At 36.6% G+C, this 122,327-nt stretch overlaps 14 protein-coding genes and 4 long non-coding RNA genes across 27 annotated transcripts in view; 11 read left to right on the top strand and 7 right to left on the bottom strand.

Moving 5' to 3' along the window:
* The window catches only part of LOC117565260 (alpha-2A adrenergic receptor), a 14,434-nt gene extending 1,929 nt beyond the window's left edge, over positions 1 to 12,505 (bottom strand). Inside the window, exons 1-4 of one of the 2 annotated variants that reach the window (XM_034244280.2) lie at positions 12,111 to 12,505; positions 7,660 to 8,286; positions 4,841 to 5,505; positions 4,530 to 4,783 (exon numbers count right to left, since the gene is read on the bottom strand). In XM_034244280.2, the coding sequence (XP_034100171.2) occupies positions 4,530 to 4,783; positions 4,841 to 5,505; positions 7,660 to 8,187 (1,447 nt within the window). In that variant the 5' untranslated portion in view covers positions 8,188 to 8,286; positions 12,111 to 12,505. Of the gene's footprint in view, positions 1 to 4,529; positions 4,784 to 4,840; positions 5,506 to 7,659; positions 8,287 to 11,206; positions 11,316 to 12,110 lie in introns of those variants that run through there. The other variant, XM_052002022.1, reaches the window with a different exon arrangement.
* A 9,155-nt stretch (positions 12,506 to 21,660) lies between these two features.
* LOC127565228 (uncharacterized) lies at positions 21,661 to 30,294 on the top strand. Its single transcript, XM_052002793.1, has 3 exons — positions 21,661 to 22,114; positions 29,751 to 29,884; positions 29,947 to 30,294. Exons 1-3 carry the CDS (start codon positions 21,664 to 21,666, stop codon positions 29,956 to 29,958), a joined length of 597 nt encoding a protein of 198 aa, XP_051858753.1. The 5' UTR covers positions 21,661 to 21,663; the 3' UTR covers positions 29,959 to 30,294.
* Positions 30,295 to 30,354: 60 nt separating this feature from the next.
* On the bottom strand, positions 30,355 to 33,221 carry LOC117565082 (protein RCC2 homolog). Its single transcript, XM_034244032.2, has 5 exons — positions 33,126 to 33,221; positions 32,106 to 32,510; positions 31,466 to 32,047; positions 31,138 to 31,396; positions 30,355 to 31,061 (listed from the first exon to the last, which is right to left on the bottom strand). Exons 2-5 carry the CDS (start codon positions 32,445 to 32,447, stop codon positions 30,784 to 30,786), a joined length of 1,461 nt encoding a protein of 486 aa, XP_034099923.1. The 5' UTR covers positions 32,448 to 32,510; positions 33,126 to 33,221; the 3' UTR covers positions 30,355 to 30,783.
* A 1,217-nt stretch (positions 33,222 to 34,438) lies between these two features.
* On the bottom strand, positions 34,439 to 34,983 carry LOC117564395 (uncharacterized). Its single transcript, XR_004571761.2, has 2 exons — positions 34,900 to 34,983; positions 34,439 to 34,735 (listed from the first exon to the last, which is right to left on the bottom strand). It is a non-coding gene; the product is annotated as an uncharacterized LOC117564395 (long non-coding RNA).
* A 43-nt stretch (positions 34,984 to 35,026) lies between these two features.
* Positions 35,027 to 35,902, top strand: LOC117564393 (uncharacterized). The gene is made up of 2 exons (XM_034243114.2): positions 35,027 to 35,790; positions 35,843 to 35,902. Exon 1 carries the CDS (start codon positions 35,160 to 35,162, stop codon positions 35,784 to 35,786), a length of 627 nt encoding a protein of 208 aa, XP_034099005.1. The 5' UTR covers positions 35,027 to 35,159; the 3' UTR covers positions 35,787 to 35,790; positions 35,843 to 35,902.
* On the bottom strand, positions 35,899 to 37,478 carry LOC117564391 (sesquipedalian-1). Of its 3 annotated transcripts, XM_034243112.2 has the most exons (5): positions 37,368 to 37,478; positions 37,185 to 37,282; positions 36,781 to 37,122; positions 36,499 to 36,720; positions 35,899 to 36,276 (listed from the first exon to the last, which is right to left on the bottom strand). In XM_034243112.2, the coding sequence occupies exons 2-5, from the start codon at positions 37,243 to 37,245 to the stop codon at positions 36,008 to 36,010; spliced, it is 894 nt and encodes a 297-aa protein (XP_034099003.1). In that variant the 5' UTR covers positions 37,246 to 37,282; positions 37,368 to 37,478; the 3' UTR covers positions 35,899 to 36,007. The 3 variants fall into 3 exon arrangements, with proteins under 3 accessions (XP_034099003.1, XP_034099004.1, XP_051858750.1); XM_034243113.2 differs by lacking the exon at positions 37,368 to 37,478 and having other exon boundaries at positions 37,185 to 37,340; XM_052002790.1 differs by lacking the exon at positions 37,368 to 37,478 and having other exon boundaries at positions 36,781 to 37,133; positions 37,185 to 37,299.
* A 2,440-nt stretch (positions 37,479 to 39,918) lies between these two features.
* LOC117564394 (uncharacterized) lies at positions 39,919 to 40,701 on the top strand. The gene is given in 2 exon segments (XM_052002794.1): positions 39,919 to 40,453; positions 40,456 to 40,701. Coding segments are annotated over 2 exon segments (687 nt in total). The 5' UTR covers positions 39,919 to 40,003; the 3' UTR covers positions 40,693 to 40,701.
* Positions 40,702 to 42,903: 2,202 nt separating this feature from the next.
* LOC127565231 (uncharacterized) lies at positions 42,904 to 44,224 on the top strand. The gene is made up of 2 exons (XR_007954610.1): positions 42,904 to 43,280; positions 44,185 to 44,224. It is a non-coding gene; the product is annotated as an uncharacterized LOC127565231 (long non-coding RNA).
* A 10,238-nt stretch (positions 44,225 to 54,462) lies between these two features.
* On the top strand, positions 54,463 to 55,859 carry LOC117563216 (protein slowmo). 2 transcript variants are annotated; one of them, XM_052002792.1, is made up of 2 exons: positions 54,463 to 54,547; positions 54,655 to 55,859. In XM_052002792.1, the coding sequence occupies exon 2, from the start codon at positions 54,751 to 54,753 to the stop codon at positions 55,408 to 55,410; it is 660 nt and encodes a 219-aa protein (XP_051858752.1). In that variant the 5' UTR covers positions 54,463 to 54,547; positions 54,655 to 54,750; the 3' UTR covers positions 55,411 to 55,859. The 2 variants fall into 2 exon arrangements, with proteins under 2 accessions (XP_051858752.1, XP_034097296.2); XM_034241405.2 differs by having other exon boundaries at positions 54,464 to 54,547; positions 54,651 to 55,859.
* A 650-nt stretch (positions 55,860 to 56,509) lies between these two features.
* Positions 56,510 to 64,532, top strand: LOC117563215 (phosphoribosylformylglycinamidine synthase). 2 transcript variants are annotated; one of them, XM_052002786.1, is made up of 5 exons: positions 56,510 to 56,628; positions 57,049 to 57,786; positions 60,709 to 62,225; positions 62,466 to 63,605; positions 63,664 to 64,532. In XM_052002786.1, exons 2-5 carry the CDS (start codon positions 57,068 to 57,070, stop codon positions 64,380 to 64,382), a joined length of 4,095 nt encoding a protein of 1,364 aa, XP_051858746.1. In that variant the 5' UTR covers positions 56,510 to 56,628; positions 57,049 to 57,067; the 3' UTR covers positions 64,383 to 64,532. The 2 variants fall into 2 exon arrangements, with proteins under 2 accessions (XP_051858746.1, XP_051858745.1); XM_052002785.1 differs by lacking the exon at positions 56,510 to 56,628 and having other exon boundaries at positions 56,943 to 57,786.
* On the bottom strand, positions 64,522 to 68,715 carry LOC117565071 (FAST kinase domain-containing protein 1, mitochondrial). 4 transcript variants are annotated; one of them, XM_034244017.2, is made up of 6 exons: positions 68,333 to 68,715; positions 65,965 to 68,242; positions 65,546 to 65,825; positions 65,095 to 65,369; positions 64,838 to 65,033; positions 64,522 to 64,775 (listed from the first exon to the last, which is right to left on the bottom strand). In XM_034244017.2, exons 2-6 carry the CDS (start codon positions 67,790 to 67,792, stop codon positions 64,571 to 64,573), a joined length of 2,784 nt encoding a protein of 927 aa, XP_034099908.2. In that variant the 5' UTR covers positions 67,793 to 68,242; positions 68,333 to 68,715; the 3' UTR covers positions 64,522 to 64,570. The 4 variants fall into 4 exon arrangements, 3 of the variants coding, with proteins under 3 accessions (XP_034099908.2, XP_051858747.1, XP_051858748.1); XM_052002787.1 differs by having other exon boundaries at positions 65,965 to 68,270; positions 68,333 to 68,709; XM_052002788.1 differs by having other exon boundaries at positions 67,650 to 68,270; positions 68,333 to 68,706.
* Positions 68,716 to 68,974: 259 nt separating this feature from the next.
* LOC117564150 (metallo-beta-lactamase domain-containing protein 1) lies at positions 68,975 to 69,872 on the top strand. The gene has a single exon (XM_034242816.2). The coding sequence runs from the start codon at positions 69,052 to 69,054 to the stop codon at positions 69,694 to 69,696; it is 645 nt and encodes a 214-aa protein (XP_034098707.2). The 5' UTR covers positions 68,975 to 69,051; the 3' UTR covers positions 69,697 to 69,872.
* Positions 69,873 to 70,214: 342 nt separating this feature from the next.
* LOC117565030 (tubulin glycylase 3B) lies at positions 70,215 to 73,877 on the top strand. Its single transcript, XM_034243977.2, has 3 exons — positions 70,215 to 71,634; positions 72,837 to 73,750; positions 73,819 to 73,877. The coding sequence occupies exons 1-2, from the start codon at positions 70,377 to 70,379 to the stop codon at positions 73,739 to 73,741; spliced, it is 2,163 nt and encodes a 720-aa protein (XP_034099868.2). The 5' UTR covers positions 70,215 to 70,376; the 3' UTR covers positions 73,742 to 73,750; positions 73,819 to 73,877.
* Positions 73,878 to 76,880: 3,003 nt separating this feature from the next.
* Positions 76,881 to 84,404, bottom strand: LOC117563469 (tubulin glycylase 3A). Its single transcript, XM_052002154.1, has 3 exons — positions 83,066 to 84,404; positions 77,992 to 78,504; positions 76,881 to 77,926 (listed from the first exon to the last, which is right to left on the bottom strand). The coding sequence occupies exons 1-3, from the start codon at positions 84,402 to 84,404 to the stop codon at positions 76,881 to 76,883; spliced, it is 2,898 nt and encodes a 965-aa protein (XP_051858114.1).
* Positions 84,405 to 97,104: 12,700 nt separating this feature from the next.
* On the top strand, positions 97,105 to 99,295 carry LOC127565229 (uncharacterized). The gene is made up of 6 exons (XR_007954608.1): positions 97,105 to 97,777; positions 97,838 to 97,916; positions 97,972 to 98,112; positions 98,179 to 98,382; positions 98,442 to 98,602; positions 98,674 to 99,295. It is a non-coding gene; the product is annotated as an uncharacterized LOC127565229 (long non-coding RNA).
* A 1,702-nt stretch (positions 99,296 to 100,997) lies between these two features.
* Positions 100,998 to 101,763, top strand: LOC127565230 (uncharacterized). Its single transcript, XR_007954609.1, has 3 exons — positions 100,998 to 101,158; positions 101,221 to 101,318; positions 101,399 to 101,763. It is a non-coding gene; the product is annotated as an uncharacterized LOC127565230 (long non-coding RNA).
* A 785-nt stretch (positions 101,764 to 102,548) lies between these two features.
* On the top strand, positions 102,549 to 115,789 carry LOC117565617 (serine/threonine-protein kinase meng-po). Its single transcript, XM_034244823.2, has 2 exons — positions 102,549 to 102,996; positions 113,634 to 115,789. The coding sequence occupies exons 1-2, from the start codon at positions 102,984 to 102,986 to the stop codon at positions 114,986 to 114,988; spliced, it is 1,368 nt and encodes a 455-aa protein (XP_034100714.1). The 5' UTR covers positions 102,549 to 102,983; the 3' UTR covers positions 114,989 to 115,789.
* On the bottom strand, positions 107,324 to 108,399 carry LOC117565622 (uncharacterized). 2 transcript variants are annotated; one of them, XM_052002791.1, is made up of 2 exons: positions 108,064 to 108,399; positions 107,324 to 107,964 (listed from the first exon to the last, which is right to left on the bottom strand). In XM_052002791.1, the coding sequence occupies exons 1-2, from the start codon at positions 108,327 to 108,329 to the stop codon at positions 107,559 to 107,561; spliced, it is 672 nt and encodes a 223-aa protein (XP_051858751.1). In that variant the 5' UTR covers positions 108,330 to 108,399; the 3' UTR covers positions 107,324 to 107,558. The 2 variants fall into 2 exon arrangements, with proteins under 2 accessions (XP_051858751.1, XP_034100726.2); XM_034244835.2 differs by having other exon boundaries at positions 108,028 to 108,396.
* Positions 115,790 to 122,327: the final 6,538 nt, after the last annotated feature.

Below are 122,327 nucleotides of genomic sequence, written 5' to 3'. Positions count from 1 at the left end.
ATAGTAATAGTAATAGTAATAGTAATAGTAATAGTAATAGTAATAGTAATAGTAATAGTAATAGTAATAGTAATAGTAATAGTAATAGTAATAGTAATAGTAATAGTAATAGTAATAGTAATAGTAATAGTAATAGTAATAGTAATAGTAATAGTAATAGTAATAGTAATAGTAATAGTAATAGTAATAGTAATAGTAATAGTAATAGTAATAGTAATAGTAATAGTAATAGTAATAGTAATAGTAATAGTAATAGTAATAGTAATAGTAATAGTAATAGTAATAGTAATAGTAATAGTAATAGTAATAGTAATAGTAATAGTAATAGTAATAGTAATAGTAATAGTAATAGTAATAGTAATAGTAATAGTAATAGTAATAGTAATAGTAATAGTAATAGTAATAGTAATAGTAATAGTAATAGTAATAGTAATAGTAATAGTAATAGTAATAGTAATAGTAATAGTAATAGTAATAGTAATAGTAATAGTAATAGTAATAGTAATAGTAATAGTAATAGTAATAGTAATAGTAATAGTAATAGTAATAGTAATAGTAATAGTAATAGTAATAGTAATAGTAATAGTAATAGTAATAGTAATAGTAATAGTAATAGTAATAGTAATAGTAATAGTAATAGTAATAGTAATAGTAATAGTAATAGTAATAGTAATAGTAATAGTAATAGTAATAGTAATAGTAATAGTAATAGTAATAGTAATAGTAATAGTAATAGTAATAGTAATAGTAATAGTAATAGTAATAGTAATAGTAATAGTAATAACAAACGCAATTTTAAAGCTAGTGCTGCGAATTTTGGTGTATACTCTAATAACAATAGTGTGGAAGTTATTAAAGAAATCATTTTATATAGGCAAAAACGCATACTTACTAGGGGGTCTTAGATGCTTTAGCCGACAATCTGGTATATTGTGCCGTCTATGGTAAATTTTGAATGCGGTACTCCATCGATATACCAAATATAATATTTGGTATATTTTTAGTATTTTCGGTATATTTTGAAAATAATACCGCAATATTTTACTTTTATTCAAAATGGGTAGCGGATATCTCACAGTCGAGCACACTCGACTGTAGCTTTCTTACTTGTTGTTTTAACATGTCAGAGTTCAATAAGTACTGCCAAAATGAATTATAGCACTATTTGTTACAGTATCTGAGATCTGAGTAGCGTGCAAAAAGTATGGGCCGCGGCCAAATTGTTAATCTTCATAATATAAATCAAAAGAATAATTTTGAGGGTAAGGAAACTTTTTACTTCAATCTGATCAAGCTAGAATCTTGACGATCGTTAAAAATACAATTGGAATAAACTTGTTTCTGAGGTGTATTCATTAATAAATCACTTATTAATCCAAATAAGTGTTTAATTTAAAATGAATGTTAAATATCAAAGTATTTTAAGACAATTTTTTCGTAAATTGTCACGTCGAACAGGAAAGTGTACAGGATGAGCAGTCCCTTTGGTCTATTTCGCACTGGTAAAATGCACGAATTCTAGTCCGTCAGTCCACATCTTGGACTTTAGTCAGGACAGACGTTTATTTGAATCGCCACATGATGCCAAATTATTCAAATCATGCATTCATGAACATGCGAAACTCTTTTGGAGACAAAAACGTTAAACTTGGATGTATCTTCGTGTATCCCATCCAAGGCTACAGGTAAAACTTGGCAATCGCCTTGTTTTTTTTTGTGTGCCTCGAGCATCTCATAAAACGTTAGAAAAGATAGACAACAACAAATTATCAGAGGTGGCCCCACGCTAACCTGAAGACTTTGTCAGATTAAGAAATTTAATTAATTTTTCTCGGCCCGGCTCTAGCTCTCCAAATAATCCTTCAGGGTCACTGGAACACAATTTGTTAATTGGAAACTTTAACTTGCTTGCGGATTTGAATTGCGTCTGCAACAAAAGCGAGCAGGTACTGGAATTTTTCAAGCTTAATCAAATGCTCCTTGTTTCGCAACACAGTGGTAACTATTACAATAAAATTCATTTTGCATTCAATATCACAGGGTGCTCGGACAGCATCTTTCATGGTTTGGTTCACTGTATTTGTTAAAAGTAAATAGGATGAACTGGGACAATAAGGACTGATTACCGCTGCAATAAACTTGTGTGCTTGTGTCCGAGTAAGTGTGTTTCTGTACGACACAGTTGTGGCGGATCCGAAATATCATGATTGTGTTTTTGGGACCGAAATGCTCCGAATCAGCTTGGAAAAAATACAGCATCGACAGTAGAATATCGAATACACACAATAAATTAAGTACTCCGAATGGAAAGTATGTATGTAGCTGTCAAACTGGCGGTTCCACATATGAAAAAAATGAAAAATAATGAATTTAAAAACTATGAAATAAAAGCCTGTAAGACATTGAGAAATAGCATTTATTAATACTGTCGCACGTCTGCATATGAAATTTAAAATTAAAACAAGTAAGAAAGCTACAGTCGAGTGTACTCGACTGTGAGATACCCGCTACCCATTTTGAATAAAAGAAATATATTTTGGGATATTTTTCTCAAAATATACCGAATATACTGCAAAAATACTAAAAAAAATAACAAACAGTATATTTAGTATATTGGTATAGTACCGCATTCAAAATATACCATAGGCGGCACAATATACCAGATTGTCATCTAAAGCAACTAAGAACCCTAGTAAGTAGGCGTGTTTGCCCAAAAGTATTTCTTTAATAACTTCGACAATTTTCATCTGATCGCAACCAAATTTCAGGAATCAGGAATCATAACTACTATAGTTATTATTAAATATACCAAAATTCGCAACTCTAGCTTTAAAATTACGCTTGTTATTCGATTTTTTTGATTTGCGGAGGCGGAAGTGGGCGTGGCAAAAATTTGAAACAAACTTGATCTGCGTGCAAACATAACAAATGCTGTCGAAAATTATAGCTCTATCTCTTATAGTCTCTGAGATCCAGTGTTTCATACGGACGGACGGACAGACGGACATGGCTAGATCGTCTCGGCCGTTGACGCTGATCAAGAATATATATACTTTATAGGGTCGGAGATGCCTCCTTCTACCTGTTACATACATTTCCTGCCGGCACAAAGTTATAATACCCTTCTACCCTATGGGTAGCGGGTATAAAAAAATATTTCAAACACGTTGAAACAAAATTTGCTGGAGATTGTGTCGACATAGGAATGTGCAAAGAATGTTACTTCATCTATTTCTTTCAATAGTTTCACATATTTATATAGGTAATTCTCTGAGAGATGTCGCGTGAGACGATATCCTGAAACAATTTTATAATTTTTTATAATAGATGTGTCGTTAATTTAAAAAAAAAATGCAATTCAACTATTTTTATTTAACATCAAAGTTGCGCGTTAAGTGTGTACGCAGACTTTTCCTGGTTAGTGTATATAGCATCAAAACTTTTAACTCCCGCAACATCAGAACCGTCGACAACACATTGTTGATGTTGTAATGCATTAATTTGTGGAACATAGTAAATATAAAAAGTAAGTGTAATAAGTTTCGATAGCACGTCCTCGAATACCGGCTGAAGCTAAGGTGCAACGCTCTTTGTTCAAAAATATCTGAGCCATAAACTGGCTTCAACTCCCCTGACGACATCATAATAACAAAACCGTCCATAAACGTATTTTGGAGTTGTTTACTTGCTTTGCAGTTACATGGGAAGACATTGAAAAAATAACTTTCAAACACTTTTCTCGGATATCAAATATACATATTAGGTATTGTAAAATACGTCTGCAAACAATACATAATTGAGAAGCGCGAAAACGTCATAACTCATTTTAAGAATGCGTATTCGCATCGAAAAATAGCAGAAATGGTGCATGTGAGTCATTAGACAGTGCAAAGCACCGCGAGATGACTCCGGTAAAGCAACTTTAATGGTAGAAATGCGCAAAAGAAGCCGTTTATATGTAGAAAGAATCTAAAGACTCGATTGAAATTTCCCATTCACTCTATTATATGAGAGCAAATTAAATTGTCAGCCAACGAATTTGAGACCCCTCGTAAATAGGCTTTTGCCCATACAAAAGTATTTCTTTAATAACTTCGACAATTTTTATCTAATCGCAACCAAATACACCAAAATATACGAAAATTCGCGACTTGACCATTAAAACTTCGCTAGTTATTCGAGTTTTTCATCACTTTGTGGGAGCGGAAGTGAGCGTGGCAAAAATTTGAAACAAACTTGATCTGCCTGCAAACATATCAAATGCTGTTACATACATTTCCTGCCGGCACAAAGTTATAATACCCTTCTACCCTGTGGGTAGCGGGTATATTGACCCCTTCAGTACAAATGAACAAAATTGTATTTTCGAATAGGTAGTCTTGGTATACGACTTCTACTGTAGCAATAAACTGGCTAATATACCATTCAAAACGCTCAAAACTTTTTTAATAGAGAGTAAGAAAGATAGATCAAGAAGGTTACCTTTAATCGTTAAATATTTAGTAAACAGTTGAAACAATGTATCTTACCCAGTAAAAGACTAAAGTATATGGAAGCCTTGCTGCAGTATTGCTTATAGCCAAAATTCTTATAGAATATACAGAAGACATGAGGCGCCCAGCATACAATGAAGATGAAGGCGGAAGCAACTAGCATATTTGCCAAATCTCGACGGGAACGTAGCGTCGACGTTTGTGGTAGAGGTATACCAGGTGTGACGGGTCCGCGTCCTGAACGATGAATACGCTGCCGTTGTGAATGGGCACGAATCTCCCTCATAGCTCTGCATGGTGTTAAGTATAATTATAGTCATAAATATGAAATTATCTAATTATTTTACCTTGGTGATATAGGGTTGTTGGAGCGATAAGACCCGGGCTCCAAGGCCGCGCTAGATCCTGGCAAGCATGGTTTTAAGTTATGCAATTGAATATCTCCAGGACTGACTGTAATTTGACCTTCAACATTGCCGTTTGAGGTATCATCTACAGTTGTGACTCCGCCGCATGCTGCGTGTTGAGCATTGGCACATCCTGTAACAATAACCATGTGCGTTTGACGACGCAGTATCGGCATCGGTAACGGCAGTTCACCATGCGCCGCACGAGCTGTCAATGATAATGCACAGAGCTTTCGACGAACTCCATAGTGGTTAAGCAACACGCCGAGACCGGGTAAAATAAATACGACTATCGTATGAAATATGATAAATGACATGAACATATTGTTAGCACCTAATTCAGACGTGCAGCTGATGCTAACGGGATTTGGCGTTGTACTGGTGCTTGCACCAGAGCCCTTAATAATCACTGACTTTGCAATTATTTTATACGCAAATAAAAATGGCATGCTTATGACTGCTGAAGTAATCCATGAAAGCATTGCCAATGACACGTGCAGATGGCGACGCTGTCTTAATTGTGCCAGCCTCGGATGCTTAACGGTTGCATAACGATCCAGAGAGAGCATGAAGAATGAAATAGTACTTGCGGCTACTGGCATAACCTGCGGATATAAAATATATGTATGGATAATTGTATAATGTCGACGAAGTATTCATTATAATTATCATGTTAGTTTTATATACTTTTTTATTTTAAAATAATAGTGAACAAGTAAGAAAGCTATCGCCGAGTATGCTCGACTGTGAGATACCCCCAACACATTTTCAATAAAAGCAATTCGTAAAATATATTATATTACAATCACGGTTGCCATCAAAAAAAATTTTTTGTACCAAAATTTTGAAAAATGTACCAATTTTACCAAAAATGTACCACAAATATTTTCACGAAAGATTTTTTGTATTTCACAAATTGTGATTCACAGTATATAACTGTTTACGTAGTGATAGACCTTAGATTGGCGCATACATATTTTCTCAATTGTCAAATCGACTGTATGAGATATTTTCCAGTGTTAGTCATGGTTCAATTTCTAACTGATACAAAATTTGTGTCTGGTGGAACAGAGCCATTTGTTAAAATAATATGAGTGAACACAAAATTTTATGAAAAATTTAAATTCTAGACCAGGCATATTAAAAATGTACCAAAATGAAAAAAAGTGATCCAATTTACCAACGCATAAAAAATGTACCAGTTTTGGTACATTTGTACCAAAAGTGGCAACCGTGATCGTTATTGTACTACATACATTCAAAATATATCATAGAGTACAAAATATACCAGATTGTCAGCCAAAGGAACCCAATTGAAGTACAAAAATATTTCCTCAATAACATCTAAAATATTTATCTGATTGCAACCAAATTTTCAGAAATTTTAAATACTGTATTTATTATTGTACGTACCAAAAATCACGATTCTAGCCTCGATTTTTTCCATTTGCGGAAGCGGATATAGGCAGGTAATAAATTTTAAACAAACTTGATCTCTATCTCTTTTAGTCTTTGAGATCTACATAGGTGTTCATACGGACGGACAGACAGACGGGCTGCAGACGGCTGTTGACACTACCCAATGGGTAGTACCCATAGAATAGAAAGCCTCCAGCAATTGTATGTAATACAAAATCGAATTGCAAGCGTAATTATACCCGCTACCCTTAGGGTAGAAGGGTATTATAACTTTGTGCCGGCAGGAAATGTATGTAACAGGTAGAAGGAGGCATCTCCGACCCTATAAAGTATATATATTCTTGATCAGCGTCAACAGCCGAGACGATATAGCCATGTCCGTCTGTGTGCCTGTCCGTCTGTCCGTATGAACACCTAGATCTCAGAGACTACAAGAGATAGAGCTATAATTTTTTTTCGACACCATTTGTTATGTTTGCACGCAGATCAAGTTTGTTTCAAATTTTTGCCACGCCCCCTTCCGCGCCCGTAAATCAAAACAAGTAAGAAAGCTACAGTCGAGTGTACTCGACTGTGAGATACCCGCTACCCATTTTGAATAAAAGCAATATATTTTGCGGTATACGCTTTCAAAAATATTAGACGGCACAATATCAGATTGTCAGACAAAAAAGACCCCCAGTAAGTAGGCGTTTTTGCCCATACAAAAGTATTTCTTTAATAACTTCGACAATTTTTATCTGATCGCAATAACAAGCGTTATTTTAAAGCTAGAGCTGAATTTTCGTATATACAATAACAACTATAGTAGTTGTGATTCCTGAAAATTTGATTGCGATCAGATAAAAATTGTGGAATGTATTAAATGAATACTTTTGTATGGGCAAAAACGACTACTTACTGGGGGTCTTAGTTACTTTGTCTGACAATCTGGTATATTGTGCCGTCTATGGTATATTTTGAATGCGGTACTATATCGATATACCACATATACCATTTGGTATATTTTTTAGTATTTTTGTAGTATATTTGGTATATTTTGAGAATAATACCGCAAAATATATTGCTTTTATTCAAAATGGGTAGCGGGTATCTCACAGTAACTCGACTGTAACTTTCTTACTTGTTTTTATGCTAGGATCAAAATTTTTGGTATATATGTACATACATATATGCATATACAATATGTATGTACAATCATAAGTTGTCTTTATGATTTGGCTGTGATAAGATAAAAATTATAGATGTTATTTAGGAAATCATTTTATATACTCTATAGTATATTTTAAATGAAATAGTATTATTCTGTATTCGAACTATTTTTGCATCAAAGAATTTACCTGAACAAAGTGTATAAGCTTGCAAAGTAAGAGAGGTAGAGATCTGGTTCCGCGATTCATGGCTAAATTCAGGAGTGTGACAGGTGCTGATATGCCTGTAACTAGTAAATCCGCAATGCATACACCCAACAACAGTGGATTTCTCAATCTTACAGATGAGGCCGAGCACAGTGTGAGTACCAACGTAGAATTTCCTACAACCCCACCGAATACAACCAAACCATAGCTAATGGCTAACAGTAAGATTGTTATCGATGGAATAGCATGTTCAGTGTCTCCACTAGCCTCTGGGCCATAAGAATTTGTTATCGTGAAATTTCCGTAATTATCATAGTCGAAATCATGACCTCCAGGTTCAAGACTTCCACCTCCATCATAAGAATTGTCGTCAAGAAGTGTGTAATGCAAAACTTGGGTTTTGATATTGCCTTGGCTTACGATATTAATATTGCTATCGACTGTGGCTTCTAGTTGTTGGTGTCGACGGTATGTATTTTCCCACCATTGTTGCAGGTTGTTGTCATTCATTCTTCAACAACAGATGTGTATTACTAATTCTTGGCGTTGCCGATCGTTGTAGCGCTTGTCCAGCTGCCTCATTGCTTACTCAGTTTATAGGCTCTTTAGCTGTTTTAAACAAAAAAAAAAAACAACAAATACAATTAAGTTTTTAGCAGAATTTCATTTATCAATTTTAGATTTCAGAGATATATATGATATTATTCTTAAAATATACCAAATTAATATATAAAAACTACCAAAATATACCGAACGTCATATTTAGTATATCTATATACTCTCACGTTCAATACATAGCATGGAGTTTTAAATATACCAGATAGTCAACCAAAACACTTAAATCCCCCGAATACAGCAACCTTTTTTTGGGTATAAAATAATCTCTTAAAAACATACATATGTATACATAGTACAATTTTTATCCGATAGCAACCAGATTTTAAGGAATAATAAATACTGTAGCATAAAAACTACGCTTGCAAAAACCAACTTATTTAACGTGCAAAAATAAACAAGTGGTGTCCAAAACAAATTGTATGTAAATAGCTATAGCTTTTGAGACCTTGTTCATGCATCAGCATACGTATGGATGTGTATGTATATACACTAACCAGAAAAAGTCTACGGACACACTTAGCGCGCAACTTTAATGTTAAATAAAGTTGTATTAAAGATATTGCCTCCTTTCTTTTAAATTAACGATACATACGATACTTTACGTCTGTTACAGATAAGTCTAATACTCTGTTTATACCCTATTTCGACCAGGTGCATCTGCTTCAATGATGCGATTCTATGATGCAAGCAGTTACACTAAAGAGAGTGAAATCGACTTTTTTCCGCCCAACTTCATATAAAAAAATGGCCTTGCTAAATTTTTGCGGCGTAATTTCGTTCCGTAGTTTCCAGCAAAAAAATCGATACTCCGATACTTGAATGTATGTGGATATCAAATAAGCAGTGTCACATGTGAAAAAATAGACAACCTAATATTCCCATTCATATTCGCAAAGTGAAGCGAACTATAAAGATGAATAATTAAAAAAAAAAATAAAAAGAAAGCGTCTGAGGCATTTTCTCATGAATCGAAACACATTAACATTTGAAACATATGAAATTTGAAATCAAAAATATAGTGCAATGAAGTTGAAATAATGTGCGCTTGGGATATTGTCGCCATAAAAATAGGAATATTATTTCATCTAATTTTTTTTTAAATAATTGCATTTATTTAATAGGCAAATGTTTAACTGGTGTGGCCATAGATTTTTGTTTTTTTCCATTTCCGTGCCAAATTTAGGTTGCTAAAAACGATCACTCGAGAATTTGTGAAACTTGCGAAATATTTTGCATTTTCGCAAAATTTTCTTCATTTGGGAACTGCGCTTTACATTATAATAAGTAGCCCAAAGCCTATTTTCGAAGGAGCGGGTTGGCTGAACGGTGTCAAAATCCTAATATGCAACATTGTCCTGGCTGAAAATAACCGCCTCAAACAAAGTTGAAGGTCGATGAACCTGGCAAGCAGCACGTGATCAGAATAATGACACCCAGCTCCCGATAATGACCCCTCTCGCTGATCTAATAACCAACAATATAATAAATAAAGCAATTATCTGCAATCCATCTCTCTAGAAGAGCTCTAAGATCATTTTCGTGATGAAGGCGTCCCAATGCAATCGTGTTAGACTCAATGACTTCAGAGCAATCAGCCTGAAGGACAATTTGCTAAAACATTTGGAGAAACTACTTGACCTGATCTGACCAGCATGTGTTCTCTAAGGGCAAGTCTATCGAGACTGCTCTCCATGCTCTTCTAGTCTGCATCAAAAATTCAGACCACTATAAAGCATATGCCTTGGGGGTCTTTCTTGACATTACCATTATGATGGGCCTTACTTCAGTCAACACGGCACCAGTGATCCACCGATGAGTACCGTCTAGTGATACTCACCAGAGTGGGGTAATCTCTCTCCTCTGGAATTTGGTTGCAAATAGCCTGCTACTGAATCTTATTAGACGGGCTCCGAAGTTAATTATTATAACTGGAATAACATTTTCTGAATAGTTTTGATAAACACGATTTTAAAGTAATAGGTCTATATTATGAGGCCGCTGGGCGATAGCTGATAGGTTTTGATTTCGTTATGATGAATGATATTTTTATTTGACTGGGAAATACAAATGTGTAAAGAAAATATGTAGCAGGATAGCATTATATATAATCCTAATATGACATTATTTTCTTCGCTAAGACGAATATGCATATGTTAAGATAACTTAACGTAAACTTAAATCTTATTTCGTACTGCATGATTTTAACTACATCAAATCAAATACGACAAATGTTTAACGAAACTCCTAAGGTTTGGAATCATCGCCAGGATAACTTTGATATCATCATTGGATATAGCGCTTGCATTAATAAAATGTTGACTGTTACGGCGTGAGTCACCCTCATCTGCTGATACAGGGAATGATTAAGCAGCTGTCAATGTGCGCAAGAGCATGATACAATAACACAAGGTAGTCCCGTCGTGCGCCTTTTCGTTCGGTTTCAGTCCGTTAACGTTCAGTCCGCGCGCGCTTGTTGAAGGGATAGGTTGTATGTGGACGATTTTTTCCCTAAATATTAACCCTTGTGCAAGACAAAAATGTGAGATTGCAATTATATTATATATGTATGAACTTTATGATAGAATGAAGAACCTGAACAAAAAAATTAGTAATCAAAAACAAAAACAACGATTACTGTCAACTTCTAAACTATAAAAAATTAAATTATAAAAAACATTTCAACTCTTTTTAAGGGTTAATCCCAAATCTCTACTGTCGATTCTTTCGCACTCAGTAGGCGGAGTCGTTCCACTCGCATTTATGTATGGTATAGATAACGGACATTTTTTGCCGACGGGACTACCTTGTATAATTGTATCATGCGCAAGAGTGCTTGCGTAAGTGTATGCATGTATGCTTTTGTATACAAAAGCTTAGTATAAAGCGAGCTTTGAGAGTATGTGTGGCTTACTTCGATGCCGGTGTTGTTCTTTGCTCTTGTGTTATTTTGTGTGATTGGGACAGCAGTCGACATTAGTGTGTATCAAGTTTCATGGTGGTAGTATTTTAGCCGCCGTGGATTTTTTATGTTTGGTATGCAAGTGTTGTTAACGTCGACACTTTTGCTTTTTGCTGTTTTTTGTGGCTGTTGTTGCTAGATGATTTGACGTAGCATTAATCTGTTTAAAATGTGTGAATTTTAATATAGTACGTTAAAATCAACATAAACATGTAAAGCTGGCATTATTTTGTAAGAATAGCCTGTTGAATGGTCCTTGCTGATGAGGCAAATTTTATTTAGTTAATAAAATGTATTGGTAAATCTTTTAAAAATTCACAATATTTACAAATACATATATATGTATGTATACAGACATGTATTTTGCCACATCATTTGAAAGTTATTATAGAATTTTTATAAAACATACTCGAATTTTCTTACATATCGGTCTTTTCATATGTATCTATTTGGTAGTTTATACTAAAGGCTTTCATGTATTGTTGAAAACCAGCAAGTAGCCAAGAGTCTTGAATCTACCCCGCATTGTATAATATTCATCAAACGCAAATAAAGAAGTTTCTATAGTATACAGCTGTGGGTACATAAATATGTAGCAGTCAGTGCAGCTATTGTCCGTATATTCTATAATACTAAAACCAACAACAGATATATTACATAAATATATACATATAGTGTTTTTTTTTAAGTTTACTGTGCTTACGCACGCACTCATATTGAGGCTCTAAAAAACCTCATAACAGGTAGTATCTAAAGATGGATCAACAGCACAATGTTTTTAAGGAGCACGCTCTGCACATACTATGTACATACACATATTACGACTCAGTGTGTATGTGTATACGTAATAACTTACACATTAACTGATGCGCACTTCATTTGAAGTAAAGTACATCTTAGAAATTGGTGTAACAGTTGATTTTTTGTTATTTTTACATTATTGAAGGCACTGCAATTTTCAAACACATCTATTTTCCTCCTATCTCGCGGATGCGTATTTGTTGTTCTGATTTTATTTTTGTTATAGTTTATCAAATACATATGTACATTGGCAAAGCATTTAAATAATTTTATTTGTCTTGAAACATTTATTTTTTTGTTGAAACATTATTTTATGCAATGTCGTAGTTATGTAGGTGTATAAAATGTATTTATATTTCTGTATGTTGGAAAAACAAAACTAAAATAAAACTGAATGTGCTGTGTGCAAAAAAAGCTTCTTGACGACGCACATTTCACGAAAAGACTACAGCAGAAGACTGTCCTGTGTGACTGTCAAATTTATGGTGATTGAGAAGCCTGAGGCGAGTCCGGAGTTAAAAGTCACGAGAGACCCATAGCGAGAGAGCGCCAAGGAATCGGAAATAACAGAGCTTTTACGAGGAAATGCAAAGCTTTTTTCGGGCGACCAACCGATAAACTTTCGCTATCATTCGTTACGACTTAAATATCTGAAATCTAAAAATATGAAGTAAATAAAACAAAAAAACTACTTTTGTCTTTTAAAAAAATTAATATAATATATATTATATTATATATTATATAATGATTAAAATTTGATTTTAATTTCATAGGCTAAGCTATGAATATGAGCTATATCTCACATTTAAAGGCAAGTAACTTTTTTAGGTGAAGCAGTATTGCCAACTCTTCGTATCTTAGCTTTCGTATGATGACAATCTAAAAAAAAAATATATACATATGTATGTCACGCGCCAAAATTTTAAATAATTTTTAATACATTAAAAAAATTACCTTTCATATAATTTATTTTATTTTATACCATTATAAATGTAAAACATCATTAATCTGAACTTAAGATTAAAAGATACTGCATGTGTGTTTGTCTACACAATAATTTAATAGAAATCTGTCAAAAATACGAAACACCGTTATATAAAAAGTATGTAGTACAGAACTATACATTTAGAATGTTTGTATATGGAATCAGCAGTAGCAGGAATTTGATGCGTCTCTAAAACACCTTCTCTTGAACTTTTCCACCGCCAACTGTTCTTTACGAAGGCTATCAATAGCAGTCTGTTAAAATGCAATATAAAAACATTTAAAAACTAAAGAATTTAATAACCGAAATCAAAACAAGAAATCAGCTCAACCCGATAACAAGCGTTACGTTGAATATGAAATGTGCTACGACTGTCTCAGTGCTGAATTCAAAAATATTCGAACAACCCAAAATTAGATAAAAGTAGAATTTGGTGTGCATTTGACCAATAACAAATTCCTGTGGTGGGTGAACAGCTGGGTGTGGGAGAGTTTAGTTTTGGTTTAGATTTAAAAAACAAGAAACGTCGTCGCATGCAGATGTGTATTTATTGTGCTACCACCTATACTCCTATTCTCAAAATGCTAAAAATATTTCAATTAAATTTAAATGGATACCTTAATAATTATAACCACCTACAAATACTAATAAAAAAACACCACCCCAAAATAATATCCATCCAAGATACACACCTCCACTCTAATAATAGTATTCCCATCCCAATAAACTTCACTCTCTACCACATAAATAACTCTAACCATCCTTAGGCTTCACAACTCCTTACAACAACAACAAACCCAAATTCGCAATAAAAGCTTTGACTCAATCGCCGTTACCGTACAATCTAAAATCAAATCAACCAGTTACATTCCATTCACTGCAAGATACTTACAATCATATCGACACTAGTGACCACTTCCCGATCCTAATCCAACTCTTTGAAAATGAACCAACCGACTCCTCCACCATTAAGCCTAAATTCAACATTGATAAAGCTAACTGGTCTCTCTATCAAAAACTCAGTAAACAACTTTCCGACAACAGGCCTCCCAGCTAACAAATAAACCAAGAAACGCCCACATTTGCTCCATCATAAGGCACAGCGCTCATTTATCCATTCCACAACATCATCCAATCTCTTCCAAACTGGTCCCATAGTGGGACACTGACCTTCAAACACTAAAAACAAAAAAAAAATTAGCCTGGCAAAACTTACGTAATAATATAAACACTACCAATATAATAACTTACAAAAAAGCACACGCAATACTTAAACGAGAAATAAAACAAAAAAACGTAAAGCCTTGCACGAATTTACCTCAGACATAAATCCACATACTCCAATTCCAACAATTTGGAAAAAAATCAATAGATTCTGTGGCCTCAAAACCAACTTCCAGATTCATTGTCTCATTAACCTTAGTAATACATCCGACACTTATACAAACAAATATGATATCTCCAAAGCCCTATGTGAATTCTGGTCAAATGCTTCACTCAACAATAACTTCCATCCTACCTTCAGATCACCCAAAGAAAACATAAGCTACAATTTTTCCCACAGTACCTCCTTCCTAACCCAACCCTTAGAATATGATTTCTCTATTATTGAATTGAAAAGCGCCATAAACCAACTTAAAGTCAAAACACCAGGTAGAGACCGAATCAGTTACCCAATGATAAACAAGTAAGAAAGCTAAATCGATATAGTACCGCATTCAAAATATACCATAGACGGCACAATATACCAGATTGTCGGCCAAAGCAAATTAGACCCCTAGTAAGTAGGCGTTTTTGCCCATATTATTTCTTTAATTTCTTTAATAACTTCGACAATTTTTATCTGATCGCAACCAAATTCAGGAATCATAACTACTATAATAGTTATTGTATATACCAAAATTCGCAATTCTAGCTTTACAATTACGCTTGTTATTCGATTTTTGATTTGCGGGGGCGGAAGTGGGCGTGGCAAAAATTTGAAACAAACTTGATCTGCGTGCAAACATAACAAATGCTGTTGAAAAAAAAATTATAGCTCTATCTCTTATAGTCTCTGAGATCTAGGTGTTCATACGGACGGATGGACAGACACACAGACGGACAGACGGACATGGCTAGATCGTCTCGGCTGTTGACGCTGATCAAGAATATATATACTTTATAGGGAGATGCCTCCTTCTACCTGTTACATACATTTCCTGCCGGCACAAAGTTATAATACCCTTCTACCCTATGGGTAGCGGGTATAAAAATCTACCAGATTCGGTAATGCTAAGGCTACTCAAGTTCTACAACAATATCTTCAATGCACACATCCCTCAACAATTTAAAATAAGCAACATCATCCCAATATTAAAACCAGATTCAAGCAAAGCAGAAATACCTTCATATCGTCCTATATCTCTAAATAGTTGTCCATCCAAAGTCCTTGATAAAATTATTTCTAAAAGACTATGGTGGCTAGTTAACAACAGCCAGCTACTCGATAGTCGTCAAATGGGCTTCAGAAAGGGTAAATCGGTATCTGACTGTCTAGCAACGCTAGATTATCTGACTACCACCACACTATCTAGAAAAAGTCACCTTTCTATAATTTCGCTAGACTTCTCAAAAGCATTTGACAAAATAGGAATTCACACTATCATAGATGAACTTGTTGATTAAAAGTTAGGACCAAAAATGATCAAATATATAATAAATTTCCTAACTAATCGAAAAATCTGCGTACAAATTCAAAACACACAATCCCAACCTTTACCACTTGAGAATGGAATCCCACAAGGATCACCATTATCCGTAATCGTTTTTGCAATTGCCTATAACAAACACAATAGAATCATAAGTCTTCACAAATCATTCGAATTTACGGCATACGCAGATGACTACACAATTATAAATAGACACAAAAGAAGAGACACGTCAATAAACTTAACCACCCTCCTCACAGACATTCAAGAATGGTGCAATTACACTGGAGCCAGCCTCTCCATCCTTAAATCCAAATATTTACACGTTTGTCGTAAGAAGAAATGTAACTTCAAAGTACTTAGCACTTTCCATCTAAAAAACGAAAAATCGTTAAAAATATTGGGTATTACTATAACTAATAATTATAAGTGGGACGCACACATAGATCATTTAGTAATACAAATTTCTAAAAGACTAAATATTATAAAATGCCTCTCTAGCACTAGCTTTAACTGCCACATTAAATCTATTATTTATGTAATCAACTCAATAATCATGTCAAAAATTGATTATGGGTTATTTCTATACGGAAGGGCACCCAAGTCAAAACTAAATAAAATAAAAACGATATACCACTCAGCTATTAGAATAGCCTTCGGAGCATTCATTCTTCACGCATGTAGATATGCCGAAAAACAAACAGAAAAATTCGCTATATGCACCGACTCATTCTCAGCCCTTACAGCTCTTGAAAACCCAAATAACTCTACATACTATACATTAGAAATCAAAAAAATTATCTATAAATACAAATACAAATTCACTCTGATATGGGTCCCAGGCCACTCCGGCATCATAGGCAACGAGCTTGCAGACCTATGTAGCTGCTAAGCAAGCAACCGCACTACCTTTAATATCAGTAAAAAACTACTACCCTTAAATACATCAACAATCACATGAAAGACCAAAATTACCTTATATGGAACAACACATCTATACACTACAAACTTATTAACACAAAAAAACAGAGCAATAATGAACTTTTAAAACCAACTATTTCTCGATTAGAGACCATCAAATTTATGAGACTCCGAATAGGACACACTAAACTGACACTCAGCCACCTATTTGATAAAACACCTCCACCCATATGCCAACAATGTAACCTTAACCTCACCATATCTCACATATTCCTTGAATGCCCAACCTACATTGAACACAGACATAAATTCCTTCAAAAAACTTTAGAAGAAATATTAGATCCTATGAATATAACCACAACTATCCAATTCCTTAAATCCATAAACCTTTACAACAGCATATAAGTTTATCCTTACTGTACATAACTAGAATAAGTGCACACATTTGTATATATGTAAATACCTATTTAAGTTATCTCACATTATTTAAGTTATCTCATATTATAAAAGAGATTTTAAGCAGAAGGGTTTGTAGCTATTGCTTTACACAAACAAAAATTATCCGCACTTTATAATTGCAGGTAATTTCTTGATAATAATAATAATAATAAAATTCTAACTAATCAATCCCGATTACAATGAGTCAAAACGACATTCGTGCACAACGTCACCGTGAGCAAGACGAGAGACGGCTCTCACAACAAATAAACAACGCGTACTTCTCTTTTAAAGCGACCGAAAATAATGCAAGCTCTGATCAAGTGCGGTCAATTACCCCCAACTCGACCGAATTCTTAAACGTAGAGAGTAATAGAGCGCGCTCATGCTCTCCCTCGCTGCCATCGATGTCTCTGCAGCCTAAGAGCGCAGTAACCAGAACCGCAATTTCGCTGACAACGTCAACCATAACAATCGATAGCGCGTTTAATGACATCATCAGCTAGCAGTGCAAACATTACTACGTCTGTCGCTGCGCTGCCCGAACAGAACAGAACAAAAACAATGAACATATTAAGCCGGCTGTGCAGACTGGTATGGATCGCTACATTTAAATTAAAAGGAAGACGAGCCCTCTAAATTCTCAACGCAAAATAACCCGTGGCAATGCTAGCCTAGCTGCAATAGAAACGAACATGAACTCGAACCGATTCAAAATCTTGGCAGACGCCTATGAGGTCGAGGCGGCCGAATCTACTGAAGTCGAGAAAAGGAAGCCAAAGCCTCCGCCTATTTATATTCGAGAAAAAAGTTCCAATGTTCTCGTCAACAAAATTATTGAGCTTATTGGCAAGGATAACTTCCACATAATACCCCATGTAAAGGGCAACATTCACGAAACAAAAGTTCAAATAAAGTCTGAAGACAATTACAGAGTATTATCGAAATATCTTACCGATAATAAAAAGAACTTTTACACGTATCAGCTTAAAAGCAGCAAGGGCTTGCAAGTCGTACTTAAGGGTATAGAATCCGAAGTAACGCCTGCAGAGATAACAAAGGCACTACAAGAGAAGGGATTCAGCGCAAAGACAGTTTTCAATATCCTTAACAGGGATAAAAAGCCGCAGCCACTCTTTAAGGTTGAGCTCGAGCCAGAAAATAGGCCCCTGAAGAAAAACGAAGTGCACCCTATATATAATCTTCAGTTCCTACTGCACCGCCGAATTACAGTTGAGGAACCGCACAAACGCAATGGTCCGGTACAATGTGCGAACTGCCAAGAATATGGTCATACAAGGTCATACTGTAAACTGCGCCCGGTGTGTGTAGTTTGTGGAGAGCTTCATGACTCCGCACACTGCCCAGCGAGCAAAGATGACTGCAACTCGAAAAAGTGCGGCAACTGCGGCGGCAATCACACTGCTAACTATAGAGGTTGCCCAGTTTATAAGGATCTGAAAAGCCGCATCCATCAAAAAGGAATTACCGCCCGCACCCAAAATAAAACGTTGAAAGTCTCCGATCAAACCCTGAAGTCTTCTTCTCGACTGTAGCCAGATCCTCACTAGGACCTATTAACCCTGACAAAAGTGTGACATACGCAAGCGCTTTAAAATCAGGACCGGCTACCCTTGCCTCAAAAAGTTAATTTATGCAATCAGCATACCAAGAACCGAACATGGCTCAGCAGCATCAATCGCCGGAGCAGCCAAAAAGCAAAACCAAAATCTATTGATTCAAATGCTGGTTTCACAACAATCCAAATAATGAGTCCCCTACGGATATCTACGTGGAACGCTAACGGCGTTTCGCAGCATAAACTTGAGTTAGCTCAATTCCTACTCGACAATCAAATCGACGTAATGCTGCTTTCAGAAACACACCTTACAAACAAATACAATTTTCAACTACAAGAATATACTTTCGATGCAACAAATCATCCAGACGGTAAACCACATGGTGGGACTGGAATTCTAATCAGAAGCCGTATTAAGCACTACTATCATAACAAATTTGCTAAAAACTACCTACAGGCCACATCTATCTATAAATATCAAATATCATCTATAAATATAAAACTAAATACTGGCAACCAACTTACACTAGCCGCTGTATACTGCCCCCCTCGCTTCACTGTAGCTGAAGATGAGTTTATGCAGTTTTTTCAACTCACTAGGAGACCAAACTTATTAAAATGCCCGAGGCAAGCAACTGCGCAGCTAGCTCTTCATATGGTCGATGTTGAAAAGGCTATCAGATTGGCGAATTAGAGTGAACGAACAAAAATGCAAGCACGTTACATTCACCCTGAACAGGCAAAACTGCCCGCCGCTAACGTTAAACAACACTCTACTCCCGCAAGCAAACGAAGTGACATATCTAGGAGTACACCTCGACAGAAGACTCACATGGCGCCGGCACATTGAAGCCAAAAGAACACACCTGAAGCTAAAAGCCAGCAGCCTTCATTGGCTTATCAACGCTCGGTCTCCCCTTAGCCTTGAATATAAAGTCCTGCTGTATAACTCGGTACTAAAACCTATATGGATATACGGCTCCCAGTTATGGGGGAATGCCAGCAATAGTAATATTGACATATGTATGTAGTCCAGCGAGCTCAGTCGAAGATCTTGAGAACCATCACCGGGGCACCGTGGTACGTTCGCAACGAAAACATACAACGCGACTTAAACATCCTACCAGTCAAAGAAGTGATCGCAGAACAGAAGGAAAAGTACTTTACCAAGCTACTGTTGCACCCTAACCACCTGGCGAGAGGTCTAACAAGGTTGAGCAACCAATCACGTCTTCGTCGTAATGACTACCTACCCAGGGATGCGCAACCAGAATGCAGTCTTAACACACTGCACTATGGGCAAAAAGTCGCAAGGTGCGGCATTTTTACATTTTTTTGTACGGTATCATTAAATTGACTTTATTTTTTAATTAGAATACTGAAACATATTTTAAAACATTTTAGACTTCGTTGGTAATTTGTTATTCGCCCATAATTATGGTCTATGGTCTGGAGCTTCTAAAAAAAAAAAAAATTAGCGGAAAAATTTGCGGAAATCCTCTGCTGAACCCTCCCCGAGGGTGCTGGCTGGGTAGGATCTGTATTACCTCATTGTCAACGGGTAGCAGATCTCTACTATACGTCGATATTTCAGGAACTGCAGATCCTAGCTGAGGACTCTGTTCCTTATCTTTCGGGCATCTGTCTGAAGATAAGTAGCAGAATCCAAGGTACGAGGTGTCTGGCGGTCAGACTGAAAACGCTATGGGGGGCTCCCAAGAACAAAATTAGCCAAAATGGTCTCAGAATGGACTCATTAAACTATTCAACCCGGGCTGGGATGTCAGCCCAAACGTCGGTGGAACGCGTGACTGCTACCACCGGCGGGCACGGGGGAGAGATCCTCTCTGCGTGTCGCCAGCGGTCACACCTCTGAGGCGGCGGGAGCAGGCCGTATCAGTTGTAACAACACTGCCACCAAAAATTCGAGGTTGGTGCGCGCGGGTGCTGTGGTCTTAACCGACACGGACCAAAAGAGCGCTGCGCCAATTTCTACGGTGGAGGGGGAACGTCTTCCTCTTCAGTCACCCCCAGGAGAGGCTTGCCTGGGCCAACACGTGGATGCGGGAAAACCAACTTAGCCCCCTTCCAAAAGACACTAAAGTGCAGACCGGTTCTACCGGCCCTGCCAACAACAAGGTGGAGTCCATGGCAAGCAAGCGCCAACGGTCCGCTGAGAGTCCCAAGCAAGGGGCCCCAGTGAGCAAGAGGCTGCGAGCACCTGGCTCCACCAACACTGACTCGAACAAGACGAGACAGAGAGCAACGGTTGCTGAAACTGCCAGGCGGCATCTCGCCGTTGCTCTCATAGACAGAGGGGACCCTAACGGGAAAATGTCTGCAGAGCGGTGGCCGTTGACCCATAGTAAGCTGGTCGACGCACTGTTTGTCAGGATGGAGAATGTCCCAGACAGTCCAATGCCTACATTCGAAGGCACTGGCTGGATGAATGGTGTCAAGATCCTGACATGCAAGGACGACCCAACATTGCAGTGGCTGCAAGCGACCGTACCCAAACTGGACGGACTGTGGGAGGGGGCCAAGCTGGACGTGGTGGACAGGAATAATATTCCGTCCATGCCGAAGGCGAAAGTCCTTTTCCCAATAGTTGTTCAGGGCGAGCGGGCGCTTCAGCTGCTTAAAAAGCAGAACCCGGCCATACCGACGAGTGATTGGTCCGTGCTGAAGGTTGATGAACCTTTACCTAGTGGTGGGCAGCACGTGATCATTCAGATCAATAAGGAGGCCGAGGATTTGCTATATAAACGCAATGGGAAGATGGCGTGGGGCTTAGGGAGCGTGTAGCTTCGCCTCAAAAAACGTCATCCCAACGACAAGGACACACACACGCTGAGGTCAGGGGAGGTCGAGGCAGATCTCGGTCTCGAGAGCGTGACCGACGCCACCCAGCACCTCAGCTTGACTGATGAGACGGAGGAGGTGGGGGAGGAACTGTCCATGAAGACGGGCCCCCCCGCGAGTTTGCTAACCTCTAATGAGTGTGCTGCAACTCAACCTCCATAAGTCTAAAACGGCTTCGGCGGAGCTACTCCTTGCCCTGGAGGAAGTGTCCGCCTACGCGGCTTTGGTCCAAGAACCGTGGATAGCGTCGGGCAACACGGTTGCTGGGCTGAAGTCGCTTAATTACGATCTGTACGTCCCGACATTGGTAAGTAGATCGAGAACTGCCATCCTTGTAAAAAAGGGGCTAAAAGCTCATCTACTACCTAATTACAGCAATGACGATCTTACCGTGGTGGTGCTGGAGAGCCGTGAGGGATGTTTGCTGCTGGCATCCTGCTACATGGCCCACGACATGCCGGCTCCACCTGACGAGCTGCGGAGGCTGGTGGACATGGTCTGCTCATCCAATAAACATCTAATAATCGGAACGGACTCCAACGCCCACCATAGCGTCTGGGGAAGTCCCGACATTAACGACAGGGGTGAGTCAGTTCTTGATTTTATCCTTAACTATAAGCTTAGACTAGCCAACAGAGGTGAGGTATCTACCTATGTAGGTCCCAACTCTTGTAATGTGCTGGACTTAACGATTGCAACTGAGTGTACCAATGTAGAAGAGTGGAGGGTCCTGGAAAGACCCTCCTCGGATCATAAGTACATTCAATTTACCATTCCTTTTAACAGGGTACCTGCGGCTCAGCCGTTCAGAAATCCCCGTTTCTAAGTCTCTTGGTCCGCCGGGTAACATCAACTCGGTACAGGACCTAGAAACAAATGTCAATGTCCTCTCAGCAGGACTACTTTCCGCATTTCGCCAATCATGTAGGCTCTCTAGACCGACGAGAAGATCGAAGCCACCCTGGTGGAACCCAGATCTCTCTTAGCTTCGTGGGGAGCTTACTAGCATGTTTCAACTTGCTAAGAAGGCGGACAATGAATATGTCTGGGACGAGTACAGGTGTCTCCTAAAGTCTTACAAGAAGATGATCCGATCATCCAAAAGGTCTTCATGGAGAACCTTTTGCTCTGACCTGGACAACATCAAAGACACCTCCAGACTGAGGAAGCTGCTGTCCAAGCAGGCTTCCAGTCCTAGTCTGCTCAAGTCGGGCGATGGAGTGTGGACGGAGAGCAGTGCTGAAACTCTCGAAGCACTGCTCTCAACTCATTTCCCGGGATGTATTGGAATGGAGAACAGTGACTGGCAGCTCCTTCCTAGTCTCCCAGTTATGAGACCCCCTGCCGGTCTAATTACAGTTAATAAAATAATTTGGGCTATCGACTCCTTTGCGAAGGTCAGGTCGCCCGGTCTCGATGGACTTTCGCCAGCAAGGCTGCAAGCCAGCAAGCTTACGATTGTTCCGTGGCTATCGGGTATCTATTCGGCGTGCCTCGCATGGGGTCATATCCCCACTCTTTGGAGGACCTCGAAAGTCATTTTCCTGCCCAAGGCGGGCAAATGCAGTCATGTGGTCCCAAATGACTTCCGGCCTAACCTCTTTTCTGCTAAAAACATTGGAAAAGCTACTTGATTTGCACATCAGAAGTAACTCAATGCATCTGTTGTCCCCAAATCAGCATGCGTATACAAAGGGCAAGTCCGTTGAGACAGCTCTCCATGCTCTAGTAGCCTCCATTAAAAAAGCAGACCATTATGAAGAATATGCCTTGGGTGCATTTCTTGACATTTCAGGCGCCTTCAACAACGTTACTACTGACGCTATTATGAAGGGCCTTACCTCAGTTAACACGGCACCAGCGATCCACAGGTGGGTCAACCGCCTTCTTTGCGACAGGCGGGTGGCGGCTACGTGGGGCGATGCGGCCATTACAAAGGTAGTGCGAGGTGGCACTCCCGAGGGTGGGGTTCTCACGCCTCTCCTTTGGAATTTGGTCGTAAATAGCCTACTTCAAAAATTTACTAGACGGGCCCCCAAGTTAATTGCCTATGCTGACGACATAAGCATTTTGATAACTGGGAAATGCCCAACCACCCTCAGTTCCGTAATGGAACTTACTTTGCGGGAAGTTAAAGCATGGGCCGAATCAGCCGGGCTCAGCATTAACGCGGACAAAACGGACCTTATCCTCTTCACGAAGAGGTATAAGGTACCTGCGTGGTCCCCCCCTAAAATAGGCTGCACCATACTAAAGCCGAGCCTATCAGTAAAATACCTAGGTGTGGTCCTGGACAGCAAACTGTCATGGAAGCTTAACGTGTTAGATAGGGTGAAGAAAGCCACCGGAGCCTTGTACATGGCGAAAAAGATGCTTAGTTGCACTTGGGGCCTCTCTCCTAATCTAATGCGGTGGATATACATCTCAGTTGTTCGCCCTATCCTCACCTATGGTGTTATAGTGTGGTGGCAGGCCACAGAAAAAAGGACGTACCTATCCATCATGGAAAGGACACAGCGTCAAGCGCTACTGTGTATCACAGGCGCTATCAGGTCGATGCCAACTAAAGCCCTCGAGGTAATAGCTGGCGTCGAACCGTTAAACCTATACGCGCAATCCATAGCCGCAAAATCGTCCCTAAGGATTGCCGCAACAGGCAATCTGTGTCTGTTAGGCTATGGTCACAGCGCCATTGGTAGGGAGACTAGTAGAGACTTGGACTATACTATCCCCCTTACCAGTACCGACCATATTAAAACAATATTCTTGGAACCGGACTGCTGGCGGGAAGGGTTATGCATTCCCGAAGCCCTAAACCTCTTCACCGACGGGTCGAAGATGGATGATGGTGTCGGAGCGGCCGTATACTGTCCAGACCCGGTCTCCAAACATTCCTATAAACTCCCAGACCACTGCAGCATCTTCCAGGCGGAAGTTTTTGCCATTGGCAAGGCTGCCGAATTGGCTCGGGGTTTACAGCGCAACCATAACTCAATTAACATCTTTGTTGACAGCCAGGCTGCAATAAGATCAATATACTCTGATGTGGTCAAGTCCAAAGTTGTCCTGGACAGCAGAAGAGCAATAGAGTCGCAGAACGCATCTGCGGTCGTGCGTATCTATTGGATCCCAAGCCACCAGGGCATCGATGGCAACGAGATCGCAGACTCTCTCGCCAAAGCGGGAGTGGGGCTCGATGTCGGTAATATGTGCAATGTTCCGATATCCCTGCGAACTCTAGGCAGAGAAATTGAGGTGCGCTCTAGACTTCAGTGGGACGCTAGCTGGCGCAATGCCAACTCGTGCAAAACTGCAAGGCTGATGTGTGCCTCTACTAACAAAAATTTAACCAATTTCGTCATGCAGCTTTCAAGAAAAGACTGCAGACTAATGCTAGGCAATTTAACTGGTCACTGTATGTCGGCTGTCCATGCTGTAAAGCTGGGTATCACGAACAGTGATCAGTGCAGGAAATGCAACGAGCCCGGGGTTAAGGAAACACTCGAGCATCTTCTCTGTAGATGCCCAGCGTTATCCCGACTCCGGTTGAAATACCTTAATTCGCCGTGCCACAACGATCTTCGGGACGTTTCACGGCTACCTCCTAGGATGCTGCTGGCTTTTGCCAAAAATGCATCCATACTGCGCGATTTCTGAGACGTAGATAAGCTACCGGTACAGACCTCCACTGGTCTATGCTTTGCCCCGTACAGGGGCAGCCGGTCCTACCTAACCTAACCTAACCTACCTCTGATTGTTTTATAAAAGACGCGCAGAAAAAAAATAAACTTTTTCGTACAATACTCACAAAACAAATGTCGCATGATAAACAAAATTGCAGAGTTTAGGACCAGACTTCTAGTAGAAACCGTTCATGTTTACGTAAATTTGCAGTTTTTTAAGATAAGTAGGCGTTATGGAAATTACGCGATGCGCTAAGAGGGCGCGTACACCAGCCATGTTAGCGGACTGTCCACCGGACAGTGTCTGCAAAACTCACTTTTTTATTGATTTACCCATACGCCTAAATTCTCATTCAACTCATCTCACTGAAAAAAACACAGTGATGAGTAACAATCAACTCGTTTTGCGGTACACAATGTGTACTGCACATCATTCCGGTTAAAAATTTCTCAGACAATTCAACTCACTGAACAAAAGTCAGCGTTCAATAAAATGGTCATGTGTTGAAGAAATCATCAATGTATGAGTAAACGATTAGCAACAAGACGACACGATGAGAGCGTGTGCCGAATGTACAATTTCTATGCAAGCCTCTTGCGTTCCACGAACTGCAGCTTGTTTTCGTTCTTCTTAGTAAAAATCTTTGTTTAGCTATGACTCACATTACAATTTTGTAGTTCATAATTAGTTGCATTTGGATCTTTATAGAGGGTATCATTGAAAAAATTCGCGCAGATGAATACAAATTAGGTTAGGCTAGGTAGGACCGGCTGCCCCTGCTAGGGGCGGAGCATAGACCAGTGTAGGTCCGTAGATGTACCGGTGGAGTGTATCTTCGTCTCAGAAGTCCCACAGTATGGCAAAGCCAGCAGCATCCTGGGTGGTAGATGTGAAACGTCAAGAATATAGTTATGGCTCGGCGAATAAAGTATTTCATCCGGAGTTGGGATAACGCTGGATGGATATCTACAGAGAAGATCTCAACTGTTTCCTTAACTCCGGACTCGTTGCATTTCCTGCGTACGAGTACAGATGCGTTCAGTGACTCTATTGCTATTCCTGCTTTCCAGGAAAACTTAGGACTTTGACCACATTTGAGTACATTGATCTTATTGCAGCCTATCTGTCATCAAAGATGTTAATGAATAATGAATACAAATCGTTGTGAAATAATGTTTACAGAAAAAGTGTCGCTTGCTGCGCGCATCAGTAAAAACATACGAGTTAATTTTTGCGAGTTGAGTGTTGCTCTTGTTCAAAACAATGATTGTTGAACCGAATGAGCAAGCGCCCGAAATCATATTTATTGAGCACGAGCCGAACAAAATCGCACGGACCATGATACAATTATACAAGGTAGTCTCGTCAGAAAAAAGCTGGTACCCTGTCTATGTTAGCAATGAGTGCGAGTGAAAGAGGCACAGCGTGGTAGTGTGAACGAGACGACAATGAAATGCGCATTAACCCTTAGACGATGATATTAATATTTACATATTTTGAAGCTAATATTAATGTATCCTTGACTTATTTTTTAAATGTAAATTGTTTATGAACAATATTAATAATATATATGAGAATTCCCTAATTCTCTAAATGTTTTAATTCTATCCGTGTCTACGGCATACATTACAAAATGTCATTTTGCATAAGGGTTAATTGCGCTAAAAATTCGTCCGCAGACAACCTCTTACGTCGAAATACGAATGCGCACTGACGAAAGTTTTTTTTCCGACGAGACTACCTTGTATAATTGTATCATGGCACGGACTAGAGTGAATTTAAAATCAACAATGAGAGTGTGAGTGCATGCAAGTTTGATCGGATGATCCGACCAGTGATTATTCGGCTGTTGAGCGCGTATGAATGATTTTCATTTACGCGAAGCCGGTTGGAGGCTCCTACCTAACAGGTATCGTCAAAAAGTTGAAGCGTTCACAAGGTAATCCAGTCCATGTAATAAACTATCAAAGCATGCTAAAATCTGGGAAAGGATATAAAAAAAGTTTTTGATGAAAAAGAAAATCTAAAGTGAAGTGGGCAAATTGAGCTAGCTTTTAAAATTAACTGTAACAACAATTCGGCGATCATTCAATAATTCGCTAGCAATTTTGTAAAATCCTGACGAAACTAAATAACACACTGTATAAATATTGTAAAATTATGGTGAAATACAATTCCTGAGAAGTGATTGTGTCGAGAAGTACATATATAGCTAGTGCTAGAACGAGAAACAGTTGCAGATTGGCTTAGCAGTATACTAGACGTTTGCATTGTAAACTGGTGAAATGCGGATTTTAACTTGAAATCTATCTACTGAGCTGTAGAATAATAACAGTGAGGTACCCTGCATTACAGAAATGGATAAACAATCTGATACCCATAACTTCAAAGCATTTCTTGATTCCACAAAGATGTCGCCTTTTCTTGTGAGAATCTAAATTAACCCAAATAAACCGCAAAGGAAAATACTCTTTACCATATGGCAAAGTTTTTCTTTTTATATTAGTAGCGCATGGGCACTCAAACATGTGCAAACACATGTGCAATGATAGCAGAACGAAGCGTGCTAACAGAACATGTGGTCATAGAAGAACAAAACGAGTTAGCAGGGATTGACACTTAAGGCTATGACCTACTTAAGGAAAAGCGGAAGGTGACACATTGAAGCAAGATCGCCCATTGAGAACAACAAAACATATATTCGAGAGTGCCAGTGTACCACCAGTGCGTTTTGACCGATCAGGTACGTCCAAGCCTTTCAATAATTTTATAATATATCTCCCCTGTATTAGTGCGACTATATACTACTGCAGTAGACTTTAGAATAGGTTGTGCAGCGAAATGGTGCCTGTGCGATTACTCACTCGCGTGAGCTCCTTCATTGCTATTTGGAGGGCTACCGTTTCGAAGTCGTTACTGACTATTTGAGTGGCCATATGGACGAACAGCGCGTTCGACTCTGGAATTCCAACAATATCAATATGACGATCGTTATCGACCAGGAAAACAAAACGCGGTTGCTGGCCGTGGGTCCGTGTCACCATCTCCGACGTTTCCCTTCAGTGAGGAAGACGGAAACATCGAGAAAACAAGAGCAGCGAGGAAGAGGAGACCCCCTTGAGGCCTCCACCTGGGGCTTGAGCACCCCGAACTTCTCGAGAGTTAGAATTTCACAGGACTCCTAGTGTGCCACGACCGATTGTACGTGCAAGTCCAGCAAATCCTGGTAAAGATAATATCGCTGCCTACGTTCATATCGAGTCTATGCAACCACGAATGGCATCAACACGTCAACTAATAGAAACATTCAAAATTGATTTTGCGGCACCGCCATTAATGAGATTAGAGACTCGAGCAACATGGTGCAGTGTGAAAGTGCGCAACGCTTTGAATACAGCTGAAACGTCACACTATTAGACTACTGCAGTTGTCTCTGGAATAATGTAACCAAAGAAATTGTACAGCGTGGTGTGGGTACACACGCCTATGTTTGCAACCGCCTGGTCGGCCCCAAATCACACAAATCTTCAATTTGCCGATATGATTGCGGTTTTATACCCGCCACCCCTGGTGTAGAAGGGTAATGCTGAAAATGCATTTAACTGACAGAAGTCCTCTCCAACCCATACCCTATACTCGTATGTATTCTTGATCAGCGTCAACAGCCGAGACGATAACAAGCGTTATTTTGAAGCTAGAGGGGAGATTATGTAGTCATACAATAATAACTATAGCATTTATAATTCCTGAATATTTGATTAGAAGTTATTTAAAAAATGCTTTTGTATGGCAATAAACGCTTGCTCAGTACGAGTCTTAGTTACATTGGCTGAATATCTGGTATATTTTGCACTCTATTGATTATTTTAAATATATAAGGTATATTTTTGTATTTTTGGTATATTCGTAAGATCCGGTTTTATTGAAAATGTGTAGCGGGTATCTCACAGTCGAGCACACTCAACTTTATCTTTCTAACTTGGTAGCGTTGAAAGAATATCCAACTTTTGGGACTCTATCAAGTAACCTATTCGTAACCTTCCCGAAGCCTCACTTTTTGATGCTGCCACCATCATCAGGTCATTCATATAAACACCCACAAATGTTTTGTATCCACTGCTTATCAACAAGCATTCGAATCATATGTTTCAATAGTTCACTAATCTTGTTTCGTACCAGTTCCCTTTTGTTTGGAATTTGTATATAAACAACTTTTAATGAATCTACAAATTTATTTTTTATTTTAATTTTCCATTAAGATCAGTGTTTAACTCATCAAATTTCTCGTCATTTGAACCATTTAGTTTACAGTTTTTTATATTATATAACTATTTTATTTAATGCTTAGATCAATAAAAATTTGTCATGTCATTGCCAATTCCTTTCAAAATAGTGTAGCTATTAATAATAAGTCCGACAATCGATGAGTGTGTTTATTAAAGCTACACCATTTTTGAATGCCGTCGAAATGTTAAAAACCCCCAAAGCCAACTCTTATAAATGAAATGATCTTTTAACTACACTCGTTTTCAACAGCACCAATGATGGGCAGCAAACACAGATTGCTGTTAGGCTGTCCGTATTACAGACTAGCACGTTGGTATTTCGATTCTCAAAAGCATCAAGTCTCCCGCACTGAAGGAGCCACTGAGCTTGTTGCTCAAAACCTGGTACAGATTCGATACTAGTTTGCAACCATTTAGTAATTAATAATAATAATAAATTCTGCCAGACCTGGACCTAGAAGCCTCGACAAGCAAGAGGCAGGATTCACAGCATCTATATCACCAGGATTCTTGATAAGACGAAGTCGGAGAAGCTGGTCATCACATGGACAATCACGGCATTTGGCGGTCGACCCTTCATGGAATTGATTTCCAAGTCCTTCCTTGATTTCCTACGAGGTTTCTCCTTTGTTGACTCAATGTAACTCTCACCAATGCACTCATTTTGCAAAAATGTTGACAAGTACTGAAATTTGTGAAGCGAGTTTCTTAATTTTTCGCACAACATATTTCACTTAAACTAAACAGTATCTCTTCTCGAAATAAGAGCTTATTATAAATTCTTTTAATTTCCTTGGTAATTACCCACCAATAGAATCTTCAATTTTCCGATTTTATAGATTTTTAAATGTAAATAAGATCAAATATAAAAGTATTTATTATTGAAATAGAAGATTTGTGAGTGTATGCCTATTTTTGAATGGCAATAAATTAATACATAAAGAAGTTTTACAAATTAGATTATAAATAGAATATATGAAATAGAAATTACGAAAACTAATTACCAAAATAATATGGATTGTAATTGTAATGCTGATAATATAAAATTAATATTTGAGATATACGTATTGGATGTGTTCGGATTAGTGAAACTTATAAATGTAGAGTAATTCTATTCTTTATGTCTTCATTGTCCCGGGTCTATAAGTAGCAGCAGTGTTTCGTTGATCAGTTCAAACTTTTTTTAGTACCTATGTATGTATTTATATGTATATAGAGCAGTATTATTGTTGGCAGCGGTATGATTAATGTTCAATTTTTATGATAGGATGAATTTACGCATCTCAATCCTCAATGGTATATTCAGGCATTTTATCAAATTTCTGTTTTGTGGCTTCGTGAGTTGTATCCACAATAAGAACTGTATGGGAATAGCCCATAGTAACCTGAGGTATTTTAATGCTGTCCATTTTAGGTACCTCTTTTGGAACCGTCGATGATTTTTGGAACTCTCCAATTCCCAACTCGCCAAAGGTAGGCGATGCGCCCCATGCAATTAGTGTATCGTCTGCAGATATCATAATAGATGTATTAGCACAACCTATTGATGTTATATTCCAGCCTTAAAAAAAAAAAAACAAATACACACGAGTAAAAACCTTTACTGCACGGAATAAATTTAACAATATACTTCATACCTGCCAAATCCTGTACAGGCTTTGGATACATGTTCGCCTCTCCTGTTTTCTTGTTCTGTCCAAAGAGAAATAGTAATCCCAACTCATTAACTATTAAACTGAAAGTAGAGCCACAATATACACTCCGCCCGCCACGACCTTGAGCATCAAAGAATTTCATAAGGCGTGGAACCATTTCGTCCTTTGGCTCAGCATGACCCAAGCGGCCAAATCCGCCAAAGCCCCAGCTATAGACGCGCTTCTTGGAGTCAATCGCCACCTAGTTAAATAAGCATTAAATAAGTTTTGTTATACAATGTGTACAACAGTATTAAGGCTCAGCACATACCGTATGATTATTACCGCAAGCAAAGTCAACAATCTGTACACCATCAACGGGTGTCACATGTCCTTCTTTACTCTTCTCAATGTAAAGTACTACTTTTTTCGGTGAAGTTTCGAAATGGAATGAGAGCTTGTTCGCGTTTACAAAATACTTGGCATCCGTATTGTGGCCGAGTTGACCATACTCCGGTAGTCCAAAGGTATGCAAATTACCCTTAATATCAAGAATAACAGAGAATTCTGCACCGCAGCCAATGCGAATTATGGGAGGACCACGATAATTAATCGGCGTTGGTGCATAAATATTCGGATGCGTATTTCCCACACCACATTGCCCAGACTTATTTTCTCCACAAGCATATACGGTGCCCATATCTGTGAGGAAGAGCGTGTGATGACGCCCAGCGGCTGCTTGAACAATGTTTAAATGATCTAATGCTGGAATTAAAGTTGGCTTTTCCACCAGCTTCATATCCTGGGCAAGACCTAGCTGGCCGCTAGGATTACGTCCAAAGCCAAGTGCCTTGCGATCCATGTTTATTAATATTGTGTGCGCAGCAGTGGGACCACTAGCTACAGAGCGATACTAGAACAAAACAAAATTCGAACAAAACTCCTACAAAAGAATTCAAAAAAATGTTTACCTTTCCATCCGTGAAGCGATGAAAGCTATAAAGATTGGGACGCACTTTTGCGACATTTTTTCGATCGCGCTTGCCAGTTAAATCCCAGGTAACCATGCCAGCCAGCAGCAACTGACCTGGTGTTTTTTCCAATGTAGCAAGCAAATCCTCCGGTAATTTGCTGGGTGGATCGATGTTATCGTGTGGTATTAGAACTTCCATTTGGGTTCCCCTTTGCAATTGTTGGCCAACATCGTCGTCAGACTCATCGCTGAATTCGTCCTCATAGTCAGATTCCTTCTTCTTTGGTCGACGTTTGTTGGGACCGGTTCCATTACCACCTGCCTTACGCTTTGCGGACATTTTTCAAATCTTTAATTTTTGCAATGCGTTTTAAGCCTTTATTTCTCGGTAACGCCTATTAAACTGTAAAAGATCATTGAGAGTTAAGCGTCAACATAATTTGTCGTCGATGTTGATTGGTTGGTAAGTTACACGTACATAAGAATACGTATGTTAGCAATGAAATTAAATAAAAAAAATAATATTTGAAAAACAGTATATAATAAAATTTCCCACACACATTTTCCCTAAGTATTGACAAATTGGCATCTCTTATCATTTCTCTTATACTTATTAACTACAACCCACATACATACATTTATGTATGTGTATGCATGCATTCACATGCAATGGTTAAGCAAGGAAAACAAAATGAACGCCACCAACACAATTAAAATGAGACGCCGACTATTTCTTTAAAGTTGCAAATTGAAGATATCGAATCAGCTTGAGATAAATAATAACAATTAATTTAATGCACTTTGTCGATAGATATGAGTCCATTAGTACTTTTCGATAAACATTTTTCCTAAATAGCTTAAAAAAAAAATGTAAAATGTTGGCGTCACTTTCAAAACACTGGATCCAAGACGGTGAAGCGGAAATGAAAATACATAAATTTGATTGAAAATAATAAATTGCTATATAAACTAAGTATTAGCGTAGTCTTATTATTGTGCTAATAAGTTGTTATCTTACATGTTGTCTTTCAACTTTTTTTTTCGTATGCAAATCACCGGACATCAAACAACAAAACGAAACTCAACCAGAATATGAAGTGTGTCAACTCTTGAATGTTTTAAACAGACTAAATAATCCTCCGAAATCCGATTTGGTATCGATATTATTTAATGTTGATGATTTTCGTAAATGGCATGACGCGTATTCACACCTACCGCATCTGCATGAAAAAATCTATTATACGATAGTGTTACATCAAAGTCTAACCGTTTTTTTAGCCGAACAAAGGTAAAAATAATTTAGGCAGAATAATAATGAACATCAAACAAAAAAAAAAACAAAAGAAAAAGTATTTGTTTCTCATTAAATGACTACTTTTATTCACGGCATTACTGATTAAAAGTCAACGAATAGCCCAAAAGGCAAGTGCTTGGAAATGCATTTTTAAAATTAATGCGCATTTAATTAAAAAATATTTCATCAAATAAATTTGCATACACAAGAAAAAACACAATCTCTAAAAGGTTTATTTATTTATTTTGTGCTGGAAACAGCGGAGTATAATGCCGTTGCGAAAAGTTTTAATCGTCGTTTTATTTTTCATATATACAGTTGCACGAAAAAAAAAACGATATTGCTCATCTAGGACATCGCTTAAGACTGGAAATGGATAGACTGAAACTCATAATAAAATAACAAAGTGGTTTATTAGTAGGCACTACTTTGGAGTATTATTATTGTTATATAATATTTATTTTAAAATTTTTATTAAGTGACATTTCAACCGTCAACACATTTAATTTAAACTATGGGAGAATTCAAATACTTTCCACACAAAATGAAACTGAAGAAATGTAAAGTATCGTGTCTAGGTTAAAATTTTTTATCCACTTTTTAATTATGTATTTAATTAAGAAGAAACACAAATTCCACTATTTTCTCTTGGATTTGCGGATGGAACAAATTTAAGAGCACTATTGCTATCGATGCTAAAAAAAATATGTTAGTAAGAATTCGATATTAACGCACATTATTTTTTTCTGGATTTGTAAAAACAAACATTTTTTTTATTAAAAACGCGATTATTTTGGCTTGGGTAGTGTTTTTTAATGCTTTAATTTTAAAGATGTGTCCAGTGTACTCAGGATAAAAATGTCACTTTAGTTAATAATTAGTTTATTTCCAAATGGGTTTGATCATTTTATCGATATTTATCCACATACATTTCGTGTTAGAAGAATCGATGCTTTCGATGTTAAAAAAAGCATCGAGTGAAACATCAAAGTTTTAAAAAAACAATAATAAAGCAACAGCAGAAAGAATAGAAGCAGTTCAACCAATAACAATAAGATTTATTTGAGATCGTAAAAGTGGCGCACGTCTTTGGCAATCATATTCATCACATTTTGATCAAGTCTCTTTATTATATTTGAATGACTGTTGTAGTACGGCTTCTTGTTCAAAAAAGTTGCCATCGTTTTTGGCGTTGGTTGCTTTTTAGTGGTCATGCGACTTGGATGCAAGCGCCTTATCACTTCTTTTTTTTTTGAAGAAGCTTCAAACAATTGATAGCTCTTTTTTCCGTATTTGTGCTGACTCCGGCTTCAATTCCTCTGTTGGTTCCGCTCCTATTACACCAATAAATAAATTAAGCATCTTAGTAAGCGGTATGTAATTTCCAACGCAATAAAATAAAAGCATCTTTATTTGAAGGATTGGGCCAAATTGTAGCGGCGTTATTTATTTTGCGACAAATTTAGGAATGTTGTGAGCACGTATATTTATAACTTACTTTTTAGGTTATTCTCTATCTTGCTTAATATTATCAAATTTTTGATAGAAACAAATTAAAAAACTCATTTACTTACAATTTGTTCTCCCCGCGCGCATAGATGCTTGTGAAAACATCGAAGGAGGTCGCGAACCATCAATGGTTTGAAAATATCGCTGTTATCGATGTGTCACTCGATGTTTTTGTACCTCTAATTTGTATTCTGCCGGCTCTATTGTCGTCTTTGTTGTTGGGTCTCGTATTATTGATATACATATATAATGGACGAAGAGTCTGAAACTACACACTATTACTTGGAATGTGAAGGCGGCGTGGAAGAGTGGCATTGGAATTCGAAGAGCACAAAACTTTTAGTCGAACTGTATTCGGAACGTCGTCATAGGTTTCGAGACCCCAAAACTCGTAAGCGAGCTCTGTGGACAGAAATTGTGGATGATATGGAACATGCTGGCTACAAAGGTATAAATGAGGATATTTGCGATCGTAAATGGCGCAATATGAAAAAAACGTATCGAACATGTCGAGAAACTCTCAAGAAAAATGCACGCAAAAGAGTCGGCTGGGAATATTATGATACATTTGACGATATGTTTCAAAATGAAAACGTTAACAGCACTACTGCAAAAACAGAAAGTGATGCTCTGATCGAGGAGCAGCACAACGAGCTATCCGATATGCAATGCACTCTTGAAACTGATAATAATACCCTACGTGCAGAGCAAAGCAACGATATGACGATGGTGGCTGAAGAACAGCAACGGCAATTGCTAATACTGGAGCGAAGTAGAATTGCCGCAATACGGGAATTAAGCAAGCGGATTGAAGAATCGAATGTTATACAACGAGAAAGAAATGACTTGCTACGGGAGTATCTTTCCCAGTTATAAATAAGTAGTTAAATATGCAAATAACTTTTTCGTTAATATTAACACTCTATTTTTAGTTAAGAGTATAAGGAAACAGTTGAACAAGGCTGATATAAATAAATAGTCGTGAATATAAATATATTACATTGTATAACAAACGAATATTTTATAATTTAGCACAAAGTAGACGATACAAATGTTATGAGATGCGTTTCGAAAGCAAATCATTCTTCAAAATTGAATCAGAATTGTATTAGGGGTTGACTTTGCCGTTCACGATACGCAATAATATCCGACATCACATTTTTTCGAAATTGTTCGTGGTTGCGTGTGAATTCCTCAATGGCATTCGCAAGGCGAATTTGCTGTTCCATGCGCTCAACATTCGTGATGCTTGCCAATTTTCCGGATTGACTGGAAGTCGTGAAGTTATCATTGTAGAAAATAGTAGGAGATGGACCTATCCCATGTCGCCGTGCTTTGGGTGTGGATTGCAAAATAAGGCCGTGGTCTGAAAAGTTATTAGCATATTTATATATTCGTATTTCGATGCAACAATCAGAGCTGGGATTCGGATCTCGTTTTTGGTAGTAGTACCAAAAACGTTAAAAGTGAAATAAAATCTCGGCTCGTAAGCTGGACAATTCACGACTAAATAATTAGTGCATTTACTAATAACGAAATGTTTTACGGTTTGAGTATCCGACATTAGCCAGTGACTTTAGTAACTTACTTGAACGTCGCTGGTCCAGATCTGCTTTCGCTTGGCTTGATCCAAAGTATCCAGTTATAAAAGGCATGGGTGACACGACACCGCATTGGAGGTCTACATCAGTTGTTGGCGGTGGCGGTGCCGGACGGTTGAAGGGATTTTGCCGCCTTGGTGGCGGCTTTGGTTTTCCCGTTGTATCCGTTTCAGCAGACAGAGTTATACCAGCGGGGTTGCTACGCATTTCTAAGATAGAGTTGAATCATGAGTGTAATAAAACTGAGCAGACGTCGAACAAAGCCTTACTATTTCTGGACTCTTCAATTTCCTGCAGCTGACGCTGCAATTCTGCCACAATAATGCGTTTATATTCGTAGCCAGCACACGTTAGCGCCTTCATCCAGGCCTCCATGCTTTCCTGTGTGTCTGCGGCTAGTACATAGGTGCGATTGCCATTAAATGCTATCTCGAAGCAGTAATTGTCCATATCCGTCTCAACTGACAATTCGATGGTACAGCCTTCGACTATAATTAATCCCAATGGTTCCTTGTCAATTCGCGTTTCAAAGTAGAACAGCAGATTGCCCTTTAGCACAAAATATCGTCTTTGAAAAGCCCTATTAATTTCGCCCCTTTTGTTAAGAAACCCTGCAATTGTACTTTTTTTTATGTCTTGCAGCACCACAAAAAAATCATGCATCATTACTAACCTTCCATATCATAGGGTGGTGCTCTGGCAAAAACACATAAATTTTTCTCGTTTATCTTCATAGCAACTCAGTTTGTGTGTTAACTAATAATAATTAATCTAAAAAGGCATATAATGTTTGTGTATATTGCATTTATAAAAAAAAAAAACAATATTATTAAATATGTATTTGGGTTGTACAAACAGATGTTTTTAATGTCATCCAACGTTGCCACCATTTTATATTTACAGCGTAAATGTGTCATGATTTTGCATTTAAAATGAAAGCCTTCAAAATTAGAGCTGCAAAAACATCGATGGCCCTATCGATATTACCAATCCCCCGTTTTCACATATATATATATATATATATATATATATATATATATCGATATTTTTACATAGCTTACGAACGTAGAAAAACCTAGTTTTTTTCTTGTGGATTTCTATGGAGTAAATGTAATAGCCTATTTCCACTGCACCAAAAAACCTCGGTTCTTTTCCGTTCAGGTCGAATGTTACGTTCGCCCCATGTAAAAACCCATAGGAAAAAAAAGTTGGTTCGAAATGTAAAAGGACTGAGCAGCGTTGCCAATTTGTGGGGAATTCCCCAAAGTGCGGGGAATTTTAAGTTGATTGGGGATTTATTGGGGATTGGCATTATGTGGGGAAAATGCGGGGATTTTTACATTTTTTGATTTCCTGTCCTTTATAAATTTGTGACAGCACAAAAATTAGACGATGAATGGCGAGCTCACGCAATGCTGGATTTTTGTCAACATGGGCTTGAAGTTCAAAATAATAGCCTATTTCCACCGCACCCAAAACCTCGGTTTTCTTTGGTTTTTTCACGTTCACGCAGAATGTTACGTTCGCCCCATGTAAAAACCCATAAGAAAAAAAGTCGGTTTTTTTTCGCGAGCTACGTAGAAATAGCGAACGCACTTTTTGGGTAATTACGCGATATTTTGATCGATATGACAACGAAAAAGAGGTCACCACTAAACAAACAGCTGACATTTAAGTGCGCCAAGGTATGAAAATAGAAAAATTAAAATTTTATTTTGCTTTTTAAAGCAAATTTTTTATATTTTAGATGAGCCAAAAAACTCGAAAGCCGTCAATATCGTGGAGTGGCATCCACGAGGCTATGTTGTTCGAGTTGTGGGAGGAGAAATGTAGTGCCTTTTTTGGCCAATCCACAAAGGCGCTCCACAAGGGTGCCAAACTCCTCCCTATTAATTCGAAAATTATCTTCAAAAAATGATTCGTTGTTTCCAGGAACATCGCGCTCCCAAAAACACCCATGCTGTTGCTAAAAAGTAAATGTATTTTTGTAAATATTACATTGCTGCCAGCAAATCTACTTATGTACATAGCCCCAAACTGATGGCGATTTCTTTACTATTGACAATGGCTTATACTCTATACTCCGATAATTTTCCCTCCACTTCGTCAAAATCCTCATAAAAATCCTGCAATTTAATAAAATTTTCCATTTTAAAATGCGCGTGCTGTTTTTTGAATTGTTTGCCAACTCGTGTTTACATTTGAACAGCTGACATTTCAGAGCGGCCATATTGAGAATTTTACCGTTGCCCATATTTCTCGGTTCGTGCAAATGGAAACCCCGAAACGGGACTTTAAAAAACTTAGAAAAACTGAGTGAGGTGGAAATAGGCTATAACATTGATGCTGAATGTTACTGGGGTAAAGTGTTTCGTCTGAAAAACGCTGCGGGAGAATACCTGTTTCCAAATATAAAAATTATTATTTCGTTGTTGCTGATACTGCCTTTTTCAAATGCATCGGTCGAGCGCAAATTTAGTGTTCTTAAGAATTTGAAAACTGAAAACCGTAATCGACTGAATACAGATACTGTTGTATCATTTATGGCTGCAAGAGAAGGAATTAAAAAACTAGGCGGCAGCGTCAAGTTCAACCCGTCAAACAAAATGCTATCCACAAAAATATGGAAAAGAATATGAGTGTTAACTGTTGGAGTTTTTATTTTAATTAATTAAGAATACTAATATGAGTTATACTCAGCTTTTTATTGTTTCATTTAAAAAACCTATGGGGAAATGTATAAATTTGCATTGGCAACCCTGGGACTGAGTGGCAGTGGAAATAGGCTATTTGAACTGAATGGAATAGATCCGAGAAAACCCGCACTATTTTAGTGCTGTGGAATTAGGGCATAATACTCTACTTAGACCAAGTGCATCTGCTTCGTCGATCCAAACCAAAACTTTTCCACGCAAACGGAAAAAACCAAGGGTTTTTGAGGCAGTGGAAATAGGCTGTAAACCACCTCAAAGAGAAAGAAGAAATCAACTGAAATGTAGGAATTTAGTAAATTATGCGATTCAGGGCATTTAAAAAGTATAAGTATATTCAAATTTGATGTATTATTCATCAACTGACTTTACTTTTTCTACATTTTTACATTATTTGAATTTTCAACATCGGAAGCATCGGTGTTGCGAAAAAATGTTTTCTCATTGTAAATAGAGTCGCACGCGACATTTTTTGCTATAAAATTATATAATTCATATGTTTTCCATAGAAACATAATGGTTGACTTTGAATACAAAGAATAATCAATTTTGCACAATGCCTGCTCAATATTTATCTGTATAAATCAAAAAGGAAAAGAACAGATTTGTGTGGAAATTAGGTAAATCGGCATCACAGCTAGGTGTGGTATAATAATATTTTTAGTATATTTTTTTAAACAGTGGAATATTTGTAAATTAAGCTTGTGGTCACGCTGCACATGTATTGTGGCGATACAAACCCAAATTTTTTTTAGCGTTGCTTAGCTATTCAATTAAAAAAATGTCATACTTACTTACTGAAATTGCCTTAGAAATGTTAGGCTATAAATTTTACGATACGAATGGAGATTTTCATTTAACGAACTTCCAGCATTCAATGACTGCTGTAAAAAGCGATTTACATTCTGATGAACCATCCTTAATGGATTTTATTCACCAGACATCGAATACCGAATCCGAATCGAGTATAATATGTGGACAAAGCAAAGATACGTATGAACCGTCTTCTCTAGATCCGTCAACTAAGTCGTTGATATCAGTTGACTTACGGAGAGCACCTGCTAGAGCGTTGGCAAAGATGATGAAGCATGAAAGTGGCAAAATCTTCAATGATTTTACAAAAAGGAATTCCAGAAAATTCAGTAATTCTGGTACTTCTGAAGCAATATCTAATATGACGGCAGTTCCAGCGACCAAGTCTCGTACTTCAGCCAATGCATTGTCTAACATTTTAGACTACGAAATCACAACTATTCGAGGCCAAATATCACAACGCCTGGAAGCATCTTTGCAGAAAAGCGTAACTTCAAACAAAGAAATATTTCACAGACATTGCTGTTCAGTGGAAAAAATAAAATTATAGAGGACGCTAATGGAATGAAGAAGTTTCGATTAATTTTGGAAGAACGCCTGCGTCGAATTGATTCTCGTCCATATGCAACATACAAAAGAACATTTGGATTAGAATAGTTGAATAAAGTAAGAGTAATATGTATTCCTCAAAACATTTAACATTTTGTGTAATTTGACTATTAAATATTATCAATGTATTTTCTAGCCTTATTTTCAGTGCAACTGGTCACACTGTTGGAAGTGCATAATAATACTTGTCACATAACGGCTTGTTCTCCATACACAAAATAAATTGCTCATATCAGGGGTGCCACGAAAATCTCACAAACGAGGTGCTCCAAAATCTTAAGATATTTTAATGTTCCGAGTGTTTTGTCTGTCTAATAAGCAAACCATGAACGGCAAAAAAAATGGTTGCCCTTCTTCAAAAACATGTTTTAAAATAAATTATCGAATCTGTCTTTATTTTTAGTGTCAAATCCAGGCATTAGAGTTCTACTTAAAAATTTGAATACAATTAAATTGTTTAACAAAGCGATCATAATTACAATTCAGAAAAATTCCCTGAGACTTTTTGTTAACATTTTTGCATTAGTTGGTGTACATCGAACTACTACAACAACAATAGCACCAGCAAGGGCACAATTTAGCAGATTGCATATCGAGCGTTGCAGCGGTATGACAACAACAGCAACACTGACTAGGGTACCAGCATGATACAATTATACAAGGTAGTCTCGTCGGAAAAAAACTGGTACCCAGTCTATGTTAGCAATGAGTGCGAGTGAAAGAGGCACAGAGTGGTAGTGTGAACGAGACGACAATGAAATGCGCATTAACCCTTTGACGATGATATTAATATTTACATATTTTGAAGCTAATGTTAATGTCTCCTTCACATATTTTTAAAATGTAAATTGTTTATGAACAATATTAATAATATATATGAGAATTCTCTAATTCTCTAAATGTTTTAATTCTATCCGTGTCTACGGCATACATGGCAAAAAGTAATTTTGCATAAGGGTTAATTGCGCTAAAAATTTCGTCCGCAGACAACCTCTTGCGTCGAAATACGAATGCGCACTGACGAAAGCTATTTTCCAACGAGACTACCTTGTATAATTGTATCATGGGTACCAGCTTTTGGCGACGAGACTACGTTTTATAATTGTGTTGCCATATTAGCTATTTTATTGCTAGATCTAGCTATTTTGAAACTGCAAAAGCTATAAGATTTTGTGAAATGCTATTAGCTAGAATTCTAGCATTTTTTTATGATTCGGCTACTTTTGGCACTTTTTAAATAGTACGGATAGCGCTTCTATCGTTAGGATGTATTTTGAGGTTCACTCAAAAAATTTGCATTATCGATTCTGTTTATAGTTCCTGTGCGAACTTAGTTCGTTCACTCATGAGCTAGATACAAATCACTAACTATACAATACATACATAGATGCTTCAGCCCATACAAATTTTTGTATCATTAAAAACAGTATTATTGCGACCCCAGTCAGGCCCAGTGTTGCCAATTCTTCTTCTCATAAAATAGCTAAAGTAACATATGAAAAACGCTAGAAACCGCCAGACAATTAGGATGATATCCAAAATATAAAGCTACGTTAGTAAAACAATATTTGTATTAATTTGATTTTTTTATTAAGTATTTTTGATTAGTAAATTTCGTCAATCATGCCCTATTCTGGTGCAGTTTGTTCTGTGAAATTTGTTCCCGCACAACAATCCCAAATGGTCAATGGGGCTGACCAATGAATGCGTCGCAATATATGGACATATGTATAAAGACAATGCCGCCTCTTGCTGGCAGGTTTTTTCAGAGACAGTCGGAACCATGATACAATTATACAAGGTAGTCCCGTCGTCAAAAAGCTGTCCATAATCGACACAGTACATAAGTGCGAGTGAAACGACTGCGCCTAGTGAGTGCGAAAGAATCGACAGTAGAGCTTTGTGATTAACCCTTCAATGGCGCATAGGGTTTAATTGTTCCACTATATTAAAAACAGTTGAAATGTTTTTTATAATTTAATTTTTAATAGTTTGGAATTGGATAGTAATCGTTGTTTTTGTTTTTGATTACCAATTATTTAGTTCAGGTTCTTAATTCTATCATAAAGTTCATATTTATATATAATATAATTGCAATCTGACATTTTTGTCTTGCACAAGGGTTAATATTTAGGGAAAAAATCGTCCGCATACAACCTTTCGCTTCAACAAGCACGAGCGCACTGGTCGATTACACTCTGTAGCCGAACGAAAAAAACGTACGACGGCACTACCTTGTATAATTGTATCATGGTCGGAACAATCGTTATTTTGTTCGTCTGTGAAAACGCAGATGACGAAGATTTATGGTTGCTTGTCATGGTATGTGCGTGCAATTCACAGAGTTTCGTATTAATGGTGCATTAGCAATATTTACAAAAACATTTGGGATCATTGGCTGCACCTAGAGGCAACCGATTCTTAAAGAAGGGGTCTTGCAACTAAGCATGACGCGGTTTTTGTTTATAAATCTTGGGCATTTTAACTGCCCCACACGATCGTTTTGGAAATTGTGAAATACCCAGATGGTCATGTATATAGAGTATAAAACTAGTAAAAACTATAAATCGATAAAAATGCAAAGATATTTTGGCATATCGATGTTTTTTACCATTGCAATGCAAAATTACTGCAAGGTTTTTAAGTGTGGCATAGTAAAACATAAAAATACACAAAGGTACCAGATGTTTTTAAAAAACTAAAGTTCCATCAGTTTTGTTTTGCAAATAGCTATAATTCCCGCTAGCCGCTAGTTTTCAATTTATCCCGCATTTTGCTTTTGAAAACCGTCAGATCTAGCGGGGAAATAGCTAAATTGGCAACGCTGGTCAGGCCGAGCGCTGCGGTTCGAATTTCGAACACCAGAGCAGTGTTGCCAATTTTTCTGCTCATAAAATAGCTAAAGTAACATATGAAAAACGCTAGAAACCGCCAGACAATTAGGATGATAGCCAAAATATAAAGCTACGTTAGTAAAACAATATTTTTATTATGATTTTTTTATTAAGTATTTTTGATTAGTAAATTTCGTCAATCATGTCCTATTCTGGTGCAGTTTGTTCTTGAAATTTGTACCCGCACAACTATCCCAAATGGTCAATGGGGCTGACCAATGAATAGACAATGCCGCCTCTTGCTGGCAGGTTTTTTTCAGAGACAGTCGGAACGAACGTTATTTTTTCGTCTGTGAAAACGCAGATGACGAAGACTTATGGTTGTTTGTCTTGGCATGTGCGTGCAAATCACAAAGATTCGCATTAATGGTGCATTTGCAATATTTTCAAAAGCATTTTTGATCATCGGCTGCATCTAGATGCAACCAATTCTCAAAGAAGGGGTCTTGCAACCAAGCATGTCGCGGTTTTAGTTTATAAATCTTGGGCATTTTAACTGCTTTACATGATCATTTTGGAAATTGTGAAATACCCAGATGGTCATGTATATAGAGTATAAAACTAGTAAAAACTATAAATCGATAAAAATGCAAAGATCTTTTGGCATATCGATGTTGTTACCATTGCAATGCAAAAATACTGCAAGGTTTTAAAGTGTGGCATAGTAAAACATAAAAATACACAAAGGTACCAGATGTTTTTAAAAAACTAAAGTTCCATCAGTTTTGTTTTGCAAATAGCTATAATTCCCGCTAGCCGCTAGTTTTCAATTTATCCCGCATTTTGCTTTTGAAAACCGTCAGATCTAGCGGGGAAATAGCTAAATTGGCAACGCTGGTCAGGCCGAGCGCTGCGGTTCGAATTTCGAACACCAGAGCCCCTTCGGCTCATTCGAAAATTCGAAGTTCTAACGCAGCACGCAGCGTTGAGTTCAGTCGCAAATCAAATGCGGAGCGATGAGCACGAGCGTATTTCGTTGCGCTCTGCTTTCGTTTATATGTATGCGTGTATTAAAACTCTATTTAAAAAAGTTTGAACTTTCAAATTTTGTTTTTTACATTTTAAGATAACAATAACATTTCAGAAAATTAGAGAAAATATAAATAATACAATTTCAATTATTAGAAGTTCAATCTTTTTTTTAAAAGATAAATGCATTTTTGTAATTTAGTTTTAATATTAATTTTCGCTAGGAAATTATCTAATAAATTAAAATTAAAACTGGTAAAAAATTTAAATATAAATATTAAAAACATATATAATTAATATTTTATTGTAATTATGTTTTTAATATTTTTCAGTAATTTTTTATATTGTTAAATTGTATTATTACATGATTTACAAAAATGTATTTATTAAAACAAAAATAATAAACTTATAATAATAATAATTTTTTTAAAGAGTGTTTGCAAAAAGGAATTTGTAACTCATCAAAAATCAATGCGCGATTAGATTTTACTTCTGTCAGTAAGCTTGAAAGGGAATGAAAAAATTTAAATCGCATTAAAAACAAAAACAAAATATACACATATTCTCGATCGGGAGTTGAACCCAGACCCACAACATGTTAGGCTTGCATACCACCAGCAGAGCCAACGCGGTCCTTGTGCAAGTGCCATTTAACTGCAAACATATACATAGATCGCGAGCAATTGTTGTTGTCCTCTTCTTCGAGACTTTCGTCGCGGCAAAACAAAATTGACGTGCGCTAGCTGCTCGTCTGCGAGGCAACTGCACATTGCAAAACTTCATATGCATACACATACTAATATAGGCGAGCATGTAGATACATACAGGCATACATAGCAACGAAACCAGAGCGCAACGAAATACGCTCGTGCTCATCGCTCCGCATTTGATTCAGTGCTGTCATTTCCGCTTTTTTCCTGTCAGATTTGGATTTTTTTGAAGTGTGATTGCGGGAAAAATATGAAAACAGCGGGCAGCTGGAATTCTGGCTTTTTGACCAAATTTAAGCAGCTTTTTCTTTAGTTTACTTTTACTCAAATTTTAGTGATGTTTAAATTGAATTGAAAAAATATATTTCTATCGACAAAATATCGATATTTACTTGTATCAAATAATTTCCCTCAAAAGTTTGCACCTAAATTGGAGCGACTTGCATAACTAACATTGTGAATTTCGCTTGCGCTAAAACAAATTTACGATGCCAAAGGAATCAAGCTACGAATGGTTTTGGAATGTTTTTTCTGTTTTGTTTTCTTATCTGATAATTGCAAAAATTAACAAATTCGTATGCAAACCAAAAAATGAACGAATTTATATATGTATATATTTTATCATAAAACAGAACAAGTTCCTAAAATCAATCTTAGCTCTAAATATAGTGGTCATCCAAAGCTTTAAGAATAACCTTTTCAGCTTATGTTTTTTTTCACTGTAACAATGGTCGCACGTGACATCTGTTAGAGAATTACCAATTATATTTTATATTACGTATTGAACCGAGGGTTTATAAATGAAAAACATATACCACATTGCTTTATAAAAATAAGCTTTTTTCCTAACTTTTTTCTCTGGTATTCCGCATTTTTTAGCTTTTTGTTTTCGCTGATCCAGCTTTTTTTGCTTAGAAAAATAATAAATAATAGAGTTAGACTGAATCCACTTGAATCAGGTAAGTTCTACTCCACGAAAGAAAGGTGTACGCTAATCCGGGCTAATACACTGAATTACCACTACGTTTTATGAGCTATACATTTATAGACCGGTCACAAACATTGATTTTTTTTAAATAAATACCTTCAATATAATAAAAAACCAAACTTCTAATAAATTCACTAAAAATTGTAAATTTCCGAGGAACTCAAATTCAATGCGCGCAAAGAGAAAAAATTGTGTAAAGCTCTTTGCAAAATCATATGGTGTGTTTGACCGTTCACAGCTGATGATCAGCTGATCGTAGAACTTTTAAAAATCTAATCAAAGCATCTGCTATCGATATGTGAAAAAATATTAACGGTTTTTAATTTTGAAAATTTGAATTAAATGCCGCTAGCGAGACCAAATCGCCCACTGTGGCTCGGCCCGACTGGGTTCGCAATAATACTGTTTTTAATGATACAAAAATTTGTATGGGCTGAAGCATCTATGTATTGTATGGTTAGCATAGCTTGCAAATAACTGTCGACCGTTTTTTTGTTGTGCTCTCGTTGCGAGTACTTTTATACTTAGCGTTATAACCGGATTCTACTGTATTTCGTCTGCAAAACGAACGCTTCAAGATTTGCTTGCCTATGCGTGTGAATGTATACCAATACATACGCAAAAGACTTTTATTTTCACTGAATACGACGAAACGGTCTTGGAACAACCGAAACAAAACAGAATAGAAAAAAAGGGTTTCGGTCTGAGCGCGAGCGATCTTATTCGAGAACCCATAAAACGTTTGCTCTCTGAGTCTTTTCGTAAAGTGTCAGAGAGAGACACTTATTTGCGGACAACGAGAAACGGTCGACAGTTATTTGCAAGCTCTGATGGTTAGTGATACAAATTGTGAAACGGTGAAGAAGCTCTTAAGAGAAATACTGTTGAAAATAGTTTAAAAGACAAGTTAGATAATTAAGTTATCTACAAACAACATTTGCGCGACGCGTGGTTGTAGAATGAAGACTTTAAGGTTTGGATACGCAAAGATGTGACAGATACAACGAAAGCATACTGCTGCAACTGCAAATGCAGTTTTGGCGCGAAGCTGCATGACATCAAGTCGCATGCAAATACAAAAAAAAAAAACACTTTTCAATGAGCGGCAGCTTTCAACAAAAAAACAAACTCCAGTTTTCAGCGGTGCCCACTAAAACAACAAACACACATCTATAGCCCCAATAGATCACCTCAGCCAATTATGCGTGCAAAAGTTTAAGGAGTGCTCTGCAGTTGCAAATATTAAACTGGGCCGCACTAAATGTACTAGCATTATTCGGTCGAGGACACCATCGATATTGACATTTCTGTTTTATTTTAATAAAAACCATTTAAAAGTAACACAAAAACAAGTAAGAAAGTTACAGTTCGACAGTGACATACCCGCTACCCATTTTTAATAAAGGCGAAATATTGCGGTATTATTTTCAAAATATACCGAAAATACTAAAAATATACCAAATGGTATGTTTGGTTTATCGATATAGTACACCATTCAAAACCATAGACGGCACAATGTACCAGATTGTCGGCAAAAGCAACTAAGACCGCGAGTATGTAGGCGTTTTTGCCCATACAAAAGTATTTCTTTAATAACTTCCACAATTTTTATCTGATCGCAACCAATCATAACTACTATAGTAATTATTGTATATACCAAAATTCACAACTCTAGCTTTACGCTTCCCTGCAGAACTGGAGGTGTCGATTGGCCATGGGTAAGTGCTTACCTCGCCGATCACTACATGGGTACTTACTAAAGTGTCCCTATAGTAAACGAAAGTCGAACCACCGAGTCGACTCGAGTTTGCGATTGGCCCTGGGTAAGTGCTTACCTCGTCGATCACTACATGGGTACTTACTAGATTAACCCTATAGTAATCGAACGTCGAACCACCATAAATGTATGCGTTTTAAAGCATAAGTACAAAATAACGGCAAGCATCGCTTTTGTTTTTGTTATTTTGTGGAAAGTGCATACACAAGATTAAAGACAAAATTTCGATTACGCTTTACATCGCTGTTTGTTTACGCGTCTTTGTTTTATTTTGTGCTACTCTTTTACTCAAACGCAGCTGTGTTTCCTAGATGATGAAATTATTGCAAGCATTTGAGCTGAGAAGTGCAAAGCGGATCCGCGATCAATTATTAGGTGAGTTACTTAAAAAATAATTTATGTATGCATTATATGTTTAATGTGTAAAATATTAAATAAACAGATAATAAAAGAATATCAAGCAGTTAGTATAATGCATAGTTCTACAGTGGAAAGCGACAATGTGCCTAAAGAAGAGGAAGTGGAAATTATGACAGAAAATCTACGTTATGGAAATAATGACAGGGGAATGCGAAAAAAAGAAGACAATTTCTTTGGTGTTATGATCGGTGAGTATTTTAAAAGATAATTAATTAAAAATAATTATCCACTTTAATCTATTAAGACTTTTTAATCCTTTATTTCCAGATTCAATAACTGAGGACCAGTTGAGAAAGGCCTTGCAGCTCCAAAAAAAAAAAACGATATTTTAAAACTCAAGTTGCCTTAAAGTAATAAAAGTATCCGACTTATTAAAATAAAGAAAAATTAAAATTAAATAAAAACTGTAATTGTAATTGTAAATTTTTTTTAATTTATAATGGCCGACCCCTCCATGGGGTCCGATGTAAGCACTTATTTTACCGACCCTTCAATGCGGTCCGATGTAAGCACTTATTTTACCGGCCGCTCCATGGGGTCCCATGTAAGCACTTATTTTACCGGCCGTTCCATGGGGTCTAATGTAAGTAGTTTCTTTAAAGACCCTAATATGTTGCACTATTTCACTAGTTCGTGGGTAATCGAGGCGGTGGCAATTGACCCTATTTGCGGACATTTCATACAAAAACGGAAATTAAAAAACGCATGCCTAGACGCCACTTTGTAAGTAGTGGCTGGCTCCTGGTAAGTGCTTATTTCACCAGCAACGAACTAGCGCTCAGAACTGTAGGGTGGTAAGTGCTTATTTCACCGGCAACGAGCTAGCGCTCAGAACTGTAGGGTTGTTATTCGATTTTTTGATTTGCGGCGGCAGAAGTGGGCGTGGCAAAAATTTGAAACAAACTTGATCTGCGTGCAAACATAACAAATGCTGTCGAAAAAAAATTAGAGCTCTATCTCTTATAGTCTCTGAGATCCAGTGTTTCATACGGACAGACAGACAGACGGATAGACACACAGACGGACAGACGGACATGGCTAGATCGTCTCGGCTGTTGACGCTGATCAAGAATATATATACTTTATAGGGTCGGAAATGCCTCCTTCTACCTGTTACATACATTTCCTGCCGGCACAAAGTTATAATACCCTTCTACTCTATGGGTAGCGGGTATAATTAGCAATTTTTTTTTGCTGTTTTATATATTTTTTTTTTTTAGCTATTTCTAGCATATTTTTTCTATCAATTTAGCTATTTCAGCTCATGAAATTCTGACAACACTGATCATGACACAGACAGCAAGAACAACGGTAATGAGTGCAACATCAAAAAATAGCGATGGGAACTCTGAAGCAGTACCCTCGGCAGTCTAAGAGGCAGAGGACTCTTCCTTATAGATTGTAAAAGAACTAAAATTTAATTTTTTAGCAGCATATAAAGAATAAAGTTTCGATCACAAATATTATTTTTGTTTTTACTCAAAAATACTCGAATTCTTAAATAGCGCCCGAGCAGGGACGTGACGACGAATAGTTGACCAACCAATCGGGTGCGAACATATATAAAAATATATATTTTAATGATGTAGTTGTGTGATGCAAATGTATACACAACTGCATCACGCGAACAGCTGATTAGGGGTGAAAAATTAAACAGACTACGGCAGAAATAATGGAAGAATGATGCGGCGAAAGGTTTCACTTAATGGAAATTTAAATGATGTAGCCCTGACTAAATAGCGTATTTGATGCATTAGTGATTATGCAGCTACATCATCCGTCCTTCTCTTACACACAGCACTATATGGAATGATGTGGAGAGGTTCCACTTTTCAGAAATTGCCAATGACGCAAACTAAACAGGATAAAAAGTGCTAATTCTAGAAACACTAAATCGCAATATTCCTGCTGAACAAAATAATTGCGGCTGGATTTCGTTTATACAGATAATAGCACAAATAATAATAACAAAAATAATAAGATGCACCGATAAATGCTATTCTAAAATATATTTGAGAACCTTAAATCAATAGTTTCTCAGGCAAATACATAAAAAAACAAATTTTTTCCACAGCCGACAATATACAAATTCAACAAAGCTTTAAAATGCAGCATACAGACCATTTTATTTCGTGGTCTATATTTTTTGCAGAAATATTTAAATAAAAATAGCAAGACATAAAAATTGTTTTTTATTTGTTTGCAAAATTTAGGTAAACACGGCTTCAGCGATCTATAGATGGGTCAACCACCTTCTTTGCGACAGGAGGGTGTTGCTCACGTGGAGCTATTCGACGATTACAAAGGATGTGAGTGGCACTCCCAAGGGTGTTGTTCTTTAGGGTGGTTGGAGGGTGGTTAGGCATTTTCCAGTTTCGGCATAGGCAATTAACTTGGGAACCCGTCTAGCAAATGTTTGTAGCACACACAACCAGATTCCAAAGGAGAGGGAACTGGCAATCTGGGTCTATTAGACTATGGCCACAACGCTATTGGTAGGAAGACTAGTATAGACTTGGACTATACTATCCGCCTCACCTGTACTGACCATATCAACACGGTATACGTGGAACCGGGCTGTTGACGCGAAGGGTTATTCATTCCCAAAGCCCTCAACCTATTCACGGACGGGTCGAAGATGGACGAAGGAGTTGGTGCGGCCGTATATTGCCCCAACCCGGTTTCCAAACACTCCTATAAACTCCCTTACAATTGCAGCATCAGAAGTGGCTCGGGGTATACAGCACAATTACAACTCAATTAACATATTTGTTGAAAGCAAGGCTGCAATAAGATCAATGTGCTCAGATGTGGTCAAGACCAAAGTTGTCCTGGAAAGCAAAAGAGCAGTAGATTCGCTGAACGGATCTGCGGTCGTGCGTGTCTACTGGATCCCAAGGCACCAGAGCATCGGCGGCAACGAGATTGCAGACACTCTTGCTAAAGAGGGGGTAGGCCGTGTAAAGCTGTAAAGCTTGAGTATCGCCAACAGTGGTCAGTCACTCAGGAAAGGCAACGAGTTCAAAGTTGGGGAAACACTTGAGCATCTTCTTTGCAGATGACCAGCGTTATCCCGACTCCACCAGGATGCTGCAGGCTTTTGCCAAAAATCCATTCATACTGTGCTACTTCTGAGACAAAGATACCCTCCACCGGCACAGCTACGGCCTCCACTAGTCTATGATTCGCTCCTAGCAGGCGCAGTCGGTTCTACCTAAACCTAAACCTTAGATAAACATATTCAGTAATATTGAGTAAGAAAGTAAAAAATCGAGTGTGTTCGACTGTCAAATTCCCGCTAACTATTTTTAAAAACGATATTCTAAAATTATACAAAATTAAAATACCATGAAATACTAAAATATACGAAAGGCTGTATTTGATATATCAAAGCAAAGCAACTAAGAATCGAAGACAGTTTTTTGATCTACAAATATGAATAATATGAATAATGTGCGTCAAGATAGCTCCGCAACTTTAGCGTAACATATCATTACAAAAATATGGGATAAAAAAAACTTTATTTTCTCCTTTTTACGTGATTTTTAATCTTAAATTAAAAAAGTTGAAATGCAAAACAATAGAAAACTAAATTATCTTTCTATTAAACCCATTCGTCAAATTGCATGCACTATTTATGCAAAAAAATCGTGAATGAAAAATTGGGATATCAACATTTTTGCTAATATCTCAGATTTGATGAGTTTTCGGCCAAATCGGCTTAGGACAAGTTATAGAGTATAGTTTTATAAAATCACCCTCAAAAAATCATAAATTTCTTTAAGGTCGTTTTTGAGATATTTCGGGAAAAGTACAATAACCTCAGCTCTTGTCCCATACAAATTGAGCACAAAAAATCAATGTTGCCGATTAATAACCATAACTTTTTTTTACTTTCTTGTCGGCCTTGTGTCATTATGCGTTCGTAGATACATCTATAAGGAAGATATGTAGCAATTTTGGTTGGTCTGGAACTAGCGTGAAACCAGTTAGTCGACTCAAATCGGAAAACTTTAGTGTTAAATAACACCCTTTGAAATTTGGCGGGACTTTAAATTCTTGTAGAAAATAACTAAATGAAAAAACTAGAACTATAATTTAACATTACATTTAAATAATCTATTTATATATATATTAATTTATTATAATTAATAAATATACGCAATTTTATATTCTTATTTAAATCGTAATTTTGCAGTTTACTTGACCACAGTTAGCGGCAAAACACTATGTTAATGCTATCATCAAATTATTCTTCATATTTACAGCACTTGTACGCCATGTCGCGCTATTTCATTGTATTCGAATCAAATAGACAAATATTTTGCTTTTTGTTTTCTTAAAATCGGTAAAGCCGTTTTCGAGAAAATTCAATTTTTCTGATTATTGCGAAAATTATAAATCAATTGGAATTTGGCATGGCAACGCTTAACATCTGCGAAGCTAGTACGAAGTTAGCGTCGAATTTTTGTGTTGCAGATTTTTCAATATTTTGACTATTAGCCTATTTCCACCGCACGGTTTTCTTTGGTTTTTTCACGTTCAGGCCGAATGTTACGTTCGCCCCATGTAAAAACCCATAAGAAAAAAACGTCGGTTTTTCTACGTTCGCGAGCTGCTACGTAGAAATAGCGAACGCACTTTTTGGGTAATTATGCGATATTTTGATCGATATGACAACGAAAAAGAGCTTACCACTAACAAAACAGCTGACATTAAAGTGCGCCAAGGTATAAAAAAAAGGAAAATAAAAATTTTATTTTGCTTTTTAAAGCAAATTGTTTATATTTTAGATGAGCCAAAAAACTCGAAAGCCGTCAATATCGTGGAGTGGCATCCACGAGGCTATGTTGTTCGAGTTATGGGAGGAGAAATGTAGTGCCTTTTTTGGCCAATCCACAAAGGCGCTCCACAAGGGTGCCAAACTCCTCCCTATTAATTCGAAAATTATCTTCAAAAAATGATTCGTTGTTTCCAGGAACATCGCGCTCCCAAAAACACCCATGCTGTTGCTAAAAAGTAAATGTATTTTTGTAAATATTACATTGCTGCCAGCAAATCTACTTATGTACATAGCCCCAAACTGATGGCGATTTCTTTACTATTGACAATGGCTTATACTCTATACTCCGATAATTTTCCCTTCACTTCGTCAAAATCCTCATAAAAATCCTGCAATTTAATAAAATTTTCCATTTTAAAATGCGCGTGCTGTTTTTTGAATTGTTCGCCAACTCGTGTTTACATTTGAACAGCTGATATTTCAGAGCGGCCATATTGAGAAATTTACCGTTGCCCATATTTTTCGGTTCATGCAGATGGAAACCCCGAAACGGGATTTTAAAAAACGTAGAAAAACTGAGTGAGGTGGAAAAAAGCTATAAGACATAATTACTCAATTATTTAAAAAATAAATAAATAAACATACATATTTATCATTTCCCAATACATATATACTACATAGCAAATTATCATTGTTTCCGAGAAAATTCAAAATACATCTACATTTTTCGATTATACGCTCTCCTAGACTCAGAGCGCATTGCTAGAATATAAAAATAAAAATTTGAATGCTTTGCAATTTGTTTTATTCAAATCGTTAAAGAAAGTCAAAAAAAGTTATTCGGCAACATTGATTTTTTGTGCTCACTTTGTATGGTGGTGGATGACCTCAGCTCCACCCCCATACAAAGTGAGCACATACATACATATTTTTCCCGAAATATGTATCTCGAAAACGGCTCTAGAGAAATTTAGGATTTTTTGAGGGTATATTCATAAAACTATACTCTATAAGCAGATTTGGCCGACAACTCATCAAACCCGAGTTATTATTAGAAATGTTGCTGCCCCAATTTTTTATTCACGATTTTTGTGCATAAATACTGCATGCAATTTGAACATGAATTTAATAGAAAGATAATTTAGTTTTCTATTGCTTTGCATTTCAACTTTTTTAATTTAAGATTAAAAATCATGTAAAAATGCGAAATAAGTTTTTTATCCGATATTTTTGTATCGATTCGTGACGCTAAAAACTTTTAGAGTATTATCGATGTTGAAAAACATCGATAACTTGGTTGCTGCCTTCAATATTTGGCCACCTTTATCTCTGACACGAATCGCACAACACCTGCGTCAGAAGGTCAGAATCCACAACACATATATATATTCGTTCACAAAATTTTCATTTAGTAAAAAGAGGCTAAACCATTTGTTTTATTTTAAATGTATCGCACCTTTGTTAGGCAGACTCGTAAGTTGGCGTTGCGACACATCGATGATCAAAAAGACGCCAAAACGCCTGCTTGAAGTAACGAAGACAATTACGAATACGACGCTTGCATAATGAAAATCTGGACGTCAGAGCATGTGTTCAACCATCCGTGGGAGACTGTTACACAGGCGGCATGGCGCAAATACCCTAATCCAATGACACCCTCAATCATTGGGACGGATGTCGTGGAGCGCAAAGTAGTCTGTGGAGTCTTGCACACACATCGGCTTGTGCAATCGAAATGGTATTTTCCAAAGTGGACACATGCTCTTATAGGCACAGCGAAGACCTGTTTTGCTAGCGAGCGCTCCACAGTGGATCCACAGCGCAAACAGATGGTTTTAAAGACAAACAATCTTACATTCTGCCGTAATATCAGCGTCGATGAGGTGCTTTATTATGAGCCGCATCCTTCGGATTCAACAAAAACGATGCTCAGGCAGGAGGCAACAGTAACTGTCTATGGAGTGCCACTATCACACTACATGGAGGACTTGCTAACGTCCACAATTAGTGCAAATGCGGGTAAGGGCCGTCAAGGGCTCGAGTGGGTTATTGGATTGATCAACACAGAGGTCAAAGGCATTGCCGAGTCGGCAGCACGAGGAACAGATGAACTGATTCACAGTACAAGGCGATCTATAGACGAAGTCACAGAGAGTGCCCGCAAGAGTATGGATGAGATTAGCGTGCAAGCAGCTAAGGCGGCGAAAGCAATGCACATAACATAAGCAGCCCCTTTTATAGTGATTTTTAGAAGTTAAAGCATACTCGACTTGGAAGTGCAACACAATTAATTTACAAGACAACGAAAGCAAGCATAGCATTATAGATACGTCTGAGGTACAATCTACATATATATCTAAAATTGTAAATATTACGATCGCTTAATTGGATAAACATATACGTATGCATGTATTTTGTAAATCAACCTGAAGACGAAAAGTACTATTGAGTTTATCAACTGGCTGAGTGATGTTAGCTGTTAGACTAAGTGTTTTGTAATTACGTTAACGATTTAACATATACATAATTTAAGAAGGTTAAAGCCAACATCCAACCATGAATTCAGCTGGTGTAAATCAATATTATTTATTCAGAACTAAATCCTTGTATGTAAAAAAAAAATCGAGAACAGCAAAAAAAAAATAAACACTTAGCTAAGAGGCTGAAAAATGTATTTTAATATTTATATGTAATGTATATACATATGTACATTGTAATAACGTTTTAATAATGATCGCTAAACTTACAATGATTTTAGGAATTTCATAAAACGGACGGTGTCTTTCACTACCGTCAATGCTTTCCATAACGCTGCGATATCCGTCATATGATGATTTGTTGTTACTATACGCGAAATTTAGAAAGGAAATTTAGAACTGTTAGCAAATGTATGCTTTCAGAAGTACTTAGCTTTTTAACTTTCCAAACTTCAACTTCCTTAGAAAAACCTATTTAAATTTTCGTAATCAAAACAGATTTGTTTTTCTTGAGCGAGCACTTTTTTGTGGATATGAAAATATGTATAAAGAAATATACATATGTACATAAATACATGCACTCTTGAAAGTCCGCAACTTTTGGCAATGCCAAAATTTTTGTATTTGAAGTTTTATGTATAATGTTTAGTAAGCAGAGCCTAACTGGATCTGTAATGCTGAGAAATGTAATTAGATAAATTAAATGTATTCAAATTATGTAGACTTACAATATCGTATGATCATTGGACATGTTTTATACTTTCAATACTCTAAATACTGTTTTAAACTAGCGCAATTATGAAAGCTTTTATCAGCTGATTAAAGTTTTACAGTCCCAGTTGCCAATTGGCCCCAATCAAACAACACGCTACCCTGAAGCTTATTTTTCTCTCTGTCTTAATTATTCTCAATTCGTGTTTTTCTCTTACTACGCACGTGCGCAGCGGTTATTGTGTTTTAATTTGGGTTAGTTAATACTTATTTTCAAATTTAATAAATACAAATTTATTTAAGAAAATCAAAAACGTGTAGACAATCAATATTTCAATGTATTGCAATTGAGCAGATTAGATGTGTTTATGATTTACTGTTTATCAGCACCAACAAAAATAAACAACAATAAAAAAATAAGCTGTGACGACAGCGCAGCAACTGCAATCGAGAAGCGTGTGGTGTGACTTGAAATTGAGCTGATCCGAGACTGATAACCCTCCAGCGTGGTCGCTATGTGTTTATGTTGTCAACGGCTTTGGCGGCTTCAAGTGTGCAACGATTGAGTTCGATTTATAGTCTCAATGCACATCGGACGAAGGCCGCACACAAAAACTTAGCTTGAAAAGTGTTCTTACAAATAAATCATAGATTTGTCTCTATTTGTTTTGCCAGTTGAGCACAGTCACCCGAAATGACCATTTTACGTTACTACGATACAAATGCGTTCGATGCAGCTGAGGAGCAGGAGGCTCTGCGCCGTCTGCAGTCGATTGACCAGGAGTTGATATCTGTGCGCATGGAACGTTGTTACCACTTGGGGTGCAGCGATTGCGATAGCATCACTTTGAAGATGATAGAGGAGTTAATGTCCTGGCTGGTGAGACAGCCGTTGCAGACCGAGGCATGCAACAGTCTCAGGAAAAGTGCAACTTTGCACGTAGCAGACGATGCATCTAAAATGTTGGTCGAGATTGGACCGCGATTCAATTTCTCTACGGCGTATTCGACCAACTGTGTGAACATTTTTCACAATCTCGGCTACTCTCAGGTGCAACGCGTGGAGACATCAACACGCTATTTGCTACACTTTGCCAAGGATGCAGCGGTTCGGAATCGTGCCGAATATGTAGCTGTCCTGGGAGATCGTATGACCGAGTGCGAGTATACGGAGGCGAACACGCCTCGAGATAGTTTTGATGAGATGTTGCCCGCAAAACAGGAACCTTGGCATCATGTGCCTGTGTTAGAGCAAGGCCGAGTGGCATTAGAGCAAATTAATCAAGATCTTGGTTTGGCATTCACCGACTTCGACATCGACTACTATTATAAGCTATTCACGCAGACATTAAAACGAAATCCCACCACAGTGGAATTGTTCGATTGTGCGCAGAGCAATAGCGAGCATTCAAGGTAAATATAACATATGTATGTATGTATGTACTTCCATACCTAATTACTCATATACATTGATCTTTCTCAATACTTAAATATAAGTACACGACATTAAGCACAATGTCCTCAGACGAAGCCAAATATTCCTTATTTATAATTCATAATAATTAATTGTTGAGCGATTCATGTAACGATACGAGCCAGCGGAAAATGTATGTACAAGGTAGAAGGGTGCATCTCCGACCCTATAAAGTATATATATTCTTGATCAGCGTCAACAGCCGAGATGATCTAGCCATGTCCTTCTGAATATGTATGTGTCTGTCCGTCTGTGCGTATGAAACGTTGGATCTCATAGACTATAAGAGATAGAGCTTTTATTACATATGTTTGCACGCAGATCAAGTTTGTTTCAAATCTTTGCCACACCCACTTTCGCCCCCGCAAATCGACAAAAATCGAATAACAAGCGTAATTTTATATACAATTGTGATTTGAAAATTTGGTTGCGAACAAATAAAAATTGTCGAAGTTATTAAAGAAATACTTTTGTATGGGCAAAATCGCCTACTTATTAGGGGTTTTATAGCCTCTTTCCACCTCACTCAGTTTTTCTACGTTTTTTAAAGTCCCGTTTCGGGGTTTCCATCTGCACGAACCGAGAAATATGGGCAACGGTAAAATTCTCAATATGGCCGCTCTGAAATGTCAGCTGTTAAAATGTAAGCACGAGTTGGCGAACAATTCAAAAAACAGCACGCGCATTTTAAAATGGAAAATTTTATTAAATTGCAGGATTTTTATGAGGATTTTGACGAAGTGGAGGGAAAATTAGCGGAGTATAGAGTATAGGCCATTGCCAATAGTAAAGAAATCGCCATCAGTTTGGGGCTATGTACATAAGTAGATTTGCTGGCAGCAATGTAATATTTACATAAATACATTTACTTTTTAGCAACAGCATGGGTGTTTTTGGGAGCGCGATGTTCCTGGAAACAACGAATCATTTCTTTAAGATAATTTTCGAATTAATAGGGAGGAGTTTGGCACCCTTGTGGAGCGCCTTTGTGGATTGGCCAAAAAAGGCACTACATTTCTCCTCCCATAACTCGAACAACATAGCCTTGTGGATGCCACTCCACGATATTGACGGCTTTCGAGTTTTTTGGCTCATCTAAAATATAAAAAATTTGTTTTAAAAAGCAAAATAAAATTTTAATTTTTCTATTTTCATACCTTGGCGCACTTTAATGTCAGCTGTTTTGTTAGTGGTGAGCTCTTTTTCGTTGTCATATCGATCAAAATATCGCATAATTACCCAAAAAGTGCGTTCGCTATTTCTACGTAGCTCGCGAACGTAGAAAAACCGACTTTTTTTTCTTATGGGTTTTTACATGGGGCGAACGTAACATTCGGCCTGAACGTGAAAAAACCAAAGAAAACCAAAGAAAACCGTGCGGTGGAAAGAGGCTATAAGTTTCTTTGGCTGACAATCTGGTATATTGTGTCGTCTATGCTATATTTTAAATGTGGTACTATATCGATATGCCAAATAAAACACTCGATATATTTTAAGTATTTTCGATATATTTTGAGAATAATACCGCATTGTTTTGTTTTTATTTAAAATGGGTAGCGGGTATCTCACAGTCGAGCACCCTAGATGTCTTACTTGTTATCAAATATAATGGCATTTTAGCTAAATTGGTCTTTTTTAATATTTTGTTTAAAATCTATTTAGACTTAAAAATTTCTGTTCGATTAATTATAGTAAAATCATGTGTTTACCAGTTACCTAATGGGTACAAGGGTATTAGACTTTATGTAGACAGGAAATGTACGTAACGGGAAGAAAGAGTCATCTCCAACCCCCCAAAAATATATATTTTTGATCAACGTCAACAGCTGAGACTGGCTATATCACAGACTAAGAGAGATAAAGGTATATCAATTTTTTTTTTTTAATTTTTGCCATACCCCCTTCCGCCTCGAAAAATTAAAAAAAAAACAAGTAAGTCAAGTAAGCTACCCATTTTGAATAAAAGCAAAGCCCATACAAAAGTATTTCTTAAATAACTTCTAACATTTGTCTCATCGGAACCAATAACTACAGTATTTATGATTCCTGAAAATTTGGTTGCGATGAGACAAATGTTAGAAGTTATTTTAGTAATAATTTTGCATACCAAAACACACGGCTTCTGCTGTGGGGTTCTGGTTTGTTGAAAATCTGGTATATCTTGTAATCTATTGTATATTTTGAATGTGGTACTATATAAATGTTCCAAATACAGTAGAATACAGTAGAAAATTTATAGCGACTTTCAAGGGACCGACGATTTTACGTCGTTATACCTGGAAGACGCACTAACCGAAAGGAGCAAAACAAATATTTGCTTTGTTTTTTTTTATGGTTGCCATGTTCGTAATAGGTTTTAAGATAAAACAAATTAATTTTTTAATCTAAAAAAAAATTTATAAATTTAATTCATAATAAATCGTATATATTAGCATAAGCTAAGGCGTCAGCTGAAACTAACAGAGAGTAGTGAGAATGTAAGAACTTCCGTGTCGCTATACATTTCTAACAGCGTCGTTTGATACTTAAATTTGTTGGCATTATTTCGCTGTATTTTTTTTTTTCGTCGCAATATCCGGTTGAATTGTGAAAAATTTCGTCGGTATAAGCGGTTTGTCGCTTAAAGCGGAGACGTACTAAGCGGAGGCCCTTTCATCCATCGAGTTTTCGTCGCAATAACCGGACGGACACTATAAGCGGAGTCGTTATAACCGATTCTACTTACTTTACGATATGACAAAATTTTTGTGATATATTAATTTGGTATATTTTGAGAATAGAATATAACATATATTACTTCACAGTCGAGCACACTCGACTGTAACTTTCTAACATGTTTTAAATTAATTTTGATTTTAAAGGCATTGGTTTTTTCGAGGACGCATGATCTGTGAAGGCAATGAACTACCCAAGTCGCTGATCACACTAATAATGGACACTCAGCACGATACGAATCCAAACAACACCATTAAGTTCAGCGATAACAGTAGCGCAATTAAGGGATTCGAGCATCTCGTGCTGCAACCGAAGCATGTCGGTGCCCCGAGCGTTGTTGAACAACAAAAAGTGCAATCGGATCTCATTTTTACGGCGGAGACACACAATATGCCCACAGCAGTGGCGCCTTTCAGTGGGGCAACCACAGGCACTGGCGGCCGCTTGCGAGATGTTCAGGGCGTTGGCCGTGGTGGCTTGCCAATTGCTGGCACAGCCGGCTATTGTGTCGGAGCTTTGAATATACCGGGATACACACAACCGTATGAACCATGTAACCTAAAGTATCCCAGCTCCTTTGCAAAGCCATTGCAAGTTCTCATTGACGCAAGTAATGGGGCCTCCGATTACGGCAACAAATTTGGTGAGCCGCTTATCTCGGGATTTACCATATCCTATGGATTGTATAATGCTGCTCAACCAGTTGCAAGGGACGAATACGTGAAGCCAATTATGTTTAGCGGCGGATTGGGCACTATGCCTCATTCAATGCGCCACAAAAAGGATCCAGAACGTGGTCAACTCTTGGCCAAAATTGGTGGTCCAGTATACCGAATTGGAGTGGGTGGCGGCGCAGCCAGCTCCGTCGAAATACAAGGATCTGCTGATGCTGAATTAGATTTCAATGCAGTACAGCGCGGTGACCCTGAAATGGAGAACAAATTGAATCGTGTAGTGCGGGCATGCATTGAGCTAGGGGATCGAAATCCCATTTTGGCAATTCATGACCAAGGGGCTGGAGGCAATGGAAATGTATTGAAGGAGCTTGTCGAGCCAGGATATGCGGGTGCTCTCATCTTTGCACGAGAATTTAAGCTGGGCGATCCAACCATAACGGCCTTGGAACTGTGGGGAGCAGAATACCAGGAGAATAATGCTATACTCTGCTCCCCGGAGGACCGTCAATTACTTGAGCGCATCTGTGCCCGCGAACGTTGTCCCATTAGTTTTGTTGGCGTTGTTACCGGCGATGGTACGGTAACGCTCGTGGATCAGGCAGCTCCCAATGATATGCAGCAGGCACTGCTACAGAATGAACTTCAAAACTATGACGCAGCTCCTTTTAATATGCATTTGTCACATGTACTGGGGGATATGCCCAAACGGTCTTATCATCTGAATGACTTACCCATTCCACGCCAAAAACTTAAACTGCCAAATAACTTACAAATAGAGGATGCATTAGATCGCGTTCTGAGCATTGTCGCTGTTGGAAGCAAGCGCTTCCTTACCAACAAAGTGGACCGATGTGTCGGCGGCTTAATTGCCCAACAACAATGTGTGGGTCCATTTCAGGCACCTTTGTGTGACTATGCCCTGACTACCGTCTCACACTTCACCTACTCAGGAATTGCCACATCCATCGGAACGCGCCCTATCATAGGTATGAAAATCTACATTCCTTTTACATACAAATTCATTTTCAAACTCTTCGATTGTAGTTGAAAAGTTGATGATATAATGATGTTTTAATATTTACTTGTTACGGTAACTTGTCTTTAATTATTCATAACAGTTTAATATGTCATGTGGAACTGTTATATTAATTTATGCTTTGGATTAGAATCGAGTGCCGTTTTCTTCATGTTGTTTTTCTATCATCATTACCACTTTTATTTTTCAGGTATTGTCAGTCCAGTGAATATGGCTCACATGTGTGTGGCCGAAGCTCTCAGTAATTTGGTTTTTGTGAAGATTACCGAATTGGCAGACATCAAGTGCTCTGGAAATTGGATGTGGGCCGCTAAACTGCCTGGCGAAGGATACAAAATGTACGAAGCTTGTCTTGCACTAAGTCAAGTGTTGCGGGAACTGCGAATTGGCATAGACGGTGGTAAGGACTCACTTTCGATGGCTGCGAAAGTGGACAACGAGACCGTTAAATCGCCAGGAACTCTTGTTCTATCAACTTATGCACCCTGTCCCGATGTGCGCCTTCGAGTTACGCCTGATCTAAAAGGACCAGCATGTGGCAAAGATACTGTTTTGCTTTGGATCAATATTGAACAGTCTTTCCGCTTGGGCGGTTCGGCTCTTGCGCAATCTTACTCTCAACAAGGGGATTCGACACCTGACATGGCAGATACCAAAGTATTAGTCAAGGCCTTTGAAGTTACTCAATCCCTCCTGAGCGAAGGGCTACTACTTGGAGGCCATGATATTAGCGACGGCGGCTTAATAGTGTGTCTTATCGAAATGGCAATCGGAGGACTAAGTGGCATAAAAGTGGACTTTAACGAGGCAATGTCAGGCAATTTTTCTGCATCCAAAGAAATTGGAGTCGATTTTAGTTTGTTGTTCAGTGAGGAGTGTGGCTGGGTGTTGGAGTTAGAAAGCACACACCTGAGCGAGGCTCGCAATCGCTTTAATGAAGCCGGCGTCCCCAATTTTTATCTGGGATCAACACATGGATTTGGTCTCGATAAAGCTCGAATAGTGCTCACAAGAGGTGCAACGAAACTATTGGATAAAAAATTACTTCCACTTTACAAGCAATGGGAACGCACTAGTTTTGAACTCGAGAAACTGCAGGCCAATGTTGATTGCGTTCAATCAGAATATCAGAGCCTCAATTATCGCCAGCCACCACAATATAAAGGTCCACAGAATTTTCATGCAGAATTGGTTTTAAAGCGCTGTACTCGGACGATTCGTGTAGCCGTCCTGCGTGAGGAGGGTGTTAACAGTGAACGTGAAATGATGGCTTGTCTGTTTAGAGCTTATTTTGAAGTACACGATGTAACTATGTCAGATCTGTTGGCAGGTAATTCTCATACTGTTATTCCTGACAGATGACTCTTCATATTATCTATCTTTTACAGGGTCCACATCCCTTTCTCAGTATCGCGGATTGGTGTTTCCGGGTGGTTTCAGCTACGCTGATACTTTGGGTTCGGCTAAAGGTTGGGCGGCCAATATCTTGCACAGTGAGCTACTTCAGCCACAATTTGAAGCATTCAAGAAGCGTGAAGATGTCTTCTCTCTTGGTATATGTAATGGTTGTCAATTAATGACATTGATTGGTTTTGTAGGCAGTACAAAGGCCGATAAGTATGACAGCACAACGAGCAAGACGTCTCCTGAAATTGCCCTTGTTCGTAATATTTCGCGAAGGTTTGAGTGCCGTTGGTCAACTGTAAAGATTCCGACCAACCGCTCCATAATGTTGCGCAGTATGGACAATCTAGTTTTGGGCTGTTGGGTCGCACATGGCGAAGGGCGATTTGCTTTCCAGCGGGATGAAATGCGAAATCAGATGAAGAAGGAACAATTGATAACACTGCAATATGTGGATGATGAAGGTGTGCCAACTGAAAAATATCCTATGAACCCCAATGGCAGTCCCGAAGGAATTGCTGGTGTTTGCTCTTCAGATGGTAGACATCTGGCTCTTATGCCGCATCCAGAGAGATGCAGTGTTATGTACCAGTGGCCATATGTGCCTCCGGGCTTTGAGCAAGCTCCCACCCAAATGGAAAGCCCATGGCAATTAATGTTTAATAACGCCTACAAATGGTGTACACATCTGGACAAACAATAGATTTACACCTATATTAACTAAATCGATTTTAATTTTTCAACGTTTACAAGTATAGCAAACCGGATAATATATATTTCGAACTAAATATCTTACAATTTAAACATTGACAATAGTAAATCACAAAATACGCGAATTGATCTTAAAACTGAATTATATTTTCAATAAATAAATATAAAAAGAATATTTTGCTATGAAATTTGAAGGAGACACTTTAAATAGTTGGCCTTGGCATCTGGTGCCATTCTGTGTTTGGAATTCCAGTCATGCTCGTTAATTTGCAGCACCTTGTAGCCCATCATTTCCAAATGTTTCATCTTTAACGAATCGGGACCGCGCAACGCTGACAAATCGTTTTCACAGAACGAATCTAGTTTAAGTAATAAAATGGCAACCCTGAAAAGAAGCCAAAATATCTTTATCAAGACCGTCAAGTAACGAAAATAGCAAAATATTACTTAGTTATTCGATCTAACATTGTGGCTTCTATGGGTGATGCAGGAATGGGTTTCTTATCCTTATCGAAGTGTATCACAAAGTCGATATGATACCCATAAGGTGTTGTATGGTTGCATCGAAAATATTTATCATCTTTAAGCAGACCCTGTAAATATAGCCTAATGTCCGTGCCAAAATCACTGAATTTAAATGATTCTATAGAAAAATGGAAGACCAGTTAATTTTGCGATTATTTTGTATGTTGCACTCAACATACTTTTGCTAAGCTGGGCCTCGACATAGTTCTGCTGAAACCAGGGCACATTTGCCTCTGGGAAGTCCAAGCATACAGTTCGATTAAGTTGCATTATTCGATTAAGTACTAATCCAGGGTATGTGGCCTTTGAATAGCATATTTGTATTTCTTCCTCGATCCGCTGAATGAACTTTGTGCAGAAAACCAAGTTGATCAATTGATCTGGAATGGATTTGTAATAACACAATGCCAGACATGACTGCACCACAGATAGGCCGCTCATCTGATCAAAGTCACTGCAGATAATAAGAAATCAGTAAAGATATTTTAAATATATTTTAGACAGGGCTGCAAATCCGAATCAAGCAAGTTTCATGAAAATGAACCCAATACCCAATTTTTTCTGAACATGACTAACCCCCAACTTGATTGTTCGTGGTTTGCAGCTTTGGTTCTATATATGCGAAGTTACCGGAGTATAATTTCAGCTGCGTACTCAAGTGATTCCAAGGATGCAGGGGTATAGCCAAGATTATAAGCGCATGTGAGAACTTTCTCAACAGTGTCGCCCGTGATGTGATTGTACTGTAGAGTCATATATTTGAACATAGACTCTAACAGAGCAGGTACAACGAAGTGCGATGTATTGAAATTGTACGCCATGTCTCGCACTACACGTGAGTTCAGATCTTCAATACTAAGCGTCTTATAACGCTCCAGTGCTAGATTATACACCTGAGTGTTCTTAAGTGCTGAAATTATTTGCAATAAACATGATAAATTTGGATTAAAATAGTCTAAAAATAAATTGGGATCAACTCGTAAGTAACGAAGGTTTCAACAACTGTCATGGACTATCTACATATTTATCTACGATTCCAAGTCACTCACATTTTCTATGACTGAGTGTACGCACAATAATGTTTAAATCGGTGGCCTTCAGTGGCTGGCTTGTTTCTTCGCTGGCTAAAAGATGACGTTCACTGCATGCAATGAGTATGCTGTCTATTGTTGACAGCTGCATGCCCAGAATTGAAGGCACATGGTGACGAAAGCGCAATTCGCAGGCAATTTGAATGCCACGACTAATAAGAAAACAATCCTGAATATTAAACTGAGGCATCATGGCGAGTAACTTGCTAAGTAGAATATTGGGAAACTTCTTCCATGCAAAGGGTGTATGGCCATAGGCCATAACAAAGGCGGCCATATGAGCAAACTTTGAGGGAAGTCGCCCAGTCAAGCTGTTTTCGATGGCATCGAGACAAAGCCGGCTTACCACACGCTCAAATTCGAGGTGACGATACGTGCCACCCAAATTATTGTTGAAGTTCATGTATCGCTGGCAATGACGTAAGAAAGGCAGATTTGTTTGTTCTTTAGAACATGTCTGTAACGTTCTAATTACAGCCGCCCAATATGCATCGCAGTCGCGCACATCAGCAATCTTCAGAGCGCGCAGCACACTGAAGAAATGACCGCTAGCATTGGGCTGTTCCCAAGCAGACTTTGACTTTAAAAGTTTACGAAACTGTCGTACATAGTCATCACGTTGCTCCAAGTCCATAAAAGGCACTGCACACGAGAGTGCATCTGCCGATGATTCCTGTTGCAGAAGTGACTCGGTTGCCTCCTTAAGTGGTTGCATAAGCTCTGCCGGCTCTTGATGGTGTAAAAAAGTGCGACAAACGCTTTTTAGATCATTGGGCTCCAGTTGCCTTGTGCATATACAGTTGCGAAGTTGTAACATCAACTGTCGTATTAACGTTGTATTCTGATTTGACCAAACTGGTAGATTGAGCATATGCAACAACTTGAGCAGTGCCTTAGGTGTGCCACTGTTGAGAATACCTCTTTGAAGAAGTTCATTAACTCGATGCTTGTAGACATCTAGCAGTTCTTGGTGAATTAACCCGTGCAATTGGAAGAGACACGTGGACACCAAGCGGACTTGATATTCCGATTGGCAGTCAGCTATATGCTGCTCAAGGTGGGGTTTGAAGTGCTGGCAGACGAGTGGTGTAAAAAAGTCACGCTCTAGATTAATGCCTACCAATAGACGAGACAATGCCTGAAGTGGGATCAAATCCTTTCCCACGGCCAATTCTATGAGTTTTAGCCCACGTGATAGAATAGATTGGAGCGTGCCATCGCTATTTGGTACATGCATTTTACGTAAGTATAAATAGCAAACGCTCAACTCGTTAATATCCATGTTAGGTATTTGCGACAACAGATGGGGTACAATTTTTTTGTTTAACTGTTTTGTTAGAAGTGGCCTTGCTGTATTCGGTAAACGCTGGTAATATGACCACAGCATTAGTATGGCTTGCACCTGATACTCGATTTGTTGAGAATGTTGGCTCATCGAATCCAATATCTCATGTACGCTTTGTGCAGTGTTCATCTTAAAATTGGTTGTGTAAGATATGTTCTTTATCTCTCCATTGCCCAACTCGTCCATTCCGTTAAAAACACGATTCTGTCGGATAGTGCGGCTTTTAACGATGTAACTCGGACATACGTCATACAAATGCACTAGTTTTTTAGATCGAGGAAACCTCAACAAATCATACCAGACTTGAGACGGCGGCATGATTCCGCTATATGCATACTGTCGTCGCAGAAGCACTTGATGCATCTGCACCATATATTGCAAAGAATTGCAATTAGTACGTGGGAGGTAATTGAAAAACATGTATATTATAAAAACTTTCATACAGGTAACATGTTAAACAATGCAAAATGTATTTTCATTTAGTGAAATGTGCACGGTGCCACCATTTGACCAGTGAAGTGGCTGGACCGATATCGATAAAACTATCCTCCAGTCAAATATAAAACCCCATTTCAATTTCAATCGCATCTGTTTGAATGATGCGTTTCCATAATGTAAGTGTTAACACCAAAGTTTATTTTCATTTATTTTTTTACCTATTCGTTTTTTTTAATAATTACAAAGCCAAAACATTTAAAAATCAGCTTTCTTCCATCGATTTCGCACTTTTACGTTTTTAATTTATAAACAAATATTAGCTAAAATACTTTTAAGGATCGTTGTCGCATCACGCAATGTGGATGCATTCGCCCCTCTCTTACGCATAACCGCTTGTGGAACGCTGCGTCAGAACGTTCTACTTTTCGAAAAGTTTTAATAATGCAATAGAGTCTATGTAATTAGAATATAACAGCGAAAACTAAATTGAATAAATTAAATTTGAAAATTTGATAAGCTGTCCGGAAGATTAACACCACTTACCATAGATTGATTCTTATTCCCTTGAAACTAAATGAGTTCACTTTCAACACCATTATTGCAACTTCAGAAAAACAGAGCGCTGCGGTTGTAAATCGAACATAGCGCGAGGCAAACGTCACTGGCAGTTCATTCGCAGAACTAATGTCGAGAGATGATCACGTCGGTATTTCGTTGCGCTATACATACATACGCTTAATGTATTATATTGATATGATTTGGCTTCAAGAGATAAAATGTATTATGTAGCTTGTCTATTTTTTTCTAGAGAATTTAAACTACTGAATTACTGATTTTGAATAAATCTCCATGCAAAGTGATTTGGAAACGAACTCCACCTAACCTGTGTGGCACCTACAATCTCCAAAAGTCAGCTTTCGGTTAAAATTTTGTAAGTTTTAATTTCTGAGGCACCCTGTTATTAATTTTCTTCGATTTATGGTGCATTTTAACTATAGTCAAGTTTTTTTTTGTTGCCTATTTAATTATTAATATATTCTATATTATAATAACGCTGAAGTTGATGGTACGTTTAGTGTAAATAGGCTGGGGGTTTTCACGTTAGAAGTAATGCGGCGGTAAAATAGAAAAAAAAATGAATAGGTTATAGTTGATGATGACTTAAGAATTATCGTAATCGTAATCGATTGACAGATAAATGAAGAAAAAGTCTTTTTAGTTGGAAGTCAATGTTATAATACTATAAATATTTTTAGTTGAAAATGCCGATATTAAAAAATCAAGTCATTGTTCTCCAGGAAGGTTATTCTTACAAGGACAGCACTGATGCCACTACTATGCATGCAAATTGCAGTTGTACACTTATACGTTGTCGAGATGGTACCAATATTATTGTAGACACATTAACTGCATGGGATGGTGAAAATCTAACAACTTTATTAAAAACACAGCAATTACAATTGCACGACATTCACATTGTCGTTTGTACCCATGGACATTCTGATCATGTGGGATGCAATTATCTGTTCCAACAGGCACGTCTACATATAGTTGGTTCAAGCATTTCAAATCGTGATCTATATTACGAGCATTCTGGTCCATTGGACATTCATGGCGAAGTGCTGGTCGAGCAGACGCCTGGTCATACACTCAGCTGTGTATCCGTAATAGTTCACAACTCGCATATGGGAGGCACTGTGGGTATTTGTGGCGACCTTTTCGAGCGGCGCGAAGACATAGAGGATGAACAGATCTGGATATTAGCGGGCAGTGAGAATGAGAAACAGCAACGCGAGCAACGATATCGAATGTCCCAATTGTGCAACTTCATTATTCCTGGACATGGACCAATTTTTGAAGTGGATGAAGCTTTGCGTTCCAAATTAAAATTAAAACAGAATGTATAATTTATTTGCATTTATCTATCAACATACATATGTATGTGTGTGTGTGTGAGCATATGCAAATAGTATGGGTTAAAGAGTTTGCTTAATAATTTGTGGAATACTAACTAGTGGATAAAAATCAACTGTTGGTACTCGTTTACTGCCTACATGATTATATGAATTAAGAATGAATGATCTCTTGAGTTTTTAGAAAAACAAAAATGTGTGCAAATCTCGAGTCTTTTACTTGCCAATTTAAAACTAAACATACATGAAGTCGTTGATTCCAGTGCTAGCCGTTTCCGTTGCAGTTTTGTGGATGGCGTTGCCTTTGTTGCTAAACAAAAATGTTGACACTGCGCGAGTGTCGTTATGCATGCATTTTCGTAACCTGCAGCTCAAAGTCGAAGTGCTGCGTAACTAACTCTGTTATTTGAATGTGAAAATATCTTGAATAGTCAGTATTTTCTTGTGGATTGAGGATGTTTTTATTTTTTGAGTTTGTGATTCAGAAAATTCTTTTGTTTAGGTAATACTGTGTATTAAAAATCAAAAATATTTTGCCAATTCAAATTCAATACTGAAAAGGTTTGATACTGCTTCAAAATTTCTCGTTACTTGCAGCAACAGCTGCATTAGCACCAGACGCATTAACTTAGTCATCCGAAGATTAATCACTGGCATTAGCAATCCATTTTAAAATGAGTCAGGCATCAACGAGTGCATTCAATACACGAAACAGATATTATAATCCTGTCTCCAGAATACAGACACTCATACAAAATTTGGATGCGGAATTAATCACGCTTTGTAAACAATGCTCCATGCCAAACAATGTAGGTGGCAACAGTTTGAATAAAAGTTCTCTTTTGGCGCAGGGAGGAAGCCAACATCATACTCATGCCAGCTCCGCGAATATCGTCGTGTCACAGGTGCGTCCCACAAGTATTACAAATTCGGCAGGCGCATTAGCGCCTGATGCACACAAACGTCAGCTGCGTAATACTTATCGGACACGGGTCATTGATGCTTATCGAAATCGAAGAATTTTTACCGTGTACGGTAACTATCATACAGTAAGACGCGCTCTGGTGCGTCGCGGTTGGTTGGAGAAGCTGCCGGCAAATCGTCATGCTAAATTACAGACCATGTCAGAAGATTCACTTTTAGAACTGGCGCGACGTGGCAATGAGTATGAAGCAGTTGTCTTATCCAAGATGATCAATAATTTTCCCGCCTTCTTCATCTGGCAAACGAAAGGCGCTCGGGACACATTTCCGGAAGTCAAGCCCTATCGAAATCGTGTAAGACGCAGTCAGTTTCTTGATTTCTCTACGAAAGTCGGTCTGGTTGGTTGCGCTGAGCAAGAACGTTGGTTTCGCGAAGACGGCATTTGTGGAATGAGCTATCCGCGCGTCTACCGCTTGGGCGCAAATAGCATGGAGGAACGTGCTGCCTTTATAGAAGATTTCCATCATACTCAGGCACGTGCTTTGTTGCGCTATATAAAGGAGCACCGTCCTATCGATATGGTTGATATTGAACATGGTGCCGTAATAAGCACAACGATTGACTTTGCTTTGAATAAGATAAAGAACATGATTAGACAAAAAGAGCATTATTCGCTTGACGATGCACGTATTAAAATGCTAACGCCAACTGAAATGGTTGAGAATCAATCGTTCATGATGCAGTCATCTAAGGTACTTCAGACGAATGCCAAGTTTAAGGTTAACGAAAAGGTCATGGCGGAATATGCTCGACTTGCTGCTCAATACTTGGATCAAATTGAATCATTGCGTCCAGATTATCGGTGGGATGGTTGCCGTAATCTCTGGATATTAAAGCCCGGATATCAGTCTCGCGGTATTGGAATCGTTATACGTAATTCCTTGGATGATATTCTTCAATGGACATCAAACAATCAAAATCGAAAATACATTGTACAAAAATATATTGGTAAGTATAATAGAATCATCTAATACGAATGTCGGGTATTTCTATATTGGTAAACCAGAATCTGTTTCCCTTTTTTTTTAATAGTTTTATATACAATATGTAAGAAAAGATTAAGCTAAAAATGTCAAGATTTAAAACCTATTTTTGTTTTTATACCCGCTACCCATAACTGTATGCCGGAACGAAATGTATGTAAGAGACAGAAAGAGGCATCTCCGACCCTTAAAGTATACATATATATTCTTGATCAGGGTCAACAGCCGAAACGATATAGCCATGACCGACTGTGATATATTTTCAGTATTTTTCGATATGTATATTCATTTGGTATCTTTTAAATTTCATGCCAAAAAATTTGTTTTTAATCAAAATGGTTAGCTTTCTTACTCGTTATTTTTAAGAAATGGCACCATTGAAATTATAGACACGTAAGAAAGCTACAATCGAGTGTACTCGACTGTGAGATACCCGCTACCCATTTTGAATAAAAGAAATATATTTTGCGGTATTATTCTGAAAATATACCAAATATACTGCAAAAATACTAAAAATATGCCAAATAGTATATGTGGTATATAGATATAGTACAGCATTCAAAATATACCATAAACGGCACAATATAACAGATTGTCAGCCAAAGCAACTAAGACCCCCAGTAAATAGGCGTTTTTACTCATACAATAGTATTTCTTTAATAACTTCGACAATTTTTTATCTGATTACAACCAAATTTTCAGGAATCATAACTACTATAGTTATTATTATATATACCAAAATTCAAAACTCTAGCTTTTAAATTACGCTTGTTATTTGATTTTTTTGATTTGCGGGAGCAGCGGAAGTGGGCATGGCAAAAATTTGAAACAAACTTGATCTGCGTGCAAACATAACAAATGCTGTCGAATTTATTTATAGCTCTATCTCTCGTAGTCACTGAGATCTAGGTGTTCATACGGACAGACGGACAGACACACAGACGGACAGACGGACATGGTTAGACCGTCTCGGCTGTTGACGCTGATCAAGAATATATATACTTTATAGGGTCGGAGATGCCTCCTTCTACCTGTTACATACATTTCCTGTCGGCACAAAGTTATAATACCCTCTACCCTATGGGTAGCGGGTATAAAAATGCACAGGCTTTAAAATTATAAGGTATTATATCTAGTCTCATATATAAATTATATTTTTTTTTCTAGAACGGCCATGTCTGATTTATCGCACTAAGTTTGATATTCGTCAGTATATGTTGCTCACAATAAGTGATGCACAGGTATCCATTTGGATATATAAGGATTGCTATCTACGTTTCAGTTCGCAAGAGTTTACAATGGATGATTTACGGGAATCCATACATCTTACTAACAATTCAGTGCAGAAGCGTTATAAGAACAAGATGACAAGAGACTCTCGGCTACCGAAGAATAATATGTGGTCGCTCGATCAGTTTAAATGTCACTTGCGTCACGTAGGTGCGCCCGATGGTACTTGGGCGAAGATATACGATGGTTTCAAACAGAATTTGACAGCTGTGGTTTTGGCCAGTTTAGATGAAACCGAGTTGACGCCAAACGCATTCGAGATATATGGCTGTGACTTTATGCTAGATGAATATTATAATCCCATACTGATTGAGATTAACTCCACACCGGACTTATCACCTTCCACGGAAGTGACTGCAAGGATTTGCCCTTTGGCCGTAAGGGATTGTATACGCGTAGTTTTGGATTTTCCACGGAACCCCATGGCATCTACAGGTCAATTCGAGCGCGCGTTTCAAGTCAATTACAGTGTAAATAAGGAACAAGATGGCACGCGACCCCTTGAACTCAATGGTACCCAAATGAAGCTTTTCGAATCTTTGCCAAAATTGAGGGTGAATCATCGAAGCGGTCTACTTCGCAAGATCCTTAATAATGTCTCACCCTCAAACAAATTAAACAAAGATAAATTTAAAGAAAAGAATGCCAAAATTACTGGAGGTAAGACGGGAAGTAAAAAACTATCAAGAGAAAGCTCTAAAGCTCTTGATCTAGGCATTAGGACGACTTTAAACTCCACAACACGTGAGAACCTGGCACTTCAGTATACTGCACCTAAATAAAAGTTTGCGGTAAGACATAGACTGTTAAACTTTAAAATAATTATTTTTAAATACCTTAATTTATATTTATTTTACAGCGTCATAGCTCTTATCTGAAATAAATTAATCTTATCGAATAACAGTTAATATATCACCAGATCAAGATTTAATTTTATTTAATTCAAAAGCTTCAACAATTTTTTTGTATTTAACTTAATTAAAGTCTCTAATAATTAGCAGATCTTTGAAAGACATTAAATAAAATATTTAACAGTAACAGCAAATATAATTTATAACAAATGTTATATATTTAAATAACATATCTTAACGATAGATTTTTTCTAATAAATATTTTTCAGTATTCATCCACAATATTAATTTATGTAATTCATAATGATTTAAGCATTTATATTTAGCTTACAAGAATAAAAAATTCTATTATCATGCGGTCAATAATTTTTTTGTTTTTGTTCTTATGTATCTTTTAATCTCAAAATGGAATCAAAAATATTTGAGACTGACTTCTTGACAAATTTGTATAAATTAATGTTTTATACGATTTACATTGTAAAAATATGTGTAAACGTATATTGTAACTAGAGCTATCATTACTATTTGGCTCTTGATATTACGGATGTAATCCTCAATACTACTCATTAGTTATATTTTGCAAATTGATGCTACAGGTATGTAAAACTCTATCTGGTTGACTATTATTATTATTATTATTATTATTATTATTATTATTATTATTATTATTATTATTATTATTATTATTATTATTATTATTATTATTATTATTATTATTATTATTATTATTATTATTATTATTATTATTATTATTATTATTATTATTATTTTTAATAATAATAGCTTTAGGTTTAAAATTACGCTAGTTATTCGATTTTTTTTTGATTTGCGGGGGTGGAAGTGGGCGTGGAAAAAATTTGAAACACACTTGATCTGCGTGCAAACATAATAAATGCTGTCGAAAAAAAAATTATAGGTCTTATCTCTTATAGTCTCTGAGATCTAGGTGTTCATACGGACGGACAGACAGACGGACATGGCTAGATCGTCTCGGCTATTGATGCTGATCAAAAATATACATATATAGTTTATGGGTCGGAGATGCCTCCTTCTTCCTGTTAGCTATAATGGTCTATGAGATCCAGTGTTTCAAATGAACAGACGGACATGACATAGTCTCGGCTGTTGACGCTGATCAAGAATATATGTTATACTTTATAGAGCCGGAGATGCCTCCTGGCTGTTACATACCTTTTCTGCAGACACCCTTTTATCCAATGGGTAGAAAAACATCGGCAAAGCGATGCATGTGTGGTCTTTATCAGGCGTGCTCCGGTATTAAATTTTCGTTTTCGTTTTGGGATCCAAACCAAGATTTTCGTTTTTAGGTGCTCCTGTTTTCACAAGTTTTGATCATCGCTTTGCTATTGCAATGTTTCATTTCTGAATGCTGAAACAGCTGACTTGTGTTTTAGTCAGAAATAAACAACAAGAAAAATACTTTCGTATGTCCAATTTTTTCGTGGATGATTTTATCCTATATAGATAATTTATGCTTTCCTCTGAAAGATATATATTTGCGTTTTGTCTTTTTCGCAATTAAAGATTTAAAACCTACATTAAGAAAAAACAAGTAAGAAAGCTACAGTCGAGTGTACTCGACTGTGAGATACCCACTACCCATTTTGAATAAAAGAAATATATTTTGCGGTATTTTTCTCAAAATATACCGAATATACTACAAAAATACTAAAAATATACCGAATGATATATTTAGTATGTCGATATAGTACCGCATTTAAAATATACCATAGACGGCACAATGTACCAGATTGTCGGCCAAAGAAACTAAGACCCCTAGTAAGTATGCGTTTTTGCCTATACAAAACTATTTCTTTAATAACATCCACAATTTTTATCTGATCGCAAATTTTCAGGAATCATAACTACTATAGTTATTATTATATATACCAAAATTCACAACTCTAGCTTTTAAATTACGCTTGTTATTCGATTTTTTTGATTTGTGGGGGCGGAAGTGGGCGTGGCAAAAATTTGAAACAAACTTGATCTGCGTGCAAACATAACAAATGCTGTCGAAAAAAAATTATAGCTCTATCTCTTATAGTCTCTGAGACTACGGACAGACACACAGACGGACATGGCTATATCGTCTCGGCTGTTGACGCTGATCAAGAATATATATACTTTATAGGGTCGGAGATTCCTCGCTCTATCTGTTACATACATTTCCTGCCGGCACAAAGTTATAATACCCTTCTACCCTATGGGTAGCGGGTATAAAAACAATGGATCGGCAATTAGCTGTTTCCACAAAAAAGGGATGCCACCTTTTTAACCGATTTCATTCCGGTGATTTCAACAACTTTTTTTTTATGAAATTTTAGTATTTAAGTATTTAAGAAATTAATTTAGTTTAATTTTAGTTTCTAAAAAACAAATTTTACCCAACATCAATAAATCTAATGCCATCCGTTTTATTATATAAGACGGCAAAATGTTATTTCCAAATTTGAGGTGGGATCAGAAATTATAAATACAACTGTTTTAATTTAAAATAATTACATGCCTAATTGATCTTCTGGTGCTCTTAAAAGGACGACAGTAAACCAATGAGTCAACTATTTTTTTCCTTTTGCAAATAAGATCCGATTTAATGTAGAAAAAGGCATTTACTTTTCTTTTCGGCAAGACAAGCTTACTCGTTTTGCAAACCAAAACAATCTTGTGAAAGTGAAAACGGGAGAATGTGAAAACCGGAGCTGCTGTATATTTTGTAAACCTGTTGGGATGTAGGTGTTTCAACGAATAAACAGCCTTACGAACATTGCGGTATGCACAATATAATTAATAAAATAATTTTTAATGTAACAAAGAATGTTCTTAACGAAAAATAAATTTTATCGCAAATATACATAGAAAAATCGGAACTGTGGCTGCAATTATTACTTTTTTTTTAAAAACGTAATATAGATAACCGATTTTACGAAGAACAAACGGCTAGGAAAGCCTTTGATATTCGATTAAAGATCAAAATCTTTTAACATAAGTATTTTTTGGTTCATTGGCAATAAGCAGAGACACCATATAGTTAGATTGTAGGCTTAATTTAACATGTAAGTGTTTTGCATGTAGTATTGTTGCCATTGAGATGGTCAGTTTGTTGCCCGGCAATGGGTGAAATGGCAATTTGCGGCTGAGAAAGCTTCGCTTCAGAGACCTGCTTTATAGCGGCTAAGATGGGTTCGCCACGGTGTAATGCTTGGACCGAAACGCTGATAGGTAGCCGTAGTCCATTCGACTTGCGACCAAAAGTTCGACCAACAGCATGTATATTAGACGAGTACTCTATTTCAGATTTGCTGCGTGCAAATCTAAACGAACATATACCACTGCTGTCCATCAACCGTGCAGTTTGCGCTGGCTTAGTTTTGGAGATGCTAGTTGAGGTGTTTGTTACATTACGTAAGCTTCGCCATTTGCGATCTTTAATGACTGATCCACTTGGTGGGTCTGATTTTTCCAGCAAATTATCCGCTCCGTTAGAGGCTCCATAATTCTTAATAAGAATTTTAAATTTGGCTTCGTTGCTGACCACTTGGTTGGCACTAAAACGCGGTCCACAGCTACGTTGTCGTTTGTGTGGTAAAGCGCCGAAGTCTCTACTTTTTTTATGTGTGTCACTCAGCAGTTGGGTAATAGATTGCCCGGCCTGCTTTAAAATACATGGGTAGGTTGAAGCGGTTGTGGAGGCCGAATTGGCTAATGTTGTTTTTATAGCATCAGGGTGATGTTGCTGCTGAGTGCTGTTGATGCTGCTTCGGCTGCTGCTCAGAGGCTCTATCATGTACTTCTCTATATACTCAGTGGCGTTAAATGTGGGCATGGCGCGATGTATGCGCGATACAGTCGCTGCTGGTACGATGGCGGAACGTTGCCGGAATACGCTGCTGGTCGCAAGGCTACGCTCCTTTCGCTGTTGCTGGTATAAGCTGGTAGAATGACTATGCCCGTGATTCACCTTGTGCAGTAACTGTTTGCCCTTGACAAATAGATTAAGGCCCATGTAGGCGGGTGTCGGGGGCACCACCTGCCGATAGACCAATTCGAAATTCCCCAAATCAGACTTAGGATCCAAACGTCTGTCCACGACCACTAGAAAAACATAATTTTTGAATAATTTTTTTTATTTTCGCAAACTATAAGTTGAACCCACTCACCTTTAACTACATCCTCAAGGCACTTGGGGCACATACGTGCTGTCACGCTAGTTGTTGCACCCAGATCAGGACTTGAGTTAATCTCAATAAGCCAAGGATAAAAGTTCTCGCATATCATAAAATCTGCGCCAAACAGCTCAAACGTATTTAGCCGTCTATCCATATTTTCTTGAGATGCCAACATGGTACCCACTATTGCTTTTCGCATTCCTGGATAAATCCGTTCCAACCACATATTGTATTTCCCAATCTGACGCAAATACGCCTGAAACGAGTAGCAATCCCACATGTTCTCACTGGGCAGTCTCTTATCCCTTTTACCATTTGGATACTTCTTTTGAATCGCGTGGTTAGTTAGGTGCACCGACTCATGATGATTGCTTAGGCTGTATTCCTGTGAACTAAATCGCAAGTAGCTTTCCCTATAGAACCACACAACTAGCGGCTGCGTGTTTGTTATAAGAAACCATTGGCGTATGTCAAATTTAGTTTGAAAGACTATAAGAGGGCGTTCTGAAAAAAAATGAAATGGTACTCACATTAGGTAGTAGGTATTTAATGTGATTCAATTTAAGTAGAGGGCGGTACATTTTTATCTTACGCATGGAGCGAGATACTGCAGCGGTAATATAATTAAAGATTGTAATTATATTAAAGACAAACTAACATATATGATTAACATTTGACAAAATGTACATAAAGTAAACCGCGGCAATTGCCAAAACAAAAACAATTATTTGGGGTTAAACATATCTTTGCATAATGCTTGCGGCGTTGATTCTGTGTCATCGTCTATTTTGACTGCAGTCATATTAATTTAAAACGTTTGTTACAGATTGAAATGAGTTTCTTAGCTAAAATGATTTATATTTATTTTTTATACAATCAAACTATTGGGTTACTTATAGACCATACATATGTAAGTCTTTGAGTTCACCTATAATGATTAAAACGGATCCATATTGCTCTCAATAAAAAAAAAAAACGAAATAAGTCTTTTCTATCGAGTATTTACCGATTTTTCCGGTAGTAACTGAGCAAGAAAAAAGAAGCCCAAGCGAAAGCCTCGGATAGGATCCCCCCCTATGTTGACGACCACCGCAAAATGAAAAAGGACTACGATTTAAGGATATGCACCTGGAATGTCCGAACCCTTAATTGGGAAGGTGCCTCTATCCAACTGGCGGATGCCCTCGACAAATTAAAGTCTGATATTACCGCCATCCAGAAAATGAGATGGACAGGACACGGTTGCTCCAAGCGAGCAAACTGCGATATTTACTACAGCTGCCATGCGGAGAGGCGCGAATTTGGATGCGGATTTGTAGTAAGCCGGAGACTTCGCCACCACGTCTCCAATTTCACCCCAGTGAGTGAACGGCTGGCTACAATCCGCGTCAAAGCCAGATTTTTCAATCTTAGCATAATTTGCGCGCACACCCCGACGGAGGAGAAGGACGATGCTGTTAAGGATGCATTCTACGCGAGACTCGAGGACACATACGACCGCTGCCCAAACCATGACGTGAAGATCATCCTCGGGGACTTCAACGCAAAGGTTGGGCGCGAACGCATCTTTGACCGCACCGTCGGTCAATTCAGCCTCCATGAGACCACCTCGAACAACGGTTTTAGGCTGATTGACTTCGCCGCGGCGCAAAACATGGTAGTAAGTAGCACCAGATTTCGGCACCTCGACATCCACAAGGCCACATTGCTGTCCCCTGATCAAAAAACGCGCAACCAGATTGATCACGTTGTGATAGACGGAAGGCATGCCTCAAGCGTGATGGACATGCGTACTTTTCGTGGAGTCAACATAGACTCGGACCACTATCGTGTTGCAGCCAAGATACGCATGCGGCTATGCCGAGCGAAAAACGTACGCCCCATCACGCAACGAAAGCTTGACGTTACTAGGCTACGATCACAACGGACAGCAACAGCCTACTCCACTCACCTCTCGGAACTGCTCCACAACCTACCCTTCTCCCTGTTGACGCCGGCGGACTCTGGGCGCACATATCCCACTCCATGCGAGCTGCCGCTGAAACAGCCATTGGGTTCAAGCGCCCACCCACACGGAACCAATGGTATGACGAGGAGTGTCGCGTCGCAGCTGCGGCAAAAAACGCTGCAGTCTGGCGCAAAGCGAGAGTGCGAGGAACTCGAGGTGTTGCAAGACAGAAATGATGCTCGAATATTTTACCAACAATTCAACCGTCTGACACAAGTTTTCAAGACCGGAGCATCTAACTGTTGAGATGAAAATGGAAATCTGGTTACAGATACGCAGTGCACACTGAGGTTATGGAGCGCGCATTTCTCCAAGCTACTAGCAGGCGATGACGGCACCAATCCCGCCATTGTCGAGTACACTCGACTGTAGCTTTCTTACTTGTTAAACAAAATATTTAGACCGGCATCAATTCCATAGCAGTCGTAAACAGCTGATTGCACCTTAAACCGAGAGTTGACAATAATTTTCGCTTGTTTGGTTTATTTAAAAAAGTAAGATTTTATGCTCCGTAAAATGTTGTCTTTTTTATGTTATTGAAATTAATAAAACACAAAAGAGACCATTGATTATACAAATCACACCACAAATGTTTTTGTCTACGAAAACCACTCGTAATTCTGTAGCATGGTGAACATTTTTCAGTGGTTTGACGTTTAATGATTTCCCAAATCACTAATGATGATGTGGCAATGACATATTTAAATATGTCGGTCTACCAAATATACTTTTGGTATGTTTTGTTATTTTTCTGAATATAAATTCAGTATATTTAAGCGTTAAATATATATAAAATATTTTCATTTTATTTCAAAATAGTTTTGCAAAGTGTAGAGCTAAAAAAGTGACTTACGAAGTTAACATTCGCCTGCTTTTTTTTTGAAGAGTTTTATAAAGCATATACTAATAGGTTTATAAAATAAAAAAGATTGTTCGATTCAGCTATCATAATGACGACTGACTCTTCTGACTGTCTGGATATTGTCGGTAGAAGGAGCCGCAAAAGGAGAGTTAAAAATAATTTTTGGTTAGATTAGACCGTAGGATGACGATTTTCGTAATATTCTCTTGGAATTCCCTTATACGCTTTGAAAATCTTTTTTTTTTTTAAATGAACACTTGAACTTTGATCGTTTGTGCTTCCTTGAATGAGAGTTACATTTCGCTTATGTGGCGTTGAAATGCGTTATTATAATAGAATATTTAAATATTTTATATTAAAAAATCAAGCAAATTGAGCTATGATTGAGACGGTAAAATTCTTATCAGCTCATCAGTTTCTATTTTTGTCGCGTGCGACAGTGAAAAATTGCATTTGTTCTGAGTGCATCTAAAGTTTTTGTCCAGTGAGCATGCAAAATTGTGTCCAAACACAAATTTTACCACCAAATATAATAAAACAAAATTTGGTTAAAAATAAGCACTGCTAAATTTTAAAAAAATTTTGAAAGTTTGTCACGTGCGACATGGTAAGTAAATTTTTTTTTTATGATATTCGTTTGATAATTTTTTTTTAATATAGTTGAATGAAGACAAAGAAATAAACAAATTACGGTGTAAACATTGGAGTGGAAATATGAAAAATGATGAAACAAAAATGCAAATGTATAAATTAAAAAACAAGGAAAGAATACGAAATGCGAAATGCATGCGTCAACGGGAGAGGCGCCAAAAACTCTTTGATATTTCACGCGTACGCCAACAAGAAGCTCAGCTGATGATCAGCTAGAACAGCATATTCATTGAAATCAAATATTGTTGACAATAATATTATAATTTAAGTTTGGTAATTAACTTTCTAATGTACATAATATGAATATATTGCTTTTTGTTGAACTTTATTAAAATTATTTTTTTGTATTAAATTTCTGTTGAAAATAAAAATATATACTTAATATATTAAAAAACAATAAAAATTCCTTTAATTTACTTAAAAAGTAAAAAAAAAATTATAAAAAATATGATGGAAAAAATGTCGCGTGCGACGGTGATTAAATTTAAATTTAAAAAAAAATGTCGCTTTCGACATCAGAGAATTGCCCATACATATGTTCATATAAACAAGTAAGAAAGCTACAGTCGAGTGTACTCGACTGTGAGATACCCGCTGCCCATTTTTAATAAAAGAAATATATTTTGCGGTATTTTTCTCAAAATATACCGATAATACTGCAAAAATACTAAAAATATACCAAATGGTATATTTGGTATATCGATATAGTACCGCATTCAAAATATACCATAGACGGCACAATATACCAGATTGTTAGCCAAAGCAACTAAGACGCCTAGTAAGTAGGCGTTTTTACCCATACAAAAGTATTTCTTTAATAACTTCGACAATTTTTATTTGATCGCAACCAAATTTTCAGGAATCATAACTACTATAGTAATTATTGTATATACCAAAACTCGCAATTCTAGCTTTACAATTACGCTTGTTATTCGATTTGTTTGATTTGCGGGGGCGGAAGTGGGCGTGGCAAAATTTTGAAACAAACTTGATCTGCGTGCAAACATAACAAATGCTGTCGAAAAAAAATTATAGCTCTATCTCTTATAGTCTCTGAGATCTAGGTGTTCATACGGACGGACGGACAGACACACAGACGGACAGACAGACAGACGGACATGGCTAGATCGTCTCGGCTGTTGACGCTGATCAAGAATATATATACTTTATAGGGTCGGAGATGCCTCCTTCTACCTGTTACATACATTTCCTGCCCGCACAAAGTTATAATACCCTTCTACCCTATGGGTAGCGGGTATAAAAAGCAACTCGGGTGAAGCTGCGGTCCCAGGTAATTGTATACATTGACAAGGTACTTCGGTGCGTGAATGTGATATTGTTATTCTTATATCCAGGTTATCAACATATTTAGAATTCTTCCTAGCATTTCATTATATGAAACAAAATTTAGTGTGTGACGTGGGTAACATTTCTTTTGACATTTGTAACTACTTAAGGTGCAAGATATAAAGTGTATTACTACTGACAACAACAAATTAATTGGTGAATAATTACTCTTATTAATATTACTGTTTTTTTTTTACCTATATACTTTTGAACGACGTATCGACTTTTGGTAGCTATTGATGGGCTAACAACGCCTAATATTTTCTTAAGATTATCCATTAGAAGTATACCACGACCACGGCATTTATTGGCTGGTTTCACGATCCATAAATTCTGATAACCATCTAGGCTGTATTGGGGCCAATGTGTCTTCATTTTCTCCACCAGTGATATGCAGCATTTTATCATGTGATCGAGTGTTCGTTGGCCATCGTGTTGAATACGGCCATCCTCATTGACCAGTTGGTGATGCTGACAAAGAAATGCATCCCAGTCATGCTCCCAAATCTTTGGTGGGTCTTCGTTATCGATGTCATTGTGTTGACAACTATCAATAAAGTCGACTAGGCGCTTGTACGCGAAATCTATTGAAGAGTAGGGTATCTTGCCACTGGGCGAGAAAACTGCATCGCTTCCCTGTTTGCAATATTTACAGAGTATTGCCCGCAAATAGGCCACACATGCCGTCAACTTAAAATTGTCGACGAAATCACCAAGTTCTTCTGGACTCCAAACATTAAAACAACGTGGAAAATACATTTCTGACATGCCTTCCTCAAAAAACCAATGAAAATCCCGAAGTTGGGTACATAATCCTTCCTTGGAGGTAAACGGAACTCTATGGAATTTATTAATAGTCATACCAGGATTTTTGGCCTGATCTAAGTAGTCGCACTTCTCTTTTCGATTTGTCCATAAAAAGTCAACTGGCATGTGCTCTAGAAATCTAGACGTTATATTGCGTTCACATTTAAGAATATATTGTCGCCTCGTTTCACCAGCCTTTCTCTTAGGTAACCGTTGTGTTAGGTCCTCATAGGTCATTTGACCCATTGGAATAACCTTACGATGCATATCAAGTTTCTCCACCCATCCACGAGCCAGCAACGCATTTCGGACGGAATTAAAGCATCCGCGTATTGTAAATATTTTGTTTTGCTTGGCTGCATCTTGTGCTTTTCGGCGCAACTCATTCATACGGTCCGTTGATATCCATGCGCGGCGGGCTACATAATTAGTGGGTGCTCCTTGCTGTTTGATAGGGCTGTTATTCTCCTTATTGTTATTAGGATGGACTTGGCTCGATTTTTCTAAACCACTTGATGTGATGCTTCCGCTTGATGAAATCAAACTTATATTGGGAACTGTTATTTGGGAAATGGGAGGCGGCAATGAAACGGTTACAATTACACTTTTATTGCTTAACGAAGCGCTGGCACACTTGGCCACATGGCTCTTGACACTGTCCTCCAATTGTTCCTTAATATCATGTGGTTCACTACTGGGTCGCGAGGTTTTCTGGGACACCTCGTGCATAGCGTTCGTGTGAAGCCTTGCGCTCAATTACAAATTCGTTCGACGCCTCTGTCAGGCAATGTAAAATAGTCGACTCGTTTATCGTCTAGATATTTGTCTTTCCGAACCGAATGCAACGTACCGCAACACAATTCTTGACTAACTGAATGACTGGGCCACTGGGTGATATTTTGATTCGCGTATTCAATAATGGGGTTGGCCTGTTAATTTTGACAACGGACGGCCCAAATGCGAGGCTGCTTGGCAACCATTGAGCCAGTTAAGTTCATAAGTTCAGTATCAGCTCGAACAACTCTATTAATAGGCACTACATTGCTTCAACCTAACTATCTCGTACAACACTTTGAGTTGTTATACATACACACATTATATCATATTTATAAACGTTTAGAGTTTCTCAGGCCAAACAAAAACGTCTATTAACTTTCGAGTTATACGAATTACCAAATGTTACTAGCATAATACCCGTTTTTCTCATGACACTCATGTCTTCAATTACAATTCCTTAATGAAGGAATATGGATTGATCTCTTCTCTTTCTAAATTTAAATCGAAGACGAACTAAAGGAGTCAAAATAACTATTTGGCCATGATTTTAACCAATATTCCTATAGTCGGAGAATTAGTTTAAAGAGTGGCAATAGGCTGTGAGAGTTACTCGGAGTTATTAAGGATCTTAGTCCGCATAATGTTTTGAATACTATTTGAGTATTTGGTAGTTTGAATTGTTGCGATAAATTTACCGTCATATAAATTGCGGTGCAACTAAAACAAATTAGAACACCAACCAATTTCATTCTGAACTCAAAACGCAAATTATAATAAATGTGCTAATATTGCGAGCAACAAATTAAAAAAAAAAACAAGTAAGAAAATTACAATCGAGTGTGCTCGACTGTGAGATACCCGCTACCCATTTTGAATAAAAGCAAAATGTTGCGGTATTATTTTCAAAATATACCGAAATTATTAAAAAAAAATACTAAAAATATATCAAATGGTATATTTGGTATTTCGATATAGTACCGCATTCAATAAATACCATACACTGCACATATACCAGATTGTCAGCCAAAGAAACTAAGACCCCTAGTAAGTAGGCGATTTTGCCCATAGAAAAGTATTTCTTTAATAACTTTCACGTTTTATATCTGATCGCGACTAAATTTTTAGGAATAATAAATACTATTGTTATTATTGTCTACACCAAAATTCACAGCTTTAGCTTCAAAATTACGTTATTCAATTTTTTTGATTTGAGGGGGCAGAAGTGGGCCTGTTAAAATTTTGAAACAAACTTGATCTGCGTGCAAGCATAACAACTGCTATCTCTTATAGTCTCTGAAATCCAGTGTTTCATACGGACAGACACACAGACAGACATGGCTAGATCGTCTCGGCTGTTGACGCTGATCAAGAATATATATACTTTATAGGGTTGAAGATGCCTCCTTATACCTGTTACATACTTTTCCTGCCGGCACAAAGTTATAAACCCTTCTACCCTATGGGTACCGGGTATAAAAAAGAATGATTAGACCAAAATCTGGTCGGCGCAAGTAATCGATTAGGATTGCAAGAAATTATTTTTACTGTTGCATATTTTTGTGAACCCATAAGACAAAACAAGCCAGCCACAGTGTGCTCGTTACGCAACATCTTCTGTCTGTGAGATACTCACTAAACATTTTCAATAAATATATAACTGCACGGTATTAATCTTAAAATATAACAAATAAATATACAGAGAAAATATTAAAATAAGCCGATTGCTCTATTTGGGTACGAAATATGTCAAAAAGTAAGACCCGTATGCAGCAACCGTTGTGTGCCATACAAAATTATTTTTAACTATTTTCTTGAATGTTGACGCTAATCTGTAACGGCTGCGGTTGTCATGTATTAACTACTTTGCTTTTTATATTTTTAGTGAAATGCTACATATATTGATAAATTTAAGTATTTTTTCAGTACATTTCCCTGACGTCCAAAGTAAGATATGATTGATATGATATTAATATTTTAAAAGATGATTTGGAAAATGGAGATATGCCCAATTTAAATCGATTGAGACTATGTATGCCTTAGAAACAATAAAGACCAATTAAAATTTAACCAAATTGAAAAATTTTATTAATTTTTTTTTTTTGGCTATTTCCACATAATTTTTAGCAATTTTTAACAACTTTTTGGTTTAAATCTAGCTACGTATTTCTGCTCGGCTGAAATGGACAGCACTAGCTTGTTTGGTGTTTAGCACTCTCTGCGCGCCTAAATCTGGCACGTAAACAGTAAAAACAAAAAATTTATTGCCACGTCACAAACATTCGCCTATTCATTAAATGAAATTATTGAAAGAAACAGATGAATTCACAATATCCCACGCAAATTTTATTGCAACTTGGTAGCAGTACTTTTTATTTTAAATTTCATATGGAGTTCTGCAACTCCTTAGTTTTAATTAATGGTATTTCTACTTATGAGAAGATGTAATTTCCCTGCTCCAAGGGAGAGATGTGGTCCTTTCTTGAGCTTAGATAAGAGGGGAAAAACGTATAAAAAAGTTCTGAGTCGCTTAAAATGTTTTTACCAAGCTCGAAATCCGTGGTGCGATACGGAAAACCACAATTGTAGAGGACCAACGCATTATGCTCTTCAGCAAAACTAAACCTTTAGCATCCTCTAGGAATATTAAAGCAATGCTGATTTTGGGAATCAGAGATGTGACTATTGGCCGAAGATTGGTGGATGAAAATTTGAATGCACGAAGTCCAGAAAAGGTGCAATTACTTCGTAAAAGACATCTCAAAGCCAGTTTGGATTTTGCCAAAAGCCGCTTGAACTGATCACTAAACAAATGGCTGAATATTCTTTATACATGTTAAGTGGCGTGTGTCCTATAAATATGATCGATAAGATTATGAACCAATAAGTCTATGTAAATATATTTAGAAACGTCATTCTGAAGTATTCTCAGGATGAAATACCCCCTGAATATGGACTTTTCAGCAGAGCACTGATTCTAAACACTCTGGTAAACTTGTCAAGGCGTGGTTTAGTCAAGGAAAAACAAGTAAGAAAGCTACAGCCGAGTGTGCTCGACTGTGAGATACCCGCTACCCATTTTGAATAAATGCAAAATATTGCGGTATTTTTTTTTAAATACACAAAATTGAGATACCACAAAATACCATATATTGATATGGTACTATACTCAATATATACTATAGAGTGAAAAACATACCAGATCGTCAGCCTACTACGACACCTAGTAAGTAGGCGTTTTTCCCCATACAAATGTATTTCTTTATCTGATCGCAACCAAATTCAGAAATCACGAGGACTATAGTCATTATTCTATATACCAAAACTCGCAGCTCTAGCTGCTTTGTCAATTTGCGGGGGTGGGAGTGGGGGCGCAAAAAATTGAAACAAACTTGATCTGCGTGCAAACTTAACAAATGCTGTCGAAAATTATAGCTCTATCTCTTATAGTCTCTGAGATCTAGGTGTTCATACGGACGGACGGACAGACGGACATGGCTAGATCGTCTCGGCTATTGACGCTGATCAAGAATATATATACTTTATAGGGTCAGAGATGTCTCCTTCTACCTGTTACATACATTTCCTGCCAGCACAAAGTTATAAACCCTTCTACCCTATGGGTAGCGGGTATAAAAACGGCACGCAAAATTTATGCGGCGACATTTCCTCCCACAGTTCCCATAAAAAAAAACATTTTAAGAGTATCGATACTCTGATACTGGAATGCATGTGGATTAGTGGTGGAGAACTATCGATAGTCTGCGCCATCGATAGTTATTGATAGTTTCCATAAACTATCGATAATGCAGTAAAAGAAAATAATTTAATAAGTTTTTAAAATAATCCATATTTGTTTAAAGTATATATTTATTTCAACCAATAATTTTGTACGCCTATTTGAAATGATTTGCCCTGCTTTGCTGAAGACCCTCTCCGACTCTACGGAGGATGCGGGTATACAAAGAAATTTGAAAAAATATCGACCACTATCGACGATAGCGATTGTTCACTATCGATAGTGGCCAACCATCGATAGCCCCGATAGTGCCATCGATAGTTCTCCACCTCTAATGTGGATATCAAAGTTGCAGTTCCGCATGCGAAAAACGCGACAACCTATTATCATTCATATCGGCTAAGCGAAGAGAAGCATGAAGCATAAATATAAAAAAAATTAAAAATAACGTTTGGTTCATTTTCTGGTGAAAATAAAAAGTATTAATTAATATTTTGAAGTCGCAAGACTATATATCAAATTTGAAATCAAAAAAATATTGCAACCAAGTTAAAATAATATTAGCTTGGGCTATCGTCGCCTGTTTCTTTTTTTTGTGTTAATAATTGAATTTTTTTAATAGGCAAGTTTTAGAGTGATGTGACCATAAATTTAAGTTTTTTTACCATTTCCGTTATAAATTTAGGGTCATAAAGGTTGCCAAAAACTGTCACTCTAGAATATATAGAACTTGCAAAATATATTGCTTTTCCGCACGTTAAAAATTTACACATTTACACACGAACGTAGAAAATCCGAGTTTTTATGGGCTTTTACACGGGGCAAGTGTAACATTTGAACTACATTAAAAAAAATCCGAGAAAACCCCAATTTGTTGGTGCTGTGGAAACGGGGCATTTCATGGGGCACCTGTAACATTTCAAATATGTATATTAAAGAAAATCCAGTTTTTGCGGCTGCAGAAATGGGGCATACCGAAGCAATACATTTTTTTTTTACTAAAAAGACAGTTTAATTATCTAGAATACAGAAAAAAAATTGGGTGGAAAAACTAGTTTTTACCCTTAATTCAAGTTTTTTTTTTGGAAGACCGTCACATGTTAAGTAATGGCATATAAAACCATTAAAGTCGTTTTACTCGAAGCATGGTTTTTGAAATTGGCAGCATAACGTGAACAATTTTCAGCATTTTTGCTTCAATGGAGAATGGACTTTTTTTTAAATTGATTAGGCGATTTTAAATTGACGAAAAACTTCCAACATTTTTAGTGAAATTTTTGCTCAAACGTTCACCAGAATCACAAAACTCAATATCATCAACAACCCATACGACATTCTCAAGAACTACCGATTTAAAATAAGATATGTTTTTCCCGCCCGGTAGGTTAAAGTTTATACCACTTGTGATGCGTGCCGCGAAGGTCTTCCAACGAAACACGTCTTAGTGCGGGGCCATATCGCCCCGTTTATTATGTTTATTTTATGTGAAAAAATGTTGTGAACTTTTATATAATTATGTTTTTCGTGTTACATGGAGGGTAAATAAAAAATAAAATAAACATTTTTATTTTAATTTACTTTTAGACGAACTTTATTGGGATTGCAAGAAAACTGTCTGAGAAAAGTAAAAACTAACTTTACAATATGTTGAGTTTGAACAAGAAACTTGTTATTGCGACTTAGAGCTAACATACGAGTATGTGTAATATTTTGTGTATGTGTTTTAATGCTGAGTCCTCAAATTGCAATAGAAAATTTTAATTGATCTTTGGACTTTGAAAGTGGCATGAAGTGGATCTTTTTGTTTGTGACGATTGGTCGCCGTCGCGACGAGTTTATTTTTAGAATATAATATGATCTTTATGTAAATGCAATAGGATCTTTTGGAAGATGGGGGATAATTACGAGAATGTGTCACGTACGAGAGATGGGTCTGGTAGTGGATATGTCACTCCCCCAACCTATAGAAATTTGCTTGTCCTAAAGCGTTTAATTCAGTGTGCATATGTAAGCGGGACTGGTTTTTCTGTAATTTTCTTTTCAGCATTAGCACTTGTGTTCGTTTAATTTTTTCTTACATATGTATTTTGTATGATTGTGTTGAAAAGTGTTTTGATTTTCTTACTTGCTAAGTAGTATATTACAATAAGAATTAAGATTAATTTGTAATTACATTTGTAATTGTTGAATATTTGTAGATAATATTTTCCTTATTGTTATACAAAACCATTTCTTTTGTTTCTAAGTATGATAATGGCTCTATTTTAGTTAAGCAGGCCATCCACGGGCGAGCATGTTCGTGAATATGCTCGCCAACTTGTATTTCATTTGCCCACCAACTAGGGCCAACATGTTCGCGAACATCATTTGTCGCAAATTTTCAAGCAGTCAACATGTCAACGGATAACGACATAAATGAAAAACTGTTAAATTTAGTAATGGCCAAAGTTATGAAGACCTGAAATTCTTAACAGGAATTTTCTCCCCAGAGCCTTGGGCGCATAATAATTGAAATATAATAATATAATAATTGATTTTGCAGACAAAAAATGTATTCTTTCAAACATTTTTTGCTCATTTTGCGCTGCGCAAATACATACGTGCTCTCTCTACAAAACGATTGCGCAAATGATGTTCGTGCAAACGTTGCCATCCATTGGCGAACATGTTCGTGCAAACACAGACAAAATAGAATAATTTTAATCTCATGCGAACATTTTGACGAACACGAAATTTGACGACGAACGCTACCATCCCACAGTGGGCGATTTGGTCCCGCTAGCGGCATTTAATTCAAATTTTCAAATTGAAAAATCCGTTAAAATTTTTTCACATATCGATAGCAGATGCTTTGATTAGATTTTTAAAAACTTTTTGAAAGCTCTACGATCAGCTGATCATCAGCTGTGATCGGTCAAACACACCATATGATTTCGCAAAGAGCTTTACACAATTTTTTCTCTTTGCGCGCATGGAATTTGAGTTCCTCTTGGTGAATTTGTTAGAAGTTTGGTTTTTTATTATATTCTACATACCTTGAATATAATAAAAAACCAATTTCAAAAAAATCAATGTTTGTGACCGGTCTATAAATGTGTAGCTCATAAAACGTAGTGGTAATTCAGTGTATTAACAACTAGCCCGGATTAGCCTGTCTTTCGTGGAGTAGAACTTAATTTATTCAACTGAATTCTAACTCCTTTATTAGCCGAAAGTGTGAATCAGTGGCGTCCAAAATGTGTAATATACACTGCTATTATCTGCTAGCCTTGAAACTATTTTACTTTTTAGACACAGTGTTAGTACCAAAAAGGGATCTTTTTTTAGTATTGCACTCAGAAGTCATCCCATTTTTTTCCATCATCCCATCATTTTTTAGATAAAGTTTAAAAATGAAATATGTTAATTGAAGTTCAAATAAAATAAAAATAAAACCAAATTTTAAATTAAAAAAAAAAATTTTTTAAATTAAAAAAAAAATTAAAAAAAAAATAAAAAAAAAAATTTTTTTAACTTAAAAAATTCTATGATTTTTTTCTGATCAGTGAAAAAAAACCGACTGAAGATATCTATTTTAGTTTAGAAGTTATTAATTAAATGCCGCTAGCGGGACCAAATCGCCAAATGCTGTAAACATAAGTGTTGTGAAATGTTGGGCTCTATTTGATAATTTTACATTTCTTAATTCGATTCTACAATTAAATATTTTGATTATTCTATCTTTTCAATGTAAATTGTTACAATTTTAGTTTAGTTTGGTCCGTGTTATATTCCAAGTTATTATAATATTTGGTTTTAATATTTGTATAAGGTCTTGTTTGCGATATTTATTGAAAGTACAAAATGGTCTTTCATGTTTTATTATATGTATTTGCAATGCATTGGTCATTTATGTTCTTCTTTCAAACAGTATCTGAAAAAAGTTATTATGTAAATAAAATTTCCCTTCAATATTTTCATTTCCATTTCCGTCTGGGTATGAAATTATTTGAAAAGTTTTAACTTTGAGATTGCTAAGTGGTATATGAGACATCAGAAAAATTTCATTTGTAATTGGTAGCTTTTACATATATTAATTAAGTTTTCATGATTGATATGATCTATTTGATCATATTTAAGTAGTTTCGGCTTAAATATACCTAAGCGGGTTAATTGTAATATTTGCTTTTATTAATTACTTTCTTCTTTTTATACCCGCTACCACAGGGTAGAAGGGTATTATAACTTTGTGCGGGCAGGAAATATATGTAACAGGTAGAACGAGGCATGTCCGACCCTATAAAGTATATATATTCTTGACTAGCGTCAACAGCCGAGACGATTTAGCCATGTCCGTCTGTCCGTCTGTCTGTCTGTCCGTCCGTCCGTATGAAACACTAAATCTCAGAGACTATAAGAGATAAAACTATAATTTTTTTCGACAGCATTTGTTATGTTTGCACGCAGATCAAGTTTGTTTCAAATTTTTGCCACGCCCACTTCCGCCCCCGCAAATCAAAAAAATCGAAAATAAGCGTAATTTTAAAGCTAGAGTTTTGGTACATATGTACAATAACTAATATAGTAGTTATGATTCCTGAAAATTTGGTTGCGATCAGATAAAAATTGTCGAAGTTATTAAAGAAATACTTCTGTATGGGCAAAAACGCCTACTTACTAGGGGTCTTAGTTGCTTTGGCTGACTATCTGGTATATTGTGTTGTCTATGGTATATTTTGAATGCTGTACTATATCGATATACCAAATATACAATTTGGCATATTTTTAGTATTTTGCAGTATATTCGGTATATTTTGAGAAAAATACCGCAAAAATATATTTCTTTTATTCAAAATAGGTAGCGGGTATCTCACAGTCGAGTACACTGGACTGTAGCCTTCTTACTTGTTAAATTTTGATTTATAATGGGTGTCTTTTCTTCCTTTGTTTCTTCAAAATGTTTTTCACCAAGTTTCTTGATATTACCTGTCTTTTCGAAAGGGTTCGCTGTTTTAGACTTTAGTAACGGGGCTTGTCTAAATCTTGTATCTACTTCAAAATTACTTCTGCTTTTATTAAGGTTGTTTATTTGAATTACTTTTTTTTCTTGTGAATTATACTCAGGAGTAAAAATGACTGCTGGGGTTCTATTAGTAGCTTTATGCTTTGTTTTATGATTATAGTTACATAAAATTGTTTCAAATTTGGTTAATTTATTTTCTACATCATCGTCACTTCTTATTATTCGTAATTTTTCATTTATTATTTTATGGAACCTTTCTATTTCGGATATTCCATTTTTGCTTGTGGTAATGTTAATTTTTATATTTTCTTCTTGTAAACAAATTTGCAACTTGCACTAGTAAATGCTGAATCTTTATCTGCTTTTATCTCTAAGGGTTTTCCCATTTCATTGAGAACTTCTAATAAAGATCTTTTGGCTTCTAACCAATCTTTGCTTTAAACTTCTATTAATGTTGCGAATTTCGAATATACATCTATACAAGAAAAAAATTGTTTTTTATCGATCATATAGAAATCTATTACATATTTATCTCTAACGTTATGAACTTCAATTGTTATTTCGAAAGTGAGTTTTGTATCGCTATGTTCAGTTTTAGCTACATTACAAACTTCACATTCAATAATTAAATTTTGTATTAAGGCTAATAGTATTTTTCTTTGACTTTTCAATTCCTGGATGTACAAGTATTTTATGAGTTTTCAATATTTGAATTTGAATTCTGCAAATAAGTTTGAAACTTGTTTTCATTACTTTAGTTTAATTATTCGAACCAATGATCTCTAAATAAGCTCTTGGGAAAATTTGGAAATCTATTTCATTGTGAAAATAGATAATACTCTTTTTCGAGCAAAGATATTTTTTTTATCATATTTGTCTGGCATACTGGTTAGTCATATCTTTGTAATTGATTTTAATATTTAGTTTGTGAAAGTAGTGAATTGTTTCGACTTTGTTGTCATTACTTTTTATGAATTCTATTTGCCTATTGAAATAATTTAAAGGCCTTGCTGTTATAGGAATATAGTATTGACCACTATGTACTATACTTGCTCCTGTGCTTATAGCATCCTCACCTAGGAAGGGTATTATAACTTTGTGCCGGCAGGAAATATATGTAACAGGTAGAACGAGGCATCTCCGACCCTATGAAGTATATATATTCTTGATCAGCGTCAACAGCCGAGACGATCTAGCCATGTCCGTCTGTCCGTCTATGTGTCTGTCCGTCCGTCCGTCCGTCCGTATGAAACACTAAATCTCAGAGACTATAAGAGATAGAACTATAATTTTTATCGACAGCATTTGTTATGTTTGCACGCAGATCAAGTTTGTTTCAAATTTTTGTCACGCTCACTTCCGCCTCCGCAAATCAAAAAAATCGAAAAACAAGCGTAATTTTAAAGCTAGAGTTTTGGTATATATGTACAATAACTACTATAGTAGTTATGATTCCTAAAAATTGGGTTGCGATCAGATAAAAATTGTCGAAGTTATTAAAGAAATACTTCTGTATGGGCAAAAACGCCTACTTACTAGGGGTCTTAGTTGCTTTGGCTGACAATCTAGTATATTGCGCCGTCTATGGTATATTTTGAATGCGGTACTATATCGATATACAAAATATAACATTTGGTATATTTTTTAAATATTTTTGCAGTATATTCGGTATACTTTGAGAAAAATACCGCAAAATATATTTCTTTTATTAAAAAGGGGTGGCGGGCATCTCACATTCGACTGTACCTTTATTGTTAACTGTTGTTTTCAAAGCGACTGTATACAATATTGTGTTATTAGGGTCGTTATCTAATGCTAATTAGTGTTAGTGACAATATAGGACTTCCGCTCAAGTTCTTCTGTGACCTTACGTAGATTTTCATTCCAGTTGGTGTTATATAATCGTCCCAGCAGTTCTTCATATGGTGTTTGGGTTTTGAATTCTTCGATTAGTGCTATTCTTAATGCTGTCCACTTGCTCGGATACACAAATGTCTTGGTTTTTCCGATTTCTCACTGCACTTCACGCACGTAGATGTTTTTAGCGGATATTTATTTAAAAAGACACAACGTTATTCGCGTTGACCTTGGATAATGTTAGAATCCTTTAACGGTCTGTTTGTTGATTTATTCTTTTAGAACATATCTTACCAGCTGCGCCAATTATGTTTTTCGCGTTATACGAAGGGTAAATAAAAAATAAAACAAACGATTTAATTTTAATTTACTTTTAGACGAACTGTATTGGGATTGCAAGAACACTGCTGGATGTTTACACGGCATTTCCTACAAAATGATTCAAAGGTTAGATCACAGAAGGGAGAATTGTTTTCTAGAGATGCTTATCTAGAAATCGTCCATGGGCGAGATTCTTGAAAACTGGATAAGGATTAGAGTAGTCCCCTTTCCCAAGCAAGGTTCAGACACCTCAATAGTCAGGAACTACAGACCAATCCACTATGGGCAAAAAGTCGCTAAGTGCGGCATTTTTACATTTTTTTGTGTTCGGTATCATTAAATTGACTTTATTTTTTGAATTAGAATACTTCAAGAATACTGAAACATATTTTTAAAAAATGTTAGACTTCGTTGGTAATTTGTTATTCGCCCATATTTAAAGACTATGGTCTGGACCCTCTAAAAAAAAAAATTGGCGTGAAAATTTGTGATTTTTTCTGTCAGTTTTATATTCAAATATTAAATCAAATAAAAAAGCTTGAATATGAAATTTAATCGTCAAAGTATGTAATATTAATTATTGGCACTACATTTTTAGTACATGTGATATATTGTCCAATCGTGCAATGTGTTGTTGGTATATTTTTAGGTCCCTGGTAACAAATGTATTTGTGTTTCTGTGGAGTGTAACTAGTGCGTCTAGGCCGGTCAAGGGAATATTAAAGCTGAATGTTATTAACCAAACTGTTAACAATCAAATAGTGGTTAACATTTTTGCCCGTTTTTCGGATTGAATAAGACTAATTTACGAAAATGCAACAGAAAAGCCTGCGCAATGGCTTGCATCCTCGTTCATAATTGAGTTTCTTAAAATGATGTTCCACGCGAAAAGCCTGGTCGTAAACGCTTGACGTATACTGAGGCAGGACCAAGGTTAAAGTGAAAATTAGCATTTGAACTAGTCTATGAAACAGAAAATACAATGCTATTGTTCATGCCGTTTTGAAAAGTATTTATATAATTTTAGTTGCTATATAATGTGAGTTTGAGGTACGCCCATCCAAACTTAGAGTAGGTACTTGATATACATACTTCGTTAATACTTATAAGTGGTATCCAATGTCTCAAATTTTGCATAAAGTACTGGTACATTGGCACCAATTTATGGAAACCTCCGTACTTCTAATAGGGGCTCTCCGTGAAAATACGTCAGAAGAGCGCAAAAAATTGTACAAACTCGATATGTTTTCTCATGCAAGGAAAAACAGCCGCCTGAATACCATATCAGATGTGTTTAATAGAGCATTGGATACCTCTGACCCACTGTTTTCAACTATAAATCTAAAGGAACGCCAAAGATTAAACTATTAAAAAGCCTACCAAGAATTTGGAATCTCCTGATATTGAGCCCCCAATAACATGGGCATGTGTAGACAATAATGATAATCAGGTAAAAGAAGGCGGAGATAATGAACTCGAAATTTTTGGGCAAAGTTCCCTGGAGTTGGAGGAAGAGCTTTGTGAAGAATGAATTATTAACTGGACACCAAGGTATGGAGTCACTAAACTTAATATTGGGCTCTAATTAATTTTTGATTTAATTTTGCAAGGATTCAAATCAAATTTAAAATGCGAATTTGCTAAAAATATATTAATTTAATAAATTTAGTTTAGTTTAAATTAATAAATTACATTAAAATATTTTAAAACAAAAATAATAAAAAACCTCATGGTAAGGTGGGCGGGAAGGAAGGCGTGGTCCAATTGAAAAAAGAAAAAAATCCGAAATTCGATCTTTATTTTTTAGGTATATGTACATAGTTTCATGTTTCTATCTTCAAAAATGGTAAAAATGCCGCAATTCGGGACTTTTTGCCCATAGTGCAATCTGCCTATTAAGTGTTTCTTTCAAAATACTAGAGGGACTAGTGAAACAAAGAATGTAGGAGCACACTCGCACTAACTCGATAATCGCAGAGAGAGCATATGCTTTTCGACGTCGTAGATCTACAGCATTGTGCATCAACGTTCTAATCAATAAAGTTCAATCGCTAAAGTCAAAGCAATACTAAGTTTTAGTAGCATGTCTAGACCTCAAGAAAGAATTTGACTCCGTGAACATACTCCAGAGTAAGCTTAACAAATTGGGTTTTTGTGGGTAGTCGATTGGATTGCAAGCTTTGTATGTGGAATTGACAAAGCACTCGAATTTGGTCTATCCAAAAATCTGCCTCGTGCCGCTATTCTTACGGACAGCAGAATTAGAATAGAATAGAACCATCAATCATGCAAAATGAGCCACGACAATCATATCACATTCAACATGATCGATAAAATAATCTGGTATCCCATTACATTCCGGGACACTCAAACATTCCAAAAAACGTAAACTGAAATGTTGGTAAACTGGTAAGCTGAATTGCTAAAGACGCAATCTTCGAGATATATAAACATATTAAATTAGAATAGGAAGAGGAGTAGAGCTGCAAAAACATCGGAGCCAACATCGATACATCGAAGAGAGAGTGCTCCTTTGGAATTTTGGAAAGTAAGCATATAAACAAATTGAATACCATAGCTTTTCTAAATTTGTATCTTTTCAGTGCTCCCAAGATGACAATGGCCTAAAACCACTCGCTCGTCGATTTCTATGTGTCCCAGCCACATCAGTCGAATCTGAAAGGCTCTTCAGGAAAGCTGAACAGCTAATATCAGAGCGTAGAGCAGCGCTAAAGGCAAAACACGTAAACATTCTCTTATTTTTGAATAAAAATAGAGATTTAATTTGTTCTCCCTAAATCAAAATGTAGTTTGTTACGGACTTTTTGTCCTCCCTGGGGTCGCGCCGGCTGGCTCATCGGTATTCAGGTTGAGTTTCGTCGATAACTCCACCGATACAAAACAGCTGCTTTAAGACGGAAGAAACGCATCACTAATAGAAAAACAAAACAGCTGCCGCGCAATTGAAAATTGCGCTAAACAAAAGGAGATACAAAAAAAACCTATTGACGACGGTAAGTACAAAGAAAACAACAATAAATACACTCACTGATCCAATTTTATGTTTGAATAGGGCCCAGTTGGACCCCGGTGTACCTACCCTGCCTGAGATGGCCACATCGGCGCCATCTCCCTTGCGTTGGCCACCACGTCAGTGGCCGCTCCTCATCTGGCGTAGCGCTGCGGATTTCCCCTCCCCACCATGCTGAGAAAACTCACACAACCATGTTCAAGGTAATTACAATTATATTATCCAAGAATTTTCCTTAAATACTAACATTTAATTTATTTATTTTTATTTACAGATAACAAACAAATATTTGGACTCTAGAATGGCAAAGGAGCAAGATTAAAAAAAATCACGCAGTAGGACGAGAGAAACCACCATATAGCCGCAACGGCGTAAAGGACAACTTCTTTTACATGTAACGCATCCGGGCGGTTCGTATATATTTATTTACCAGTTTATATGCGCATGTTTTTATATAAGTATTTATCTAAGTCGATTTATTGTCAACCTTAACCTACCTAAGAGCTCTTGGGATTGGTGAAGGGGCGATATGGGTTATAATAGATAAAATGTGTGTATATATAAATTAGTAAACATAATCATATAATCCCGCAGCAAGTAGATTTTTAAGAATGTATGTATGTACATATGTATGAAGGTGTTTTGTCGCCCCTACTCTGTCATTTGCACAAGAAAATAGTTGTTTATCTACTTTAATTTAATTTGAATTTTAATTTACTTCACAAAATTTATAATTTACTGATAAGGTCGGCAGAAAACAAGTAAGAAAGTTACAGTCGAGTGTGCTCGCCTGTGAGATACCCGCTTCCCAAATTTAATAAAGCCAAAATATTGCGGTATCATTTTCAAAATATACCGAAAATACTAAAAAAATACTAAAAATATACCGAATGATATGTTTGGTATATCGATATAGTACACCATTGAAAATATACCATAGACGGCACAATGTACCAGATTGTCGGCCAAAACAACTCAGACCCCTAGTAAGTAGGCGTTTTTGTCCATACAAAAGTATTTATTTAAAAACTTCCACAATTTTTATCTGATCGCAACCAAATCATAACTACTATAGTAATTAGTGTATAAACCAAAATTCGCAACTCTAGCTTTAAAATTACGCTTGTTATTCGATTTTTTTGATTTGCGGGGGCGGAAGTGGGCGTTTGAAACAAACTTGATCTGCGTGCAAACATAACAAATGATGTCGAAAAAAAATTATAGCTCTATCTCTTATAGTCTCTGAGATCCAGTGTTTCATACGGACGGACGGACAGACACACAGACGGACAGACGGACATGGCTATATCGTCTCGGCTGTTGACGCTGATCAAGAATATATATACTTTATAGGGTCGGAGATGCCTCCTTCTACCTGTTACATACATTTCCTGCCGGCACAAAGTTATAATACCCTTCTACCCTATGGGTAGCGGGTATAAAAATATAGAGATCTCGAAAAAAAAGAATTAATTGCTGTCTACGTTTATGCAGTTTAGAATTGACGACGATCGCGAGCTGGATCGAGCAATCCGCTACCACAGATAATGGCGATTTGAACGAGAACGGGCACTGACTCACCAGTCGGCCTCCTCCTCCTGCCACAGGGTTGGTGGCTTTGTCTCGCTCGCTATCCCACGTCGTCGATGCTGCTCCCGTCGTTAAAGCGCCGTGTGTTTTCTCGCGGCGACGGTTGCCCGCACTTATCCAGCGGTGATTGTGGCCGCTGGTGTCGCTCGCCGTTACGCACTCGACGTTGTATTTGGACTTGCACTTTGGGCACAGAACAGCTACGCAATGAGCGATAAAAGCGGACGCACCAGACCAGGATTTCAGTGGTTGTTGCTGCTGCTGTTGCTCTGGTGGTTGCGGTTGTAAGTTGCTTCTCAACTTTCCAGGCGTCGTCTGTCGTCGCGATGTGAGGGGCCTCCACACTCGGGCCTCGTTCCCGCGATGATAGCTGCTGGTGGTGTTGGCGTCGTCGTGCTGCGACGGTTGTCCGCACTTGTCCAGCGGTGATGCCATTGATTGTCGCGCCGTTATATTTTTGGACGTTATAGTCGGTTTTGAATACCCGGCGTTACGTGATACCAATTTTAAAATCACATCTACGATGCGAACAACCAAAACCCAAGAAAAAAACTCGACCAGCGAAAAGCAATTTCTCTTCCTTCTTGCGGTGGACCGTCTCCAACATCGATCAAGAATCAACTCCTCGACTCAGCAAAATCCACATGCTCCTTCCTGAAAAAAATTTGACGTTTCTCTTTCATCTCCTATTTAACAGGAGGAGCAGTTTAAAACTCCCTCCCACCCTAGGAGTTACGATTTCTTACCTCCGATATATCGCCTCGCGATATATCGATAACCCCCCAACTGCTGGCACAAACGATACCTAAAAACGTAACAAGTTTATAAGAAAAAATGAATTGTTAGTTTGTACGAAACTGAAAAAAGAGTTCCGTTATATTCATTTTAAGTTGTTTTTGAAATACATTTATTTACTTTTTTCGTTTACTTTTTGATCGTTTTATAAATTCAAAAATTTTGTTCGATATATCGATTTATCGATGTTGTGCCTGGGAAACATCGATGTTTTTGCACCTCAGAGGAGTACAACTCTTTCACAGTTTTCAAAATGCTGCAGCTGGAAAACAATCGATGACACTATCGATACTATTGACTTTTTTAAATTTTATAAACATCGGTTCTTTGGCCACTATCGCTTGTTTTTATTATATCTGTGAATTGAGGACAACGTAAGTAAAATTGCTTTTGTGTCGCATTATTTAATTTTTATTAAATTTTTGATTACATGAAGTGAAATTTATATTTCCTTGGAAGCGAACCATGGTGTTGGTTTGTGAGAAGTGTTGTTTCTAAATGACGCTATGCATACAAGTGAAAATGTAAACATGCGTATGTATTGGTAACTGAACACACCGATGTTCCATCGATGTTTACTTTCAAAAACATCGAAACCATCGATTGTTTTCCAGCTCTACTTTGGACTTCTTGTGCGATACTTGCGGAATTATCGGAAATGTTTCACATGCAATTCTCAGCAGTTCGAAAACTGTCATAGACTTCGTAACACAAACAAATTTGGACAACTGATTTAACATTTTAATCAATTTTTTGTGGCGATTTTCACCTTGTAAAATGGTTATCAAATGGTTTTCACTCGTGTGATTATGGAGCGGCCCCCTGCCCATGGGTCGGTTAAGAACATAAAACACAAAAAAAAAACAATATTTTAGCTATGACCAATAAAAAATATTTCCCAATTGCACCGTCAACTACCCAACACAGTCAACTCATTTTGCGCAAACGCATCGCAAAGTTGCATCATGATACGAACAAAATCAACATTTTAACGTCTCAGATTTCTACCATTTGAATTGCTTCAAGAATTTTGAGTATCCAATATCCAAAAAGATTTTCCTTTTTTAAGTTTAAATATTTTTCGTTTATTGTATTGATTGGCAAAAATTTGTTCAAGTAAATCTCTTAAAAAAAAGTATCTTAAAGTCGAGCATACTCGATTGTAGTAACATTACTGTTTTAAGTAAATTTAAATATTCATGACAAAACAATGGCCTTGGTCATTTTACCTAACAGATCGAAAATTGTTTTAAAGTCTCGTAAAATGCTTCATAAATAAGAAAATTAAATAAAATAAAAAATAAATAATAATAATAAATAAGAAAAATCGTTAAAAAATATATATTTTGTATGGAGTCATAGACGTTTCCTTCTATCTGTTCGTACATTTCCTACCGTATGTGTAGCTGATATTGAAAATATTATCGACCTTATTTTGATATATTATCAACAACCCTAGCTTGCAAATGCTTATTGGTTAAATGTAACCTTTGAATCCGCTCCTGTATAAGGTGAATATAAAATCACTCACAATACATTTTAAAGTAAAATAGCTTTTTAGTGTGCTTTTGGTACTGTAAGTAAACTTAGGCACACTACATATAAATTAAAGTAAAATAGCTTTTGAGTGTGCTTTGGATGAGCGCTAGAGCTTTTCTCCAACTCGAGGAGGCCGAAGCAAGCACGAACACTGATTATCCAGAACGGTGTAGTAGCCCGATGGAGATGCAACAAATATAAAATTTGACTTATTACAATATATAAAAACATTCTGAACGAGAAATTGCTTGCGTACGGACGTGTTTTCTCTTGCTTTTGTTGAACTTGTATCGGAAATTTGTATGTTCATTATTTATGTGAGTGCGATTCGGCTCAGTTGTTATTCATTATTATTATCGTATATAAACTTATTGAAAATTGTGAATCTGCTATGAAACTAATTCATTAATCACACGCAAATCTAAAAGTTTCCATCTTATGATTTTTGTGTTTAGAAGGACTTAATCTTTTATTGTTACTGGAATCAAACAAAATTGTCAATTATAAATATATAATAAATATGTAATTTGCATTCAAATACAGTTTGCAATGTGACTTTATAAGTGTAAAAGTCGTTTATATATTTCAAAAATATACCACAAAACTAGATCAAATTACGAGTTTCATTTGGATACCGAAACAGGATTAACGCAACCACAAATGGGTACAATTGGTAATTATATGGCCTCGAGTTTATCTTGCATGTTTTAGTTTTAATATTTAGTTTAAATACATAGTAAAAATTGTTTAGTAAACTTTTTGTTATGGATTATATTACTATAATATTATATTTAAGAGTCCCGAATTGCGGCATTTTTACCATTTTTGAAGATAGAAACATGAAACTTTGTACATATACCTACAAAATAAAGATCGAATTTCGGATTTTTTCTTGGACCACGCCTTCCTTCCCGCCCACCTTACCATGAGGTTATAATTTTAGATTTTTTTTCTAAAAATTTGTTTTAAAATATTTTAATGTAATATTAATAAAATTAAACTAAATTTATTAAATTAATATATTTTTAGCAAATTCTCATTTTAAATTTGATTTGGCTCCATGCAAAATTAAATCAAAAATTAATTAGAGCCCAATATTATGTTTTGTGACTCCATATCTTGGTGTCCAGTTATAAATTTATTCTTCACAAAGCTCTTCCTCCAACTCCAGGGAACTTTGCCCAAATATTTCGAGTTCATTATCTCCGCCTTCTTCTACCTGATTATCATTATTGTCTACACATGCCCATGTTATTGGAGGCTCAATATCAGGAGATTCCAAAAGAGCTATAACATCTCTTGGTAGGCTTTTTTATAGTTTAATCTTTGGCGTTCCTTTAGATTTATAGTTGAAAACAGTGGGTCAGAGGTATCCAATGCTCTATTAAACACATCTGATATAGTATTCAGGCGGCTGTTTTTCCTTGCATGAGAAAACATATCGAGTTTGTACAATTTTTTGCGCTCTTCTGACGCCTTTTTCGGAGAGCCCCTGGAAGAAGTACGGAAGTTTCCATAATTTGGTGCCAATGTACCAGTACTTTATGCAAAATTGGAGACATTGGATACCACTCATAAATATTAATTTATAAGTACATCAAGTACCTACTTTAAGTTTTGATGGGCATACCTCAAACTCACATTATGTAGCAATTAAAATTATATAAACACTTTTCAAAACGTCATGCAACAATAGCATTGACTTTTCTGTTTCATAGACTAGTTCAAATGCTAATTTTCACTTTAACCTTGGTCCTGCCTCAGTATACGTCAATCGTTTACGACCAGGCTTTTCGCGTGGAACATCATTTTAAGAAACTCAATTATGAACGAGGATGCAAGCCATTGCGCAGGCTTTTCTGTTGCATTTTCGTAAATTAGTGTTATTCAATCCGAAAAACTGAATAAGCTTATCTTTTATTAAGATTTCCTGAACATCACTTTATTCATTTTCATCGATATTTTGCAAAACAAACTGCTTCACAGCAGTAAATCGTAAATCGGGCAAAAACAGGCAAAAATATTAATTACTATTTGATTGTTAACAGTTTGGTTAATAACATTCTGCTTTAATATTGCCTCGACCAGCCTAGACGCACAAGTTACACTCCACAGAAACACAGATACATTTGTTACCAGGAACCTAAAAACATACAAACAACACATTGCACTATTGGACAATATATCACATGTACTAAAAATTTAGTGCCAATAATTAATATTACATACTTTGACGATTAAATTCCATATTCAAGCTTTTTTGTTTGATTTAATATTTAAATATAAATCTGACAGAAAAAATCACAAATTTTTCCGCCAATTTTTTTTTTTTAGAGGGTCCAGACCATAGTCTTTAAATATGGGCGAATAATAAATTACCAACGAAGTCTAAAATTTTTTAAAAATATGTTTCAGTATTCTTGAAGTATTCTAATTAAAAAAATAAAGTCAATTTAATGATACCGTACACAAAAAAAATGTAAAAATGCCGCACTTTGCGACCATAGTAGTGTATAAATCTTATATTAATCCGTTGCCTGAAAAGTGTAAAAAAAAAACAAAAAATCACAATTACAATAATTTACTAATCGTAAATATATAAAAATTAATATAACAATAACAGTACTTCATAATGGTTCCTACTAATAGAAAGTTACATTACTTTTTTGTTCGTTAAACGTACCCGCTACCCATAGGGTATTATAACTTTGTGCCGGCAGGAAATGTATGTAACAGGTAGAACGAGGCATCTCCGACCCTATAAAGTATATATATTGTTGATCAGCGTCAACAGCCGAAACGATCTGGCCATGTCCGTCTGTCTGTCTGTGTATCTGTCCGTCCGTCCGTAAGAAGCACTGGATCTCAGAGACTACAAGAGATAGAGCTATAATTTTTTTGACAGCATTTGTTATGTTTGCCACGCCCACTTCCGCCCCCTCAATTAAATTTTCAAACCAAAAACAAGCAGTCTTCAAAGCTAGTCAGTCTTATATTAAAATAAATATTTCTTATAAAATGCATTCATTAAACACGCAAGAAAGAATGAATGAATGAGAATGAATAGTTTTAACATAATTTAAAAAACGGTATTTTAACTTTGTGTCGGCAGGAAATATATGTTACAGGCAGAAGAAAGCATCTCCGACCCTATAAGTATATGTATTCTTGATCAGAGTCAACAGCCGAGTCCGTCTGTCCATCCGTCCGTATGAACACCTAGATCTGAGAGATTATAAGAGATAGAGGTTTTTTTTATAACACTTGTTTGCACGCAGATTAATTTTGTTTTAAATTTTTGCCACTCCTACCAAATATACCGTTTTATGAATAATGCCGCACTGTTTTACTTTTATTCAAAATGGGTAGCGGGTATCTCACAGTCGAGCACACTTGACTGTAACTCTCTTACTTGTTAATTAATTATTGAAGATATACGAGTGTCACGGACGCGAACCTAAAAATGCCAAATTGCTTTTTTGACCACACTTAAGTTATTATTTATTTTTATTTTTTATTTAATTTCTCAATAAATGTAAAAAAACATTATTTTGAACTAACTTTAGACAAAAAATGTCTATGTTATCTGTCTATGTTAATATGTAATATCGTCTGTGTGATTTTTCATCAAGCTATATTTCAAGAAAATATAAAATATCTAATATATATTTTATATACAAGTATCAATTAAATTATATCTGAAAATAAGTACAACCCATTTTAAGGAATTATTCTGCACCTTGCAATCATCCGCGATCTGGTAGAAAGTCAAGACAATTTGTTCATAAAAAACTTTTTTTTATTAAACTTTTGTGCACCTTAATTATTAAAATAAATTCCTTTTGGAGTAGACGTCGATTTTGTTTGGATTCATTTGATAATATTAATCATAATCTTCAGTCAATATAATTTGATTAAAATTTGGTTACCAATTTTGAATTTACATATTCATTTGAATACTCAGGAATTTATATATTATTTTGAAGGTTTATTCTTATTCTTGCAGATGAACAGTATATAGTATTTATATTGTATTTGGCAAAACTAATAATTTGCAAAAAAAAAAAGATGATAAGCATCTCTGCAAAGCTTTGTTTGAAATATTTGAATAGTTAAAAAAATTTAGTTAAAATATTTCAGTTTTCCTTTAGTTAGTAAAATTAGTAGTCCTCTCTAAATCAACGGAAGCGAAGCTGAGGGAAAGCTGGCTAGTGTGAACTTACATATCTATCTATGCACGTCAGTGTTCTTATAAACTACAACATTACAAGAGCACCTCATTGCTCACGTTTTGCTTATAAATACGGCCTGATTGCCACTCAGTCCAAGGCGGAGATGGCGAAGGAGAAAACCACTTTCAAAGGTTTAAAGGGTTCGTTATACCGTGAAAGATGAACTCAAGCAATTGCTACTTGTGGATAGGGTTGTGGTATTATGAAATTTGATTTGAGTGTTTCTGCGTTGCTTTGTTTAAGAACGTGTTCCATAATACTATGTATAGACTGCTCGATACTCTTGTACTAATCAAGCATGTAATTTCGAATTCATGTAATTTCCATTTCAAAGAGACAACATCGCCCCTACAGATTTGAGATGGAGTCTTGCGTTTTGTGTTTTATATTGCATACGCCTTTTTATACCCGCTACCCATAGGGAGGAAGGGTATTATAATTTTGTGTGTGTCAACACCCGAGACGATATAGCCATGTCCGTCTGTTAGCCCGTCAGTCTGTATGACCACCTATTTCTCAGAGACTATAGGACATAGAGATATAATTTTTTTTCGTCAGCACTTGTGTTTGCATGCAAATCAAGTTTGTTTCAAATTTTTGCCATGCCCATTTAAAGCTAGAGTTGCGAATTTTGTTGGGTATTATAATAACTACTATATAGTCTTGATTATTCCTGCAACTTTGGTTGCGATCAAATATAAAATGCAGAAGTTATTTAAGAAAATCTTTTGTATGGTAAGAAACGCCTACTTGGCTGACAATCTGATATATTTTTTACAGTATGGTATATTTTAAATGTATTATATATGCATTATTATGTACATATATGTAATATTAGTTTTCTTAATTATTACTTTCTGCTGCAAGTATCGACATACATATATATTACTGTACAACATATGTTCACTACAGATGTTATGGTTCAGATAAGAGATAAAAGTAACGAATGTCCAAATTTAGCGTATCTTTCACATATCAGACAGTAATTAAATTTACTTCGACCTTAGATACGACTTGTATGTTTCAAGGTTTCAATCTTGTGATAACATTTCAGCTTTTGTATGGGACACGTGGGTCTGGATTGTAGGCACTTGCAATATACAAATGAATGCATGAGGTAATCTTGAAAATCCTCATATTCGGTCTCCTTCTTTAATAGTTCACGATAATCCTCAACACTTTCTAAGTTAATGGGGTCCAACTGATGCACATAACACTTGATTTTTAATACAGTAGAATAAAAATAGTTAAAAATGTCTGTTATCATAATTTTGTGGCACTGAATACTTTGATGATGCTCATCGCCCATTATCAAAGGGGTCCCTATGCGTTTATTTAGTTGGTTGTAAATTTTATTGAACTGCTTGCAATCCTGTTTTAAATTCAGTATGGCATCTTGCATACTATCCCTGTAGATCAAAAGAGATTGAATATATTTAGTAATTTATGAAGGATTAGTTCTCGTTGCATACGTTGCAGCGCGTAGAATTTCTATTTTTTCCTCGTACTCATTAATTATCGCCTCCTCTGCGGATAGAGTATAAACCTGAGGATATCGACAACCTGGGACTGAACTGATCAAGATGAGATATCGTTGAGTCAGTAGCCATAGTCTCTCGATGAGTATCATCTGTTTCTGCATTTCACATTGAAAATACTTGTAAATTTCACGAAAAGCTTGCTCCAGATTAACCAAAATATTTAAAACTTCCTCTTCTTTGTCGAAGTGCTCTTTCAACTGCGCAGTTAAATACGTCTCATTATGGCTTGACATTTTTGTATCTAATGCTTAAATAATATTTTTTGTGGGTTTGAATATTCAAATTGTATATTCAAAGCACTTGTGACCTGATTTACTTATTTAAGCTCAATTATAAAAATAGTAAACATGTTAAATGTAACTTCTTATACCATCAAAAACGAGCAAAAAAGTTTTACTTAGTTTTGTAAAAATGTGTGTAACATAAAACATTCCAAATTGTTATCGTGCTTTGGCGAAGGCGATAGCTCTTAACTTTCGTTGAACTGAAGTCATTTTCGTGGAGAAATGTTGCAACACTGACTTCTATAATGTTGTGCATTTATGTCTCCTATTAATGTATAATAGTAGTTAAAAAATGTAAAGTACTTAATTTATTTATTTCTTTTAAGCAAAGGTTTACAAACAGAGGATACAAGAATAAGATAGTATACGAGAAGAGATGGAACCTCAATGTTTTTGTATTAGTATTACTAACTAACAGTACATAGAAAAAAATAAAAGGAATCATTCTAACTGTTATATAGAGAAACACCAGATCAGTCGATTTTTATTTTCTATGTATATATGTACATACATATGCATGTATTAAGCCGACAGTCTGTAAATAAAGGGTCTAGTTCAAGTCAATAAAGAAACATGGAAAATGGATGCATACAAACTTGCCTTTTGCAAATGCATACATATGAGCTAAATAGACAACTGTATATATGTATATGTACATGTCGGATCTTAAATTATGGTAGTCAGTGTAAAAGACTTAAATCAAATACGCGTACCAAGTGTCATTTCTTGTCTCTACACTATAACGGTTGTTTGTTAGTACGCTTTGATCCTTCTATTCGCCAGATGGTCAGGATAGTTCGATGCGAACATGAGAGAGAGATGTTGCGTGAGGTTAGACGTTTGAGAGAGAGATGTTGCGTGAGGATAGAGGTTCGAAAGAGAGATACACACAACGATTGTTGTGCGTGTATGCTTGAGCCACTACGAGAGACAGAGATAGAAGTATGTTCGTTGCAGCTTTTCTGAAGAGCATTTTCGGTATGCAAAAAGGTTGGCGAACACTTCTAAGTTGGCAGTGGCGTGATCAAGTTTATTCGCCGTATACAATCCGCGTAATTTAATATGGAAGAAAATAATAATAACCCGACATACATATATGATATACACAAATTACTAATATCTTGAGAGTTAAGTGCTGGTGCCAGATGAGCAAAATTTGTGGAAAAGCAATTTATTTTGCTAGTTCCACAAATTTGAGGGTGACCATTTTTTGGCAATCTTTAAAGCCCTAAATTTGACACGGAGATGGTAAAAAAATATATGGCCACACAATTCAAACATTTATCTTTTAAAATAAATATAATTATTAAAAAAAATATAGATGAAAGCTTATTCATTGCCTATTTTTATGGCGACAATATCTCAAGCACATATTATTGCAAATTGGTTGAACATTTTTTTAATTTTAAATGTCGTATATAATATTGCGACTCCATAATTTTATTTAATGTTATTTCTCTTCACTAGAAAATGCCTCAGACGCATTATTTTTAATTTTTTTTTTTTAAATTATCCATTTTGACGCTTCTTTTCACTTTGCCGATATGAGTGCGAATAAATAATATATTGTCTATTTTCTGCATGTGAAACTGATGATTTCATATACATATGTATGTTGAGTAGCGATACACTTCAAATGTTTTCTGTGCTGGGAACTGCGAAGCGAAATGTCGCCGCAAAAATGTTACAAGTCCGTTTTATTTTAAATGGAGTTTACACCGTACATTGTACAGTGCTTTCGTTTTAAAAATATATTATCGATATGCTCGTATATTTTTCACAACTATCGATTAGTAGCAAACATCAAATTTTGTGATAATCGATGTTTGACAACATTGTTGGTGGCATCGAAGTTTCCAATGAATTGAGCAAAAAGACATCAATACAGCGACTTTTCAAAAGTTGTTTAGTACGATTTTTTACTCGCTTTTAAAAGACATATTGAAAACAAAATACCATTTTATATTTTTTTGGAATACACTGAGTTCGCAGTGTTCGAAATTGGGCAAAAATATCAATACATCGATGTTGACATTACCATAATACATACGTTAGCTAATAGCCTATGCGGCAATTGTGCGTTGCCAAACTTCACATGCATACACATACCAATATAGGTGAGCATGTAAATAAATAGACGCATGTATACAAACGAAAGCACAGCTCGACAAAATACGCTCGTGTTCATCGTTCCGTATTCGATCTGCGACTGAACTGATTGTATAGACCAAAAAACTACACTTCGCGGCACAATCTAAAACAGGGGTGCTCAACGCCTATACACTGAGTGCACTTTTGTTTTTGTAGATGCTCTGTGCTTATGGGTAGTGCGCCCATAAGCACCGTGCATATGGGCTTCGATTTGCATGCGAAACAAAAACAATTTTGCTTGTTTCTCCTTTACATCTCTTTCCGTCGTCACGCTTCGCTGACCGCAATGTATTTTGTTTTTGTTTTTTCCTCGAACACATGCACTGGAACTTATTCTTCTGTCTGCGTTGGCTTTTGATTTATTAAAATGCGTAATATGCTTCGTAGTTCTGGATGTAAACACAAAATACAATCGTAATTTCTCTCAGTGCATAGCTGCGCCTCAACACAAAAGCGCCGCTACATATGTACACGTTTTCTTGTGTCTGTGTTAGTAGACGCACTGCCATAAGACGAATTTGAGCACCCCTGATCTAAAACAAACTTGATCTACATATATGCAAAAATAATAAATGATGTTATGGAGTCGGATACGCCTCCTACTCCTCCTTCAAATATTTTAAAATGCCATCGCTTCTGCTGTTACAAATATGTAGGTATTATTGCCTTTTATCTGACGGAAAAAAGACAAATGATAATATAATATATATAATCTTGATTAGCTTTGTAGAGTTGATTGACTTATGTATTTCTATCAATACGTTATTACTTAAACAGAGAAACAATTTAGATATGGAATACTTATTCGCTTGCCTAAAATATACATATGTATGTATGAATGAATTGTCCCCTTGCACATGTACATATGTATACATATTTGTATGTACATTCCTATATACGCGTTATATGTAGATAGCAATCAAAGATCTAATGGCGTTTTATAAATTCGCGAATAGAACAATAAAATTATATTTGCGTTTACTTATAAATAAAAATTAATCTTTACCGCCGCGTTTTTTCATCTTTTTGTTTTCGTCGCTCAAAAACTACATATGTACTTACATACATACATATATACAAATAAACAAATACATATATATATTAATATATATTTTTCATATATATATATATATATATATATATATATATATATATATATATATATATATATATGCATGTTTGTGTGTAGTCCCCGGAATTGCTGTACATTAAAAAATTAATGTCTTATATTATTTATTGCTTTTTGTCTATTTGATATTTGCTGTTCCATCCAGGCTAAACAGAAATTTACTTTTACACCCGCAAATTTACGTATTTATGTATTAATATTCACACGAATAAAATATATTTGCGAAAATGTAATGTGTTATAATATATGTAGTTTCTAGCATATAAACATGCTATGTATAATCATCAATCGAACTCTGGGAGCGGCGACAGCCATGGCAATAATAGCCTTTCATTATATACTTTTTTATGTAAACAATTTAAGGGTAAACAAACCAAATGTATGTTTCAGCACCAGTTCTAGATTTCTATAAATTTTGCATCCAAATGTAATATCATATCGTCAACAAAGTAATAATAGTTGGTCAGTCTTTGTTGTCTGTATTTGTTTATTGGTAATCAAATAAGTTGATTGGACAATATCTCCCGTGCTCGAAACAATAATAATAATTCAGACAGCCTAAAGATATTATTTAAAAATGAATGCAAGTATAACTCATTTGTAGACGCCCGCACGGCTGCTGAGAATAGACACAGCAGCCCACTTTGTCTACGTATACAAAGATACATACACGAGTGACAACGACTTGCCCATTGACGTCAGCAATGCCCCCAAAGTCATATACTATAGCGGGCGGGCTGTCAAGCAGACAAGGCGAGGTATCACGACCATACCGAGAACGAAACAAACCAGACCGGAATGGGGCCGTGGCCCCGCTGGTATTGCTTATTCAGATACATGAATTTCAATTATACAACTTATTACTATCCCTGATTCACCTTAATTTTATTGATTTTACCCATTTATGTATAGGTAATCTGTCTGCAAAATTGCCTAAAATACTCGTTGTTAAGACTTTTCGCTCCAACACTTCTTTTTTTTTTATGATCTACCATTTATTTGCTTAAAAGTTTGTTTTTTTAATACAAATATTCTGTATGATGATAATAGTGGTATAGAATAGATACATAATTACTATATGGGAATTGAGATATGGATAAAAAAAGAAATGCAAGCTTGAAAGTTTTTTGCAAAATAATAAATATGTTTTCAAAATTTTAAATGAAAATCTTTTAAAATGTTTATTCTGCTTCAATTCTTCCAACATCTGTAGAAGTTTATGCGACCTACCGTTGAGGTGTGAAAACAATAATAGGCATTCCGATGGGCTCGTTGAGGTTGAGCAGCTTTGCTCTTTACATAGTTCAAGCGGAAAATATATATGTGTGCAATGTTTTTATATTTGTTCCTTTATGTACAGAGGAACTTTCTACAGGGGACTTGTTAATTGGACCTCGATTACATTTTATGCGACGCTTATTTTGGTTCATTTTGTTCATACACATTTAATTTTTTTTGGGAAATCACCGTTTTGATCAGATCATTTTCGATATTAAATGATTACTTATGTACATATGGTACATACAAGGTATTGAAGTATATGCGTTTATCAGGCGGCTGTCGCAAAAATATACACAGAAACAATTAAGAAAGTTACAGTAAAAAGTGCTCGACTGTGAGATACCCGCTGCCCATTTTCAATTAAACCATATTCTACAAATATACCAAAAAATAAAACGCAAAAATATACTTCCATTCCAGCAGCCTTTTTGTTATTTTATGCGGCTTGTGTATTTTGTATTTTAGTTATTTGTAATTTGCCTCTTTTCGATTTTTGCTTTAAATTTATTAATGTTTATATATGTATGTATGTATACCTACATATGTACATACAATTAACCAATGGACCTGAGTATCTGCAATATTTTTGAAAAATGAACATGATCTGGGAAAATTGGATATTATTAAGAATACACTAACTTTTAGTTTTAAATTAATTTTTGAATTTTTTTTTTCATTTTTTTCCTTTTCAGAGAAACGATCGTTTTCCTTTCGTTTGCGCCGATCATTCGGCGATGGTGGCAGTACGAATAGCCGTAATAGCAATAACAACAGTAGCACCTGTACCAATCATAACAACCAGAAGCGATGCAGTACTCCATTGACACCGATTAGCACTAGTACCGGCAAGTTGGAGGTACCAGGTGCATCTGTAAGCCGCCGTAGCAGCATTTACAAGAAGCCAGATAAGAATGATGGGGGCCAAATTCATTTGATTCCAGATGTGGAGCTGCCGTTGATGACATTCGCAGATCAGTACAACATTGAAAAGACATTGGCTGAGGGCTGTTTTGCCAAAATTCTGCTTTGCCGTCACAGGCAAACAAACACAACAGTTGTGCTAAAGGCGGTCCACGCTGAGCTTACCACGATCAGAGAGTTTCAAAAAGAGTTCCACTACAACTATGAGCTATCTCATCATCATCAAATACTCAGCGCATATGCTGTGGCATTTCAAACCATGGATTACTACGTCTATGCTATGGAGCATGCACCGTATGGGGATTTGGCCTCTAATATTGGCCCAAATGGTTTGCATGAGACAGCCTGCAAATTGATTGCCGAACAGTTGAGCTCAGCTCTTGGTTTTATGCACTCAAAAAATTTGGTACATCGTGATCTTAAAATTGAGAATGTGTTGGTTTTTACTCCAGATTTTACGAGAGTGAAACTTTGTGATTTTGGGGCTACCACTAAAAAGGGTTTGTTGGTACACAAGGTGAAGCATACGTGGACCAGTTGCGTGCCCCCAGAGCAACTCGAGTTAATAAAAAATGAGCGCTTTCAGTGTTTGCCGATCAGCGACTCTTGGCAATTTGGTATATTGCTATACAACATTCTTACTGGCAGTCCACCATGGCAATCCGCTGATTGGGTTAAGGATCAGTCGTATGCCAACTTTATGAAGTATGAGCAGAGAAAGACGACAAAAGTGCCTGACAATTTCCGTCGCTTCTCTCCACGGCTTATGCGGTGCTTTCGCAAGTATTTGAGTCACGATTCCGAGGATCGTTGCAAGATTACTGAAGTCAACAAGTACATGAAAGATCGATGGGTGGAATGCCGCATTTCAGCTTCCAAGTCAGCTACGCTAATCTCTCCAAATCAACATGATCAAGATTCATGCATCTATCTTAACCAGCGCGAAGGACGAATCTCTGGAGATGAGAATAAGTTACGCTTCAAAAGGATGATGTCAAGCTATGGTCTAGATATACCTATTGATCAAACAATGGTCCGGCGGCGCGTTTGGGATTGGCTATCAACATGTGATGCAAGCTTTGATCCCGAAATTGAAAGTTTGCATGCCTTAGATATGGCCTTGTAGATGGCTGCAATTAATGAGTGTGAAACATTCAAATTTGTTTATCTATTCTACCGATAATGAAAAATGACTCCCCCAAAAAAAAGGGATTTTGGAATTTGTTAACACAAGACCGAATTTTATATACATAAATAATATTTTTAGATAATAAACTTCTGTCAATGTTTAGAATTTGAAGTACAGAAGCCCAACAAGAGGCTCTAAAGACCAAGAATGTAAAAATAATAGGTAATTCATACTCATAACAAACATAGACGTTAAATAGAATAAGAAAATCATGTCTTCGGATCACTTTCCACTATTGTTACCTTTCTAGTCTTCCGCTAAGATGGTTTTATAATCTGTATGAAAATATAGTTTTATATAAAAAATGTTATTAATATACAACCTATTTATACAAATGATACGAAATAATGCAATTATGTAGAACCTAATGAAATTATATAGTTAAGTGTGATTTACATATATTTCAGGAAATATACATAATAATGCATGACCAAATGTAATTTAAATTTTATTTTATAAACTATTTGTATATATACCTTACTTTTTTTATATGTAACTATAATAAGCTTTGTTTTATATTCACAATAATTTGTAAAAATGAATTGTATTTTCCAAATCAATGTAAAGGCGCTAAAAAAACGTGAGCTTGTTTTTTATTCGTTGAAAAGGCACATCAAACCATGGGCAATACTGAACTATTGAACTAATTTTGCATACGAAAACGATTTGAATTTTGGTGTTTTCTGTGGCGCACATTGATCTTCGATTAATGGCTTCAGCATTTTATGGTCATATGTATTCATCAGAGATCTGCAGCGGTCTACCGTAACTACTATGTAGTGCAGCAAATAAATACAATATCAATTTCGTATTCGAGTATTTTTTTACTCTTTTTTTATATTTCTTTCTTTTCACTCATGTCTGAAATACTTGTCGCGATCTGAATGTGCAAGTACAATCAGGCACCACATAGAAAGTGTGAGTATATTGTTATTTCAGTACTTGGTGGTCGCGTGAAGAACTCATTTTTATAGACTCTACCGAAATAAGTTTGTGCCTGCAGGAGCCATCTCTAACCCCATGAAGTATATGATCAGCCTTAGGTTTTTCATTTTAATGTTTTGCATAATTATATTTTATTAAATTAAAGGTAAATGGGAAGATGGATCAATGACCGATCTACCTATCCCTGCGGAACTAATGTTAATTATTGCTTCACAGGTTTTCAGAGCTCACTATCAAGTCGACACAATTCCTGCATAACATACATTGCATAGCTGCAAGCTTCCTCCCAAACTTCGGGCTTCCCGCACATAAGCACATGTTCTCTGGTCAAATAGTACACCCAGCAGCCATAGCGAAACTTTCCCTTTGCTCTGCGAATCGTCGACAGGAGGTGCACTCTGCCGACCACTCACGACCAAAATGGTACAAATAATGCTCAGGAGTTGAGTAAGATAGAAGCTTATGCTCTATCCATTGGATATGAGTCCCACATGTGTAGCCTGCTTCTCAAGCTGGCCTCCCTAGCTGCACGACGTGCGCTACTTCTGTTTTGTCCGTGCCCACCGATTTTTCGTCTATCGCTTATCGGATGCCTCAGGCGTAATTCCTGGTCTTAATTGCTTCTGCCTAGATTGGAGTGGCGTAAAAAACGATCGACACTTGACTGTCTGTCAGGTCGTCTGTTCGTATGAAACACTGGATTTCAGAAACTTAGGAGATAGAGATAGATATATGTTTAAAATTTTTGCAACGCCTTTTCCGTCCGCTTAAACCGAAAAATATTGAATAGTAAAGTAGAATTTTGAAGCTAGAGCCGTGATTTTTGGTATATACAATAATAACTATAGTATTCATGATGTACTACTATGTTGACTTATTGTATACGTATTTTCGGAATAATTGCTTATAGTATTAAATAGTTTGTGCAGATAGCTTTAATAATAAAATAAAAAGAAGGCTGATTGGGCTGGTAGGCTATTTTCCAATGACTGGCAAATTGTGCTCATTTAATCGAGTTTAGCTGTAAGCACATTTAAAAGACACCAAAAATAAATAATCGTTTTGTCCACATTTACCGCTGTGGCGCATGTTGATAATAAATTAATTTTTATGAGTTTCACATTTTCTATTTCAGAAGATTGATAAGTATAAATCCTATTTATAGTCTTCAACATACAACGAACATGTACACACATACTTATGTTTTGTGATTTTTTTTATAGCACCTGAAAATTGCGATACTCCTTTAAATTCAGCTAAATTCAACTATGCGTAGTGTGATTTGTATTAATTTATCAATAGCGTCTTATTGTAAAGTATAAAAAGTATATATCAGTGATTAAGAATCACCGTCAACAGCCGAGACGACATAGACATGTCTGCCTGTAATGTTTCGCAGAATAAGTTTGTTTTATAATTTTTATAATTTTCGTTGCTCGCATTGACGTTTTTGCAAAAGCATAGATTGTAAGCGCATGGAAGGGAGTGCGCGATTGTCTATTGCCTTTACATATTAAAGTAGATGTTCATCTGCATTTGCAAAAACAAAGAGCAAATATCAGCACTTATGTGTCGCTGATAAGAGAGCAAAGAAAAATATTCAGCGATAGCTAAATATTGCCCTCACGCTTACACGGGTTTGCATAAGTACATATTTTGTGTAAACGCTTTTAGTTTGCGCTTACTTTGAATGCCGAAATTATTGACATTAAAAAAAAACACTAAATAAATTCAATTGAAGATTGCATTAAAAAAAAAAAAAACAGCTTGAAGAAATTAACTTTTAACTAGCTACCTTTTAGGTTCTAGTTTGATAACCAGTCACCAGAAGAAAATATCTTTAAGTCAGTTATGAATTTTTATATTTATCTCATCGACTAGTCAATTCAGGTGAGTACTATAATCACAGTTTAGAGCTCGAAAGCCGAAGAGCAAAAATTGTTTTATTTGGGTTCCAATCTATCTTGACGAACTTTATGTTAGGAACTCCACATATAAGACCTATAGCCAATTATCAATAATAAAGAAGTGAAGTATATAGCAGCTTTGTAATGTAAAGATCATTAATTTTCTTAGACCAACGCTTAATTGACCACAGTGCGCCAAAAACACTATTAGCCGAGGCAGATTAGTCGTTGATGTGACTGACCTTTCCACTCTAGTAGGAAGGAGACAAGGAGTTCTAAACTACGATATTTAAACCATAACATTTTCGAATCGTGTATGTCGAGCCACGTTTCAGAAAAGACACCGACATTAAAGATTAATCAATTTACTACACAGACCTCTTACATTTTGATATTCAATTGAGAGGGATAACTAATTTTTGAGCTATCTACATATGTAAAGTACATATTCAAAATGAAATTCCGGACGAGTTCGAATTTTTTCTTTGACAAATGTTATTAAAATGATCAGCCGGAACAGTCAATTTGAAGAACAATATTTCCTGGGAATCATTAAATTTTAATTTGTCCACTAAAATATTAGCTTTATATGACGAGAGTTTATTCGGACTAGAGGGGGCCTTAAATACAGGCCCGGGCCCGCACGAAAACAAACTCTTTTTTGAGAGGCCCGGCCCGGCCGAACACGAAACTTTTTCACTAAGGCCCGGCCCGGCCCGGCACGAAACTTATTTACACATATAAGGAAATTCAAAAAACATGTAATTTATATATATATATGGGTAATTCTCTGGTAAATGTCGCGTGCGAACAGCTTTTCAGTGACAAAAAAAAACATAAACTAAAACAATTTTAAAATTAAGTGCAGGTTTTTCTTAAAGCTTTGGAATAGCACTATTTTTAGAGCTAAGATTGATTTTAGTAACTTATTCTGTTTTACGATAAAATATATAAATTCGTTCATTTTTTGGTTTTGCGTACGAATTTGTTAATTTTTGCAATTATCAGAACAGAAAACAAAACAGAAAAAAAATTCCAAACCCATTCTTAGGTCTAATTAAAGTACTAATCTAGAGCTATAAAAATAACCTTTACTTATTTTGAAAATTGTTTCAGAATATGTTTATACCCGCTACCCATAGGGTAGAAGGGTATTATAACTTTGTGCCTGCAGGAAATGTATGTAACAGGTAGAACGAGGCATGTCCGACCCTATAAAGTATATATATTCTTGATCAGCGTCAACAGCCGAGACGATCTAGCCATGTCCGTCTGTCCGTCCGTCCGTATGAACACCTAGATCTCAGAGACTATAAGAGATAGAGCTATAATTTTTTTTCGACAGCATTTGTTATGTTTGCGAGCAGATCATGTTTGTTTCAAATTTTTGCCACGCCCACTTCTGCCCCCGCAAATCAAAAATCGAATAACAAGCGTAATTTCAAAGCTGGAGTTGCGAATTTTGGTATATACTATAATTACTATAGTAGTTATGATTCCTGAAAATTTGGTTGCGATCAGATAAAAATTGTCGAAGTTATTAAAGAAATACTTTTGTATGGGCAAAAACGCCTATTTACTGGGGGTCTTAGTTGCTTTGGCTGACAATCTGTTATATTGTGCCGACTATGGTATATTTTGAATGCGGTACTATATCGATATACCAAATATACCATTTGGTATATTTTTAGTATTTTTGCAGTATAATCGGTATATTTTGAGAAAAATACCGCAAAATATATTTCTTTTATTCAAAATGGGTAGCGGGTATCTCACAGTCGAGTACACTCGACTGTAGTTTTCTTACTTGTTTTTTTTTTGTAACTGAAAAGCTGGTCGCACGCGACATCCCTCAGAGAATTACCCATATATGTATATATTTATTAAGGTTTTTATATTGAATATTGTTATGTATTTAATGAAAAACAAATTAATTCATATTTTTATTTAAAAATAAAATTTTTTCTACAATTTTGCTTTTAGCCTAGAGCGTTTTTCATTTAAACCATGGCCCACAGATTTGGTAATTTCACAATAGGCCGCCAATTTTTAATTAGTGGTGTGCAAACAAGTATAATATTGTATAATCAAATCAATAGTATAAGCAATTAAAATGCGATAAATGGCGGTTCTAATTCGATCAAATCAAAATTGTTTTCAGGCCTACTTCGGACTTTTACGGGCCTATTTACGGGCCGCACGAAGCCCGTACGAATCTTAATTATAAGGCCCGGGCCCGCCCGAACCCGCTCCGGGCCTGTGTAAGCCCGCGGGCCACGAAAAAAAGCCCGGCCCGTGCCCACCTCTAATTCGGACCAATGGATAATCTTGGATTGGTTTTTTTTTGCGCTTTGGCGAATCATCTAAAACTTTAATCTTTTTAACCATCAAACGTCCAAAGATATATCTAAAGCCTTTCTTCGTATGTCCTTCTCCACATCGAGTGATGTCCAGATTGACTCGTCTACTTTGAGCTTGATTTGGACTCAATCACGTCAATAATACTTTTAATACATTTAGGCCAGCGCAACATAGCTAGAAGCAAACAAAACCAATATTTTATTGTGATACAAATTTATACGTATTTATACGTACGCTGTACAGTAGAAATCAAAATAAAACGAGGTATACTAAGTAGGGAAACTAATTAAAAGATATTAAATCTAAATGACAAAAAAAAAACATAAATAAAGATACACAAACAAAAATCAAAACAAATTCCAAAAGTTGAACATTTGAAACACTCTCTAGGGTTAAATGTTGTTGACGCTGCCTAGTACTTATGTACGTACATACAAACAAACAGTTCAGAGTTCTTCGAGAGGATCCATAAAGAAAGTCGAAGGCTTACACTTATTGCAATTTAAATTTAACAAATTTACTGAGCACAAAGATACAAAACAATGAAAGACCTCTTTCCAGTCTTGAGCCTACAAGAAAATTATTGAATGTCAAGCACAGATTAACATACATACATATCTAAATACAAGGGAATGTTTTATAACAAAAGAAAGATCATTTATAAACAAAGTAAACAGTAGAGTTGCGAAATAATAACTACAATGTTACAAGGCAAGGTTAGCGATTTTGTAACATTAACATAACTATAACATACATATATAGCATTATGTAAGTACAGTTTTGCGACAACGCTCCTCGGTCGGTTGGGCGGGACGAGGGTTTCTTTCAGTTGGGTTCCGTGCGTAATAAGCTTTTCCTCGGTGTCGCTTGGACCACATAAATGTGCATACTATGTACATACAAGTTAACACACAAAAGAAGACCCAAAACCAAGTTGCCCAACACATCCGCCTCATGCCGGTGCAAGCTATTCCAGGAACATCGAGCAGTGCACCCAATTCACCAACCAAAGCAGCGCTGTCAACGCCGCTGCTGAAACTCACAGCTTTATATAGGGCTAGCTTCAGAATTAGTTTTTAGTCTCTAAGTTGATTTAATAAAGTATGGTTCTGACCAGAACCTTAATCAAAATTTTTTTTGTTATTATTTGAAAACAAATAATTAATTTACATCAACGTCCAACAAAAAAAATATGTATATGCAATACGATACTAAAAGAAGTAGAAGAAGTACACGAGTTAAATAAAGATGACGTGCGCTTACAACATCAGAAGTGAGATTTTACAACGTTATGTTAAAAACAAGTAAGAAAGTTACAGTCGAGTGTGCTCGACTGTGAGATACCCGCTACACACTTTTAATAAAGCCAAAATATTGCGGTATCATTTTCAATATATACTAAAAATACTAAAAAATACTAAAAATATACCAAATGGTATATTTGGTATATAGATATAGTACACCATTTAAAATATACCATAGACGGCACAATGTGCCAGATTGTCGGCTAAAGCAACTCAGACCCCTAGTACAAAAGTATTTCTTTAAAACCTTCCACAATTTTTATTTGATCGCAACCAAATTTTCAGGAATCATAACTACTATATATACTATATATATATTTATTGTATATACCAAAATTCGCAACTCCAGCTTTAAAATTAGGCTTGTTATTCGATTTTTTTGATTTACGGGTGCGGAAGTGGGCGTGGCAAAAATTTGAAACAAACTTGATCTGCGTGCAAATATAACAAATGCTGTCGAAAAAAAATTAGAGCTCTATCACTCTATAGTCTCTGAGACAGACACACAGACGGACAGACAGACAGACGGACATGGCTATATTGTCTCGGCTGTTGACGCTGATCAAGAATATATATACTTTATAGGGTCGGAGATGCCTCCTTCTACCTGTTACATACATTTCCTGCCGGCACAAAGTTATAATACCCTTCTACCCTATGGGTAGCGGGTATAAAAATCTGATAAGCGCCGAATGTCTTTGGGACCAGGAACATTGGAACAATCACTAAAATTGACCTTACAGAAAACCAATTGGATTA

This window comes from Drosophila albomicans, chromosome 2L (assembly GCF_009650485.2).
Source record: "Drosophila albomicans strain 15112-1751.03 chromosome 2L, ASM965048v2, whole genome shotgun sequence".
NCBI classification, from domain to species: domain Eukaryota; kingdom Metazoa; phylum Arthropoda; class Insecta; order Diptera; family Drosophilidae; genus Drosophila; species Drosophila albomicans.
Note: the sequence above shows the minus strand (reverse complement) of the source record. Positions and strands in the feature narration are given on the sequence as shown.

What these genes read in the sequence shown, in the direction of transcription:
- LOC117565030 (XM_034243977.2), top strand. Translation starts at nt 70,377, where the DNA reads ATGAGTCAGGCATCAACGAGTGCATTCAATACACGAAACAGATATTAT. An exon ending in CATTGTACAAAAATATATTG is followed by an intron (nt 71,635 to 72,836) that starts GTAAGTATAATA and finishes TTTTTTTTCTAG; the next exon opens with AACGGCCATGTCTGATTTAT.
- LOC117565082 (XM_034244032.2), bottom strand. Translation starts at nt 32,447, where the DNA reads ATGTCCGCAAAGCGTAAGGCAGGTGGTAATGGAACCGGTCCCAACAAA. An exon ending in CTTGCGGTAATAATCATACG is followed by an intron (nt 31,397 to 31,465) that starts GTATGTGCTGAG and finishes TTATTTAACTAG; the next exon opens with GTGGCGATTGACTCCAAGAA. An exon ending in GCCTGTACAGGATTTGGCAG is followed by an intron (nt 31,062 to 31,137) that starts GTATGAAGTATA and finishes TTTTTTTTTAAG; the next exon opens with GCTGGAATATAACATCAATA.
- LOC117564150 (XM_034242816.2), top strand. Translation starts at nt 69,052, where the DNA reads ATGCCGATATTAAAAAATCAAGTCATTGTTCTCCAGGAAGGTTATTCT.
- LOC117565071 (XM_034244017.2), bottom strand. Translation starts at nt 67,792, where the DNA reads ATGAAAGTTTTTATAATATACATGTTTTTCAATTACCTCCCACGTACT. An exon ending in CGAGGCCCAGCTTAGCAAAA is followed by an intron (nt 65,034 to 65,094) that starts GTATGTTGAGTG and finishes ATTTTTCTATAG; the next exon opens with AATCATTTAAATTCAGTGAT. An exon ending in ATGTTAGATCGAATAACTAA is followed by an intron (nt 64,776 to 64,837) that starts GTAATATTTTGC and finishes GCTTCTTTTCAG; the next exon opens with GGTTGCCATTTTATTACTTA.
- LOC117563469 (XM_052002154.1), bottom strand. Translation starts at nt 84,404, where the DNA reads ATGCACGAGGTGTCCCAGAAAACCTCGCGACCCAGTAGTGAACCACAT. An exon ending in CGTCGTTCAAAAGTATATAG is followed by an intron (nt 78,505 to 83,065) that starts GTAAAAAAAAAA and finishes ATTTTTTTTCAG; the next exon opens with AACGCCCTCTTATAGTCTTT. An exon ending in CCTTGAGGATGTAGTTAAAG is followed by an intron (nt 77,927 to 77,991) that starts GTGAGTGGGTTC and finishes ATGTTTTTCTAG; the next exon opens with TGGTCGTGGACAGACGTTTG.
- LOC117563216 (XM_052002792.1), top strand. Translation starts at nt 54,751, where the DNA reads ATGAAAATCTGGACGTCAGAGCATGTGTTCAACCATCCGTGGGAGACT.
- LOC117564391 (XM_034243112.2), bottom strand. Translation starts at nt 37,245, where the DNA reads ATGAAGATAAACGAGAAAAATTTATGTGTTTTTGCCAGAGCACCACCC. An exon ending in ACCACCCTATGATATGGAAG is followed by an intron (nt 37,123 to 37,184) that starts GTTAGTAATGAT and finishes GTACAATTGCAG; the next exon opens with GGTTTCTTAACAAAAGGGGC. An exon ending in AATTGAAGAGTCCAGAAATA is followed by an intron (nt 36,721 to 36,780) that starts GTAAGGCTTTGT and finishes ACTCTATCTTAG; the next exon opens with AAATGCGTAGCAACCCCGCT.
- LOC127565228 (XM_052002793.1), top strand. Translation starts at nt 21,664, where the DNA reads ATGAGTGTGCTGCAACTCAACCTCCATAAGTCTAAAACGGCTTCGGCG. An exon ending in TCCCGACATTAACGACAGGG is followed by an intron (nt 22,115 to 29,750) that starts GTGAGTCAGTTC and finishes CGTTTTCAACAG; the next exon opens with CACCAATGATGGGCAGCAAA.
- LOC117565622 (XM_034244835.2), bottom strand. Translation starts at nt 108,329, where the DNA reads ATGTCAAGCCATAATGAGACGTATTTAACTGCGCAGTTGAAAGAGCAC. An exon ending in GAAATTCTACGCGCTGCAAC is followed by an intron (nt 107,965 to 108,027) that starts GTATGCAACGAG and finishes TTTGATCTACAG; the next exon opens with GGATAGTATGCAAGATGCCA.
- LOC117563215 (XM_052002786.1), top strand. Translation starts at nt 57,068, where the DNA reads ATGACCATTTTACGTTACTACGATACAAATGCGTTCGATGCAGCTGAG. An exon ending in AGCAATAGCGAGCATTCAAG is followed by an intron (nt 57,787 to 60,708) that starts GTAAATATAACA and finishes TTGATTTTAAAG; the next exon opens with GCATTGGTTTTTTCGAGGAC. An exon ending in TATGTCAGATCTGTTGGCAG is followed by an intron (nt 63,606 to 63,663) that starts GTAATTCTCATA and finishes TATCTTTTACAG; the next exon opens with GGTCCACATCCCTTTCTCAG.
- LOC117564393 (XM_034243114.2), top strand. Translation starts at nt 35,160, where the DNA reads ATGGACGAAGAGTCTGAAACTACACACTATTACTTGGAATGTGAAGGC.